At 49.1% G+C, this 121,896-nt stretch overlaps 3 protein-coding genes across 4 annotated transcripts in view; all 3 read right to left on the reverse strand.

Annotated features, from left to right (window-relative positions):
- USP43 (ubiquitin specific peptidase 43) overlaps positions 1 to 18,932 on the reverse strand; it is a 185,047-nt gene extending 166,115 nt beyond the window's left edge. Inside the window, exon 1 of the mRNA XM_037914655.2 lies at positions 18,059 to 18,932. Within this exon, the coding sequence (XP_037770583.1) occupies positions 18,059 to 18,646 (588 nt within the window). The 5' untranslated portion in view covers positions 18,647 to 18,932. The remainder of the gene's footprint in view (positions 1 to 18,058) is intronic.
- Positions 18,933 to 41,977: 23,045 nt separating this feature from the next.
- CFAP52 (cilia and flagella associated protein 52) lies at positions 41,978 to 74,616 on the reverse strand. Its single transcript, XM_037914656.2, has 14 exons — positions 74,462 to 74,616; positions 72,208 to 72,407; positions 70,871 to 71,007; positions 68,292 to 68,420; positions 64,364 to 64,463; positions 63,906 to 64,022; positions 52,741 to 52,841; positions 51,345 to 51,515; positions 47,018 to 47,166; positions 46,178 to 46,323; positions 45,184 to 45,335; positions 44,621 to 44,723; positions 43,490 to 43,601; positions 41,978 to 42,517 (listed from the first exon to the last, which is right to left on the reverse strand). The coding sequence occupies exons 1-14, from the start codon at positions 74,532 to 74,534 to the stop codon at positions 42,342 to 42,344; spliced, it is 1,866 nt and encodes a 621-aa protein (XP_037770584.1). The 5' UTR covers positions 74,535 to 74,616; the 3' UTR covers positions 41,978 to 42,341.
- Positions 74,617 to 77,800: 3,184 nt separating this feature from the next.
- Positions 77,801 to 106,805, reverse strand: LOC102930977 (TBC1 domain family member 24-like). 2 transcript variants are annotated; one of them, XM_043528477.1, is made up of 7 exons: positions 106,724 to 106,805; positions 94,536 to 95,571; positions 92,467 to 92,625; positions 84,657 to 84,720; positions 83,499 to 83,594; positions 81,097 to 81,379; positions 77,801 to 80,371 (listed from the first exon to the last, which is right to left on the reverse strand). In XM_043528477.1, the coding sequence occupies exons 2-7, from the start codon at positions 95,459 to 95,461 to the stop codon at positions 80,226 to 80,228; spliced, it is 1,674 nt and encodes a 557-aa protein (XP_043384412.1). In that variant the 5' UTR covers positions 95,462 to 95,571; positions 106,724 to 106,805; the 3' UTR covers positions 77,801 to 80,225. The 2 variants fall into 2 exon arrangements, with proteins under 2 accessions (XP_043384412.1, XP_027690530.2); XM_027834729.3 differs by lacking the exon at positions 106,724 to 106,805 and adding an exon at positions 106,552 to 106,717.
- Positions 106,806 to 121,896: the final 15,091 nt, after the last annotated feature.

Genomic DNA, 121,896 nt, shown 5'->3' on the forward strand with positions numbered 1-121,896 from the left:
CCAGCCTTCCCTCCCAGCTGCCAATGTGGTCTGGCCCTGGGGAGCTGAGCTGTCCCTTCTCCCCACTCACTCACGCTAACTACGGGGTTCGATGGACACCAGCGCAGCCCCATGGTCTCCAGACTTGGCCCCCCTGCCTTCCAGGGGCTGACACAGACAGATGCGCTCGGGGCTGCACCACAGGGACAACTCCATTGCTGGTGCCCAAGCACAGACAGACTCCAGCCCCCTCCCATAGACAAGCCAGCTCTGCAGGGGCTAACAACAGTACAGCCGGAGCTGCTTTGGTCCTGACGGACAGCAGCTCTGAGCCCACATGCATGCAGGGGCAAGCATGCTGTGTAAGAAGGCACCATTGTTCCAGGCACCCTTCATAAGAAGGCCGTACTGGGTCAGACCAAAGGTCCATCTAGCCCAATATCCTGTTTTCCAACAGTGGCCAATGCCAGGTGCCCCAGTAATCAGCAGGTTGCCAGGTGCCCCAGTAATCCATCCCGTCACCCATTCCCAGCTTCTGGCAAACAGAGGCTAGGGACACCATCCTGGCTAATAGCCATTGATGGACCTATCCTCCATGAATTTATCTAGTTCTTTTTTGAACCCTGTTATAGTCTTGGCCTTCACAACATCTTCTGGCAAGGAGTTCCACAGGTTGACTGTGCATTATGTGAAAAAATACTTCCTTTTGTTTGTTTTAAATCTGCTTCCTATTAATTTTATCTGGTGACCCCTAGTTCTTGTGTTATGAGTAAGGAGTAAATAACACTTCCTTATCTACCTTCTCCATACCAGTCATGATTTTATAGACCTCTATCGTATTCCCCCGAGTCGTCTCTTTTCCAAGCTGAAAAGTCCCAGTCTGATTAATCTCTCCTCACAGAGTAGCCGTTCCATACCCCTAATAATTTTTGTTGCCCTTTTCTGAACCTTTTCCAATTCCAATATATCTTTTTTAGAAATGGGGCGACCACATCTGCACGCAGTATTCAAGATGTGGGAGTACAAAGGATTTACATAGAGGCACTATGATATTTTCTGTCTTATTATCTTATCTTATTTCTTAACGACTCCCAACATTCTGTTCGCTTTTTTGACTGCCGCTGCACACTGAGTGGATGATTTCAGAGAACCATCCACAATGACTCCACGATTTCTTTCTTGGGTGGTAACAGCTAATTTAGACCCCATCATTTTATATGTATAGTTAGGATTATGTTTTGCAATGTGCATTACTTTGCATTTATCAACACTGAATTTCATCTGCCATTTTGTTACCCAGTCACCCAATTCTGAGAGATCCTTTTGTAGCTCTTTGCAGGCTGCCTGGGACTTAACTATCTTGAATAGTTTTGTATTATCTGCAAATTTTGCCACCTCACTGTTTACCCCTTTTCCCAGATCATTTATGAATATGTTGAATAGGACTGGGCCCAGTACAGACTCCTCTGAATAGCCAGAAGGAAGCAAAGAAACCTTTAAAAATGCTGCTTTTTACAGGGGATTAAAAAATTTAAATTCAATCCATTCTATTTAACTGAGTCTCTGCTGGAAAAGGGGACTCCCTCCCCCCAAATATTAATCAATATCAGAATAGTCCAGTTGACCATGTCCCTGTCAGCCACTGGATTGGGGTCACACTGAGGCTACATGTATCCTACAAATTCTCCTGTGGGGTCTGCAGGATCTGTTCTGGTACCAAGGGAAAGGGGCTTTGTCAACCGATGAGGGGTCCCACATGCTGTGTTCCAGCGTGGCTCCCCACAGCACTGGGAACAAGCAGGTCGGATTGTGTCATGGCTCAGGCCGACCCCAAGGACCCAAGCGGGAGCAGCTGAGCCTTCAGCTGGATCTTTCAGAGCCTGGAAGGTGCTTGGAAAACAACCCCAGGAAGAGCAGGTAGAAGGGATCTCGAAAACTCTTGCAGCAAGTGAGATTTTGGGAGCGTACCAGCGACTAGTAAATCAGCGCCAGAACCGGGAACTGGCGTGAGCACATCATAAACTTCCCCCACCACCACAAGTGCCCACGGCTAGTCTCCTGGCTGTCATCACAAATGGTTCCGAAGTGCCACTGTGAATGACGATGGCGTAGGGGTGCTGCAGCACCCCCAGGTTTTATGCGGGGCCACTAGCCCCACGCCCCAGCTGCTGGCTCCGTGCATAAAACCTGGAGGGGTTTCGCACGCCTATGCCCTGCTCCCGGCCCTCCGCCCACACTCCACTCCCTAACCCCTCATCTCACCTGGGGCTCGGGTCCTGGCCACTGGCCCCACCGCCGCTCCCAGGCCTCCGCTCCCGGGCTCTGCTCCTGGGGCCCCAGCCGCCGGCCCCTCTCTCTGGCCATTGGCCCCATGACCAGGGCCCCGCGCCACAGCCAGGGCTCTGCTCTTGGCCCCCCACGTGGGGTCCTGGCTGCTGGCCCCATGCCTGCCCCCAGCTCTGGCCTCAGCCCCCTTTCCCCTGTCCAGGTCCCCCCCTCCCGGAGACACAGCCCTGCTCCCAGCCTGCGGGGGGGAGGGGAGGACAGACAGGGGTAAGGGGGCTGGCTTTCAGCACCCCCACTACTAAAAATGTTCCAGTGCCACAGGACAATGGAGAGTCACTGGGCCAGTGAAAGGGAGGGAGAACAGCTCTCTAGCCTAGTGGTTAGCTAGGGCACTCACCCTGCATGCAGGGGACCCAAGTTCCAGGCCCCGCTGCCTTGAGTATGAAATTATTTAACCACAGTGGAACAGCTCCAAGAGGAGACTGAGAAAGCCCAATTCCAGAATATCCCACAGTTCAGGGGTGCCAGCCCCAGCTTACAACGTGGGAAACCCCTGCCTCAAAGGGCAGAGGGAAGAACTGAACCAGGGTCCCACATCCTAACCACGGGGGTAAAGGTTAAGGGAGGCACCTCCTCGTCCTCCCCCACCCTTTGCTCGCTTTTGTCAAACTGCCTGAAAGTCGGAATGAGATGTTTCGTTTTGATGCTATTTGAATACTCTGATTGGAATTTTGTTTTTCAACATTTGATTTCCCCTCCCCCCGCAATTTTTCCAAAGTGCCAGCAAACCATTATTCGCCCAGCCTTAGTTCCCAGTGCCAGCTTCTCCAGGTTTTAGGCAGCGCAGGGGCAGGGAAGGAGTACCACTTCCCATATTCGCCAGCAGAACTGTCCATCTAACAGCTTTCACCAGCACTGAACTTACACACAAATCATCGACAAGAAGAACAAAACGCAGAGTGCGGGTTTATGCATGCAGTGCCACGGTGCCTCTGGGTTACCTTAAGAGTGGGCAACACAGGCCAGATTCAGAACTCGCTGCCCACAGGGTGTCAATCCAGAGGAACTGCCCCAACTCAAGAGGAGCTACTCCGGATTTGCACCTGGCCTCTCGGAGATCAGAACCTGGCCCCGGGTCAGCAGCTGAACGAAAAGGGGACTTGAAGAAATGGCCCAACTTGATGATCACTTTAGATAAGCTATTACCAGCAGGAGAGTGGGGTGGGAGGAGGTATTGTTTCATGGTGTCTGTGTATATAATGTCTTCTGCAATTTCCACAGTATGCATCCGATGAAGTGAGCTGTAGCTCACGAAAGCTCATGCTCAAATAAATTGGTTAGTCTCTAAGGTGCCACAAGTCCTCCTTTTCTTTTTTTGAAGAACAGAGGTGCTGTTCCAGTAGGAGTGTTATCAAGAGGTGACCTGCTAACGTACTTACCTCTGAAACAGAAAAGTAAGAAGAAAACAGAACGGTTTTTCCAAAGGCAAAGCCCTGGGGAAATCTTACATAACTGCCTTCTTAAGACTCACTCAAGCACGCTTTCCTGCAGGTCCCCCCTTAATGGAGCCGGTTTGGATACCGAATGAGTTTTTGTCACTAATGGACTTCTCAAAAGCGAGAGCGAGCCATTGCCACTGGCTTGGGCTGTACGCAGGATACTGCATTCCAGCAGCCGAGCTCTGCACGCCGCCATCGCCTCACACTATTCATTCCCTTTCCTGGACCATCCCTGCCTTTGGGAGGGGCGCTGGTGATCAAGCAGGAAAGTCCAGCATGGCGAGGTGCCCCGCCATTAGCCTGCTATATCGCATCAGAGTCTCTTCCCCCGGGGCTGTTTAGGGCCCTTAGCCCCAGCTGCCTCAGTGACAGATGGAGACAGGCTACCGGTGTAGATCTCCCTGTAATTCCACCTCCCCTTCAGATACAAGATCCTCCCCCAGCCCGTGGCTCACAAAGAGCGATGACAGGTTTCACAGCACTGAGGATTTGATATGGAAGCCTGGGCTCAGGTTGCTGGCCCTGGGGGCCATATCTGCAGAAGGGCTCTGCTCCCAAGGGCTGCATATGTTCAGAGCAGCTCAGCTCCCGGCAGCGCTTTGGAAAACCTGGCCCCTCATTTTGGCGCTCAGTCGGGAGCAGGTCCTTCTGAACACTCTGGCCAGCGTCCCGCGGCACGGCAAGGATCCAGAGGCGAGTCCAGGGTGCCCAAGGCCCTACAACAGGCAGGGAGCGGGGAGGGAACAGAGGTTCACTGTGCAGCGCTTATGAGTTGCTCTGTGGAGCGGAAACAGCCTGGCACCGCTGTCTGAACTGCTCGTAAAGGTCTATTTGCAGTGTGGTACAAGGGGGAGCCTTTCATCTGGAGCCCTGGGCTCATCCCCTGCCAGAACAACGCAAGGGCAGATGCAATGAGGAGGGCGGGCTGATCTGAGTCGCCGTTTGCCCACGGGGTGGACAATTGGTGTTTCCCTCTTCAGACAGAGCCAGGGCTGGCATAGCAGCAGGTGCTGCCTGTGTGGGACCCAGGCCTGGAGCAAGACCCAGCAGGTCAGGATGGGGGCCCGCTGGCAGAGGAGCACGGGAGCTTGGGACTGCACGGTTTGTGTACTGGGGGAGCAGAGAGCCCCACCCTAGGCTGGGCTCCAGCCAGTGCTGTCTGCCCTTCCCAATCACTGAATTCCCTCCCCCATTAATGACATCAGAATGGCTGATGCTCCCCAGCTCCTGGGTAGTGGGCAGATACAGACCAAGGCTCCCCCCCATGGCAAGGGCAGGATCGGTGCCAGCTCGTTGCAGCAACACCTGTTGAAGCTACCGAGATGGGCAGCTACATTTAACCCTTTCACAGCTGGCCTGCAGCCCCCCCCTGGAAATCAACGGCTGCTTGGAAATCACCCGGCACTCCACTCGGCATCACGCCAGTGCCTGGCACCCGAGCACCTGGCAGCATTCGAAGGGTTAAAAAGACATGCCCCTTGCAGAGCCTGACCACCTGTCCATATGAGCACCGACACCCTCTCTCTGCTTCCCTGTTCTGCGCTGGCCAGTGCCCCGCCTGGCGCATTTCACCCGTCAGCGCTGGCTGGCAGATCCAGGTGCATTCCTCTGGCCACCTGGCGTAGTTTCGGGAAGAAGGGCCATGCGAGTCACTCGCGCTGAGGCTGCGAAGAGCGCAGCTTGCCAGCGGGTACAGGTCTTCCCAGTGGAACGAAGCGACCCTGCACAACTAAGGGCATTGTCACCACTTCCTTGAGCTGCCCCAGATGGTGCTGCCGTGAGCCTCTAGCATCTGGATCAGCCTGTTCAAACTCCAGGCAAGGCCCAGACAGCCTGGGGGCCTGGCAGCCCTCCGGAAAGCAGCACCTCGCTGCAGCCAGAGAACAGAGTCTGCTGAGGGGCTGGGGAATCCCTCAAGAATCCCCACTGGTAGGAGGCAGAGTGACCCCCATGCAGGGTGCGAGCCGAGCCCCACGCAGGAGGCGGGCAGGGCAGGAGTCACCTTCCTCTGCAGCAGCTGCTGTTGGCTCCTGCCCGAGGCAGGCACCCAGATCTGAGAGCCCAGTGCCCTGCTGCAAGGTGGCAAAGCCAGTGTCCCATAGACTGCAGGGCACAGCAGAGCTAAGGCTGTGCCCCCTGGCCATGCAGCCCCTCAGTGGTGGGCTGTGCCCTGCCTCCGACTCGGTACAGCCCTGGCATGTCCCCCACATCAATCCCGCATGCCCACTGGAATGGGGAGAGGGTCTGTGAGCCACTCAGCAGGTACCCTGGGCCAGGTGTACCCCTATGCTAGTGCCGAGCCATGGGGAGGTGGAGAATGCCCCCCACTCAGGGGCTGCCAAGGGCCAGTTCGGCTCCCGGTAGGGCAGTCTGGCTCCTATGGCTGTGGGCAGAAAGAGGCCTGGCCAGGGGGTGCCCCATCACCCTGTTTATTCCCTATCTGCCCCTTGTCCCACCCCCTACCCGGCAACTTCTGTGTGGGGTGGAGCCAGGAGAGGCAGCTCTGCCCTGGGCCATCAGAGGCCCCCTACATCAGGGGTGTTCTCCAGCCCCTGTGGGCCACCCTAGCCTGCACAAAGGAGCCAGAGGGCACCCAGGACTGGGCCCTTCACCCCTCCTCTGCTGGTCAATAGCATGATCAGAAGACGCAATTCCCACCCCCTCGGTTAAGGGTAAATCCCAGTGCCCACACCAAGCCGGGGTGCACAGGGGTGCAGAATTGGGGGCAAGGGGAAGGCATCCCCCAACACTGCTCCATGGGGACCTTGCACCCGGACACTTCTCGGGGGAGGATCTGGTAGTGGAGCTGCCTAGTTGTGGATCCCCCAGCCCCTGCCTCCCTGCCCTGCTGAGGCCCTGAGAGCCACGCTGCCTGGCACACAGGGCACAGACTAACTAGCTCCTGGCCCCCACCCCACCAGTTTCATGCCCAGCGCAGGGCGCTGCAGGGGCCATCTCAAGGGAAGGTGAGGGGGAAAGAGGGTGTCTCCTGATCTGAGCTCCTCCTCTCCCTGCAGCAATGCAGGCAGCTCTAACAGGACCCGTGCCCAGCTCTGACGTTCTTCCCTGGGGCTGGGTGGGGTTGGCATAAGCAGCCTCTCCAGCCTTTCCTGCAACCTGGCGAGACAACCCCCCTGCCTGGGCAGTTAGACCCCCCAGCCCACGCCAGGAGGTTTGATCACCGGGGCACTCCCTGTTCTGAGCCATGGGCCGTGACCTCCAGGGACCCTGCTGTGGGGCAAGGACGGCATTTCCTCTGTCAGGAGGGGAGTGGTTTCTTTGTGCGGGGCATGCCCCCACACCGGTTCTTTAATCACCTCAACATAATTCATCCTCCTGCAGATGGACAGACAGCCAGGAGGTGCAAAGAAAACACCCAATAATCTCCTCCATCCATCTCTGCGGGGCTTCCTGGCCCCATGGACCCCGACGTAGCCCCAAGTGCTATGCAGATAATTCAGACCGGGGTCACCTTCCCCCCCACCCATACACACACTCAAATGCAGCCAGCTCTGGGGCGTTGCATGTCATGTCAGGTGTTTAACAGCCACATGGCGACACTGCTGAGTGGATTAAAGGCAGGAAGTGAATAATACCACATCCAACTGGAACCACGCAGGGGGGATATGGAGGCACCCCGCAAACCAGGGTGGATTTGATTTAAATCACTAGTCAGGAAGACTTGATTTAATCATGGTTTTCTACATAAAAGTGCATCTTGTTGGTTATTATAACCTTACTACATATTCTTCACAATTCCGAGACAGAGATGTAGGTTTCATTTTTAGAAGGTAAACACCATGCATTTTTAAACAGTGATTTATTTTGAAAACGTTTCAGATTAGTTTTACAGCTAGATCAGAAAATGAATGATTATTTGGTGATTTAATTTACCAAAGGTAATTGAAGCAGATATTTATGATGTCATTGGGAGGCGAACTATCATTAATATTTGGACGATTTTCTTGCCATGCTATATAAGGAGAAAACCACCAGACAGACATTTAAATTGTTTTATTTAACTAAAACAACAAGGTTAAGTATTCTGGATTTTTTTCTTCAACTGCAAACATAATATTTTAACAAAACAAGCCTACGTCCCTTGCTTCTCACATTTATCTCCAGACTTCTTCTCCTTGTCCAGATCTATTCCGCCCCCAACAATCTTCTATTCATTGACCTTTTTAAAACTTTGCACTTTTAGAGAGAGGTAAGAAGGGATTGACTCTGTGCACACAAATTTGCAGAGGGACAATAGAGTTTGAGGTCTGTTATTTCTCACCTCTATATATTATTTATTTATTTTAAAACATTTTTGCTGTTAACAAGCATGTTACCTCTGGAGACACAAATCCACAGTTTGAGAACTGCAAAACTAAGCATCTCCTGATAGTATCTTCTAGACTGAGCACTGAGACCCATTGGGTAGATAGAAAGATTAACCTAAATAATCTATACAGAAGCCCCTGGAACCCCATAAGATTGTGTCCCTAATCCACGAACTATTGGAATTAATTTACAAAACTTTTCTTAAACATTATATGAACATATTGTCTCACACTATAGAATTAGAATTTATAATCCCTATTCCATGATGAGATATCTTTTAGCTATAATGGATCTTAATTAAAACTATCTTTACGTAGTTTTTTCTCAAAAAGCATTTAATAAAAAAAATCCGATTTTTTTTTTTTTAAAAAAATCATTGATTTTTATCCACCCTGCCCCAAACTGAGGTACGTGTCAGTTTGGACACAGATGTCAACATCCATGCCACGAGTTGTCACCGTTTTATGATCAGAAAAGAGCCCCCACTTACTCCGCTGATCCACCCAGCACAGCCGCCAAACCCAGTGGCTAGAGACAGCGTCGGCACCTGGGAGCCCTGCAGAGTCAGCACTGCTGTGAGGGGCCAGCTGGGGTCTAGTCCCGCTTGGGAAGCATCTGCAGGATTGCTAGCCACGTTCAGGCTGAGGTCAGGCCTCCGTATGCCTCTGACACCCCCCAGAAGGTAACCCCGGAGCCCCTGGAGAGGGGAATGGGACGTACAACCAAGCTTTGCTACCAGCAGGACAAGAACAGCCAGAAAGCTGCTGATGACCGCACTGCTGGCCACACAGGTGTGTAAGATCACACGCATGGGGCACTACCCCACGGCTGCCATCCCCAGCTCTGCCTGCGGGCCACAGACACATACAACGAACCACGCACTAGGGGCCCAATCCTGCTGGCTGCACGGCCTCCAAGGCCACGGGACCCGACAGACAGAGATGTTCTGCCTGGTGCCCCAGCGATGACCCACGGCAGTTCCTTCGCTTGTGGGAAGCCATGGGATTTACAACTATGTGGCCCAGCAGATCCTGCAGCCGAGCAACACCCCAAGCGTCTGCAGCCGGGGGTGGATGGGATCCCAGCCACCCTGGCACGGGGCAGGTACTGTGCAGCTATGGCACGTTGCACACAGAAGGAAGCACACATGCAGGGGACAAAACCTGCCCTGGGGAAACAGCAGCACAGTAAACCACCCCCAGGTAAACACAAACCCTCCATTCATGGACTGTTGGCCTTAGCCTTCAGGCACTAGCACAGCCCTGCCCTCCATTGTGTTCTTCCTCTAGGACCCTCAAAGAGCTTGGTCCAGCTGGTAAGGAATGCTAGCCCTAGTTCACAGGTGGGGAAACTGAGGCATCGAGCGAGGACGCGACTTGCCCAAGGTCAGGTTGTGAGTCAGTGGCAGCGCGGAGAATAGAACCCGGGTCTCCCGCCTCCCGCTCCTGTGCCCTGTTCTCCAGTGTGCGACACCGCAACCACCTGGGCAACTGCTGCTTTGGGTAACACTCTCTTTCTGCCCCAGGAGTCAGTCAATAGCTCTGTTATACAGAAGAGATGCCTCAGAGGAAAAGGATCACAGCTGTCGCTCAAGAGAGGACGAGCAGGAGCATAGGAATGGCCAGATCACGGGTCCATCCAGTCCAGTATCCCCCTTCCCCCGGGACAGTGGCCAGATTCGCCAGAGGAAGGGGTAACAATCCCCACAATGGACAATTGTGTACTAACCTGCCCCTTCCTGGCCCCAGCCTGCCAGGGACTGGCTTCTGCCCGGAGCTAGCAGGGTTTATATGCCTGTAATATTTTTACCCTTTGTAATTTCACTGCAGATGTTCTTACTCTCCATAGAAATAGCTACTCCTTTTTTAATTCCGTCCAAGTCGTCGTCCTCAGCGAGATCTTGTGGCAGCAAGTTCCACAGGACAATTGTGCACTGTGGAAAAGTGTTTATTGTTTTATTTGAACATTCCTTTGTTCTTATCACACAAGAAAGGATAAACAGGAACAAGTGATCTCCCTTCTCCATGCCACTCGCTATTCTGTATCGCTGTACTACCTCCCCTCTGAGTCATCTACAGGCCAAACTTTCCCAATTCCTTTTATACTGAAAACGGTTAAAGGTTTGGAGAGACTTCGTTACCTGACTCTGATCTCTGTCTGTTTCTCCTGTCTGCTCTTTGAGATGACCAGAACAGAACACCATACCCCAGGAGAAGGTGAACTACAGCTATAACAGATAAGAAGATCTTCTGTATTATTCTCGGTCCCATTCCTTATACACCCTAACAATCTGTTTTATTTACCGCTGCTGCCCACTGAGCAGACGTCTTTATTGAACAGCCCACAGAGACTCCCACTTCTTTTCCCTCAGCGGTTGTAGCTAGTTTAGAAACGCTCAGGGTGTCTGGGTAATTCAAATCATTCCTTCCTGGCTGCTTTACCTCGCATTGGCTCCAACCGTGAATGTTACCTGCCACCAAACTGATCAGTCCCCTGGTTTTGTCCGGTCCCTCTGAACTTCCTCACAGTCTTCTCTAGCCTTGACAGCTCCAGCACCCAGAATTTGACACACCTCCCCACCCCCACGAAGGACAGCAGGTATAAATGAGATTAACCAAAGCAAAGGATGCTGGCTGCTCCTCGAGGGCACCCAGACCACCAGACAGCACGCCGGGTCTGACAGGAGTAACCCAGGCTCACTCAGTCACCGACATGGACAATGCCAGAGAGCAGAACCTGGGCTCCAAGGGGTGCATCCCAGCAGCTGAATGGGCCGCTCCCGAAGGAGCTGATTTGGGAACTGGAAGTGGCCACACAATCAGCCAGCCAGCGAGAGATCTCCAGCACCTGTCTCCATTCCGAGATGTACGTTTGTGGGTTTGAATAACTGGCTGCATCCCTTTGAGGGCGATGCTCTGGTTTAGCTGCATTTGATTTTTTTGAAGAAGAAAAGTGTAGCTGCACCCACTTGGCTCACCAGGCATCACCTGCTGGCTGGGTCACTCTTCTTGCAGCTAGTGATTTGTGGCTCACCTATAGTTATGCCTTGAAACAACTCCTGGGTGCTACATAAGGGCAAATTTTTCGAAATTGCCTAAGTGCTTTAGGTGCCAGAGTCCCATTGGCTCTCAATGTGATGTAGGCTCCTACGTCACTTAGGCCCTTTTGAAAATATCACCCCAAGTCGAGCAGAGCATCCCCCCTCATGTGCTCTAATGAGCTGGTCCAAGAGCCAATCACGTAAAGGGGAGAGAAACGACCTCTCCGGCTGCTGTCCTGTTAGGACATGTGACAGGTTATACGCAGGTGGTTCACACGCTGCTTCAGTGGCCTCTTCGAGCTCCCTCAACATTGAGCAATGAAGGATGTTGTCATGACATGGAAGCCAGCAGCACTATGCCCTCAGGTGTCTGCACCCGGTGACTCAGGGCACTGGCCGGACAGGTTTGAGCAGGGGACCTCCCCACTTGGAAATGTTCCCTTGTTGGATCATCAGGAATATCACTGCCCCCCACCTCCGGCACCTCATCTGTCCTCCCTGTAGAGTTCACAGGCCGGTACTCACTATCCCACAGGGTCAGCTATTGCCCCATGGCAGTGAGGTGCCCTCCCATTCCCAGGCTTTCCAGCCCACCTGTTTGTGCTTCTGGGCACATCGTGTTATTCTTAGTAATATTAGAGTAATGCCCGGAGACCCCAATTGAGACCAGAGCCCCCTGTGCAACATGCTGGCCATACACCCCTTGCCCTGAATTGCCTACAGCTGCTCTTTAGCCTCTGGGAGTTGAGTACTCAACTTCCAATGGGATTTGGGCACCAGGCTCCTTTGCAAATCCCAGCCCTGCAGCTTTTATTATGTAACTCCATAGTCTGACACTGTGCTAGGTTCCACCCCTGGGATCTCTCCCGGCCTCTGCTCCAGCTCTGCTGTATTTTCGGCCCCTTCCTTTCCTGGACGCAGAGGTTACAGGCTTACGGCCTGAGAAGGCCCTAAGAGTACAACATCCTACCTGCTTAAAGCCACCTTCCCTCCAGTAACACTGCGGGGGTTAGGGTGAGCGTTAACGTTCCCCTGCCCACGGAGTCAGAGGCCTGAAGCGTGAGTGTGCGTGTGAGGGGTCCCCTTGGCTGGCTGCTGAGAAAGGATGTCAGAACGCATTAAAAGAAAGGCCAGTGACGGCAGCACGAGGCTGGAAACGCTACAGTGCCCACAGAAGGGGCGCAGAAAAGCATCGGAGAAACAAATCACGAGAGGAGCGGTCTCGGAATGGGCCCGTTCAGCCCGGCCGGCCTTTTCAACAAGCTGCCAGGATGAGCCCATTAAGGGAGAAAAGCATTCAGTGCTGTACGTTCAGCCAGCCGGCAGCAAGCAGCGACCGGGGCTCCCACGTGTTGCAGGAATCCCCAGGGCTTCTGCGAGAAAACGTTTTGCTGCCCATTTGTGCAAGCGGCACAGGAGCGCTGAGCGGGAAAGTACAGCCGCGAGTCTGCGGGGATACCTCCGTCCGCATGATTTCTCTCCCTGGGAAAGCGCCGTTCCCCACACAGCCTCGGACTCCCAGAGAGCCGGTTACCCAGCGTCCTCGCTGGAGGCATGACTTAGACCAGCGACTTGATCACAGAGAGCGAGGATCAGAGCACAGCTTTGTTCCAACTGCTACACAGCAGCGTCCCTGGCTGGTGCTGCCCAATTCCTTGCCAGCCTGTGCGGGGGTATTCCAGCCGGGGATGAACCCAAGGTAGGAGGGGGTTGAGCAACTATTTAAGTGGCTTCCAAGGGAAATTTTAAAAAAATAAATAAAAAGGCTGAGCAGCCTAATGCGGGCTGGGGAAGTTACACAAGTGCTGGAAATTGCTAGCTCTGCTAATTGCTGGGAGAAGCTGTTCCGAAACTTTCAGTCTGATCATTTCTATCCGAGCAAGCGTCTCCGGGGGCTGAGCTGCAGCGCTCAGCAAAGAGATCCCAGGTGTGGGAGGGAGCTCAAACCGAGGATGGGGCTGTGCAAGAACAGCAGAAGGCTTGCGATGGAGAAGAGGGAGGGGACTGGGGAGGGGCCAGAGCTCAGGAGAGCCACATGGGCAAGGCAGTGGGGTTGGCAAGGTTGGAAGTGGTGGTTCTTTTGTTACTCATAATTCATCCTGCCCTCTAAAATCCTGCCGCATGGACAGCCAGGAGCAAAGCTATGTCTACACTGCAATAAAAACCTGCAGCACTGGGTCTCAGAGCATGGTCAGCTGACTTGGACTCGCAGGGCTTGGGGCTGCAGGGCTAAGAACGGCAGCGTAGACACCTCCTGCCTTGCGGGGCCTCAGAGCCCAGGCTCCAGCCTGAGCCCAGACATCTCCACTGCCATTTTAGCCCCACGGCCTGAGCCCGCAGCCCAGGATCTGAGACTCAGCTGACCTGGGCCAGCTGCGGCGGTGCTGTGGGTTTTTTATTGCAGTGAAGACATTCCTGCAGAGCCAGTCTCTGGGCGACCTAACAAGCACAGCTGGGCTGTGTAGCCAGTCAGGCAGCCTGCTACAACCTGCTTGATTGGAAGAGGCAGGAGACCAGCTCTTAAGTCCAGCAACTCCTCATTCGCTCCTTGCTGCAACAACTTCTGTGCCTGCTTTTTCCCAGCTTTGCTCCCACTTTGTTCCGATCCTGCTGCTGCCTTGTTCCAATTCTACTCCTGCCCTGGAGCCTGCCTTGCCTCACGCCAGGTCATCTGGTCCTAACCCTCAGCCCCAATCCCTGGCTCCTGACATCAGCTCTAACCGATGGATTCCCATTCCTGGCTCCTGCTCCAACCACTAGGCACAACCGCTCACGTCCCAGTCACTGACACATCGCAGGACTCACTCGGGCTGTTGCAGGAACTCCCTTGTGGAGCCTATTCAAGGTGGAGCAGTCGCTCGGCCTCACCCCTGCCATGGGCTCTGGGCTACGCATGGCCAGCTCAGTTAGAATGTAGCTGGCTCTCTTCTGCGCGTTCCCAGGCGTGGCTCCCCAAGGTAGGGTTACCACGGGGCCTGCTGGGCATTCCTCTCAGAACAGCTCACACAACAAGTTATCTGTGTGCCACACAACGGGGCTCATTGCTCCCTCCCAAGCTTCTAGCAGCCGCGTGGGAACCGGAGAAGGGGAGATTTTGCTGGCCAGGAATGTGAAATTGACTGGGACACCGGGAGATGCTCTCAATAGGGCTCTTCATTCTCTCGCTCTCACGCAGCTACTCACTGTGCTGTTTCCTAGAAACACAGCCTGAAGTTCACTGCCAGTTCACACTGCTACTGCACGTTATCACACCCAAATCCACCCTGCTGGCCAGGTCTCGTACGCGGCTGGGGGGGCGAAACGCCCTGGCTTTCACATCGGGGGCTTGAGGCGACTTTCCTTGGGCGGGAACGTGCTGACAGGCTGGTCATCGGCCAAGGTGCGTGGACATGGCAGAGTCCTGCCTGAGCAAAACCCCGGTTCCCAATCCCACCCATTGCTGAGCAGGTTTGGAACCAGACCTCTGGGGCTCACGTTCGGATCTAGTGGGTCTATAATCAAGTTAAAAGCTGAGAACTGCAGGGAGCGCATCCCAGGACCTTTCAACAGGCTGTGCCCGAGTAGAAATCGGAAAAGTTGCTTAAGACACCAGAGAGCTGTCAGCATGGAGAGCGAGCTGGGCTCTGCCCTGCCATGCACAATAGCTACAATATTCCTTAGCCTTCCCGACCCCGTTCCCAGCACAGGCCATGCAGGAAAGGAAACAGGGGACTTGCTCAAGGTGACAGACTGAGGCAGAGGAAGGATTAGGAACGGAAGCTAGAACTCCTGCCTCCCAGCCTGCTGCTCTGACCATCAGCCACCTCCAGAACACACAGCCAAATAAGGGGAGTGAAGGACTGTCTTTTTTCCAAAGAACGCTGGGCTCCTCTGCACACCAACGCTCTCCTGCTCTGCACAGGATTTATCCGTGCCACTCCCCACCCTGTGAGCCATGGCCCAGGAGCCACCATCATGCTGTACCACTGCCTGGACCTGGGACACGGCTCAGGGGCAAGGAGCTGGCATTCTGGGGTCATTCAGCAGCACCACCGTGGCGTCCTGATGCACCGACATAGCACCCAGCCTCATGGGCCAAGTCTGTGCCGCAGACAAAACCAGGCCTGTGCTGGCACACATTGCAGTCCAGCACTGCTCCATGTTACAACTCACGGGCACAGCTGTCCCCAACAGACCCAAACGCGAGTCAGCCACCTGTAGGGCTGCTAGCTCAGAGCACCTTTGGCTGGGACAGGACAAAATTTCCTTATCACCCCTTCTTTGTAAAAATGCTGAATACTGATTAGAATTAGGGGCTGGTCTGCAAACATTCAGCTTGGAAAGGGCTGCTCTGGACAGAAGAATTCACTCCTTGCAAAATATAAGTGGGTGGAGATCAATGTGTCCATAAAGGCTCCACCTACAAAAATGCTCCAGCATTCCTGAGCCTGATCTTCAAGTTACAATGCTCTGCTTCGGGTTTCTCCTTTGTCAGCTGAGTGGATTGGGGCCTTTTCCAATTGGGGAAGCAACTGAAGACAAAACAATTTCACATCTTTAGAAGTGGCTGCTGTGCCGGCACGGAAAGGAACGCTCGTCTCAGTAACATACAGCCTTTGCCCAAGTGATGGATCAGACAACTGACTCTTCAAATTTGTTCTGGCTGCTGCTGACAGTGGCCAGTACCTGATGAGTCAGAGGATGAAAATGTCCCATGTGATGTGCCTTGAAGGGAAGTCCTTTGTGACTCCAACAATCATCAGATTATGGCCTGAAGTGCTTTAATTTAGGGCTCCCCCAACCTTCTCAATACACCTTTACAACCCCAACTGATGCAAGGGTTACATGCAACTCCATGGGGCAAAGGCAGCAGAATTACCATAGAGCGCAACCTCCAGCAGAGAGATCTTCAAATAAAAGGAGCTGTGGACTTGGATGAATAGATTGTGGGGCTCTGCAGCCTCTCATAAAACCTCCAAGCTCTTGCATATTCCCACGGGAGATCTTATTTTCCAGGGAGATTAAAAATTGGGAGGAAATTGATGTCACACACAGATAACCACCCGGGGGAGGAAATTAAGAGTTAAGGAGCGAACTTTTTTCCTCCCTCCCTGCCTGCCTAGGAATGCAGCTATCTGGGGAGGGAGGCTCTCATCATTACACTGATTTACACAGGCAGATTGTGCCCATTATTACAATAGCAGGATGCATGCTATAAAAGCTACAACAAACATTTGCCACCCATTACCCCAGGCCCCCAGCCTAGCCTCTGCCTCCTCCACTCCCTGAGATGCCCTCTGGTGAAAGGCCCAGATCATAGGTGTGCAGGGAAGGGGGGAGATGGGATCCCACCAGACAATTCACAGTCCTGCCCCCGGGCAGCTCCCAGTCTGATTCCATATTCTTCTCTCACAGATCACGGGAGTGTCTGGAGTCTGCTCATCCCATTGCAGGGCTGAACTAAAAATCCGCACCCAGCAGCCACTCCCGATGGCAGCCAGCACAGGAGGCAGGGAAAAGGGAGCTTACTCCACTACTTAAGTGAGGGAGGCATGCAGGCTCCTCGGTGCTCTCAGTAAAGGGGTGAGTGGGTGGAAATGGGGTTGTTACAATTCTTCTGCGCCTCTCCAGGGATGGCTGCTCATTCTACCTACACTGGCACTAGCTCAGCATGAGCAGCTGCTGTCACAGCTGCCATGTGGGGAAGGATCTGGGAAGCCTGGCAGGTGAGAACCCACTCCTGATGCCTCTGATTCTAGCCCCACATATACAGGCAGGCTCAGCTGGACAGCCTTCTCACCAGCGTGGGGGTGGGGGCCAGGGAGTGGGTGGGCTCCTTGGCAATTACTTAATAATAAATATTCCATTTTCATCTTCAAAGTGCTTTACAAACACTAATCCTGCTGATTAGCACTGGGGCTTCCAGGTGACACCCTGGCCACGGAGAGCGCTCCCAGGAAGCCTCATCTGACGCCGGCGCCACAGGAGAGACGGGTGGTACTAACTGCAGGAGCTGGGGTACTTGGGCACATGGGCATCAGGCCACAGGGCTAGGCACATTGCCCTTAGCTCTCTCTAGTCTATGCACTGTTGTTCCCCAGAGGATCTCAACACACGACACTGGTGGTTCAGTGTCACTCCCTATTTTACAGATGGAAAAACTAAGGCTCAGGAAGACTGCAAGAAATTTACTCCCCTATCGTACAGACGATACTCACCACTCACACGAGTAAGGGCTCACAGGACTGGCCCACAGGACCGGCTGTTCCACTCATGCCTAAACTCTGCAACTTTTTCCACCAGGGCACACACCTGGGCCAGCACATAACCCACTGAAGGCTCTGGAGCTCCGCCACACCAGGTCGGTCCACACTGAACAGGGTACAGGACTGGGGCCTCAGTACCATCAGTATATCTTCACACAGCGTAGCCCACAGCAGGATCTGGCCCACAGACTCAACTCATTCTCCTGCTAAGATAGCCTCTTGTCCATAGCATGCAGCCATCCCCCAGCCTGCTGCACCTACTTACCAGACTGAGCCCACCTCCTACCCCACAACCAAGCACAGCTGGCACACCTCTAGCTCAGAAGGTCTTGGCACTGCAAAACCCGAGGCTTGGGGTGACAGGGTACGGAGTGCATGGAGATGCACCCCTAGTGTGACTCCTTGTTAAGGTAAATAAAGATAGAGAGAGGACTAGAAGTACCAGCATCAGTCTGGCGCACACGCTGGTCGGCTGGATGCCACTGCGCTGTGTGATTTTGATTAGCACTAGATTGGAAATGGCGTTAAGGTTGGCTTGGGGGCAGCGTTAAGGTTAGGGTTAAAGCGCCCTGCACCCACAGCCCCTGAGCACTGGGCCATGGTTAGGCACCCACCCCAGTGAGCCTGGCAGGCGCCCCTTGCCCCGGCCCGTGGCTGGGGGTCCGGGTGCCCCATCCTACCTTGAACTCCACGGAGAGCTGCGGGGTGTAGTCCAGCGTCCAGAGCGCCCGGACCAGGGCTGCCAGCTGCTGGGTGACCTCTCCGGGCGCGCCGCGGGCACGGTAGCGCTCCAGGCCCAGGAACTCGGCCAGCAGGTCGGTGTTGCTCAGGCACTGCACCACAGCGTTCATGAAGCAGGTGTTGCCGTGGTTCTTCAGCCCCTGCACCCCGGGGGGACGCCCCTCCGCCGCGCCCCCCGGGGGGCTCCAGGAGCGCCGCGCCTCCGGCCAGCCGCTGCCTCCCCCGACTTGCTCCTCCGGCGGGGCTGCCCCGGGGGGCCCGGCCGGCGGGGGGCCCGGCGGGCACCGGAACCCCCCCTCATCGTCCTCCGGCTCCGCGCCCCCCCGGCGGCTCCCCCCTCCCAAGTGCGACAAGGCGCTCAAAGTTTTCAGCAGGCGGCTGACCAGGCTGCCCAGGGCGCGCAGGGGTCTGCGCCGAGATCCCCGCCGCCGCCGCCGCCCGGGGGGCTCCGTGCCTCTGCCGGGCCGCTCCTTGGGGGGCTGCGGGCTGGCCCCTCTCCTGCCCCCCGCCTGCGGCTGGTCGCCCATCTCCTGGCCCCGCCGCTCGCCCGCCAGGCACCTGATTCACCTGCCTCCCCCTGCGCGCTGCGCTCCACGGCGCCGGCTGGGTGCCCGCGGGCCGGCCGAGCTGCCCCCGACAGGTGCCCCGCGGGCCGAGGGGATGCTGGGCATGCTGCCGGCCCCCCTCCCTGCGCGGCGCTGGGTCCCGGAGCCGCTGGCTCGGGGTGTGCGAAGGGGCAGCTCCTCCCCCTGCTGGAATCTGATTAGCCTGGTTTAGTTGGGAAGAAGGGAGCGGGGGGGGAGGGCAGCGGCTCTTCGCAGGCGAGACGCTGCTGCTGCTGGTGGTGAGAAGCAGCACTGGCTGGAGCCTGCCCTGGAAACGGGCTTTGCCAGGGCTGGGCGTGGGGAGGCTGCCCGAGTCAGGTGTTTCCAAGAGGAAGTAGCACTGCCCGGCAGCCACCCCGAGCCCAAGGTAAACAGCTCGGAGGCTGCTGGAAGCGAGCCAGGCGGGCACCGGCAGGGACCAGAGGCAGCTGGTCTGTGGCTGCGGAACTCCCCTCCACAAGAGATGAGGGCAAGCAGACAGCTCTAAAGACAGGTTTCAGAGGGGCAGCCCTGTTAGTCTGTATCCGCAAAAAGAAAAGGAGGACTTGTGGCACCTTAGAGACTAACCAATTTATTTGAGCATAAGCTTTCCTGAGCTACAGCTCACTTCATCGGATGCCTGCAGTGGAAAATACAGTGGTGCTCTAGGTCAGCCTGTTCTCTGGCGGGTCTTACACCCTGTCCTCGCCTAGTATCTGAGCAGCTTCCAGCAAGGTGACTAGCAGCTGTCACGTTTGTTTTCTCATCCTCTCCCTTGTTTTCACCAGCTCCCTCTGTTTACTCCCAGCCCCCACCCTATCGTCCGAATCTCAGGCCTGCCTACTCCACACTAGAAAAGTTGTGCCAGTCTAGGTTATAGCTACACTTTGTGCTTCTTTCCGCAGCGTGTACGGGGGCAGCCCCCCAGCACGGGTTTCAGCAGCAATGCAGATGGTGGGGCATGGCTTACGAGTAGAAGGGTATGGGTATGTACCCAAGTGCATACGCTATACAGCTCTCTCCTCCTTGAGCCAGGCCTCCCCCTGCAGGGAAAGACTTTGGCAGTGGGGAAAGGCTGAGCCCCCCCATGCCAGAACCGGCCACTGGCTGGCACAAGTAGCTACACATTGCAGTCTGGATGCAGCCACCTGTTGACTGTGACATGTAGCTACACACAGCCTACACCCCCCCCCAAAAGTGTAGACAGAGCACTAGTTACACTGCTGCAGACCAGTTTAGCCCTCGCTTACATCAGCTTGCGTCAGTAAATGATCATCTGATTTAAGCGGGGGGGTTACACTGATTTAAGTGTCTCTACATTAGGAGTTTAAGTCCATCTAGTTAAACCAGTGCAATTTTCCTAGTAGAGATAGGGCCTGAAATCCAACAAATAATAATCTTCTGTAGTTATGGAATGGAATCGAAGGACCAAGGCAAAGACTGTAGATGGGGGTGGGCAAACTTTTTGGCCCAAGGGCCACATCGAGATGCAATACTGTATGGAGGGCCAGGTAGGGAAGGCTGTGCCCCCCATACAGCCTGGTCCCCACCCTCTATCTACCCCCTCCTACTTCCCACCCCCTGACTGCCCCCCTCAGACCCATCCAACCCCTTCCTGCTCCTTGTCCCCTGATCACCCCCTCCCAGGACCCCCCGCCCCAAACCACACCCCCCGGGATTCCACCCCCATCCAACCCCCCCTGCTCCTTGTCCCCTGACTGCCCCCCGTCCCCTGACAGGCCCCCTGGGACTCCCATCTAACCCCCCCCCCATTCCCAACCAACCACCCCAGAACCTCCTCCCCATCCAACCGCTCCCTGTCCCCTGACTGCCCCCCATGGCCCCCTACCGCCGAGCACACCACTGCCACCCCCTTACTATGCTGCTCAAGGGCTGGGCAGGATGGTCCCATGGGCCATAGTTTGCCCACCTCTGGTGTAGATAGATTCCATCCCTTGGTCCTTATGCTGCAAGACTAACAATCTTTGATGGATTCTGTGAAAATGTGAGGTCTTGCTCCCCTCTTCTGCCAACACAAGCTGATCAGAGACCTTTTGTTAACCACCACCCTGTAGTTTATTTACAGTGCTCTTCCCCCCACCTTCGCTGTCCCATACACCACATGGTTTGCAGCATCCACAGCTCTTCCACCAAGGAGTGGAGAGATCTCTCCACCCACTTCTTAGTTCTCGCTCTGCCACCCTTCCTCTCTCCCCAGCACGTCCTACCTATGCCACCTTCTCCCCTCTGCATCCAGGGGCTAGTTAGTGCTTTAATGGTCCCCAGCCCATGCTAATCTGCTGATGAGGCACAATCAGGTCCAGGTGAGGGGAACTAATTGGTGTTTAAATGAGCAGAGCACAGAGTCAGCTGTTGGTTTCCAGCACTCACAAATTTAGCCTTACAACAGCTCTGTGCAGCAGGGCAGGGCGTTCAGCAAGGGAACTGAGGCCCAGAGAGACTTAGGCCCAACTCCTCAAAGGGACGGAGGTGCTGAACTCCTCCTGCTTTCAATGAGGAGCTGGGCCCAAGCGACTTGCCCAAAGTCACACAAGCTGAGCAGAGCCAGGAACTGAATCCCAGTGTTCTGAGTCCCAGACTAGCCCCTAACCATAAATGAGGAGGGAACTGATTGAATTTCAAACAACAAAAAATAATGGTGGTTTGAGTCATATTTTTAAAATCATGACAATGTTTCTATACATGTGAGAGCCTGGGACCCACTTTCCTTTACAGAAACCCCTAAAGCCTCGGCACTAGGTTACTATGACTGCTACACCATGGCACAGCAGCGATTGACAACCGCTCCCAGCCAGCCATGCCATTTCGGCCTCTAAGGCCAGCACTCACCTACGTAACAAGTGGGGCAGGGGGGAATGGAGTGAAATGCACTAGTCCAGTGCTTCTCAAGCTATCTGATGTGGGGGACTGGTAATTTTTTTTTCCAATGTGCGCACAGACCGGCAGCCGATGGCTCGGAGACCGGCACCAATCCGCGGACCACCACTTTGAGTAGCACTGCACTAGTCCATTTCCTGCAGGTGCAGTAAGCAAGACACCAAAAAGAAAGTAAAACACTGGGGGATAAGTCCACCTCTTTCCCCAGTGGGTGCATTGGGACCATTATTGTGCTACTGGGAGCAGTATTGCAGTGGCCCCAGCTGAGATCAGGCCCCCATTGTTGGCACTGTATAGACACACTGTAAGAGACAGTTCCTGCTCCAGAGAGAGAAAATTACCCAAGCTGTGGACCCACCCAGCACTACAAACCCTGCTCCCTTGGAGTCCATAGGACTCCCACGAACAGTGGGCTTGCAGGTTGTGGTGTGTGCAGCTATGTAACCGATAGGAGATCTCGCTATGCTGCACTGTTAGACACAGAGGCATCCCCTCCACTTTGTGTTTCATTTCAGATGCAGAGTTTTCCAGAGGAGTCACACACGCTGTGCTCTCTCTGTGTGTATTTGTTCTTCCTTTGCTTGTTGTTTTCCTTAACCTGAAATAAAAGTGACCCAGAGTGAAAGGAGATTTCTAACCGTCAGATGAGGGAGGTTCTGGAACAGCCTCCCAAAAGGAGGACTGGTGGCAAACAATCCAACTGGTTCAAAGACGCAGCTCGATAAGTTTCTGAACAGGATTTTATGATGGTGTTGGCTGCAATAGCAGGCAACTGGACTTAATAACCTAGGAAGTCCCTTCCAGTCCTATGACTCTGTGAAAGGACATGTTCTGCTCTTTGTGGGAGTGGGGGAGCCGTAACACAGGATCAGGCCCTTTAGAGCCATACTGTCCCATTGTTGTGCACTCAGCTTTCTTTCAGTCTTCCCTGGTGCGCCAAGACTTATTGAAAATCAACATTAACAGTCCAGCCTTGCTAAAGACTCATCAACTGGCTAAAAACTCATCAGCTACTATCTGTGGGGGATTTGAGGTGGGTAGGCCTCTGAAATGAGATGCTAAAGCCGGGGGAGTGTGTAACACCCTCTCCTGCCAGGTGGCACGCTGGGACACAGATAGTAGTTGATGAGTCTTGGCTAACAGAGTGGCCCTTTTAGCTCAGGCAATAGTGGCTCATGTTTAAGCTCCAGAGGTCGCAGGTTCAATCCCCATTGCCCACACCTTATGCAAGGGGTTGCATCACACATGCATTAATGTGGAGCGCTCTGACACACAGGCCTGATTCCACAGCACATGGCGGGGCGCATAGCCCCTTTCCAGACTGCCCCACCCCCCGCAAGCCTCCATAGCAGAACCATAGGGATTCCTCTGCATCTAAGGGGCTTCATATCTGGAGACAACAGACCATGATTTCACACCTAGTGCCAATGGACCCTGGTGCCAGCCTCTCAGGGAGAGCTGCCCTACTCTCTGACAAGACCCTGGGCTCCGCCTCTGCGCTAACTCCTTGCCCGGTTGCTCATCCATTTTTATTAGCAGTGCAAAGCAAAATCAAGACACACATGGAAAAGTTTGCTTAACCAACAACCACAAAAAGGCTGAGCCAAAGGGGTAAAAAGTTCACAGGTGCTGCGGAGTCATGCTTCCTCTGTATTGTGTGAGGCATGGGTGACTGAGGAACTCACAAAGGGTGCAAGGTCAGGAACCCCAGGGGGATTCATTACCGAGCTGTCAGCTACCAGCTGCCACTCAGAGGCCTGTCTGTTGGCTCTGCGTGCAGGCACGAACCAGCTGACAGCTGATTGCAGAGAGGCGCGTGTGAGCGTGGACTCTGGCTGCGGGTGAAATTCTGGCACGTCTTTGGCGGTGACATTATTCCCCCACTGGTCTATGTGACAGTCCAGTAACGCAGTGATGCACAGAAGCCAGCAGCCCATGGTTAAGGGGCTCATGAGGGCTGGAGGCATGGAAACATTCTTCCTCTCCCAAGCAGACAGGACTAATAAATGTCACACTTAACAATGACCTATTGTGTGAGGAGCAAACGCTGGCTCCAGACATGAAGCCATTGATGTGTTGCTGCAGAAGCCTCTTTTGTAGTTGCCCTCAGATTTTCCCACAGATTTTCTGTGTAGCCAGAGTCATCCGCATGGCACAGGGGCGGCTGGGAATGGGCTAGATGGCAAAAACACATGGACCACATCCCTGGGTGCCAAAGCCGCTCCCCCTGCAGAGGCGAGAGGTGTCTAACGGCATGGCACAGGGAAGGTCACTCAGTCTGCGGTCCATCCCATAATGAAAGAACAAGAGGGCACACAATGAAATTCAATGGCAACAACATCCAGCAGCGTGCAGGGCAATCTTTTTGATTTCATACCAGAAATAATTAACTAGTGGAACCCACTGCCACAGGATATCACTGAGGCAACTGCTTAGCAGGATTCCAAAGAGGAGCAACATTTATGTGGATCAGAGCAGCAGCCATTGCACTAGTCCCCAGAGGCCTTAACCAGCCAGGGGCAGAAAGAAAACCACACCCCCACACTCTCTTTCCTCTCCATTGTATACCCCATCTGGGCATGTGATAGGCACGGAGCTCTTAACCCTTCCCCAGCTGCTGCTTTCACCTTGTCACCCCCCACCCCACAACCACAACCCCACTTTTTTTCTTTTTTTTCCCACATCATCCGAACAAGCCTGAATGAGAGGCCGTGTCCGAGGCACTGAGCAGGGTAGGAAGCCAGTGACCCTGCCCAGCATGTCCAGCAGATCGTGAAACCAGCCAGGCCTGTGTTGCAGAGGTGCGCGTTTCGTTTCTACGAAGATCCTGCATCGACTGATGCTGGGGTACAGCTGGGGAATGGGTCTGTGTGAGGAGAGAGCTTTACACCTGGCGGGGTCCCCTTCTCTCTCCCGGCCCTGATCAGGTATTATGATTCCCTTCCACCACCCCACCATGGTTCCCATCCTACCACTGCCCGATAGAATCACTTTTCCTGTATATTTCAGACCCCAAGGAGCGCTCTCTCCCCTCCCCCGCAAAGTTACGTAACTTTCTCCTACATCTTCAGTCCCACCATGCCTGGGCCCTGAAATGCACAGTAAGCTTTCACCGACTCCGAGCTGGGGCAGGCTGTGTGGGCCCATGCAGCCCTGTTCTCTGCCAGTGCAGGAGCGCACTGCCCAGTGAATTCCCAGCGCCACTGGGCAGTTTAACATTAAACACCACAAGCTCTGGGGCTCCAGTCGCTTCCCTGGGGAGACTGTTCTGCAGCTCTGCGCCAGGCAGCTGCCCCCTCAGTGTCAGCCTGTGCTCAGCTTTATCCCAGCCAGGCCACGAGAGGCCCAGGTCCCATGCCCTGAAAAATAACTCTCCCTGCTTCCCCATCAGGCATCCCTCCTTCCTTTGTGTCTGAGGAGAGCTGGGCCAGATGCTCCCAAGCAGGATTCAGAGTGGCAAAATTGTCCTAAAAATTCAAGTGACCCAGGGTGAGTTCTCAGCCCCAGTTCTGCTTCCCCCAGGCAGCAGGATCTGCCAGGGCTCCTTAGCCCTGGGGAGAAGGGGAAGGGCAGGGCCACGTCCCATCCTCCAGACACATGAGGATTAAACATGGCGGTGGCATTCATGGGCAGGAGTTGGGGCCAGCACAAGCTCCTGCAGGACTTTGTCTCCTTCGTCCTGGTCCAGCAATCAGCGGGGTGCTCAGCGTGGGAGAAACCCCTCCAATCCAGGCAGGCAGGGGAGGGGAACCTACTGAGATTGCCACCTCTTTGGGGCAGGGGCTGGCAATGTGTTCTGTGACTGCACAGCTCCTGGCACCAGGGGTCCCTGGGCCGCTCCTGGGGCTGCCCCATTGCAACAAATAACACCGATCACTGGGAAGATACAGCTGAGGGGGAAGGAGATGGCAAAGACGCTGCAGGGGAGCTGTTCACACCATAGTCTGTTGGGTTTGGTGATGTATCAATCTGTCTCCACCTTTCTATGCCTCTGAGCAACACAGCTCCACCAATCAACATTTGAAGTGTAGACCAAACCTGAGGTGTAGCTTTACTGAATGGCGGAGGAATGCGCTGGATGCTGTGTGCCAGTGTGAAGGGCTGTAAAAGGGGACAAAGTGATTGTTACATTTCACAAGTGTGGTATTCTGTCAGGGGAGCCGGCTCTGTTTGCGTGCAGGCACACAAACCGGGGGCAAGGAGCAGGGCTCAAACACCCCAGAGAGACAGGGTCCCCCATCCTCCAGCCTACATAGGGATAGGGAGAGGGGCACAGACATTCCCTGGGGGGCAGGGACCCCAGCTCCCATGGGGGTAGGGAGAGGGGCTCAGACATTCCTGGGGGGCAGGGACCCCAGCTCCCATGGGGGTAGGGAGAAGGGCTCAGTTCCCCCCCCCCAACTCCTGGCATACACAGATGGGGAAAATGTGAGGCTGACATCTAGCCCTGCCCTATTCTCTCCCCCCACAGCCAAGTTCCTCTGCCAGTCATCCTCATGTCCCCTTCCCAGTGTCCCTCCACCCCTCACCCTCATCAGAGACCCACACCCTTCTCATCACCTCTACCATTTATCCCTCTCCCCTTGATGCAGCCCCAAGCCCCTCTCACTCCTATTCCCTCCCTCCTCCACCCCCTAAAATGCCCCCTCCTGTCAGCAAGAATGTGCACGTCTATTTTTTCTTTACGAATGTTTTACATTCCCCCACAATCACGCCCCATCCCCCACTGATTGTAACAATATTCCTCTCAGCTGTTCCCATGTTTCTGCCTCAGGTAGGACTTGAACTGACACCAGCTGGGTGACTTGGGTTCAAAAAGACCTTGGGCTATCCAGCTGTTACAAAAGTTTGGAGGCTACCCATCCTGTTAACTCCTCTGTCTGAGCATGCAGGGGAGATGCATGACAAGCCTCACTGGAGAAGCAAACTCTTTTCCAAATAATGTTTTAATCTGATTTCCCGCAAAGGGGCCATGCACTCTGTTGGGGTAGCCCTCAAGCACTGGAGATGCTGGTGTGACAATCTGAGCTCTGGTTTGATCTCAAGTCGTGAGCAAAAAAAGGTTGCTAGAATCTCGCAACTTTAGGAAAAGCTGTTTTATTCAGGGGGCTATATCTCAGGAACCCCTTGATCAAACGGCCCCCAAATTGGAACACGAACAAAACTCCACTACCTCATGAAGCACACCAAATTTCAAGGTAATCTGGGGAACTGTGTAGATTTTAGAGCACTTAGAAGAGTCAATCTTTAAACAGAAAGCTGTTCTTAGCCCTAGATAGAGAAGAGCTGTCCCTCTGCAATAATATCTTCCAGTTTAAAGACAGGGCTGTGGCTGGAGCAGAGCAGCCTGGGCTAGTCAGGTGTCTTGTAGCTGCACTGACCCACCGTGGTGGGTAGCAGAGTGGTTCCACAAGGCCCAATGGGGGTTGCTGAGAGCTGCGAAGGAAGGGGCAGGAGACTGAGGGAGAGGTGAGCCGGGTGGTTAAAACCCAGGAATCGTACCTGAGACGTCTGGGTTCTGTTCCTAGCTCTGCCACTGTCTCACTTGTGTGGCGCCTGGGGCAAGTGCCTCAGTTTCCCCATCTGTGAAATGGAGATAAGCCTTCAGGAGTGGGGTGGGGAGGCTTCACTCATTGATCTTTGCAAAGTGCTTTGAGCTCCTTGTGGGTGGAAGGCGCTAATCCAGGGCCACGACGGGCCTGAACCTGGAAGTGCTCTGGGCACAGATTTTCCACGGAGGTCAGCAGGACAAAATTAAACAAAGCCCTGCCCCCAAGCTGAGTTTCTCCAGCCTGAAAGGACAGAAGAACCAGAGACTCCAGGAGATCTGCTAAAGACTTTGCCAATTGATTTTACGTGGAAGGCATGATGGTGATGGGCCAAAGGACAAACCCCACAGAGAGGAGGCCTGCACTCCAGAACAGGGCCCAACTGGATATTCTGGCCTGATCTTGGATAGTGGGCCAGGATCCCAGACTGCCAAGCAGTCAAACAGCAGCACGGCCTACACCTGTTTTAAAACTGCATGTGGATCTCTCATCCTCATAGATGCTTTCTGGGTCTTTTGTGGCCATGAGGGGGAAGCCCAGTGCCCTGGCATATAGGGTGGCACTACAGCATGTGAAGGGCACCAGTCCCACATAAGGACCCGGAGCAGTGAAAGAGAATCCTGCTTGGCAGCCGCCAAAGTCATCTGATGTGGCCGCACTGCAAAAAACTAGCTTTTGGGTTAATCCAGTGCCCTCCACTTGTCTCCAGCCAAGCCGCTGGGTCAGGTCACTCTCTGGGCCTTAGCTGTGCCGGGTGGGTTTGCAAAGAGGGCAGAGCACTTTATAAAAACCCAAACGTTCTCTCAGGCAAGATCAGCCCCAACCTGGTAATGCAAAATGTGCAGAGAGAGTGAGAACCAAACGGTGCGGATGGAAGGAGGTCTCGGATCCTGCAGAGATGACTCCCCAGCCCCTGAAATTCTCTCTCCCAGCAAACCCAGACAAGGAGACTGCCGTCAGGTCCAAGTCACAAGGCCACTCCCCAAATGGGGTCTGTCCAAAAAGCCACTCCGTGCAGGAGCATGAAGGAAATATGCCATCTGGCGTGTCTGAAATAGCACTAACGCAGTCCATTGTGTTCCCTAGGTGCCCGGCTGGGATGCTGTGACAGGAGAGGGGAGTGGGGGAGGGATGTCATTAGAGGACCCTGTTATTTAAGTGGAGGGCATGCTTTCTGCTCAGGTCACCCTCTCTGCTGTTCTCCTGCCCCCTTCTCTTTGGTCCCCATAAAATCCTCACCCAGCAGCCTGGTTCCCGAGGAGCTGTCCAAGTCTCCACAGCAGCCACCTTGTGCCAGGCTGGGCCTTTTGATACTGAATTTTCCCCAGAGAGACTGACATGAAGGGGCATTCCCCCCACCCCCCAAAAAGATATCTCTTGTGCTTTGAGATCTATGAATGAAAAGTGCTAGATATGAGCTGGAGGAGAACTACTGATGGGTCCAGTCCCGTGTGCCTGTTAACTCCTGGAGTCAGCAGAGCTGAGGGTGTTCTGTACCACCCAGGCTCCAGCCCATCAGTCGGGAGGGAGGTTCATCTCCATGATTCATCTCAATCAGTGCTGCTGTCAGAGGGGAGCAGCCACGGAGCCGTGCAGCCTCTGCTGTGCCCTGGCTAATGAAGATTCAGCTCTTCCTAAGAGTGGTGCATGTTGGGGCAGGGTCCAGGGACTGGGATGGGCCTGGTTAGGAAGGCTGGCAATCCTGAACTGCAAGGTCTGACCCCTGGAGAGCCCATAGAGATCACTCTGCACTGCATGTACCATCAGTAGAAAATAGATCATGGAGGGAGGGGACTGGGAGCTGGGAGACCTGGGTTGAAGTTCCAGCTCTGCCATAGACTTCTTATCTGATCTTGGGCAAGTCACTTAGTCTGTCTGGGCCTCCATTCCCCACCTATGAAATGGGGATAGTAACGCCTACCTCCCAGGAGTGTTGTGAGGATAAGAATAGTAAAGAGCAGGGCAGTGGCGTTACACAGACAGCACCTATAAGGGAGAGGCTGGTGGTCACTACACAGCAGATGTCAGGTGGGCCTGGAGCTGAGCCTTGGACTCTGGGGGAAGCTGGATTCAGATCCCACCTCTGAGGCTGCTGCAGTGTGGCCTGCTCTCGGGATTTGATCATAAAGCCTCACCACATCTGACGCTTTGCTTAAAGTCACAGCTCCTAACCATGATGGTTACATGAGAATCTCAGCTTTCAGTAAGAAAAGAAAAAAAATGTGTTTTTTAGCCCACAGGGTTGCTGCGAAAAGCTTGGAAGGTGACCTGACTGCACCTGAAAGGTTCAGAAATCAGAAAGAACCCCACATTTCAAAAATCTCATGATTTTCAGGGCTGGAGTCATGGGCTGGCAATCCTGACTCTTATTGCAAAGCTGGTCATGTCCCTGGGGCTGGAGAGCCCATCTATCAGTACCCACGCAGCCTAGAGGCTGAAGGGTCTTTTCCTTTATAAATGAAACCCTTCGGTAAAATTAACTACATAAAATACCCATTTTATAAATTGAATTTCCAAAAGCCACTCCAGGATTTCACACCAAAGATACCCATGTCAAGCTAAGCCCCAAGAACCACACAGGACTTTCCACAGCATCACATACTCTGTCCTGAAGGGTATGCAATCTGACCAGGTCTTACTTCATCATAGGAATGATGGGACCTCAAAATCATGTAGAAAACCCTGAGACAAAAGTCTGACTAGGCCAAGTCCCCATGAACAGGGTGAGTAACATTCACTGAATAGTTTATACAAGGAATGTTGTGATATTTTTCAATTAAATTATTTAACAAAGGTAGGTTTTGCCTTAAACTTACTCTCCTCCATTCTTTTTACTTCACTAACCTAACATGGCTAGAAATGTCTTCAAGGACTTTTAGCTTATTTAAGTTAAAACAATTTGATTTTTTCGGTTGACAAAGCAGCCTCCCACAAGGAGTATCAGATAGCAAAAGTGACAGAAACTAGAAAGTGAAAATGACTAGAAACAGAAACCAAACTTGATGAGCCTCAAATAGTGAAATTGACTAGAACTAAAAAGCAACTAGAATCAGAAAGGGAAACAGGGTAGAACCAGATAGTGAAAGGGATTAGATCCAGAAAGCAGAATTGATTAAATCAGAAAGCAAAACTGAGTAGAACCAGATAATGAAAGACTAGAACTAGAAAGCAAAACTGACTAGACCCAGAGAGTGAAACTTCTTAGAACCAGAAACCAAAATTGATTAGAATAAGAAAGCAACACAGACCAGACCCTGATAGTGAAACTGACTAGAAGCAGCGTCTCTGCCTCCATGGAACAAAGTACAGAAAATAAACCAACAGCATCAAAAGTACATTTGATCAATAATGTCAGATTTAACAATCTCCAGAATTATCAGCAACACAGGTCAGGCAATGGTTTGACATTCTGATAAGTTTTTTACCTTTATCTTTAAGGTCAGATCCATTTTGAGTGCCAGTACGGTGTGGGCTTCACTCCACAGCTGCACACCTTATGAGTTAAGGGTGATGTGCACAGTCCAGACAAATGGGATTGATCCTCTATCCAGTAGGAATCGCCATGGTATAAATATTAGATTCATGCTCATATTTAATTCTTCCTTGTCTTATTTAAAATGTAACTTTAAATTTGCAGTACCCACAAGATATTAAGTTAATTTATATATTTTTTTAAAATCAAAAAGGTAAATTACTCCTTCTTCTGGGTTCCCTGGTATGTCTAACCTTTGCTGTGACTGTCTTTTAAGTCCCAGTCCTGAAAACACTTACTAGTGGGCATAGGCCCAGATCCTCCAAGGAATTTAGGCACCTAACTCCCATTGGTTTCCATGTAAGTTAAGCACCTCAGTGCCTTGGAGGATCTGGGACACAGTGCTTAGAACCATGAGCAGCCCTATTAAAGACAAGGGGACAGCTCCTAAAGAGTAAGCACTATGCCCTGTAGAAAGAGTTTGAAAGATCCAGTCCTAGGTGATAAGAGCTGTGTGGCAGAAACCATCTTTATTTTTGACCCTTGTATAAGATCAAATAAACTGTTGCACTTAACAAATAAAATGTTACATAATAATGAATGACTATGCTATTGCATTTCGTCTGGTGAGGACAACTCATCCTGTATTCACTGAGGGTCCAGGCCTTGGCTGGGAGCTGGCAATTTAGAGCAGGGGTGGGCAAACTTTTTGGTCCGAGGGCCACATCAGGGTGCGAAACTGTAGGGAGGGCTGGGTAGGGAAGGCTATGCCTCCCCAAACAGCCTGGCCCCTGCCCCCATCCGACCCCTCCCACTTCCTGCCTCCTACCTGCCCCCCTCAGTACCCCCCTCCACTCCTTGTCCCCTGACCACCCCCTCCCAGGACAACTGCCCCTAACCGCCCCCGGGACCCCACCCCCTATCTAAGCCCCCCTGTTCCCTGTCCCCTGCCCCCCGAACCTCTGCCCTATCCAACTGCCCCATGTTCTGCATCCCCTGACCACCCAGATCCTCTGCCCCATCCAACCGCCCTACTCCCTGTCCCACGACTGCCCGCCGGGAACCCTGCCCCTTATCCAACCCCCTGGCCCTGGCCCCCTTACCATGCCACTCAGAGCAGCATGTCTAGCAGCCGGGCCGCCCGGCTGGAGCCAGACACGCTGCCGCGCTGCCCGGCAGGAGCGCGCAGCCCCGCAGCCCAGAGCACTGCCCACTTGGCAGCATGGCTGCGGGGGAAGGGGGACAGCAGGGGAGGCGCCGGGGACTAGCTTCCTGGGCCAGGAACTCAGGGGCCAGGCATGACGGTCCTGTGGGCCGTAGTTTGCCCACCTCTGATTTAGAGTCTGATCCTTTGGGAAGCTGAGTGCCCTCAGTGCTCTCTGAATCCAGGATCAAGCCTGTACAGCAGAGGTGGGCAAGCTACAGCCCACGGGACCGTCCTGCCCGACCCCTGAGCTCCTGGCCCGGAAGGCTAGTCCCCGCCCCTCCCCTGCCGTCCCCCCTGCCCCGCAGGCTCAGCTCACTGCGCCACCGGCACAACGCTCTGGGCGTGGGGCTGGGAGCTCCTGGGGCAGAGACCCGGTCTCTGTGCCGCATAGTGGTGGTGGTGGCGTAGCCCAGCTCCAGCCGGGCGGCGCGGTTGTAGCGCCACCAGCCACTGGTGCTCCAGGCAGCGCGGTTAGGGGGCAGGGAGCGGGGTTGGGGGGCTGTTGGATAGAGGGCAGGGGAGTTCGGGGTGGTGGTCAGAGGGCGGGGGTGTGGATAGGGGTCAGGGCAGGATCAGGGGTTTGAACGGGGGCAGGGGTCCCGGGGGGGCTGTCAGGAATGAGAGGAGGGTTTGGATGGGGCGGAGGGGGGCAGTTAGGGGCAGGGGTCCGGGGGCAGTCAGGGGACAGGGAGAAGGGGGGTGTGGATGGGGTAGGGGTTCCAGGGGAGCCGTCAGGGAAATGGGGGGGTTGGATGGGGCAGGAGTCCCGGGGGTGGGGCAAATAGGAGGCGGGGGCTGGGCCACAACCCCCTCCCCTAACCGGCCCTCCATACAATTTCCGAAACCCAATGCGGCCCTGAAGCCAAAAAGTTTGCCCACCCCTGCTTTAAAGCCTTAGGCAACCGAATGAATGTGAGCAGACCCTTTTGGAACCCCCTTAGCATCCACAGGATTCTACACGGGCACAACGGTTCACTTGCGTGAATCCAATAACAGGATCACGGCCTTACACCTTTATCATAGGTAATGTCTATTACTTATGACCTGAAACAATCATTTCTCATGGCAGGGTGACTGTCAGAAATTCTTACTATGATGATCTTCCTTTCAATAGGAACTTTATTTGTGATCTTTGCCCTTCCTAAAATAGCTGTGTACTCCGTGCCTTGTTATTTGGATTAAATTGAAGATTTATTACAGCTGCAGCACCAAGCCAGTATTACAGTTCAGGTTGTGCAAACATTTCCCATCTCAAAGGCATTTCTCAGACTTTTCAGGCCCTACCTTTTCTCCTTTTAGGTCTTAGAGTGGAAGCAAATTTGGGGGAGAAAGTCTGAGGAAAACGGTCCAGACAATTTCAAGTACAAAGAGGGTGGGAAAATATATTTTTGTATTCTAAAAAAATTATTTGCTCCCATTGTATGAACAGCTGTTGTGCTTCTGATACCAATGTTGGGTCTGGTGTAAAAACATAGATAGATAGAGGTATGGGGAGAGAGGGGTGTGTGTATGGGGATAGATAGATATTTGCCTTTTAGCAGGGAAATATACTCTAGGCCATAGATCTGTTATTGGGTGGCCTAGTGAAATCATAAAGGTTTAAAAAATACACTTCACACACGCACACACGATTTTACTGTATGACAAGGAGCTTTTACTAAGCATTTCCTTAGTATATGTGTGTAGCGGAGTGGAAATTCTCTACCAATATGCAATCTCCCAACCACTGTTCCCTCTAAGCTGTGTGCGTGTGCGCACGCACACAGATCCTAAACCCCGCACACACGGCGAAACACCGCGCGCACAAAAATTTGCACAGAAGCACAATAGTTTGCACAGAAGAAATTTTTTGCACACACGGCCTGTCAAAAATTAGAGGGAACATTGCTCCCAACTGTCTATTGGCACTGTTCATGTGTGGGTAAGAATGATGAGAAGGATTTCTCATTCAACATGCAAGAGAATGTGGAATATGATCAGCAAAGGTGTGTTTGGAATGAGGCTCAGCTCAGAAGGATTTAACCTCTGTGTATCTCTACTTACTTACCTAGCTCCAGGAGTGCTGTGCAGATTAGCTAGCTAATCTTTGCACAATGCTTTGAAGGTGGAAGGCACTAAATAAGTGGTAAGCATTATTGGTGTGTATGCAAGTGCAATTTAAGCCTCTAACCAACACACTTAAGTCAAAATCTCCCTTTTAAATAAGACAAGGAAGAATTAAATATTAGCATGAATCTAATATCTGTATGGTGGCAAGGAAATTTCTAGTACTGACCTGCTGAGAAATGAGGGCTGAGAATATGATCGTATCATTATGGTGTGGGGGAGGGAGAGAAAGGGGTGGGGGAACTGACAAAAGAATATTTTTTAAAAGCCCAATTTTTTATTATTCAAGAGAGAAAGAGGGAGCTCTACCCTGCACCAGCTTCCTTTCTATTAAACCTCTTCATCCTAATGAAATGATAGCTCACGAGCTCAGTTATTTAGCGCCTGTATTAAAAATGTGTGCGTCCTGCCTTTCTCGGAATAAGTGTCTGTATGAATAGCATGGAGGCAGGTAAAGGCTGCTTGACTAGCGATCTCACATCATGCTGATGAACAGCAATGGATACGCTCTATTGGCTTTGAACATGAAAGGTCAGCAGATAACTTACTGTTGCCCCTGAGCTGCAGTAACTTAGGCAGGTTGTTTGCAGCAATTTTGCTTTGTTTTTAATGAATATGTATGGCTCTTGGCTGCACTGCTTCAGAGAGTATGCATCTCCCAGCTTATTTTTGCCCATAAACCCCTCCAAATTCAGAAGCTGTGATCCATGATAGAGATGTTGAGGCAGCAAGGGGCAAAGCGCAGGACCGGGGAAGTTCTGGTCCATTTACACCAGGAGTGAGAGGGGATGGAGGAATCTTTTAACACCCCCACTTTTAAAGACATGATCAACAGTCTTACAAACATGGTATGCATACGGCCAGGCCTGGTCCACATGGGCTTCTATCCATTGGAAAGACTGAAGTGGCAACCAGTCTTATGGGTCAGGCATGTAGCTCATCTGGATTTTCCACAGTAAATAAAATGGGTTTTTGCAAAGCAAGTTACATTAAATTCTATGTCTGTTTATATAATCTAGGACCTAAACTTTTGCTGGTGGGCTAGGAAAGCACTCGACTGCCCTCTAGTGGACACACTAAATAGGAACACAAGTCAATCATTCACCTGCTGCCATCCAGTATCAGCGGTAATTTGGTATGATGGAACAAACACATTCTATTACATTTCTGTCATTGGCTTGTGATACATAGGCTAGATCATGCACTAAAAGCTTCGCTGGGCTGTGTAAGCCTAATTACTCCTTCTGAGACGCACAGAGTGCTTTTAAAATCAAGTTCACTGGAGCTGCCACAGAGAGTTGCTGGATTTGAGGAGAGGTTAGGTGCTGCTCGTGGTAGTGAGACTGGGATGTGTTGCCAGGCTGTTCATTTTCCCCCTTTAATAGCACGAACTTTTCCTATGAAAAAGCATCTACACGGCAGCCATGAGCAACAAATGATTCAAAATAAAAAAGGGGCTTGGGGCTGTAAGTTTGATTCTGAGCCAGGCAGGCCTAGAGCGTGATCAGGGTGCAGATTGCTCTGTGCCCCTCGCTAGTAACTCCTTTTGGCAGACTCAAGAACTAGTATTTCTGGGAACTCTGTCCAGCCCTCCACTGCTGGAGATAGGATGCTGGGAGAGAAGGCTGACGAGGAAATGGGAAGGATGCTCAAGGCCATGAGAGAAAATTCCTTCAATCTCTCTTTTCTGGGGCTGTCCTTAAACCATGTCTCTCTGGAGCAGTTCTATAGCCACCATTACGGCATCACTCAGGACCTCACAAGTGTTAACATTATCGACCCAGGCAATAGGGCAGTGCTTTTATCCCTATTTTACAGATGGGAAACTGAGGCACAGAGAGGCTAAGTAACTTGCCCAAAGTCTCAGAAAGAGTTTGTGATGGAGCAAGGAATTGAATTCAGGGCTCCCAAATCCTAAACTAGTGCCCTAATCACTGGACAATCCTTCCTTTCTGGGGCCAGACTGAATGGGACTTTAGGCTGAGTTTGCTAGTAGTTTTCATTGGCTAATGCCCAGCACTAGGAAGCAGTCAGATGCTAGATAGAGGTAGGGTTGCCAGCCCTCTGGGATTGTCCTGGAGTTTCCAGGAATTAAAGATTAATCTTCAATTAAAGATTATGTCACGTGATGAAACCTCCAGGAATACTTCCAACAAAACTGGCAACCCTAAATCTAGCATTTGAAGCCGATCCACTGCAGCGTCCCTAAAGAAATTCTGCTTTCACATTGTTAACTCTCAGTATGCTGTACTGAACACCAAGGAGAGCCAATCGTTACACTCCTCCAACTACACATTCAGAGCTGTTTGGCAGCTGTTCAAAATCAAACAGCTCTGCAGGCCCAATCTTTGTTCACACACACACTGCAGCATGGGAATCTGGCTTGTGTATTAGAAACATCTCTATTTTAATTCATTCGTTCACAGCAGTTTCTCTAATGCACCAGGTCTGGGAGTTTTTCATCAGTAAAATGACATTTCGAGCAATGCGTTGAGTGGAACATGGATATCTGGACTGTGCATGAAAAACACTCTTGCCAGAGGGGACAGGCTCATAGTCTCGATATCAGGTTTGAAATACGCAGACTCCCTGGAGCCCAGCAGGGTTAACTCAACCCTTCATACTGCTGAAGGAGGCAAAGGAGTTCCATGAAACTTGCTGTACTGGAATCAGGGCTGGATTAACCTTTTCTGGGCCCCCAAGGGGCCATGGTGCGGGGGGGGGGGAAAGGGGAGGGTTCCCGAAGCAAGGGGCTGGCTGGGGGCACTGTTTAGAAACCAGAAGCTGCCAGACACACACGAGCCTGGCCTGCCCTGCCCTGCCACTGGGCCTCTTCCCCTTGGGGGAGGGCCTAGGCACTCCACCCACGAGACCCCCCCATTGCCCAGCACCCCACCACAGCCCCACCACCACAACTGCACAGCGCCCCACACAGACTCCCACTGCTCAGTGCCCCAACACACAGACCTCCCACACCTCTCTATGTCCAGCACCCCAAAACACACTAATCTTCCTCACCCTCAATTGTCCCCCGCTCTCTTACTCGCCCACACCTCCCTCAGAGACCCACTCCCCCGCACCCTGCCCCCCAGCTGCACTCACTGGCCCTGCGCTGGGAGGTGACCATTTCTGCCGGGCTGAGCCGGCAGCGTGGCCGGGGCCAGTTGCAGGGTGGGGATCACTCTGGCCTCTCAGCAGCAGTGAGATCAGCCAGGTCAGAGTAGGAGCAGGACCTGCCCGGACCAGGCTCCCTCAGGACCTACTTGCCTGCTGGGGCCCAGCTGAGCCCCCGGTGCTGCCATCCTCGCCCCACACTGGCTGAGACCAGCCCAGCTTCTGCACCGGTCCCAGGCGGCTTGACCCCAGGAAGGCAGGCGGGCCCCAGAGGTGGCGGACAGCTGAGACTGCTTGGAGCTGGAGCCGGGCTGGGGAGGAGGGTAGACCCCTGGGATGCGACCCTCATCAGCCCCATGGCCAGCAGCCCTGTTCAACCCCTATGGTGGAGCCCAGCTGCTCGGTGGTGCGCCCCCTAGAGGTGAGCGGGACCTGCTGGCTGGGAGCTACTCACACAGCAAGGCCTGGGTGCTAGACTGCCTTGGGTTGTAATGGGTGGGCCTGGCCCCACGGCGCCATTGTAAACCCGGTACTGACTGGAGTCTTTTGAACGAGAAGACTGCAAACAGTCAAGGTCCTGTCTACTCTATGGAGACATTAAGTTATATCCAGCTTCTCCAGAGGTGGTTCTAGATGTAGTGGCCAGGGACCCACTCAGCAATGTACAAACTGGACCCACATTTGCAGGCTCTTCCCTCTGCAATCTGCTCCTGCGGGAAATGCCTATAAGGTGAGCCTGCCCCAGTTACAATGCATGGTAAGATGCATCTCATTACCTAGGCTTTTCATTAACAGCAGGCTCTTGAATCCCTGTCCTTTAACCCTGGGGCTTCCAGTGTATTTGCTCTGACTCTGCATCTTCTAACAATTGATAGGTAAAGCCTGTCACCACCTTTCCAGCAAGAGCCGTTGAAGCTGGATTCACCAAAGACCTGCCCCCCAGTCACTGTAGGGCAGGCCTGGGAATATCATGGCTTGGAGCATCAGAATAGGGTCCTCCCTTCCTCCCTCTGCAGTGCACAGCTGGCTGCCTCCAGGCCAAGCATGGCTGCACTGCAGCGGAGGGTGAAGTGTATATGCTGCAAAAGCCCTTTGGGATCAATGGGGTGGTTGTTATTCAGCACAGACAGGTGCCCCGGGTTGCTGAGGATACACCAAGAGGAGGAAGCAGCTGGAAAGTATGTTAAAAATCCATATTCAGAAGCATTCATATTAGGGATAGGACAATTCAGTAACAATCACTTGCCTTCTAAAAGCTCTGCTCTAAGAATTTTTTCAGGGCCGGTCGCAGGCCTGCATTACACAGGAGGTCAGACTAGAGGATCACAGTGGTCCCTTCTGGTCCTGGAATCTATGAATTCTCTGTAAAGCATGTCTCTGATCCAAGCTCCTTGAATGAACTATACGAGACTTTAAAAACAAGCTTCCCTTCAAAGCTCTCCCAGGCCTGTGCCTCCGCAAGTGAATTGTCATAGATATAAAGGGAAGGGTAAACACCTTTAAGTCCCTCCTGGCCAGAGGAAAAACCCTTTCACCTGTAAAAGGTTAAGAAGCCAAGACAACCTCGCTGGCACCTGACCAAAATGACCAATGAGGAGACAAGATACTTTCAAAGCTGGAGCGGGGGGGAAACAAAGGGTTCTCTCTGTCTGAGTGATGCTTTTGCCGGGACCAGAGCAGGAATGTAGGTCAGAACTCCTTGTAAAGAGTTCGTAAGCAATCTAGTTAGATAAATGTTAGATTCTGTTTTGTTTAAATGGCTGATAAAATAAGTTGTGCTGAATGGGATGTATATTCCTGTTTTTGTGTCTTTTTGTAACTTAAGGTTTTGCCTAGAGGGATTCTCTATGTTTTGAATCTGATTACCCTGTAGGGTATTTACCATCCTGATTTTACAGAGGTGATTCTTTTACTTTTTCTTTAATTAAAATTCTCTTTTAAGAACCTGATTGTTTTTTCATTGTTCTTAAGATCCAAGGGTTTGGGTCTGTGTTCACCTATGCAAATTGGTGAGGATTTTTATCAAGTCTTCCCCAGGAAAGAGGGTGTAGTGCTGGGGGGGACATGTTTCCAAGTGGGCACTTCCCCTGTTCTTTGTGTAACACTTTGGTGGTGGCAGCTTTTAACATAAGCTGGTAAGAATACACTTAGGGGGTCTTTCATGCAGGTCCCCACATCTGTACCCTAGAGTTCAGAGTGGGGAAGGAACCTTGACATGAGTATTTAGCCTCATTGACAGATGGGGAAACAGAGGCAGAGATTCAGGAGCAGGTTCAGCTGGTGTAAATCAGTGACTTTCCCAGTGTCACATTGTGTATCACTGGCAGCTGGACCCAGTTCTCTTGCCTTCTAGGCCAGCCCCATAACCCCCAGGTCAGCTATTTAACCACAGAGAGTCAGACATGACAAGTGACTGTCGGAATGCCACTCTTGGCTTTTCTAGCCATCATTAAAACAATTCACAATCGCCACCTTGGGCCTGAGGCCCCTTTACACAGTGCATAGGGGCTGAAACTCACACTCACTGTAAGGCCCCTTCTCACTGCCAGAGCAGCGTAAGAGGGGCCTTAGTGTAACCGAGAATCAGACCTACAGCACCATGCTATTTCTGCACCGCCCAAGACCTTGTTTTCCGCTGATGATAGCAAAAGCAATTACCCAGAAAGCATGTGTTAACCTGGCAAATAGGAAGTGGTTGTAAGGGACGAATGGAATATGCATGCAGCGGCCATTCTGTTCACTGACACCTTTTTGCTTCTGTTGATGTGGCTGGGGAAACATTAGCTTCCTTTACCTCAGTGAGTAGAGGGGCACAGAACTGCTACAGCACTTTATGGTAATAGCACATTTATAATGGCTGAATTACAATGGGATTCTTATGTAAGAGTGTTATAGATCTCCATTATTAACAGCAGTGTTCCTCATGACTAACGGTAGTGTAATGAATACATTCAGATCGTGAAGTACAATCTGCCTGCTGCCAGGCAAATGCATAATGGGGGGATTTGTGACTGCAGATCAGGTTTCCCAAACACAACGTGACTCCTGGTACAGGAATTGCAAAGGGTTTGCTCTGCGTGTTGACTGCGCTGAGTTATTCATGTAGGTCAGATCGATTTGTAAAACTCAAGTGGCTCTCCTGGGACAGCTAGACATGATGGTGGGGGTCACGCTGCACTTAGAGCATCAGGAGATGTGCTAGGAGGAGCAGGGCTGTGCTGGAGGAAGCAGGGCTGCTGAGTTGTACTGGAGCACAGCTTGAAAAAACTAGGTGAGCCTGCTAAGGCCTAGCTCAGCCATTGGGGCCCCAAGAACTCAGAGTTCACATGGCTGGGTACAATACCAGAGTGTAAATAGCTGGAATGGAGCTAGCACCCAGGAACTACAGCATGGAGGGCAGAACCCTTAAGGTTCATCTACGCTCAGAGTCACAAAGGTGTGATGTTGCACCGATGTATTTAAACCAGTGCAGCTTTGTGTATGGCCCCTCTACATTGGTTTAAAGACAGCTTTTTTAACGGGGCAAGCTAAGCCAATATAAGAGTGTCCACACAAAACGCTGCTGCACCAGTTTAGTTAAACAGGTGCAGCATCACAATGCAGGTTAGCTGTAGACGGTGCACTGTGCTCACAGCTTTCAGTTCAGGTCATCACTGGTTAAAGAAACTGGCACTGAGCAGCCTTGCTTTACTTGCATTCTGTAAAGAGAAGGAAACAGAGAGTCTAGCAGTTAGAGCACTCCCAGACCCAGAAACCTACTTCCCTGGGGTCTAATCTGCACTTCTCCACTGACTCAGCGCATGACCCTAGCCAAGTCACTGCCCCATGGTATGCCTCTGTCTCCCCGCTCTGTAAATGGGGCTACCTCATGGGGTTCTGAGAGTCAGCTAGTGCTTGGGCAGTGCGCGTGCCCTGAGATCCGTAGGTGCAAGGTAACGTAGGAGTGCAATGTTACAGCTCCGTACCCGAGGGCAAATGGACAGCTACAGGGAGAAGAGCCTTTCGCTCCTGGTTTGCTAGCTGAATTCCACACCACCTGGCATTAGAGGGCTGGGAGCTTCTGATGGATAGTGAGTGTCTCTGTGAAATGAGGCAAATGCCTCATTGTCCACAATGCCTATTGGACAGGTGTCCATATCACAAAACCCTCACCCCAAATGGCCCTAAGCATTCTCCTTACTTACTGATAGACGAGGCCAAACATTTCATAGGCTGAACTGCCATCACCTCTCCAGAATGGATACCCATTGATACCCAGGACAGCACGGGAAGCCCTCACTGCTACTGCCCAAGCTGTTACTGCCCTGGAGGGAACAGGACCTTCAGGCTCCAGGCCTGCCAGCTCAGCAGTACATTCACTGGGTTTTGTTTCCATTTGCATGGCAGCAGCCCACATGTTTAGATTCCTTCCTTTCCAGCTTTTGACATTCGGGAGGTTTGATCCTGTCCTATAAGCCATGATGAACACTGCTGCACAGCTGGTAAAACCTGCTAATGTGGCTATCGCTGCAGAGCATCAAGCCTTGAGTCTGCAGAAATAGAAGAGGCAGGACTCAGCAACTTAATCACATCCCACAGGATTCCAGCAAGACATTTAAGCAGGTGAGTTTCTGTACCAAAAGGAGCTTGTGTTAGAGATTTAAAACGCCAGCATGTGCATGCCCACCCACACTGCCCAAGGACCCTGATCTAACTGTAGCACAAGTGACAACCATTCTAGAAGATATCTGAAAATCAGGCCCCTTTGAGGTGTGTCAAGTAGGGCCCCCGAAATATAAGGCACCCCAAAGCCTCATGCACCTTTGAAAATCTTGCTTTAAAAATCTGAAATCAAGTTGCTCTGTAAGTTACATTTCGGAGTTGAAGCAGAAAAGGCTATTTGCTTATTCAGAACCAAAAGGAATTAAAAATGAACACAGAAGACCATATTTACACGACAAGCGATTCATTGTGAAGGAGACAGACAGATCTAGAAAGGTATTTGGACAGAAGACAGCAACAGAACACAAGCACTCATAGAACTGCCTGGGCCTGACCTTGAGCAGGAAGGAGCCCCCGCACTTCAGTGGAGTCAATGGGAGCTGCAAGTGCTCAGCACCTGTGAAAGTCAGGCCCATCTGTCTTATCAGACACCAGAAAGGATCTCTGAAGGGCCTGGTTATTTCATACTAGCGAATACAAAAACAATGTCTCCTCTATTAGTAGGAATGTTTGCATCGTTTTAAGCGGTGTCAACTGTAAGATCAAAGCTTTCAGAAGTGGCATATGGCCTCGCAGCTTCTGTGCCAGGTATCAGGAGGAGTGTGGGTATTTCCATCGCAGGATAGCACCATCTGCGCTCACGCTTACAATGTATTTGTTCCCAGGGCAGATCCTGAGTCGGGTGATGCTGCCACTGTGACCCATGCCGACGTGAGTCACCTCACCCTCATTATAGTCCCATACCTTCACTAGGTGATCGTCACCACCTGCGTTGGACACAAGGGAGGACAGATGGTTACATGGAGCCTGTGGGGCTTCTGAAAGAGCCACTCGCTTTTTGTTCATGGTGAAAAGGCAGAGGAATGTCCTGGCTTTGAGATGGGAAAAGGGTGCAATACAAGGTCCTGAGCATTGTGGTTGCAAAGGACTTTTTTCCCCACTAGAACCAGTGACTCTCTGTGTCTGGGACCAGCACAGTGCTTGGCATGGGCTCCTACCCTGACAGAACCCGATAAGCTATATTCAGAGATACAGCCACCCAGCAAAACTACAAATCTTCAGCAAGATTTTCCTCTCAATGCTGATTTAACAGGTTAACCTAAGGGAGCTGGTCCCAGTACATAAACTGCAACTTTCACCACATGCCTGTCCAATCACATGGCTCCCCCATGCCACTCCAGTGTTAGGCTCAGAGGATGAGTGAGAATGGCTAGGGATGAATGCACCAGTGCTTAATTCAGGCAGCTGTAGAACCAGCGGGGGTCATCCTCCACTTTTAACCCTCCAGAGGGACTCCCACATTACCAGAGAGATTTCCAGGCTTCTGGAGAACGGATGCTCCCACAAGCCATGAAAGACCAAGGATCAAACTCATCCCTAGTGCAACTCCACTGAATTCAATGGCGTTTCACCAGGGCTGAAAATAACTCCATACTTTCTCTATGACAGACTGGTTTTTAAGGACCTGATCCTGGGCAGTGCTGAGTGCCCTCATCTCCAAATGATTTAAATGGGAGCTGAAGGTGCTCAATGTGTTGCAGGATCAAGCCCATAGTATCTTCCCAAGTATTTCCCTTCAGTGATTCCTTTTCTTTTCCTCTTGACATATTTGCAGGATCTCATTTTGTTCTTTCTTGCCCACTTTCCTAATCCCTCTGAGGTCCTTTACATTTTTTCCTCTGCTTCCTGGGGGTTCTTTTACATTGTTTCCCACCCCCCACCCCCGCCATCCTACTTGCCTGTAACAAAGTAAGTCCCGTCTGATGTGATATCCATCCCATTGATGGAGCCAGTCAGGGAGCCTTCCAAATTTCTGATTGCAGAACCATCAAATATTTCCCAGTATCCAATCTAGAAACAAGATCAGAAATGAGAGATCACTTGTACAGCACCGGTGTGAAGATTTCCACTGCTTCTAGAGGATAGTGTTAACCTGGACTGTGGTGAACCTAAATCGTAAGTTACTGAAGTGCCCAATTCTCTCCCATACAACAACCGCCTTTTGTCACGGAGTCCCCGGGCGATGCTCTGGAACTGCTCCCTACGAAGCCAGTCGGGACTCTGGGGAAGTCTCCTTTCTGTGAGCAGGCTGTCTTCAGGACACACAGCTTCCACCTTCCTGGGTCTGACCTCAGAGCATTCAGCATCCTCTGCCCCTCCGTGCGCTTCCCACAGCGAGTCCGCCCAGGCGGGGTCCTGGGGAAGCCAGAGGGTCCTGCACCCCAACTCTGCAGTCAGATGTGACTCTCAGCCAGCCAGTAAAACAGAGGTTTATTAGACAACAGGAACATGGTCTAAAACAGAGCTTGTAGGTACAGAGAACAGGACCCCTCAGCCGGGTCCATTTTGGGGGGCAGTGAGCCAGACAACCACGTCTACACTTCACTCCATGTCCGCAGCCAGCCTCATACTGAAACTCTCTCCAGCCCCCCCTCCTCTGGGCTTTGTCCCTTTCCCGGGCCAGGAGGTCACCTGATTCCTTTGTTCTCCAAACCTTTAGCTATCACCTTGCAGGGGGGAAGGGCCAGGCCATCAGTTGCCAGGAAACAGGGTGTTGGCCATTCTCTGTGTCCAGACCCCTACACACACCTGCCCCCTAGGGCTCTGCAACGATCATACACCCTTATCCCACCCCCTAGATACTTAAGAACTGCCTAGGGGAAACTGAGGCACCCCCACAATATTCAGAGGAAACATTAAGAACAGTCCCGCTTTGTCACATCTTTCTATCATGGGAAAGCCCACACTGGCTTGATAAGGGCCTGGCATGATCTGATTGGAAGCTGAAATCCCTGACAGTGACAAGACTTGCTGTTCTGTCCCTTGAGGTTCTGAGTTACTTCAAGATGACTTCCTGAAGTTGTGCCTACCTTTCTGTCTGTTCCACTGGTGATTATCTGGAACTCCTCCGGATGGTAACACACACACTGGAACAAGGTGTTGGCCAGGATCATCTGATTCCTCATAAAACGTCTGAAAAATACCCCCAAAGCAGCCTGAGTAAGAGCTTATCAAAACTCATCTCTCTCTTCCTAAGACAGCTTTACCTACTGTGGGTGTGAGGCATCTCCCGCAGGTAACACTCCATCACATACTGGTCTGCGGATAGGGTTTCATGAGGTACAGATAATGTGGAACTCATTTGATCAGGGGAACACCCTCCCACAGGCTATCCATGCTGTCTGTTCTCCCAACTGCGCCTCCTTGATTACCTCACAAAAGGCCTTTTAAAGCAGGGACTGGTATCATAGTGGCAAAATCTTTCATTTCTGGACCCCATGCTCAGGGGAACCTTGGCTGCCCAGGGCACCCTGTGTGTGGGTTGGCTCTGCCGAGAGATTTACAAGCACACCCGATACCCAAAACCTAGCAAGGTCAGAGCCTTGGCGTAGCTGAGAAGTGCTGTACTGCTGAGGAGGAATGATCTCCTTACACAATATCCCAAATGATGCACGTTCCATCGATGCTGGCTGTGACACACTCCCGGTTGTTCTTCTTAATCTTGATGCAAGATACAGCGGATATGTGCTCCTTCAGAACTTCCTCCAGTTTGCGAGTATTCTGACCAATTTCCCACACCCTCACCTGCAAAGCAGCCACAAACACCTTCGTAATGCATACTCCTTACTGAGCTAAAGTTGAACCAAAAGGGATTCCTGAGCTCGGGGTTTCTCCTGAAGCATTTGATGGCATCTCCAGCGCATGGAGCTAAGTGAGATGCTGCATTTCATGCATTGCTTCCATTTCTCTGGGGATGAGTGAGGGCAGAAATACAGATCCCTGAACTCAGGACCAAATCCCGCTCCCATTGAGGTCTATGGCTAAACTCTGGTCTACCTCATTTTTACAAGGATTTGGCCTTAACAGAAGTAAAATGTCGATTGAAAGTCAAGTTCACCACTCATGGAGCCACAACAGAGATTAATTTAGCCTCAAATGTACAGCTAAAAGGATGCAGGATCAGGTCCTGTCTTGAATACCGATTTTCCTTCTAACACAGCTTTGGTCACTCTTGCTGCCAGTCTAGGTTGCAGAGCCAATAATAGATTATATTTATAACCTTGACTTCTGCTGCTTTCAGAATACCAGACAATATTCCTATTGTGAAAATATACCTCTACAAATAATCTCTTCTATTACAAATCAGACTATACCTATTCTTCTGACTGACAAATGGGATTAAGAGGCATGTTCAGCATTGGAAGGATTTACTACGCCTGGCATGCCAGGAGTAATCAGAAGGTACGGCTCCATGTCACACTATGAGCAAGTGGGAAGATTTACTTACAGCAGACACTAACATTTTGTAACTGAGCCTTGTGCTTAAGTGAGCCAAGCAAAAATGATGCTCAGGTTCTGCCTAGGTGGATACTAGTTAGAACGGCAACAGCACAAGTCAGCCCTGAGAGATTTTAGGCACATATTACCTGCCCTTCACCTCCTCCACTGATGATCCTTTTACAGTCACTTGTTGCAGCGATGGCTGTCACGCCCATGCTATGGGCATGGTCAATCACATACATGAGTCGGCCAGTCTCTGGTGTGAAGGCACGGATTTTCCCATCATTCCACGCTGATGCAATATGGAAACAGATCACCCAGAAGGTCACTTTCTTTATATTATTGTTCTCTTCCCTATGCCCCTCCCCAAGCCCTCCTTCTTTAAAAAACAAACAAACAAAAAAAACACACAAAAACCACAACCTCCTTCACACTGATGCCCCTATTAGCTACCAGCATGTATGTAAAACCCACTGCCAAGTATATGAACACAGAGCCACAGTCCCAGTCCGCAGGGGAAGATTTCACTCCCTCTACCTAGGGAAAAATGTTTTGGTGATGATGGAGGGGAGCACGATCACTCTCAACAGGGGGACTGCCGTAGCTCCACTGTTACCATGCAGCAGAAGGCAATGGCTAGGGAATATACGTAAAGGTGCACCACACCCTTACCCCACCTCAGCCTCAACCCGTGACAGTGTGATGGGAACTCCATGAACCTGGACTCTAACACGTGCCGGAGTTCACACCCTCTATGTATGCTCCCCAAATCCTGCCCTCCTCGCACACCATTTCCATGTTGCCTGGGGTTTGGCAGCTGTGGAGCAGGGTTTACTTGGCTGACCATGCAGTGACCAAAAGGTTTCTCTTTAATTAGTTGAAACAATTCCAGGCTTTGGTCCTCCCCCATTCTATTAGAGCCTACTTCCTTAAAAGCGGGCAGCAATTTGAGGCTGAATCTAAACACAGAGCTTGCCAATCTTTACCTGAAATAATGCTCTTGCCATCGCTCATGAAGTCTATGGCATGGCAGGTCATATTGGGGATCGTAATTCGTAAGAGCTCCTTGTTTTCTGGGGTGTACCACACTCGGATGTCATTCTTGGAGCAGGTGGCAAACAAGTCAGAGGTTCCCCTGGGGAAGGTAGAGAAGCAGGCTACTGAAGGCCAGTGTTGGGGAACAGTTTCCTCATTAAATCTTAACTCCCCCTGCATTGCTTCACTATCTGATGTTACTAATGTTCAACTACAGCCTTTCCAGTAGGGGACACCATAGTTAAGGCGGAAGGACCATTGTCATTTTTCACTCCTAACTTTCTGACAAGTTCAGCTTTTGGGATGAAACTTTCCAAGCCTGCTCTCACCTCAAAGATGATTTTATGGGAAGTAAGCCCCACAGTTGTATTTCAAAGCTTTTTGCTTTAAAATAGAATTATCACTTTTTTTGGCCCACATATACTAAAAAAGGATGAAACTTCAGATGTTGTGCACAGCCAGTCCTAACAGAAAAAACAGTGGGGTTTGCTCTGGCAGAGTTTTTTTTGTTAAGTATTCCTTGCACAATACAATCAGGTAGTGTCATAGCTACGTATGTTGAATATCTACAGAATGGTCAAATTTTAGACCCACAGCGTGCATAAAACACACTTCTGCAGCTCTAAAATGCTGCAGCTGGAGGTTTTCCTTTTTCTCTCCCAAAAACCTAAACAAACAAAGAGGAAATGGAAAATCAAATACATAGACCATTGGCAGATGTAAATGGTCACTGAAGTCAACGAAGCTATGGACCAATAACACTAGAGGAAGATCTGCCTTGTATTACTGCAACACAACTTTTAGATTGTGCATTTGGGCACCAAATGTCTGGAAATGAAAAAGTTACATTTCTCTGTCAACAGCAACTTACATTTTGCATATAATACAGTTTCATTAGTTAGGGTATTAAATGTATACCTCAATAGGTACAGTGCAGAAAAGATTGATACAAGAACTGACAGGTTAATTTCCTGGGTAGCGTGTGTGTAAATTTGCAGCCCTAAGCTTTACGATAAATTTGGCTACATAGATACTATAAGAAACATTAGAATATGAGTGCTTCCAAATTAAGAGGGCTGGATAAAAGAAAGGTTTGTTGATTCCCCAGGACTAACATCAGGTGCCAGTGACAGGCTCCTTGTTGTCAGGATGCATTTCTTAGCCCCCTTAACAGACCAGGAACACTGTTGGGGGAATTAGACAAGGCTGCAAAAGTCTGCTGAAGTGTATCTCACAATGAGGCACGAGCCTTCACATTTTTAGCTTCACAGAATAAAACCCGATCAATTTATATGGAAAGCAAAAATAACGTACAAAGATTTTAGCTGTGTTTAAGAATTTACACATTTTTCCTTCTACCTGATGTGCGGTCAGAAGCCTCATGATATTCCAAAAGAGGGAGAAGTTACATTTGAGAGTCCGCTGGATCCTAATGTTTATAGACGCTGTTGGGGTAGGGAAGGGAACTGGTCTCCACCTCAGTGAGGGCAAGTCACAAGAGTTCTCATGCCCATGCTGGTGGCAGTCACCCTCGTCTGGGCAGAGAGGGATATCCAGATCACCAAAACAAAGGGGTAAGATGCTTTAAAACAAGCAAGTGGCTTTTCAAAAGAAAGCAACACTTATTTTAAAGCACCCCAATTTTTGCTGATGAGATTAACTGCATACGCAATAAGGTGGGATGTTAGTTATGTACAAAAATAAGCAAACGGTGCATCGCACAGAGATGATGTAGAGTGAGATCTAGAAAGCAATCTGTCAGGAGTCACTGTCTCCCTAGCACCCTCTCTTGGCTGCTGACCCACTCCTTCCCAGTCAAAGCTACAGCCCAGCCCTTTCTCTTCTCAACTTTGCCTTTTTATTTCATTCTATTTCTCTGTCATAGTTACTGGATATAGAACATTCTCTGCCCCACCTGAGCTTCAGACAGGTTTATACCATAGTCTGAAAACAAACAGAAAGTCTTTTACCCAGTGGGGCTCACTACAGTGTACTCAAGGACTCTCAATCAGCCTTTCACCTATGTTCTCACCTCTCTTCTAGGGAACCCTCGTGGGAGCCTTCCCTTCTCCTCAGCCCACCTAAGGCTCCTGCAGGAGCCTTTCCAGGCCTCTAACAGCTTTCCCTCACTTCCTTACCACTGAGCTTCCCTGCTGACCTTTAGAGGGGCCAGCTCCTTCATTAGGCCTGACCTGTGGGAGCTCATTACCCACAGATGGGCTGGACCATACTCCCCTTAAAGAGGCCAGGCCAGCCGGAGACACAATCACATGCCTTTTGTTCAACATCCCCATCAACACCCAGCAAGAAGAACCAGAAGGACAGAGAAAACAAACAGTGACACATCAAAGTAGAGCTCCTTTCAAGCCAGGCATCCTTGGATGCTTTATAAAACAGGATAACATTAGCAGTTGAAGTATTTTGGAATAAGCCAGGCCAGAGAATCAAGTTTAAGTCTGGGTTTCAAAGCCTGGGAGATGCACTGTTCAAAAGGAGATAACAGAGAAGTAATTTTCAAAGTATAGGTAGTAATAGCGTCCTACCATGATCTCTAAACCCCACTCATCTGAATGTATTCTTCACACAAAGTGTTAGTCAAGGGAGTGCATCAGATTACTGCAAAGTGCTAAACGATTTACCCATTAAGCTAGAGATGTGCACAGGGCCATCCCTACCCATATGCAAAGTATGCAGCTGTGTAGGGCACCAGGAGCCCCAAATTTCCTGGTGTCCTACACAGCTGCGTGCTGCTCCAGCCCCTTCTCCGCCTCTTCCCCATGGCCCTCGCCCCTGCTCCGCCCCAGCCCAGCCCTTCCCCTGAGGACAGTAAATGGAGCGACCCAGCTCCAAGCCTGCCCCCACTCCCCTGAGGGTTGCAGCAGGGGTTGGGCCTGCACTCACCGGCGGTGGTAAAGGGACCCGGCCCCAGCCCTCTCCGCTCCCCTGGCTCCCTTCCACGACGCCGGTGAGTGCTGGGCGGCGGTTCCGTCCTGCCCTCAAATCCCAAGGCTGGGAGCTAGGGGAGCAGAGCGGAGTGGGTTGCGGCTGGGTCACTCCACTTCCCACCGCCCTGTGAGTGTGGGGTCAGGCCCACTCTGCAATCACCAAGCGGCAGGAAGTGGAATGACCCAGCCCCAAGCTGCTCCGCTCTGCCAGTGAGTGCTGGGGGGTGGTTTCTCCCCTGCCCCCCAAGCCTGCTCCTGTCCCCCTCCCCGCAGAGGCCTGGGGGGCTGTGTAGGGCACCAAAATGGCTAGGAATGGCCCTGGATGTGCAGGTCTGTACACTGGTGTAAAGTGAGGGGTTGGAGGGCTTTTTGCATTTCTGTTTTATATGCTATACGTTTTGCTGTAACTCAATAGGACTTGGCACTTCATGTCACAACAGCAGCATGCCAAAACTCAAAACCTCCCTCTGGATCAAATGCCACCCTCCATTTGCAGAGCGAGTGACTGAGCTATCACTTTTATGAAATGTCATGATCCTAATATTCACAGCAAAGAGGAATTTTCCTGTCTGTTCATGAGATGAATGTGAACAGAAGGCACATCTGTGAAGTTAGCACCGTGAGTCCTGAATTTAATATAACATGCCATATTGTTAAACACACAATTACACGTGATGTTGATAGACCCAAAGAGTCTGTTCTGACAGCAGTGCTAGTCAATATTAGATGATGTTCTAGGCATGAAGTAGGTTATAGACCACATAAGCTTATGCCCAGATATATTTGTTAGTCTTGAAGGTGACACAAGGACTCATTGTTTTTACTGATACAGACTAACACGGCTACCCCTCTGAAACCTGTTCTAGGCACTGGATCAGAGAGCAGGAATGCAGCCATGTCTGCAAGTATAGACCCCATTCAACTCAGTAAATGCAAGAAACATTGGAAGACACATGAAATTTCAAGTTTCACATTAATCGGGGCCTGAATGGCCCAGGGATTTCCTAGCACTTTTCCCAAGAGCAGGGGTGTTAACACCAGTGTTTATGCAAATTGGAATTTGCATAATTACAGTCTGCCTACTTAAAATTCTCCATGTAGATTCAGTTGGAGAACTTATTTTTCACTTCCCCAAGCTGAACTGCTGCTGACTACCACACCAGATGGGGCTGCATTTCAGTGGTGGAGGAAGAGTTTCTTATATGTAAATCAGTGTGACTTTGGGAACTTTCTGCATAGAAGGTGCTGTACAGATATCTTCGTCAAATCGGCAGCTTGCTCCCCCACCCCATCTTTTTCAAGAACAAAAATGCTCCCTTCCAGTCATACTAACGATGGAAAAATGATGTCGTGGATGGCTTCATTATGACAGGTGGCAATGAGCTCCTCTTTAAACTCATTGTAGTTAAGGCGATAAATCTGGGACTCTTCTGTTCCTACAAAGAACTGGTGACCTTGACCTCTGAGGGTGAGGGAAGTGACGCCACCTTGGACTTGAATTTTCCTGTTAAGACAAAGCAGAAATTTGCACTAATGTGACCTTGATTTTTCTTGCCTCTCTCTCCTCCCCACCTTGTTTTTTGTTTGGCTTCTGCTGGTATACCTTCCTCCCACCCATGTGCCACATTGGTCATGATATCAACAGGCAGAAACATTGTCAAGTCCAACATGCCATTCTCTGCCATGTTTGTTTGCACTTCATGCGATCCTTGGTATTTTAGGGATTGTCTACATGGGAAAACAACTGTAATAGCTATGGCAGAATATTCTGCATTAGCCGTCTGTGTGGATCCCCTTATTCTGCACTTAACATACCTTTGGAAGTGGATTTAAGCTAACGCACACAAAAGCACTCAGTGTAGAATAAGAACATCCACATGGGGAATTAGTGCGGAATACCTATTCCACTTTACATTCACAGACTAGTTTATTTCACAATAGCTTCCACATGTAAACAATCCCAAATGTGGCAGGAATTGAGAAAACATACACACACACACACACTCACTCTGTTCGACCAGGGGTCTTGTGTAAACACGCTTTTGTTTACTTTCTTATTAGAGGTGCACTTAATTAGCATAACCCCAGGAGTATTCCAGGCAATTTTGAATTCAATGTTTGGGGCATAGTTTAAATCACATATGACTACGTTATCAAAAGGGCACACCTAGGTTGCTTGTGGGAAACTGCCCGTAGCTCTGTGTTCCATGCACACTGGAATGCTTTGAAAGTACTTAGGCACACAGTTTTGATACACTTGTCTACACAGCTAGTGGCATCCAACATCTGCCTTCAACCACTTTTCTTCTTTTTTTTTTTTTTTAAAAAAGATTTCAAGGGTGCAGACCTCCAGCTGGTGAAATCGATGTAATTTCATTGACTTAATGGAGCTATGTCAATTTTGGATCAGTTTAGGAACTGACCCAAAGCCTTTAGAACTAAATGTGGTCATTTAAAATTAATAACAATCATTGGCACAAAGTTTTCTAAATAAATCAATAAAAACATGCATCATGTTTCAATCGGTCACTATTTCATTCTGCAAGATAAATGCTGTCCATTTTGACAGTGTCTACTTGAGTCTGGAAAACTGATACATTGAGATTTCTCTCTTATTCATTAACTAAAAAACCCTCAGCACTGGAAGTTAGTGTATGCCGTGGAAAGTGAATACTACTGCCCCATTATGTTGCCACTCACCCTCCTGCTGCTTTGATCTACAAACTCACTTGATCAGTTTGTAGTTTGATCCTTTACAGAGAGCTACAATCCCTCCTCCGGTGCTGACTACTAAATCTCCTGTCTTCAGCAAAAGCAAAGCTGTGACTCCCTATGAGAAAACAGGATTAAACACACTATTGTATGGAAGCAGAGCTGCTTTACTGGTGCTGCCATGCAGAAGAGATCAGACAGAGTCTTTGTCATGCTCCCTGTGGTGGTGCTTATGTTGTTCATGAGCTGCTTTATTAGAATTGCTCCACTCCGCTGCTAAAAAGCGGTCCTTCCAAAATGAAAAGGGAGACAACGTTTATCAGCTACAGGTATATGAACAGCTAGGGTACAAACTTTAAAAAAGAGCAAGAAAGTAATGACAGCATTAATCCTATACAAAGGGACTAGGATTGAGCGCGCACACCCATGGATAACCATTCCAGCACAGAATACATGCATCCTTCCATGGATGATTCTTTTATTGGCGTTGAAGCAACACAGTGTAACTCAGCCTAAGCTTTCTCCCCCAAAGCTCTGCTTCGGGTTTTCTGCACGGCCTCTCTGTCCCAGACCCTATGGCTCCAGAGAACCACTCCCACCTCCCTGTATTGATGGTAGGGTTAACAAGCTCTTCCTATCACTGAGAGCCCTCTGGAAACAGTCAGCATTTCAGTAGAGGGGTCCGACACCTGCTAACATGGGGTAGGACAACAGAAGAACCTACTGCTCTGTCAGAGAAAGGAAGCATTGTCTACTGGCAAAAGCACCAGACTGGGAGTCAAGAAATCAGTTCTGTATCCAGCTCTGGCACAGATTTTACTGTATGTCCATAGAGAAGGCAGACCAGCTCTCTGTGCCTCAGTTTTCCTGCTTGTCAAATGCGAGTAATCTGGGCTGCTGTGACGCTGAGTTTATTAATGTCTAAAGGTCTCCAAGATCCTCTGAAATAAGGTGCTGTAGAGAGGAAAAATACTAGTATTGGTCCAAATCCTGATGTCCATCCTCAGCAAATCCCCACTAATTTTAGTGAGAGTTTTTACCTCAGTAAAGAGGGAGTAAAAACTGAGTGAAGATGTCAGGATCTGGCTCATTATTCAATGAGGTCATTTTCTTGCTGTCAAAAATCTGGACTGTGAACTAAGTTCTATTGCTAAGCAAAAAGTGTGCTCCCAGCATGTCATCTCCATTCCACTAAGAGAGCGGACAACTCCATTGTGGGCTGGTATCTGCCAGCTCCAACAGGACAGTGCCCGTACTGCAGTATCTTCAGCTGTTACAATTCCTGTCATTCTCACTTATAGGATTCAGTTTAGTTCCCAAAGCCCTCTTTACCCTCTCACTCGCTGCTTTTCCTTATGCATGTCTCTGACTGTTGCATACAGGGATGTAGTGCATGCGTCACTTAGGATCACTTCATCTCAGAGCTCCTATAAGTGGTATTACTGTGGCTGTGTTTTGTGCAACCATGTTTCTGGAAGCTTACCGCAGAAACCAGTTAATGCCAATATCCTCCCGTCTCCCTCTGCCTTCTCTCCTCTACAGTGTTTCATTGAATCACTTAGCACAGAGCATGTACCTACCAACCCTTATGATATTACCAATATTTACAATATTTGGTGTTTTTCCTCAAAGCCCCAGCTCCTTGGGATTACGTGAGAACCTCAACTTTCATTTTAAAAACCTGTACATTTCTAACACTCGCCGTTGTGGGAAAACCGCATGAAAATGTAAACTCTCAAAGGTCAAAACCCAGAAGGCAAATAAAAAGAACCCAACATTTTTTAAAACGGTCTAATCTTTAAGCCAATCTCATGGTTTTTGAACACGTGAGTTTGGCAGGATTGTATAATGTATTGTATCTGAGCCTACAGTACTGGTATTCCCAGACCAGCTCCTCTATACATATTAATCAGGCCCAACCCCGGTTAGCTTCCAAGATCAGACACATTCAGGGCAGTATGGCCACAGACAGCAAGTTTGCAGGTCCTTTGAGTGGAAATGATTAAGGTTCTGTGGGAGTTATGAGGGGAGGCCAAGCCAGAGAGGAAAATAGAAAGCATATTTGAACTGTTCAGGTCCAGGAGGGGAACTTTAACAGCATCCAGAAAGTATGGACTGAATGATAGTACAATTCATAAAGTAGGTTGAGTTTGGGAAGACTGCTTTGGTTGTTGTCTAATTGAGTGGAATCAACTGTATTAATTTTAAAGTCTTGCTTATGTTTCATGGAATATTTTTTAAAAATATTCTCTATAGAGGTTACTGCATGTCAGATTAGCTGTATTACTTATCCGTTCAGAAAACAAAACTATTAAGCATATCTGCATGAAAAAGGGTCTTCTCTGCTATTTACATTTTTCTATTTTTATCCTCTTTGCATTTTTTCTCTTTTTATTTCCATCTGCTCCACTAATTTATCCCTCTCTTGACATCATGATTCTCTGACATCATGAGTAATTGTGGGAAATTATGTCATACAGAGGGGATGTTTTTATCATCTAGTACAGAAAAACAGTAGGAAGGAAGCCTGTTTTCATTTAACTAGTGTTAGGAAAATGATGAGAACAAAGAAAACAAACCCAGAAAATATGATCTAGAAATAGAACTGTTCTAAACAGAATGTTTTTTCAAGTTTTCTATGAGGTGTCAGCAGCTCTTTATGAGTCCTGCTATCAGATACCCATCAACTTTGCTTTTGATCTATTACTTTGCAGTGTTTTTCTGTAACAGTCCTCCCATTTCAAACACCCAATGGGTTTAGGATTATGGAAAGTGGTAGAATTACAAATCAAACAAATGATAGATAATTTACATAATTACAGCTCTCAACTACCTGCTAATAAATTTGTGTTTTTATGGCACTCCCAATACTGCTTTAATTTTTCTAGGTATCCTGTTTAATTTTCCTAATTTGGGATTGAAACAGGTATCACAAACTGAAAATCACGGGTCTTCAACTGGTCAGAACACACAGGGTTAGATGTGTCATCATCAGTCTGATTTCAACCTTGCTTTTGTAAACGGACTTCTTTCCTGTCAAGACTGTTCTTTGAACTACCACAAGTAAACCGACAGTTTTATAATCTACACTTGTAATTCACAACACCAAGCAATTCATATTAATGGTGCAATTAATACTGTTTTATATCCTGCCATTTGCAGATGAAACAGTCTCCTAAGAAACTGTTGTCTTGAAGTACAGTAATTACAGAGACAAATCTCAAACCAACTCAAGCATGCCTATTTCCCCATAAGGATACTTTCTCCCTTGTCCCATTCTCATCTCTTCCAGGCCTCTTTGCTGCACTGTGAATGCCTGCTCTTCACCTTCAAGTTGTTTATAGATTTTCAACAATGTAAACACTCCAGGAATTTCGAGAAAGGTACTTGCAAGTCACCCATCCCACTTTACACCTGAGCAACCAGCTTGCAATTCCTCAAACAAATATGAATAAAAATTTTTGTAGTGTTTACAGGTCCAGAATTTACTGTCTTTATAGAAAACCCTTTAAAAAAAAAAAAAGCCATACAGAAAAGCTTGGTTTCAAAAAAGTTGCCAAGTGAAAGCAATGCACTTTACTATCATGGCTTATAAAACCCAAGCACTTAAATACCAAGAGATGAACAATGAAGAACCTGATTATCCTTACACTACCTACCTAATAAGTAGTGTAGTTGTAGTCGTGTTGATCCCAGGATATGTGAGAGACAAGGTGAGTAAGGCAATGTCTTTTATTGGACCAACTTCTGTTGGTGAGAGGGACAAGCCTTCAAGCCACACAGAGCTCTTCTTCAGGTCTGGGGAAGCTACTCCTAGCGTCACAGCAAAGTGCCAGGTGGAACAGATTGTTTGGCATAAGTAGTTAGCAGGCATTGTAAGGGACCATTCAAGGTAGAGTAACTCATTAATCGTCTTTACCAAACAAGGACACTCCACCAGAGAAGTAGATCACATCATAGAATCATAGAATCATAGAATATCAGGATTGGAAGGGACCTCAGGAGGTCATCTAGTCCAACCCCCTGCTCAAAGCAGGACCAATCCCCAATTAAATCATCCCAGCCAGGGCTTTGTCAAGCCTGACCTTAAAAACTTCTAAGGAAGTAGATTCCACCACCTCCCTAGATAACGCATTCCAGTGTTTCACCACCCTCCTAGTGAAAAAGTTTTTCCTAATATCCAACCTAAACCTCCCCCACTGCAAGTTGAGACCATTACTCCTCGTTCTGTCATCTGCTACCACTGAGAACAGTCTAGAGCCATCCTCTTTGGAAACCCCTTTCAGGTAGTTGAAAGCAGCTATCAAATCCCCCCTCATTCTTCTCTTCCATAGACTAAACATCCCAAGTTCCCTCAGCCTCTCCTCATAACTCATGTGTTCCAGTCCCCTAATCATTTTTGTTGCCCTCCGTTGAACTCTTTCCAATTTTTCCACATCCTTCTTGTAGTGTGGGGCCCAAAACCGGACACAGTACTCCAGATCAGGCCTCACCAGTGTCGAATAGAGGGGAACGATCACATCCCTCGATCTGCTGGCAATGCCCCTACTTATACATCCCAAAATGCCATTGGCCTTATTGGCAACAAGGGCACACTGTTGACTCATATCCAGCTTCTCATCCAATGTAACCCCTAGGTCCTTTTCTGCAGAACTGCTGCCGAGCCATTTGGTCCCTAGTCTGTAGCGGTGCATTGGATTCTTCCATCCTAAGTGCAGGACTCTGCACTTGTACTTGTTGAACCTCATCAGATTTCTTTTGGCCCAATCCTCCAATCTGTCTAGGTCCCTCTGTATCCTATCCCTACACATCATGGAATGGGCCACTCAAATACCCCAAGAGAACCTGCTTCAATACAGAAATAACACCCCCTCCCTTACTGCAAATACCTAATTGTCACCTACCACCCCACACTGGAACCCATACGGGGTATCATCAAATAACGACAACCTATGCTAAAGGACCCCACCCTGAAATCTTTCCTGAACTCCACTTCTGGCCTTCAAACAATCCTCCAGCCTCTCCAAGCTCATCATCAGAAACAAACTCCCCACAGACGAGAACACACCAACTCAAATCAAAGCAGCACCAGACTCTGTCAGAACAACAGAAGCAAAATCTGCAGACATATCTCCACTGCTACAATGATCAATACCCCCTACAACACACTTTTCAAGATTCATGGATCCTACAAATGCCTATCACAATACATGGTGTCCCTCATCCAGTGCACTAGATTCACCACCAACTACGTGAGTGAAACCAGACAATCACTATGCTCTTCAATGAACTCACATAGGAAAATGATAAAAAAGTCAAAAACACCCATCACAGACTATAGTCTACATTCTCTCCCCATTGGAGCTCTTTTGTCTGACAGTTTCAAAGCCAGAGAAGTAAGTCTAAAAGTAAAATAATAATTTCTGAAACATTTTACTGTTCCTGACCTTGAAATTTTACATGAGCCAGTGTAAAATCTACCTATGGGCCATATTGGGCAGATAGAGGAATATAAAGATAGCTATAAAGATATAAAGATAGAGGGATATAAAGCAATATTAGTAACTTAGCTCATATTTAGAAAATAAGGCATTTATGTATCATAATTGCAAAGAGTACTTAATTTATTCAAGAGATAACCTAGCTGTCAGTGAGACTTAACCCTACAAAAGCCAAGGCGTGAGGACTTTTCTCACATTATTTTTTGAGGAGGGGCTGTTATAAGGTGGTGTCAAGATCAGCTTTACCGGAGAACTCTAACTGCAACCTTTACTATGGAGAAGCAGTTGCCTTTCCATAGCATGCTTTTAGAACCAGGTCCCAGAACTCTGCTTCTACAGCTCCAAAAATACAGGCCATTGCTACTTGAGCTAAATGGACTAAGTGTATTGTTCCAGAGAATTCAGGATCACAGGATCAGAACTTGAATCACCACAAGGCAATGCATTGCCTAGCCACCTGTCCATAACTACTTTTATCATCCTACTAGACACAATACTAAACAACTTTGTCTTTCAGATACCAAAATGGAGACCTAATAAACCTAAACTGCACATAAAGAATGCAACTGTTACCTCTTGGCAAACAAATTGCGGTCACAAAATATGCAGGTTCTGTGCATGTAACTTCCAATTCTGCACAAGCAAATGCAGAGTTTGTGCATGTAGCAGCTGTACACACCTATTCTGCAGAAGCAGCTCAGGCAGAGTTTGGAAAATGTACCCCTAATGGCTTCCTCTACCAGTTTGCTGTTGGATTTTTGTTACAATCCTTGCTGCTCACGCATTTTCTCTTTAACTATAAGGTTTGCTTCCTTCAGGGACAGCACTGCCTCTGCACCCAGAGCAGTAGTGCAGATAATACTGTCATCTGCATATCTTCTCTTGCTGAATTTCAGGGATTCTGACACAGAGAAATACATTCAGATTTCTGCAAGAGAGATTTAAGGAATAGCTTGAATTCCTTCGATATTACACTCTCCTCTGGGCATACATTGAGAAGCAATAAGAAGTCTTTTATAGCTATGAATAAAGAGAATTCAAGAACAACTGTACTAGCCAGAGTGTTCATGTTTAGCATAAATCCCCCGCCCAGCTATGTTTTGCACAGGATTGACCTGTTCTGGGGATTAATAAGGGTGTGTAAGTAAACCAGGCTGTTGTCTGTAGGACCCCTGCCTCATTTGTTGCAGAACTTGGAAGTCATGTAACGAATGAGGCAGGAGGCTGCAGGAAGATAAAGGATGGTTTCATGTTTAAGGCACTTGAATGCTGCCCAGCAGAAATGAATTCTGTTCCTGTGCCTGCCATGGAGTCCCGATGTCATGCTGGTTAAATCTCTTAAACCAAACTTTACAGAGGTGGTCACTGATTGTGTGTTCACCATTTTCTGGGTCCTTACTTGAAATCCAGGGGTCTGATTTGCAGAAGTTCTGAGCATTTACGGCTGCTGAAGTGAGTGATTGCTTTAGCAGTAATTAATAGCAGTAGTAGGTTCTCATCCTCTATGTGGACCAGCACTACAGTGGGATGAGACATGCACTTTGCCAGTTGGTTTCATGGATATTTGTTGACAGCAGAGGAGTAGTGATACTCAGGAATCTTGGGTTCCATTCCAAGCTTTGAAAAAGAGTGTTCTCTAGTGGTCACACACTCTTCTGCCCATTTCCCCCAAGCCTGGCACCTTCTGCCTCATCCCCTCTAACCAATCCCTCTCCCCATTTTGCCTTTTCCCCACCCGTCTCCTCATCCCAGGCTTCTTGCCCAGCCAGCTCTAGTCTTTCCCTTGGTGTTCAATGTTAAAGCCCCAATCTACTCTCCCATGCCCAACTCCCTCCTCACACCCCAACTCCTTGTCCCCCTTCTCCTTGCCCAGAAAGTCCCAGTTCCCTCTCCAAGTTCCTCATCCAATCTCAGTCTCCGCCCCCCCACCCCCAGACGCTTGTCCCAGTCTTTTTGTTCAACTAGACCCAATTCTTGCCTTGCACTGCAGCTACTTTTCAGATCTGTCTCTCCTGCCCCGACCCCCCTGTCCCGCACCCACTGGCTCCCGGTCCAAGTCTCTCTGGTCCACCAGTCCCCAGCTCCTCATCCAGTCTCAGTGTTTCTCCATCCCGGCCAACTGCCTCCCTCTCCTGCCCCACCTCATTTCTATCACTGGCTCCAAGTCCCAGTCTCTGCCCAGCTCCTAGTCCCAGCCTCCTTGCCCAGCCAGTCACAGTTTCTCCCCCTTCGACTCCTAGTCAGTTTCTCTCCCCAGTCCTCCAGACCCTGTGTCACCAGACTCTGTCTCACCAGACTCCTTCTCCTAGTCTATTCCTTTCTCTCCCTCTGGCTTTTGTCCCCTCTGAATTCAAATCAGTAAGCTTCCTCCACAGTGCCTGGGTGCCAGCAGCGGGGTCATCTATTATTAATTATTATTATTATCTGTATTATCAGAGTTCCTAGGAGCCCTAGTCATGGACCATGGTGCTAGGTGCCTTCCAAACACAGAACAAAAAGGATGTTCCTGCCTATGGTGGGATTTACAAACCCCACACCGGAGAGCAAGGGCTTACAGTGCAACTCTGGGCCCAGGCAGCCGCACGTACAGGGCCTGCACAAGCTGCAGGCAGGGCTTTAGAAAGGGAGAAGAGCAGCTCCGAAGGAGGCAGGCAGTGGAAGGGAGCAGACGGTGTCCCTGAGCTCTGAGAGTCGAAGTATTGCCCCAGAGGCACCTTGCCTGCGGCTGCACTACACAAGCCAGAGGAGAACCTACAAAAGAGCACAGTGACTAGGTGTGCAGGTCAGAGACTCAAGAGAAGGGCTTTACCCTGGGACAATCAGTGGGGGCTGGGGTAGGAAGAGGTCCGATACCCCAAGAGATCGATTATAGTCACCCATCGTTGGGCCTTGGACTGGAGCTCGGTGGAGTGGGTGGACCTGGGCTCCCCTACCCCCACCCAGCAGATAGCACAACACCAGGGGCCTTTACCTAAGATGAGAGGCCTATGGGAGCAGACCTTGGTTATTCAAAGGCCCAGCCCCTACTACCCCAGTGCGGGAGGGGGGAGCCAGAAACCCCTGCCTGACCACTAGGCAGCACTGTGCGTGGTGGCGCATCGTTTACAGTGCCCCAAGTACACTGACAGCACAGAAGAGCCAGGCTCCTGCTCTCAGGTCCAATGTCCAGCCCAACCCAGCCTGCAGAAACAGGGGGCAGCCATTACATGGAAAGTCCCCAGGAGTCCCTGTAGTCCTGGGCTGGAGCATGTTCAGTTGCTCTGTGGGAATGGTGCATGTGTACTCCAGTCAGCACTGGGAGCTGTGAGAAGCTCAAACATGCTCAGTGAGGGTGGAATCTTGCTAGATTTTTAACAGCTAAAATCTTGGAAGTCTCTCCTAAGCATGTGTGAAGTGTGATTTTTCAAAGGCTTATAACTGACAAATTTGGGCAGATTTTCATGGGAACAGCAAAAGGCAAATCCCTGATACAAAGGCCACAGCCCTACCAAATTTCAAATACCTGCTCCATAGCATAGGGGTGCTAGAGCATTTCAAAAAAGATCACTAGAATTTTTTAACCTGGGCAAAACAACATATTTTCCCACAGCTTTGTTCTCGGAAACAGCGGAACCAGTTTGGCTGAAATTTTCCAAAAAAAAAAAATTTCAACCTGAGGCAGATGAAATGCAGTATGGAAAATTTCAGCCCAAATGGTTTTAAAGCTTGGCAAATTATAAGTAACTGAAAACCGGGTCTTATGCTGGGAAATGTTGGGCAACCTCAATAGTAGGCAGCACTACTAGTCCTGTTACATCATGCCCGCCCCCAACAGGGTCCTGCCCCATCCTGGCAAGGGGAGTGGAGAAGATTTAAACCAGCCTCTGTTCCCATTTCATCATTTACTGATAGACATTTTCTACAGCACTCTTCTCTAGAATAGTTCCGCCCCATTCTCCCTGGAATCTCCTCCCACCACACACTAATCCGGAGCGGATTTCTGAGGGCAGAGAAAGGTGGTCTTTTACCTCCACTTCCGGGATGTTGCTAGAAACTGGGTGGATAAAAGAATGTGCTTGTTCTATCTGATGAGGCCAAGGGATATAGTCTCTCCTTTTCCCTGTTAGGCCAGGGAAGAGGTGTGAGGATGGGGACACCGTGCTTGTGGGAGAGTTATTTTCCTCTCTTTTCCCCAATTTTGCCAGTTAGCAGGACACGAAGAGTGCTGCTGGTAACATCATATCAGGGGAAGTGTGCTGAAGACCCACTCCCACTGCAATTATTTGGCTGAATTCAGATGTCAAACATTGCCCAACATCCAACCTATTCAGCAATTGTTATATGTAATCTGGTTATCCCTACTTCTTAGGTCCTATCCAATATTACTGTAGTCCTTGGTTAAAGGAAGTACTTGTGAGCTAAGCACAGAGGAGGAAATATCTGCCAAAACTGACTTCTCCTTTCTTTGTGAAATGAATCTCCTTTGGTGCTTTTAATCTGCAATGGCAAAAATCAAGAGCATTATAATACCTTCATCTTATATTGAAATTGATAAGGGAATATGCATGATGGCACAAGAGCTATGGATAAAACCCAGTTTTTGGAATACATAGGGAGACAGCAGATGCTGAGCCAGATGAAGCTGAACAGAGCTGAGCCAGTGAACTCAGGCTCTGGGTCAATTACACCATTCAAAAGGAACTAATGGCACAGAACTGGGATTAGTTTCTGAATCGGCTTCAGGGAGGTTGTCAGGGTTCCCTCCCAACTCTGAGGTACAGATGTAGGAACCTGCATGAAAAACCCCCTAAGCTTATTTCTACTAGCTTAGGTTAAAAACTTCCCCAAGGCACAAATCCTTTCCTTGTCCTTGGACAGTATTGCTGCCACCAAGTGATTTAGACAAAGATTCAGGAGAAGAACCACTTGAAGTTCCTATTTCCCCAAAATATCCCCCCCAAGCCTCTTCACCCCCTTTCCTGGGGAGGCTTGAGAATAATATACCAACCAATTGCCTTTAAATAAACGTACAGACCAGACCCTTTATTTTTAGGACACTGAAAATCAATCGGGTTCTTGAAAGAAGAACTGTGTATTATAAAGAAAAAAGTAAAACAAGCACCTCTGTAAAATCAAGATGGAAGGTAATTTTACAGGGTGAGAAAAAGATTTAAAACAGAGTCCCCCGCTCTAGGCGCAACTTCAAAGTTACAAAAAACAGGAATAAACCTCCCTCTTATTAAAGGGAATATTCACAAGCTAAACCAAAAGATAATCTAACTAATTTCCTTGCCTTTATTTACAATTTTTATAATCTTAGATGCTTATTTCAGGTAGGGTTTTAGGAGATGTTTTTTTCCTGCCTGGTCCCTCTCTCTGTCCTGAGAGAGAACAACAAAGAGAGCACAAACAAAACCTCTCCCCCTCTCCCCATTTGAAAGTATCTTCTTTCCTTATTGGTCCTTTTGGTCAGGTGCCAACCAGGTTATTTGAGCTTCTTAACCCCTTACTGGTAAAGGAGGGATTTTATTCTACCCTTAGCTGTATGTTTATGACAGAGGTTCTCTTAGAAGGAGGGGAAAATGTCCCCATGTCAGTTACTAACCAAGAGAGGAGGAGAATGGGAGGCTGGAGAAAAGCTACATGAGAAGTTGGGGGTAGCAAAAGTTACTTAGAAAAAGCCCCAGAGGGATGCCACTCACCAGGCTGAACTTCTCCTTCACAGGTCCATAGTCACTCATTAGTTTGCTTTTCATATACAGTTTCAGGATATCACCACTGGAAGTGCCAACATAGAAGTAACTATCATCTTCTGCCATCTGAGGGAAGGTTTAAATAAGGAGATCAGGATCAGGTCATCTGTCTAGACATTTATTCAATGCCCATGATTGTGGTGTCTGAGTGGCTTCATTTCAGCATATTGCCCAGATTTTATTTGGGATGATGTGGGTAAAGTTTATGTTCAAACACACACAGAATGTTCCGGAGCTCTGTTGAAAGTTAAGACATTTTCCTAACTAGATCTTGTTAACATTCATAAGCAGAAAAGTGATTCCCAAGAGAAAAAATGCAACAGGACAGAGCTTGCTACATTATTACAAATGGTCTAGATCACCCATAAGTCTGCTTAGCTATATAGTTTCCACAGAAGAATACTTACCATAATACATGTGATTACTCTTTTCAGCTGCCCTGTTTGGCATTCTGTTGGCCGGATTTTTCGATTTGGTAGATCTAGTTCCCATACTCGAATAGTCCCACTGTAGCAAAAGAACACGCACCATAATCAATTTTATATATGCTGGAGTCTCGGAGACCTTCTAATACAGCAGTGTTCAAAGAGGACATTTAGTATGTTCTGTCTGGGATCCCTAATCTTCTTAATATAGAAAGGAAAAAAGTACAATTTTAGAGAGGCAAAAAAGGAACCTGTCCTTTTTATAAGGTTAGTTCTTGATAACTTCTATTGCACCACTTACACCCATGTTGACTTATCTGGTAGAAGTATAAACTATGCTCTTAGGGAACATGTAATGACCTAGACACCTGCCATTACTCAGAGACACATGCACTGTGTGGCCCTGATGGCTCAGGTTATTTCGGAGAAGAATAGGAAAGGGACTGTCCACGGCATCCAAGACTATTTTCTAGTACTGTAACTTCACTAGCAACACAGGAGCCATATTATTTATTACCCATAAAAAACTACATTAAAAGAACATTCAAATTGAAAACTCAAGCACTCAAAAGTTAGGAAATGCCAGAATGAAAGACACCCATGAACCTTAATTCAGTCCTTTTGTGCTGATGCATTATGGTCTTTAATTACATGTGAACATACTATTTTTGCACAGGACTCCAGCATCATTCCTTCTACGGGGAACCATCATCAAGCAAGTCTGTTTCCACTGGGATCCCACAGGAATTGGTTTCTGGCCCTACACTATTTAACATTTTTATCAATGACCTGGAAGAAAACTTAAATCACCACTGATAAAATTTGCAGATGACACAAAAATTGTGGGAGTGGTAAATAAAAAAGAGGATAGGTCACTTACACAGAGCAATCTAGATTGCTTGGTAAGCTGGGCGCAAACAACCAATGTGTGTTTGAATACGGTGTGACAAAGTTCCTCCTCTACCTTGGTGGGTCCTGCGCTTATTGGTGGATTTGCTCTCCTCAGAGGTTCACGGCAGCCCTCAGTTTGGCCACTTTCGTGGCTCAAATCTGCCATTCACACAGTTAGCCTCATCACTGGCCAGCATGGGGAAAAGGAAGAAGAACAAACCTCGCAGTCTCTGCTGATCCGCCGAGTGGATTGGGGAACAAGCCAGAGACCTTCCCCTCTGGTGGAACCCACAGTCCAGGTCAACTCCTCCAGTATCAAGTAGGGAGTTGGGGGAATGGAGGGATGAGGGGAACCCAGGCCCGCCCTCTACTCCGGGTTCCAGCCCAGGGCCTTGTGGATTGCAGCGTCTACAGTGGCTCCTGTAACAGCTCTGTGACACCTACAACTCCCTGGGCAACTTCCCAATGGCCTCCTCCCAACACCTTCTTTATTCTCACCACAGGACCTTCCTCCTGATGTCTGATAACGCTTGTACTTCTCCATCTTCCAGTAGTACGCCTTCTCATGCTCAGCTTCTTGCACCTCTTGCTCCCAGCTCCTCACACGCATACCACAAACTAAAGTGAGCTCCTTTTTAAACCCAGGTGCTCTGATGAGCTTGCCTGTCTTAATTGATTCTGGCAGCTTCTTGATCGGCTGCAGGTGTTCTAATCAGCCTGTCTGCCTTAATTGTTTCCAGAAAGTTCCTGATTGTTCTAGAACCTTCCCTGTTACCTTACCCAGGGAAAAGGGACCTACTTAACCTGGGGCTAATAGATCTACCTTCTATCACTCTCCTGTAGCCATCTGGCCTGACCCTGTCACAACGGTTACATGTAAATGTATATGTAACGGTGACAGACCCCGGTTGTCAGTGAGCAGGATCAAACCTGGGACCTCAGTGCATAAGCCTCTACAGCATGAGCTAAAAGCCAACTGGCTGTTAGCTAAGGCTGTACAGCAGACTCATTTTATCTTGCTAAGTGGCCTCAGTATCACTAGATGGGACAGAACACCACACCCAGAAGGTGTGTGGGTTACATATACACCTAGGAACAAAGAATGGAGGCCATACTTATAGGGAAGCAAGGACTCCGAAAAAGATTTGGGCAGGGTAGTGGATAATCAGATGAACAAGAGCTTGCAGTGCTATGCTGTGGCCAAAAGAACTATTGTGATCCTGGGATGCATAAACAGGGAACTCTCAAGTAGAAGCGGAGAAGTTATTTTATCTCTGTGTTTGGCACTAGTGCAACTGCTGCTGGAGTACTGTCTCCTATTCTAGTGTCCACAAATCGAAAAGGTGGTGGATAAATTGGAGCGGGTTCAGAGAAGAGCCATGAGAATGATTAAAGGTCTAGAAAATCTGCTTTACAGTGATAGATTCCAGGAACTCAATCGATTTAGCCTAACAAAGAGAAGGTTAAGGGATGATGGGATTACAGTCTATAAGAATCTACATGGGGAACCAATATTTGACAATGGGCTTTCAAGCCAGTAGAGCACAATGCAATGGCTGGAAGTAGAAGCTAGACAAATACAGACTGGAAATAAAGTGTACATTTTTAATAGGGAAGGTAATTAACGATTGGAACAATTTACCAAGGGTTGTAGTGGATTCGTCATCACTAGCAATTTTTAAATCAAGACTGGATGTTTTTTTAAAAGATATTGCTCTAGGAATTTGGGGGGCAGGGGCTGGGGGGGGGGAATTCTATGGCCTGCGTTATACAGTAGGTCAGACCAGATGATCACAGTGGACCCTTCTGGCCTAGGAGTCTATGAATCTACTACTATCTTATGATCAGATCATAGGACCACTACATAAGTGAAGAAAGAATGAGGATGTCAATCAGAATTGTTCTACCACCAAGGCACTGTAACAAGCAGAGAGCACAAGGGCCTAGGGATATGTCACAGTGAGCAGTTTGCTTCTCTGTTTCGACCTCCTAGTGGATAGTACAACCAGAGAGCTGGATGGGGCTGTAGAACCAGAGCTGGAAGTATTTACAATGATAAAACAGCGCAGTGCCACTGAAAAGGAATTGCAGCTTTTTCGCACCTCTTCCCTTCCCTACCCCTCATCCGACCACTATTCTCAAGTCCCTTCATGTCACTCCACTCCTGTACTATCTCCCCCTCATCACGCATGCTTTGTTCCCTGAGCATTTAGTGCTCACTACATTTTAAAAACCCAACTCTAATTTCTAATTGAAAAACCCATCAGAACCAACAAGATGTGTGGATAGACTGACAAGCAAATCCGTAACTTCCTCAATCTGCCTTCGTTGGTTATCACTTGCAGCGCTGTGTCTAAATCTAGGCTGAGAGAGCTTCAAGCAGGGACCCTCTCTTTCCTATGTTCTGTCAGCACACTTGGAGTGCCATTGCCATCATTTTCAGAAGCACCCACAATTCCCATTGATTTCAATGGCAGATGCAGATCTCCAGCATCTTTGAAAAGCAAGCCATATACAAGTAATACTATATTTAAATGTGGAAACGTGACTGTTTTGCATCAAAGGGCTCTCTTATACCGTACGGGGTGATACCCTCACTGGCTGTGATATGCAGTAAAGAAAAAAATCCAGCAATCTCTGAGCTGTCACTGCTCCTGCATTAACATGCCATTGTTCAGAGCCATTTATCAACTGCTCTTCTTGGGTAAACATTAGGAAGCAAATATTTTAACTGCTGCATGGAGAGTGCTGAATACAAACCCCTGCCATCAGTAATGGAACTGCATGCATCAGTTCCCTGTGCACTGCTTTGAAAACACTTTGTGTGGAACAAGCAGAAATGCCTGTAAGGGACAAGCTGATGGATATTCATAGGCCCCTTGACAGTAATAGGAAAAAACGTTAACACACCACATTGCTTAACTTTCCTTCCATCTAGGTAAACAATCTTTGCAGAAGGAAATAGCTTTGTGGGTTTTCCCCCTCAACAGTTCTCTACTGTTGGCTAGACAAGACTTACTTTCCAGCACTAACGAACACCTCGTCTCTGCAGTTGGAGAATGCCAGGACAGTAGCATTTCCAGCACTACGGGCTGAAGCAGGGCTGCCGCAGATGGGATCTCTCTTAGCTATGCTCCATACAACCACACTGCAGGGAAAGAAGGGTTTAAAAAATAGTTTCAACTTGTTTAAATCATAAGAAAATGTCACTAATCAATAGAGGGAGGCTATCTTCCCAAACACGTTGCTAGATGAATCCAGGCTTGTGGCCACTTTCAGAGATTATAACTATGGAAAACTTTCACCCACACTTTTTGTACATAGATATATAGAATTGGAATTCACGTCCCTTGTTCATGAAGCAGCTTAACGGGTTTGTGCACTAGCCTTTTAACCTCTGCTGGCCAAGATTTTAATCATGTCTTAGGTCGTCAGTAGAAACTGATCTAATGGATCTCATCCTGTCCCCATTGTGACAGATAGGACAACTTCCTGCAATATCTTTTGGAGACCACATTGTATTAAGTGTATGAATGAGTTATGTATCACTGTGGACCAGGCACTGTATGAATGCCACAGAGGGAGGGTTACCACTGCTCCTCAGCCAGAATGTCATATTTCTGTCAAGGAACGCTACCGTAGTCACTGTTTTGTAGCTTCTCTTAAGGCTTTTATGCCTTCCGTTATATGTACTGTCATTCTTCTCCTGGATGGAAGATACCTGGCTCGTCTGTATAAAACATCTGAAGAAAAAATCACAACAGCCTAGTGGCTTTTATATAGTATCACAGGTAAGGTTCTCCCATTACAGATCTCTCCAGGAAGTGAAAACAGCAGGGAAAGATGAAGGCAAATCACTCAGAGTATAATACCTCCAGACAGGTACCACCTCCTGGGGATGCTCACATATTCTGATTCAAACTGGATTCTCCAGAGACCAACATACAAAGAAAGGAGTTTAGGATAAACAGCCCAAGCTTAAACTGACTCAAGACCAGCATTCTGGTTCTAAGACAAATTAACTTGTAATCATGGGGAAAACCCAGTTGTGGGTTTTGAAGGGCTAAAACCTTCCAAAACCTTTAGCTTGGAGTTGGGGTGACCTCTGATAAACTTTTTAGCATGTGTGTAATTTCTTTTATTGTTTTAATACACTTCCTCTGTAATGCTTTCACCTTAAGAATAAAGGTAATTGCTAAGAAGGAGCTGTATTGTAACTTGTAACTGCTGGTCATATACTAGTCAGAGCCCTCGGAGAGCAGGCAAAATGCAGGCGCTGGTCTTTTAGGCAGTCTCGCTTGTTGTGGATATGACAGTATAAATCACAGAGATGTGCAGCCTTAAAAACCCTGGTCAGAAGGGAGTGCTACATGGGTCTCTGCCTAGGAGAGGTGATGGCTGGAAGCTGGAAACCTTTAAGAGGGTACCCTCAAGGAACCATGGAGGGGGAAATACAGGTGCAGTTACCCTGAAACTGTGACGCCCACCATAAAGACACCGTATCATTTCACAGCTTTGGCTTTCGACTGGCCACGAGTGGAGTAGCAGAGATGATGCAAGTCAGGAATCAGGTACAGTGTCAGAGCCGCACACAACTTGCCTTGAAATAGGGCCCAACCATGCAAACACTCAGTAAGCACCAAGGACAGTAGTCCTGATTGAAGTCAATGGGGCTGCTCCTGGTAGTAAGCATTACACCCAGTAATAAGTGTTTGTAGGACTGGGCCCTATGTCTATTTCTCATCTGTGCTACAATAGTATTCCTCCACTTTCACCTCTTCTCAATTAACTCACAGTTTAAAAAAAAGTATATATTGCCCTGCGTGTATTCAAGTCTCCCTCTGTTATTTGTGTGCTCAGTTTACCATACAGTATAAACAGCATATTTCAAATAAAAACTAGATGGGATGTAACATGGCCCAGGGCAGAACTCAATGACGGGGATATCTGCGGAGAGATGCACAGTTTTAGACATACGACTCCCATGAGAAGACCCATGCTTTCAATCCATTGCATAGCTCCGCAGAGAACCTCATCGTTAAAGGCATGAATGTTTTTCCCTGCACTTATGACTGGGTGTATAAGCCCCATCCAATGACTGACGAGGACAGAAGCCATGTGCAGAGAAACCTGGAGCTGCCAGCTCCCCTCATTGCATGGGAATGTGACTGACAAATAATTCTGTCATGAGGGATGAGAAGGTGAGTGTGTTCCTGACAGTCTCTCTGGACCAAATTCAAAGGTGAACCTACGCTGATGTAATTTATACCTTCTTCATGCCCATACGTTAAGCCAAACAGATTCCCTAAAACTCAGGCAATAAGGTTCAGAGGTGATGTGTCAGGGGCCTACATGTAAATTAGCGTGAATTACACTGTATATGAGAGAAGGTGCACAGTATACCAGCTTCGACTCCCCTCTGCATTTTGGGCTGTGCTGGGAATCAAACTCACAATAGCAGGAGCGGAAGCTGCCAGCAGCATTTTTGCCTTCATTTATTTGGTCCTCAGGCACAGGAAGTTTCCTTTTAACCTGGCCCTCTGCTTATGTGACCTCTTTCATGGGGAAGGAGGGAGATTCAAAATTTAATCTTGTTACCTGCCGTCGTCCTGGCCTCCCAGTGACACCAAGTAAAGGTCATTTGGAGAGAACGCCAGTTTTTCAATTTTCCCCTTGTGAAGTGACAGCCGAGCAAGCAGCTCCCTCTTCTTGTAGTCCCACAAAATTATATCTGCCTGGGGCCCAAAGAACATTAGTTAGAATATCCTCAGGTTCTTAGATGCAAAAGGTGCTTCTAAGTTAGTCTTCTTTCCAGCCCAGGACTCCATTTGTATGAATACTCTTCAGATTAGCCACACTAAGGCCATGTCTACGCTAGGAATGCTTTACCAGTATAGGAACAGAGGCATATAATACCAGCAAAGCTGCTCTTTGTACCACTATAGTAAAGCCACCCCCCCCATGAGCAAAATAAACTATGCTGGCAAAAGGGCAGCTTTATACTAGGTGCTTCTGTCAGCCCAGCTATATTGGGCGGCTCTTACCTTTTCACACCCTTGACTGACATCATGATGCTGGCGGAAATCACTGTGTAGACCTGGTCTGAGAGACTTCCCAAAAGAAAAGAAGGACTTCCCAGTTTAAGACTGTGTTTCATTTTAGAGTCAGTGTAACATCAGGGACAACAGGACAAAGAGGGACAATGGTACAAGATTGAGAGGTCCAAAACTGGACATTTTAAAATACTGCAAGGTGCTACTGCCTCTTTCGTACAAGGATCTTAAGGTGCCCTACAAAGAGTAATTAATTAATTAAATTCATTCATTTATTCCCGTGAAAAAGGCTAAGAAGGGCCAGATTTTCAAAGATCTTAGGTGTCTAAACATGCAGTTAGGCACCTAGTAGGATTCTCAAAAGCACCTAAGTGACTCTGGAGCCCAAGTCCCATTTTCAAACGTGATTTATACATTTAGCAGCCTAATGGGACGTGGGCGCCTAAGTAACTTTTGAAAATGGGACTTAGGTATTTTGGAAAATTTTACCCTAAGTGACTTGCTTAAAATCACACAGCAATTCGGAGGGAGATCTAAGAGTACCATAGCCATGCCTCCCAGTCCCCTGAAATGCTTTTCTTCTTCTAGCACTTTTCCCCTCAAAACAAAAGCTTCAGTTATCGTTTAAAAAACAAGAACACCCACTGCCAAAAGCTCAGCTCCGATACAGTTAGCTTATCCCGATGTAGTTAAAAATAACAGGGCCTGCTGCTACAGCCTTTACTCACAGGCTTTGTGCTACTAAGTCAACAGAACTACACGCAAGACTGTGGGCTGCAAGATCAGTCCTCTGAGGAGGAAGATTTCAGTTTGATACTTACCCCGAAGTCATTATTAGAATTCCCCAAAAGTTAAAGTAATCATTTAAAAAATGTTACTCACTTTGAAGCCCATGAAAGTGACCTGTCCAGAAGCAACATAACATCCACTCCGAGACACAGCAACACAGGAGACATTGTTAGTGTGGCCGTGCAGGAAAGCTTGTGTGTTGTTGTTCAGGCCTTGAATAATTATGGTACATCCCAGAGGATAGATAAAGTGCTCCCGATCAGGATGGCAGATCAGACCGGAAGGTATATGCCCTACAACAGAAAGGGAGTAAGAGAGAGAATTCAGAGATTTTAAGGCCAGAAGGGATCATTAGATAATCATGTCACAGGCTCTTAAATTACATCCAATTACCCCTGTATTGAGCCCAATAACTTATGTCTGACTAAGAACAACTTGCGTTTGGCCAAAGCATAATTTTCAGAAGAGAGTTATTCTTTACTTCTAAATCAGGAAAGCATGATCAATGTTCCTACTACATTTTTCCGTATGTGTGGAATGGCTGCCAGAGCTCAGGTTTATAACCTCTGACCACAGTCTCATCCTCATTACAGAGGGAGGAAGGCTCACCCAGTGGTTAGGACACTAGCCTTGGACTTGGGAGACTTGGGTCCAATTCCCTGCTCTGTCACATTTCCTTGTGACCTTGGGCAACTCACTTAGGCGGTCTGTGCCTCAGTTTCCCATCTGCAAAATGGGGATAATAGCACTGCCCTGCCTCACAGGGATGTTAGTAGGGTAAATGCATTAAAGATTGTGAGGTGCTCAGATGCTATGATGAGGGGAGCCAGATAAGTACAATCAACTCCATCGACCCCTTTGTTCCCTCCCTTCTTCATTTATTCCCTCTCCCACATTCAATTATCACCTCCCTTTTCCTACACTCACTCCCTTTCAATATTTCCCCATGTTTCTCTCTCTGTCACACAAACCCTCTCCTTTGCTCTCCCTTGAAATCCATGGAACCAAAAGTTCAAATCCAGTTCTTGGCCTTACCCGTGTTCTTCGTGCGTCTAAGCTAGATACATGCATTTGGGGGCTGGCAAAGGGATCCCTGAATGTCTATCGTTTGTAAAGGTCCATGAAAGGAGTTCTGGAAACGTAATATCCCTTCATCAGTATCAAAGTGCATCCACCTCTGGGGCACAGAGCTGCGCAGCCTAGAAGATAATGGGCACACTGTGCAACAATGTGGGGAGAGGAGGTTTTGGACAAGAAGCTAGGGCAAACCCCTACTCTTATGATAAGTGCTTTGGGATTTTAACATCCACGCAGAGCACACACATGGAAGCTTAGTTTTAAAATTCTCACCAGGAGATGCTCAGTAAACTGCACGAATTCTGTTGCATCCACCAAAGACCCATGCAGAACACAGCAAGGACAAGAACTAGATTTAAACTTTTGGATCTCAGGATTCCGAAACTACGGCCATTCCTCTGGAAACTAACATAATCTTCACTAGGATCACACGCTAGTCCAGATGTTATTGTTGATGTAGCATAGCAGGCAGGTGTGCCACTTTACTGACAGGTGCAAGAGATGCACCCCTGCCTTGAGGTTACAAAATCGAGACCCAAGACGAAGAGCGATGATGAAGAAAACAGGCTGATGTGGGTGACAGAATGAGAGGCTGGGGTGTGGGGGGGCTAGGTGAGGCCGGATGGGGGTGGGGTGACTTCATTGCTCTGCAGGCAATTCTGCCCGGCAGAGATGTCTTTAGTCAGTTAAAAGGAGTGGCAGGGTCCAGAGAGAGGACCTGGCAGGAGGAGAGCAACAGGGTGTGCATGGGACCCCAAGATAGCCCTCAAACACGCTGGACACGCAGAGGAAGGTCACCGCTCCCCAGGGATGGGGGAGGGGCCTTTTATCAGAGATTGAAATAGATGAGTTGAGCTCAGGTCCCCCCACCAAACCCAGCCCTCCCCACTAAATCTCCCCCAGCCCCCCATCAGGGCCCACGACCTAGCCCCCCAATACAGCCCTCCCCACTAGATCTCCCCAACCCCCCCCCACCCAGCCCCCCCCACTAGATTTCCCCAAACCCCCCACCCAGCCCCCTCATACAGCCCTCCCCAATAGATCTCCCCACCCCCCCACCCAGCCCCCCAATACAGCCCTCCCCACTAGATCTCCCCAAACCCCCCACCCAGCCCCCCACTAGATCTCCCCAACCCCCCAATAGATCTCCCCAAACCCCCCACCCAGCCCCCTCATACAGCCCTCCCCACTAGATCTCCCCAAACCCCCCATGGAGACGCCCTGGCAGCAGGGTCACCCCACAGCGGCCCGGCACAGCCCGGCGCGGTACCGTTGAAGCCGATGACCGCCTGCAGCTCCAGCTCGCACAGCGCGTCACCCTGGGGTCCCGGCTCCCCCGCCATGGCGCGGCCCCTCGCTCCCCTCCGCCGGTGGCTGTGTATACCCGGCGCTATGGAAACCGCGCCTGCGCACCAGACACCCCTCCCCCCCCGAAGGCTGCACATGCGCAGAACCACAGTCTGGGCCCCGAGGAGAGGAGCAGGGAGGGGATGCAGCAGGAGGGCACAGGTCGTGACCCCAAAGCACCCTGTCGAACTCAGGGCAGAGGTCATGACCCTACTGTGAACCCAATCCCCCATGAACACAGCCTGGGTATCCAGGGTGCAGCCCCCAGAGACCAGCAGGCTCCCTGGGATGCAACCCTGCCCGGAGGGACCAGGCTTCCGCTCCCCCATCCTGGGGTGACCCAGCATGCCCCTGAGGGTGTGCCCCCCTGGAGGGACCCGGCATCCCCCAACCCCGCTCCAGGGTGCACCCCGCCTGGAGGGACCAGGCTTCCACTCCCCCATCCCCACCCAAGGGTGTGCCTGCCTGGAGGGACGCGGCATCCCCCAACCCCGCTCCAGGGTGCACCCCATCAGGAGGGACCGGGCATCCCCTCCTGCACCCCCAGAGTGACCCGCATCCTCAATTGAGGGTGTGCCCCCCTGGAGGGACATCATGTCCCGCAACCTCGGACCAGGGTGCACCCCATTTGGAGGGACTGGGCATCCCCACGCCAGGGTGTACCCTGCCTGTAGGGGTCCCAGCATCCCTCCCACCCCCTCACACACACCCTGGGATGCACCCTGCCTGGAGGTGACTCACACCAGAGTGCATCCTGCATGCAGAATATGCTGGAAGATGCCAGTGGTTGATCTCAATGGAACCAGGTCAGGATCAGTCTAAATAGCTAGTTGGCCTAAACCCTAAAGCATTGGAGAGCTAGACAATCAAATACCTGATTAGGCCTCATAGCAGAGGGCAGTAGGGGACACACGCCAGTCAGGACATTGCAAGTTGGCACTAGTGCCAGAACCATTGAGAAAAAGCGCTCCTGGTTCCCTATTGCCTGCTGCTAGTGTTGCTGTGACAGGAGCCAACTTGAGGCTCTGCTGCTCTCTCTCTCTCTGGTTTTTGGAGATACACGGCAATGAAGCTCTAAATGGAGAAATGTGTACATGCTGCTAATTTTTCTGTATTTTTAGATTTCTTCTGAAAGAGTAATGCTAGGATCAAATATTTATATAGCTGTTGCTAACCAATTCACCCACAGTGTCACTCAGGAGTTCTGAAAGTTGCCAGCCACTTTGCTGATCTGTGTGGTTTAGAGTCAAGAGTATACATTCCTTGGCACTTTTTTTCCTCATTATCAAGCAAAATGAATGTGTGTAAATGAAAATGTCCAGAATTATCCAGTTATTCCCTCATTTTATTTCCCATTTGACCTGGCTCCTATCCCTCTGATACAGTAAGCAGAGACCCTATCTTTAGTAGGATTGGCCTACTTTTCAGCAAAGCCACCACTTTTTGCCTCTTCTAAGACAGGGAAGCCAAACGTTCTACTTTTTAAGAGTGCTGGTTTACTTGCCCTACTTTCATATGGCAGCTCTACCTGGTACAATGAAAGGAAAGCTTTCTTATGAGGAATCTGTGCAACCCACCTAGGGAATTAGTTTTGTCTTCTAAATCCTTTTGATGTGTGTTTGCTTGTTATAAGGATAGTATCATTTATTTGTATTGTGGAACACACTGAGGCCTCCACCAGAGATAGGATCCTATTGCACTAGGCACTGTACAGACATAACAAAAAGACTGCCCCAGACCCAAAGAGCTTACAATCTAAGTAAAAGACAAGAGGCTACAGCTGGCTCAAGCAGATGACAGAAGCACAAAATAACTGAGATTATTATGATCAGTGTGATAAACAGGGGTCACAGATATGTGCCTGCCTCAGATGTGGATGATAAGCATGTCCTGCTGTACGTGTAGAAGGGTACCATTTAAAAAGCAAGTCAGTGTAGTGTAAGTACCTTTGCATTAATGAATCTCATCCATACAGCATTATTGTTGAACTTTTACAGGCACAAAAGTCAGGAAATGCAAAGTTGTTGTTCCCACAGAGACTGTTACTTTCTCACCTGTACATACAGCATTTTGCATTACGCTGGGTGCTGTCAGATTCATGACCTGACTTGAATGTATAAAGTGACTGAGTTGCAGTTGCTATGGGAATTCTCAGTTTGTGTTTAAATTCCCAACCTGAATGTCAATTAATGTCAAAATTTGCCTGAATTTTCTTGTTTATTTTAGATTATTGAAATAAATTTAAAGTATAAAAAGAAAATGGAAAAGAGCCTTCTTGATCAAACTATCTTTGCAATAAACAGCTGCAGAACTCCTGATTCATCACATGCATATATCTGTGGTGCCGCTCATGCATATGTTTAAATGTTGGGGCATTGAAAGGAACAAGGGAATATGTGCATACTTCCAGAGCTCCCCATCGGTATATGTAACAATGGGACATTAACATAAATTAATTAGGCTAAATTCATCCCTGATGTAAATCCATGGGATTCTTTGGAGTTACACTGTAGTGAATTTGGCCTATTATACATATTTGAAATCCTGTTAGATAAAAATAGGTACCCTAAGATGTGTCCACCCTAATGTGGAAGGAACAACTCAGTTGTGTTCAGTCTCCAATGACCCTTTTAATTCTAGGCTTGTCTGTTAAGGCTGCAGGAAGGGAATTACAGAATGACAGTTGTGCTTGTAGTAGTTTTGTGATGTGATTATCCGTCCCCTGGAGAATGAAGTGAGATCCACCACCTCATTTCACATAGGTCACCAAGAAGCAGCGAAGTTCCGGCTCTGCTGACCTGAGCTGTAGTCAAGTAACAGCACAACAGAGATGAAGGATGATCCAGTGGTTAGGGCACTAGCCTAGAACTTGGGAGCGTTGATTTCAGTTCCCTGCTGTGACACATACTTCCAGTGTGACCTTGGGCAAGTTACTTAGCCTCTCTGTTCTCCATCTGTACAATGGGGATAATAGCGCTGCCCTATCTCACAGAGTTGCAGTGTGGATAAATACATTAAAAGATTGTGAAGTGCTCAGATACTATGGTAATGGGGAAGGGGGCAGATAAGTACCTTAGGTAGATGAAAGATCTCTTTATATCCCATTACCAAGCCCTTGAGCCACCCAGCCCGCACTGCTTTATGGTTTTTTTCCTTTCATTGTTTTGAATTTTACACAGCAAGAGAATAAAAGTGCAAAGAAGAAAGTAAAATAATAAATACATTTTAAAAGTGACAAAGACCACTCTGCAGATCATGGGAATTGAATGTAATAATCACCCTGATAATTTATTGTGATTTACAGCTGAAATCTGCAGATAGCTTGGGTATGTAGCACATACAGCATCACAAAGGTTGGCAGGCTTTGCTGTTGCATCAAAGACAGATAATGAGGCCTCAAGTCTCAAGTGTTTTAGGTACTTTGGATGAGACCCAGTTCCCCTTTACAATCAAATACCCTGAATCTTGATCCAGGCAATACACAAAGACATAGCAAAGATGGACAGCTAAGTAAGAAGAGTTTTGAGCTTAGAGGGGAGGGTCAGGATTTCTATAGAGGCAGCAAACTCAGCCCCTGGGAAAGGATGGAGTCTGATGGGAAACCTGATGGGAGACAGGCTGGTCCGGCATGGGGCCTTGGAAAAAGGGAAACACTGGGAAAATCTTAGCAGAACTCAAATGTAAAAAAGCGTGTCTCAGCCAGAGGCAAGGCATGAAGTGATACCACTGATCTTTATGCCTCACTTTTATAACTGTCAGATCTCATGAGATGACAAAATAGGAAGCTTGTAGGAAAAAGGTGAGCCCCATTGAAATATGCGATGGCATCCGCAAAAGGACCTGCTCAGAACATCTACACACATTGCTTTGTCTGAAACACTGAGGCTCTGAGTCTATTCTGTTCCTCACGTTTAAAATCTGTCACATTCAGTGGAGTTATACTAGCATAAAATTGATGAGAGGGAGTGGAGATTCAAGCCCCATCATATCTTTTATCTTACAAGATGCATTCCGAAGAATAGAGGTAATTGCTAATTATTCACATGGCTGCATAGCTGACTAGTGTGTGAGTTTGCTATTATTCCCTCTTCTTGTCTCATAGCATTTCTGGGACTGCTTCCCTTGGAGGTATTGATTACTTCTGCTCTGAATAGCTAGAGAAAATGAACACAAGAAAAATCAGACTGTAAATGGAAAAATGTATTTGGGCTTTGAATATGTTTTCCTTCTGCAAGCTAAATCGTTTACACATAGGTTCCAAAACCCATTGAGTGTATTTATCCTGCCTGTCAGCATGTATATGTTAATATTTCATCTTTCCTATTATCCTGATGTTGATAACTATGGGATGTTAGATTAGACTGTTAGATGTGTTAACTATTTAGATCCTTGCAACTACCATCCTAAGCCTTTTCTCTGAATACACATTTTCATGTGAGTATAAACATCCCAATGAGGGGGGTTTACAATAAGATATTATGCTGGCAATAAATGACATAACTGTGGATTTGCATATTTTTAGACTAATTTAGTGCTGTGATTTACAGTCCTGGGGATTGAAGCCCTCTCTTTATCCACAAAACAGGTGCAGTGGCAGGGCGCCTTCTTGGGCTGATCCATTGACATGTTGCAACTCTGATCCTGAAAGCCATACCTCGTGGAGTGAGAAAGTAATTCTGACCCTATGACAAACCTTTTACTGAAGTGTCGTGATATTATGGAAAATGTTGAGGGGTCTGAAGCCTGTAGAGATGGTTGGCCAAAAATATTCCCTCTAGGGAATCTCCTGATCCCCAGAGTTCACCAACCCTTTTCATACCAAAGGCCCACTGTGATCTGCTGTTGTCCTGCATTATCTGTCCACTCAAGAAGCAGATCACCTGCCTGCATTCATGTGTAGTGCAAATGCACAACTACAATGTTATACTTATTCAGGCTGGAGTAGAGCCTAGTGGGTATTTGAGGACACCTTCAGTTTATCCTGATGGGTTTCATTTTAAGAGATGGTACAGAAAATTAATGGGCACAGGTCTGATGGTAACTATCTGGCAACTTCCATTGCTAACAATGGAAGCTGTACATGAGGGCTACTTGTATTGTGTTATATGAGGACTAACAGGTGTCACTTCTAATAGTGACTGTCGATCCTCAAAGATGATATAGGTTCCATTCATGGTTATAAAAACCATTTTGGGCTTGGAACCAGGATGGAGGTCTTGTAAGTCCCAGCAAGATTCATAGCCCAGTGCTAGATACCATGAGGTCTGTGGTATTTCCACTTCAAAGTGAAGCCAAGAAAACAGAGAGACAGGAAAACTGTCGAATCCAGCCTGCTCCCTCCTCAAAAATTAACTCAGTTTTTTCAAACCTCAGAAAGTTTGGGGTTTGGTTTGATTTGTGTGTGAAGGTTCTGGACCTTTGTTATTAATGATTATTAAACATTTATAGTATGGCAGTTCCCATAATATAACTCTGCCCTGTGACAGAGAGGGAGGATATGGAGAATGGCTAACAGCAGTGAGGTTCACAGCCTCAAGAGAAATCCATGTGTGGACTCCCTCCATTAGAGTCAGGCATCTGTGTGTCATCTGATCTCAACTGGCTCATCACCAGCCATGGTATCCTGTGTAGTGGAGAGGAATCTCTCATTCCTTAATATGGTACAGGGAGCAGCGATTTCACGGTGATTAGGCATTTTGAAAGCCCCAGACTTCCAGGAGCTGCACCTGGAAGTTCTCTTGACAGAGAGGAGGGTTGTCAAATGTCTCACAGTGCTCTGTTCTCCCATAGTAGAGATCGGCATCAATGTACAGAGCTTGGCCTCCGCCACCACCTGCAAAAGAAGGTCAGAAACTTTTGGGGACCTGCTGTCACCAGGTTAATGGGTGAATGGAGAGACTGGCCTGTCTGATAAGAACCCTAACCATGCCACTTAGCAGAGATGATGCGTAACTTTTGATGGGGGGGGGCACGTGAACACCCCATGCGTCACTTCTGGGCTGAGGAGCAGCAGCAGAACCAGGAGCACCAGGGCAGCGGCGAGCAAGGGCTTTGGGGAGGATCACATGGCAGCTGGGCTCTGCGGGCAGGGGCCTGCTCCATGGGGCCAGCTGATGCTGGGCTTCTTCGGGGGAAAGGCAAAAGCACATCAGGGGTACAACTTGGAGCTGTGCCAAGGGCGCCTGGCTGTGCAGAGGTGGCCTGGCTCAGGGACCAGGGCAGAGAGAACTGCCGGGCAGCCAGCCAGGGCCCCCCGGCTCCCACAGCGTGGAGAGCCAGAGGCCCAAGTGGTCTGAGCAGCTCCCACCAGCTTCTGATCCGCCGGCTCCTGGCAGGAGGCAGGCAATGGTTTTCAAACTGTGGGGCACTCTTTGCCGCCCCTAAGGGATGGGTTAGCATGTACCTTCCCGCTGTGCTCTCTGGAGCAAAGTGGTACAGCTCCATCCTATCCCTCTGAGGGCTGTGTGTAAATTACACAGTCTGTCTCACAATGCTTTGGGGCAGGGGCATTGGACTCTCTTGCGAGTGTATGAGGGTGTGTAATGGTAGCATAGTTACCAATAATGATTCCTTCCCGAGTCCCGGACATGAACATGGAGGCTGTTTTTGAAGGCAGGAGGAAGTGTCTGATTGCCAGGTATGGGGAGAGGCGACCTTTAGCCCTCTGCAACACGGGCACAGTCAGATGGTTTGAACTGGCTAAGTGGCCATCGGGAGGAGGTGTGCTGAGGACAGGGGAGGTGGGGGAAGGAAGGCGCTGGCATGGGGAGCGCGGCACTGCTTTGGTCAGCTCTGGTTTCTTGATAAACACCCACTCGTATCTCTCCATTTCAGGGCGTACCTTTAAAACAAAAGCAACACATGGGTGGCATAGCCTTCCAAATCCTGCTACGGTTGATGTTCTGTGGGGTGGTTTGGTTGGCTGTTCATGTGGATATTAGAGGTAGGTCCATCCGTGGTGGCTGGTCATTGGGGCTTACTAGTGCTAAACTCCACCAATGTCACTACAGTGTAGGATGGTTGTGGTACCACTGGGGGGATCTCCTGATTGGGCTGGAAGGACTCCAGCTCCGTGTGGGAAGTGGGGCAGCTAACAATTCATGAATACTATATGGTTTTGTCTGATTGTTATATGGGGGCTCACTGTCTGAATATGAGGTTAATTCAAGACAAGGCTGACTGCATATAGGCAGGAAAATGTACTATGACTTCAGATAGCCACCCATTTGCCAACACTGAAGGGATAATGCAAAAGCCATTCCCATTGATAGTCTTCCTCCAGTCCCCTGCTGAGCTCACCAGACCAGTTTGTCAAGGGGACAGGAGTCCGAGTCTTGGAAATTAAGATAAAGGGCTTCTGGCTGGATTAAAAGACTCTCTCTAGGGAGGGGAGGCAGTTGCTGCTGAAAAGATGTTCTCACACACATAGACCCCCAGTGGAGGGTTTGAAGAAGCAATGATGGTGTTTGTTCTCTGGGGTCCCCTGCAAAGCTTCCTTCTGGGACTGGGAGGAAAATGGGGGCAGTGAGGGTGCTGGGAGAGGCCCAGGGAAGCAGTGGGTGACTCCCTCCAGAGCTGGTCCTGTCCCCCACCTTCCCCTGCCTGTGCTCAGCTCCTGCTCCCAGCTGGGGGCTCTGCTGTCTGGGCAGTCCTGTTACTCAGCTCTGGCTCTGCCTTAGGCTCCCAGCAGCTGGCTCCCCTGCCTGTTCCCAGGCTGCAGTGTCCCTGCACAGACCCACATCTGAGTCTCCTCCCCAATCCCCTCTGCCCGGCCAGGGGAGGGAAAAGGGCCAGAGCCGCCAGCAAGGGCCTTCTGCTTGGCTCACTGGGCATCAGCTGTTCCTTCCCATTCCCTACTGGGGACGCCACTGTAAAGAGAGTCCTGCTACCTGGCTCCGGCTGGCTCTGGGCTCCTGGCAGCTCCAGCCCTTGCACTCCCTGGCTGTCAGATAGCCCCTTTCACTCCCAGCTACAAGGCGTCCTCCAGGGTGGGAGCTCAGAGGCAGATCAGCGTGGGACCATGGTGGAAGCGCAGGTGCTGGAGCCACCCTGAGCCTTGGGTGGAGCTACAGCTGGGTAGTGGGGCCATCCTTACAGCAGAGCCCCCAGCGGGAGCAGGAGGGAGTAGCGGACACCTGGCAGGCCAAATGAAAAGCCCTCACAGGCTGGTCTGAGCTTTAGGGTCCCCCACTGCTTCGGAGTCCTCTGTGGTTGCATGGTTTGCAGTGGCCTAGCACTGCCACTGTGAAGAAGCTAGACTGTCCTCAGCTCCCATCACAGGGAGCTGGGCTCCATGAAGATAGACATGCCTGCAGATCTTTTGTTCTTTGACAGTCCCTTTTTGCTCTTTATGTTTTATTCCTACTGTTAAGATTAAACCGACCTGTGCTTAAGAAGGCTGCTCTGGTGTAAGCAGGCTGTCTGGTAACTATATACCCCACTAAGCACAGCTCCCAAAGGGAAGAACTGCAGGCACTGAACCCAGGTAGACTGCTGGGGAAGCCTGATAGTCCAGGGCTAGTCTGAGACTGTGAGAATTCTGCCCCAGGAGAGGTAAAGGCATGAGGGCTGACACCTGTGGGGATGCAAAGAGGGGTCAGAGGTGCTGCTAACCCTGTAACCATGACACAGTACTACTGAGGGTCTCCTGGTTTGGCGAGAGCCTGCTGCAGCTCCAACAGGCTACACTGCACCTTACACTGCAGGGTTTATTGCACCGAGAAGCATGGACTAGAGGGATGGAATGGAGAAGATACTGAGCAAGATGGCTCTGACCTGACAGAGGGATTTCTATGTTCCCCTGCATTCTCTTCTATCAGGACTGAGGAGCACTGGTGAATTGTCTCTAGTATCTGCCTGCTGTGCTATCTGAATTCTACAAGGGGTAACAAAAACCTCAACTAACCCTTAAAATATACAAACCATAAACAAGATACAGCAGGAAACAGAATCAGACTTACGCTGAAAACAAAGCATTCCCCTGTTCCAAAGAAGCTGGACCTTCCCCCACTCTTTTGCCTTTCATTCCAGTCAGAAGAGAGGAACGCACCGCACACCTTGAAGGGGAGAGTAAGAAGAACAGTTTGGAGTTCATGACTCAGTCCAGCAGGAAAAGCATTACGAAGAGTGAATCCTGAAAACGACAGGCTGGCGAGCAGGGGTGAGGGCGGGGGTGGCAAAAGTAGATTTACACACACATTCCTTTGAGTACCTTGTTGTGGGCCCCATGTGGGAATTTCAAGAGCAGCAGACCAGAGCTGAGGTCCCCTGTGTGGCTCTGAGGGCAGCATTTTCCCCAAAAGTGCAGTTCTACACAGAAAGGAAACTAAGGCTGTGTCTACACTGCACGCCTTACAACGGCACGGCTATACCACTGCAGCCTGTCTCCCAGCAAGAAAATAAAATCACCCCTAACAAGGGGCAGTAACTTCGTTGATGGGAGTGCGGCTCCTGCCGACAAAGTGCTGTCCACACCGGCGCTTTTCGTTACTAAAACTTTTGTCGTTCGGGGGGAGGGAGGGGCGTTCACACCCATGAGCGACAAAAGTTTTAGCAACAAAAGTGCCAGTGTAGACAGAGCCTAAGTAAAAATGGTCCCTTCTCACTCACCTGATCTGCCCCATATGTGGATCCAGGGCCACTACTTTAGTTTTAGTGACTGATCTAAATTTTAAATCTTATTAGCCCTGCAGGGCCAGCCCAGCTATAGGAGAGGAGGATGGAATCTCTTCCTCCTTGTACATCTTCAGTGGGGTGGGTTACAAAGTTCCAATCAGTACTGTTGGTGCAAACCCACAGAAGGCAATGGGACAGCCCAGTTATTCCAGTATAACTATCCTGATTCCCGAATAAGTATGAACACAAGAACAGCCATACTGGGTCAGACCAAGACCCAGCTAGCCCAGCATCCTGTCTTCTGACAGTGGCCAATCACAGGTGTCCCAGAGGGAATAAACTGAACAGGTAACCATAAAGTGATCCATTCCCTGTAGCCCATTCCAAGCCTCTGTTTACCAAAGCTGGTGCAGCATATGGCTGCCCACCTATGCATTTCTCCCCAGACCAGTCAGAAATTGGGACACACTCACAGCACTCTTCAATGTTTGGGAAATACTTACTTCCCCCTGCATCGTTTTTATGAGCAGCACTGTTGGTTCATAACCTTCACAGCATGCGTAAAACCTGCAGGTGACAACAAAGAAAGTGGATTGGTTTGAGTTTGAAACTGATGAGAGAGAGACCTGGTTTGGCAGCTTACCCTAGAGTTATTGGGTAGAGAGCCCAGCGGGTTGGCACATTCCTCGTTACTGGCCTTTGCAAAGTGGGATATAAATATATTAATGCACCCAGCACATGGCTGTGGTCTAACTTTTCTTCCTAAGTCCTTCTTTGCCTGACTCCTTCAGGTATTGGAACGTGATTGTGACAGGGTCACTCCTGGCCTCGCAAAAAACACTGCTGAGTCCCAGATCAGGTGCAAAAGACAAAAGGATTTTACCTGGCCGTCGCTCCCTTCAGGCAGGGCCCCACCTGCAGCTGTCTTACCCAGCAACAACAGACTAGTCACTGGTAGCAAACCCAAGACAACAGCATTACAACAGGCCTACCTGCCCGTCGGGGAGGCAGCAGTCTCTAGTTAATTCCTGGCTCCCAGCTCAGCTTCTCTCACAGGGTACACCTGCATTTGAGCTGGGAAGTGACGCCCTGGGTAGGTACATGGGCGGCTAGCCCAAGCTGCCACCCATACTGCTGTGGACATGCTGCTATTCTTAGGTGTGGGCACATCTGTGGGACCTGGGAATCACACTCACAGAGGGAGAGCTGGAGGTCTGTTCTCCCACCCAGAGAGCCCCCCAATGGGCTCTCCTCTTTTAGCCCCTCCCTTGCCACTGTAGTGGGACAGCGCTTCTTGACTACGCAGCAGCTTGTTAACCCTTTCCAGGCCAGCGTGGGGTTTGTACACCGCATCGCAACGTGCTTTCCCATTGGTGGGCAATTCGCGGAATCACTGCTGTTGGCAGTACATGCAATTGCTCAGACAGGTTGATATTCATTAACTGGTTAATGAAACGGACAAGCAAGGCAGAGGCTGAGGCAACATCCCGTGCAGAGATTCAGGGACAGGCTGAACGACACCATTGCTGGTCCTGCACATTGCAGGCCTCAGACAAGCCAATCCAATCCCCACGGCCTGTGTTGTCCCCTCCCTATTACTGCTTATTTTTATCTCCGTTTTACCACATTTCCTTCCAAACTGTCTCTTGACTTTTCTTTTCTCATGCTGCTCTCATCTTTTTCCTTGTTTTGGCTAGTTTATCCATGATCCATGTGTGCCTTTTTTAATCATTGCAAAGCATCTTGGCTCCTGAATATAATTAAATAAAGACCCACGTGGGGGGCGGAGGGGGGCTGTCTTCTGGCCTTCAGATTTGAGACTGTGAAATTCCCTGTGGTTCCAAGTTTAAAGGGAAGAACAGACCCAGTTGTGATGGGAGCTGGTTGAGACCCACCTCGTGTCTTTGAGAAAGAGCAGTCAAAATGCAGCTATTTCCCAGACAGCAGCTGCTCAGAAGGGGTGTGACACTAGAGATGGCATCACTAGGGTCAGACAGTCCCACCTGTATCACTGAGGCTCAGGTTGGGAGAGAGGAGACACAAATGGCCAGATCCACAAAGATATTTAGGCACCTAATTCCCCTTGATTTCAGTGGGAGTTAGGTGCCTAAATACTTTCAAGGATCTGGGCCAGAGAGCTCACAAGTACAGGTTAACACGGTTACCGTAGCCATGAAACGGATGTCCCCAGGTCCACCACAGTGGAGTGGAGGGTGAGCAAGTGAGAGAGCTACAGCAGAATGGAGATGGTTAGCAAAGGGTGTGGCATCTCCTGGGTCACTTCATTCTGCCGTGCTGCCACATCATCGAGAGAAGATGCCTCATTCCTGAGCCAGTAATGCCATCTGTATCTCTGCATGGTGATATAACTCAGGTGATTACATCTCCTGCTGTAGGACATCAGCTGGGCCCGAGAAGGGTTCAGGGGGAATTTCCCCCTCCTGCACTATCGACTAGGTGTGTCATAGGGTTTTTCACCTTCTTCTCAAGTATCAGCTGTTGGCCATTGCTGGAGGCAGGGTCTTGGATGAGATAGACCTGAGGTGATACAGGAAGTTATCTGTCCCCAGATGTCTAACTGCAGAGATTCCTGATCAATGGCAAAGGATTAAACTGATCCCTGGGATTTTCCCTTAAGGGCAGATTGGCAGGACCATGGGGTTGGGGGAGTTCACCTTCTTCTAGAGCACTGAGCCAGAGTCCCTTGTTAACTCCTTGCCACAGGGGTGTTAGGTATCAGTGGCCCTCTGCCATTCTGCATTTGTTGCTCCATCACGCATTTGGGCAGGTTCTACAGCAGACAGGGCTCCCTAGAGAGCCGCCATCTCCGTCACATTCACAGGGGCTCACAGAGATGGGGCTACAGACCCTGCAGGGGAGTGAAACAGTCCCTCGTCATTCCACTGTCTGGCCCCTTGATGTGGCAGCAAATTGAATGTGATGTGTCCAGCCCCTCCCCAAAGTGCTCTGGGTCCCAGCAGTTTGCTCGCTTTCCCAGCAGCGTCAGTTATGGTGGCTGTCAGCCCGCAGTTTCCTTGCCATTTGGTTTCCCTTCCCCAGTAACCGGATTTCCCTTCTGAGCCATGTCTGATGCCCTCTCCTCCCCCTCCCAGCCCCCCCGCCCCCCGGCTGCCTGTCCTGCTTACACTGTAGGAAAATAGGAGAACAGTTTCCTGCCTCCCTCTGCAGTGGGGTGGTCAGCAAGAGGGAGCTCGGTCTGTATGTAGAATTGCACCTTCCACCTCAAAGCATTTTACACCCATTCATTGTCACCCCCATTTCTCAGCTGGGGAAACAGCCACAGACTGGTTAAGGTCACAAATGGAATCGCATCAGTGCCAGAAACAGTCCTGGCTTTAGAAGCCCTCACCACAGCATGTACCTGGAGGAGCAAGGGTTCCGGTTCAGGAGAGGAGAATAAGAGAGTCTCTTTGCCAGCTGGACTGGGAGGAGAGAGAGAGAGAAGTAGAGCAGCCAGAGGAGGAGGGGAGAGAGCAGCAAGGAAGGAGGGGGCTCCAGAATACTTATGTGAGCCTCTAGATCAGGAGCCATTTTTGTGCACTGCAAGATAAGGTAACAAGGACCCCTGATCCTGGAGTTGTTAGGCCCAGCGCACATGATGGCAGTTAGTAGGGTGACCAGATGTCCCAATTTTATAGGGACAGTCCTGATTTTGGGGACTTTTTCTTATATAGGCATCTATTACCCCTCACCCCCATCCCGATTTTTCACACTTGCTGGTCTGGTCACCCTACACATTAGATCTGTGAGAGCTACTGGTGACCAGGGCTGCATTGATGGATACAGACATTGAATTGATATGTTCTCACTCCTTCTGTACAGCGTGATTTCAGATGAGTTGCCCCTCCCCCTTTCTCCAAGGCCATGTCCCCATTATAAGATGGTCCTTCCTTGCATTTTTCCCATCACTTCCTCTCTGTGGATTGCAGCTTGTGTAATTCCCTGTCTGGGTTTTACAGGGGTTTCCATTGCTATCCTGGAGGTGGTGGTGGTATATTGTGGGGGATCAGGTGCCCTAGTTTTACACTACTAGCATTCACAACCCAAGGGCTTTACTCATCCTCGACAGAACCCATGTGATTTATCTTGTAGGGAAGCACTTGGCCCAGGATCTCTTTGGTTAGGGGTTCAGGGAACCTGTTTCAAATACAGCAAGCCACAGCAACCTGTAAAAGATTGAGGAGAACAATAGCTGCTCTATTGTTACGTTAAACAGCCTGCCTGTGCAAACTCATAAAAGGGGAGTGGCAGAAGCAGTTCATCATTTAGCTCCAGCAACTTGTGTGTTGGTGTAGTAACTGAGGAAGTCGCCATATTATGGATATGCTAAAGCCATAAGTTTTGCTCAGCGAAGCGAGTAATTGTTCAGCTCAATTCAGACATAAAATCTCGCCACGCAACCTAACCTTGATTCCCAGGCTTAGAATGAAAAGACCGAACTGGGTGGTGTGGTTGCAGGGCAAGCTTTGTTTTAACCTGGATGTTTTTCTTAAATGTTATGAGCCTGAGATTCTGCAGTCCTTGTGCCCCTGGAGCCAGATTCTGCCCTGTGGTTTCTGAGCGGCTCCGGTCTGGAGGCTTTAGGCCCCCTTGGGACTTCCAGGATTCCAGCCCAGCCCCCCGTGTAAGTCAGAGCGGCTGCACTGCAGCACAGATTCTCCATAACAGGAGAGGACCCGCAGGCCTGCTGGTTCCTGCCATGTCCATGCTGCTGCTCAACAGCTCTGGCAAAGCGGGGAATGGCAGCATGTGAGCCCTACAGGTTCAAGCAGCACTGGGTGTTCTGCCCACACAGGTCCTGACTGATGGAGCCAAATGCGTTCCCTGATTGGCCCAGGTGCACTATTTAAGGCCTAGGGAAAACACCTGGAGGCCGTCTGTCTGTGGTGGATCTGTGGCTTGCTGCTGAAAACAGATTCTGTTATGTGCTCCTGATACCTTGCCTGGTTCCTGCCCCTGCCCCTGTCGCTGTCCCTGATACCTGGCCTCACTCCTACTTCCCTGCTGCACTCCTGACGCCTCGCCCTGCCTCGATTCCACTAATGCTACTTCATCTGACTCGCTCAACTCTGACCTGATCCCAGAGCATGATGGATTGCTGCTTCTGGCCTTGACCCTCTAGACTGACCTTGGACCATGTTATCAAGTCCTCTCCAACCCAAGCCCTGGCCTTGACCTGCGCTCCCATAGCTGGGGTCCTGACACTGCATATACTTCCCTTCCATGCCCCCAGCATGCCCTCTGTGCTGAGATTAGCAAGGGTGGGTGGCAGAGGACCAATTATGTTAGCCCTGCACTGCTCCTGCATCCACTGAAGTCTTCCCCAGCCCCTTGCATGTTATTTGCAGCCTGGGGACAGGCACCGGAGTGGGAGCCAGAACCAACCCATTGCCATCAATCAGGGGCTCATTTAGGAGCACAGTATCAGCTCCGTGTCTGTATGCTGATGCAGAGAGCCTCCCCTCCCTTTGGAGTTGGCTGCCTGATCTAAACACGGGAGGAGCGGCGAGCGCGATGTAGAACATGTTAATTCCATTTAAGCAGGGTTTTGGTGTAGAGCATAAAAATAGCACCTGCTGGAAAGGGAGGGGTATAAAATCAAGGCCTGACTCTGATTTTACAGCCATTCTTCTGGGGTGTAACCCCATTTGACTCAGTTAATCCTGGTTTACCCCACTGTAATCGAGATCAGAATAAAAGGCCGGACCCTGCTGAGATCAGTGGCCAAACTCTCCAATGCCAGAAGGCCACAGTCTGCTTTTTGTCTAAACTGTGAAATCTGCATAAATAAATAATTTCACAAGTACCCCTCGCTACATGCAGTTAAGAAGAAGCATGACCTTTTTGTAGCAAACACTTAGGGGAAAGGAAAGAGAAGTACAAAGGAGCAATACGTGCCTTAAGATACTGGAGGAACCTTGTCAAGGTTGCTAAGTATACAATATATTCTACTTTAGCTGTCCTGTGTTGAGAAGTAAGTGTGGCCTGACTGTCTAAGATGAGACGAGGGTTGCTAATGAAAGTGGCATCTCAGTTTTAGCTGAAGCAAATGCTCCAACGTGAGTGTTTGCACATCTCATGTCATTATTCTTTGGTTTCTTTTATCCAAAGAAGTCTTTAAATGCCCTTTTATCTCACCACGTTCCCACCCCCCAAAAAAACAACAAAAAACAAAACCCAAGTCCAGAAGCCCAGCACTTGTGAGCCCTGGCTAGAATCGCAAATGTGGTGCGCGTAGCCCAGGCACTCAGGACTTGGGTTCGATGGGGTCCTCAATCAGGGAGCCCCACCATCTGCTGCAAAACTGGCTCTGAATGCTGTGATCTGGGAAGCAGCGGGAGGTATCCTGAGATGCGTACCCATACTGCAGTGTGCTGCAATTGACGCTGTGTAGATGCATGGGGTGGGTGTTTCAAAAGCATTCTGCACTGTCTTAACTCCAAGTCAAGGGAAGTACTGACCTCAGCAGAGTTAGGTCAGCACTGAATGCTTTGGAAAATCTCACCCATGGCTTCAAATGCAATATGGGGTGCACCGGTGCAGGCCCTAATGCAAGGTGACCTCACACACGCAGTAGTTACATTGGTTTAGCTAAGTCAGTGTCAGCACTCCTGGGGCAACTCTTGTGTCTACACAAGCCTCAGAGTGGAGTAGAGGGGGAATCATACGTAGGGTTAGACGGGACCATAAGGGTCAGCTAGTCTAAGATTATTCTAGGGAAGATGATTATTTTCGGAAGGGGTCAGTAACTGAAGATCTTTGGAGGAAGAGGGATTGGAAGATGGGGTGGGTGGAAAATCATGAGAAAGAAAGGAAGAAAGACTGGGTTAAATTAAGTCAACTTTGTTTGCAAGCACTCAGCAATGGCAGGGTCAATTTAAGTCCTGGTGCCTGTCTAGCACGTGTAGTGCAGCTGCTGCTAACTAGCTGGTCCCTTTGGCTATCTCAGTTTGGGCTTCGCTGCCCCAGTGTTTTTTGCTTTCTCCTCTGCCCCAGAGAAGGCGCCTCTGGGAACCAGGAACACATAGGAGCTGCCTTTGATTGTGAAGCACTGTGGGGGCAGGAGCTGTGCCCTGTCTGTGAGCTGACATTCCAGCGCTGCTCCCTGCCATGCACTGAAGGCTGCCGCCTTCGCATCCTGTGCTGCAGGCTCCCTCTCTGATTCTTAGGACACGCTGCATCTGCCCAGGCCAAGGGGCGGGAAAGCAAGTTCTGAGCCTGGCAGACAAATGTGAGCAGGAGCAAGAGGGGATGACCAATGCCTGGGCACCGGCTGTCGCTGGAGTGAGAGGAGGGGCTGGAAATCCTCATTCACAAGCCCATTACAGTTGGCTCCACTGCACGTTGGATCGGGGCTGGGGAGCCCATTTAACGCTCAACTATTTGCTAATTTTCAAACTGGAGAGGTGACGGTGAAGTTCACCAATTGCCATTTGCTCTGTGCTGCTTCCATAAGTTGGATCAGAGCACAGGAGCAACGTCTGACTGCCTGTCTGTCTGTCCAGGCATTTACACCCTGCTCGTCACTGTGGTCACTGCGTGTCTGGTCCTCTAACACTGCCAGCTAAGGAGGGCTCGGCAGAAGCCACAGCCACATGAAGCAAACAGCAGTTTCGTGTATGAGACTGTACTTCCTCTGCAGGAAGGATGGAGGGGGCAGAGCACAGACCGGGGATTGATGTGCCCAGTACATGCTTGCTCAGGGGAGGAGGAGCAAGATAGGCTTTTTCCCAACGTTCATACTTAACAAGCTCCATGGGCAAAGGGAGCTTTTATTCCTTATACATGGACTCACAGCTCTAGACACATCCCCTGTTAACATGCCTCAACCTTGACCTAGAGGGACCATCTCTAGAGAGAGAGAACTGAGTTCAGTCTTCATGGCCCATTCAGTCCTTGGCCTCTCCCCAGCAAGGATGAGAGTGATGGTGGTTTTGTGCTGTGGACATCTGTCCACAATGGATTGGACTGAGATCCAGCAAACTCATTGCACCTCAGGTAAAACAGCCATCAAATGGAATATGTGAGTTTAAGATTTAGAAAGGACTCTACAGACTCTACAGAAACCTTTGTCAAGCTATCTATGCCATGGGCCTCAGGGAAGTTCATCCAACAGACCATCTGTCTTAGGAACCTGCTCAGATATTATTTCTTTTCCTTGGCTAAACATGTTGGGCCAGATCCTCCACTGATGTAAATCAGGGTAGTGCCATTGACGGTGACTGGGCTATGCCTATTTACATCACCTGAGGATCTGGTCCATTATCTCTAATTTTGCAGTTATCCCTGTACCTTTGCAGGCTGTATCCGTTTTCTGAGGTGGAGAATAACAGGACAGGTGGGAATAAGGAGAATCGCTCGGGAATCCAGGACCACACGATGCGCATCTCCTGAGCAGTTACGATGGCGGAGCTGAAATTCAGCATGTCTACTGCCAGGTGGAACAGCTGCCTGTGGGAGGGAGGAAAGATTTCAGCTGCGCACAGCTACCTTCACTTTCAGTAGTTCAAGACTGGGGTGTGTCTAAAAAATGGCGAACACACGCACTTATTAAGTAATAACCTAGTCTCCAGTGCTTCAGCTTTTCTTGTGTCTTTTAGATTGGAAGCTCCCTGTTATTAATAAATTAATATTGCAATAGCTGCTGGGACCCCAATCTTGAGCCTCGTTGTGCTAGGTGCTACACAGGGGCAGGGGCCATCTCGTCATCTTTGTCCACCACCTAGCACAACGGGGTCCTGATCCTGACTGGAGCCCTTGCGTGCTGTTGCAATCTTAATGATTAACAGTAATCAGCCAAAATACTCATTAATGTAGTAGCACATGATTATGCATGGGGACTGAGGGCAGCATTGGCAGACCTCTGTGGGGTCCCAAGCCAGGCAGAGGGGATGGCTAGGATGATCAGATGTCCCAATTTTATAGGGACAGTCCCGATATTTTGGGCTTTGTCTTATATCGGCGCCTATTACCTCCTGCCCCATCCTGATTTTTCTCACTTGCTATCTGGTCACCCTCAGGATGGCACTGGCAGGTTGGGTATAAGATGCATCAGCTGGTCTATGTGGGTCAGCAGCTGGAATAGCAGAGTGCTGCAGGTCAGGCTGAGAAGCCCTGGCAGAGCTGTGTGTGTTTGTCATAGCACAGTACTAGGCACCAATGTCCTTAGCCCTTCACTGATATTAGTACAGTGCACTCTGGTTAAATAGGAGACCCTTTCACAGGAAATGTACTTAATTGGGGACATCTCCCAGGCATGGGCATAGTTTGGGGAGGTGGGGAACAGAGGGGACATTGCCCCCCCAAAACTGCAAGCCTTGGGCAGGTGTGGAATTCCCCGCCCCTCAGCTACTTGTGGCCCTGTTGGCCTGACTGAAGCTGCTCCCCCAAAAATAGAAGTCAAACTACACCTATGCTCCCAGGAAACTTATTTAAGTGCTATGATACTTAATAATCATGACTGCTGCTTGATTGCAATGGTGGTTCTGTTTAACAGGGACACCATCCATTGATTTTGTGGTGCTTAGTTACTTTGTGAATTTCGGATTCATTGTGGTGCACTGTGTTTGTTTCCCCAAGAATCATTCTCTGTCTCTCCATAGCTGGGAAACATCACAGGGTGTGTGACTAGCTTCACAACTGCCTGTTCCTGTCTGCTCCTTCCATGCCAACCACACCCACTGAGCTGCCCCTTGCAGCTGTGCCAGTCATAGAGTCATAGAATATCAGGGTTGGAAGGAACCTCAGGAGGTCATCTAGTCCAACCCCCTGCTCAAAGCAGGACCAATCCCCAATTTTTGGCCCAATTTTTGGCCCTAAATGGCCCCTTCAAGGATTGAACTCACAACCCTGGGTTTAGCAGGCCAATGCTCAAGCTTAGTTCCTTTCCCCGTGCAGATGCAACTTCTTTCTGACTCCATGCTCCAACCCTCCATCATGGAGGGCTCTGCAAGTCCCCAAACACCAGCATTACTGTTAAAAATGTGGTTTCTGCTCATCAGATATTCTAGTTAACAAGGCCAGCAAATGTGTGTGTGTGTGTGTGTGTAGGCGGGGCCCAATTCAGTGATTTCTCCTTTATTTAATTTCTTTCCCTTATCAAAAAAGAAGGGAACCAGTGAGTAGTGCCGTTTTCTAAATGCCACTCATCCCTCATGCAGTTAGTTACTCCAGTGACAATTTGTCTCTGAGGCAGCTGCAGAGATTGCATTGGAGAGAGGAATTAATTTGGCCCAACTTGGATAATTTCTGTTCATTCCCATTCTCTGTCAAGCATCTGTAAGGCCAGCTCTCCCCAGGTGGAGTTTGTAGTAGCAGTGGGGAACACCACGTGGCTACGCTGGTGAATTAATCAGTCCTACCTGCGCTGCACCACAGTTATGCCTTTCTCAGCCAGCGCTTTCCTGTTGGCCATCTGAAGAAGCCAGATTTCCTTGCGGGAGAACAGCCGAATACCAAAGGCTCTCTCCAGGAGCTTGTCAGCCGTCATGTGCTCCCTAATGTTCTGCACGAAAGCCTTCAGATCTCCCTTGACATTGGTCACTTCCAGTTCTCCGGAGGTCACCGAGAGCCTGTGTTGCCTCAGCAAGGCCAAAGCGATCCGGTAGAGGACTTTCTGTCCCTCCAGCAGGTACACATCAAGTATGCGGATAGCGTAATCAAATGGAAGGTCACCAAATATCCACTCCAACCATTCAGAATAGACCTCAAAGACATTCTCAGAGGTGCTGGCTATTAATCTGTGGGCTGCTGGGCAGTGCTTGTTGGCCAGATCCCCAAAAGTCATACAGGAGGCCTGGTGAGCCAGGAAGGACTGGTCTATGTAGCTGGTATGGGAGTCATTACAAGCGAGAAGGCGAGAGACATTCCCAAAGCACTGAGCTTCATCTTCGCTGTAGTGCAGCAGCAGAGCCACCACAGCAGGGAGGATTGGGCTGTAGGTGATGTCGGGGAAGAGGTTGCCAAGGCAGATGAGTATTTTCTTTACGGTGGTTACACCTTCCATAGTCAGGCAGTAAGTGGGCATCCTGCACTCTCCAAGGAATTCAGGCAAGGGGTGGGAACTCACACTCTGCTTTCCAAACAGCCTGCTTGTGACATCCCTGTAAACCAGCGCGTCGGGGGTCACAAGCCGGCACGGGATGTGCTGGATGATCTGCTGGTAAGCCTGAGCTCTAAGCACATGGTTGGTAGCCCAATGGCCTTCTCTTGCCAGCTTTTTAAGCTCTTTGCTGGTTTGGGTGAGACTCTGACTGTGAGCGCTTGGCTGCTGATCCAACTCGGGCATCTTATCCCAATCCACAAACTGTCCACAGCCCACGCAAGAGGATGCATCGATGTCCCAAGTCTCAGCCTCAGAGATGATCAGCACTGGGACTTGAGGAGAATCAGCTGGGCCTATAGAGCAAAGACAAGGCAGGTGAGGTAAAATCTGTTATTAGACCAACTTCTGTTGGTGAAAGAGACAAGCTTTCACGCTTACACAGAGCTCTTCCATAGAATAGACACTTTATTCAACACGATTCACCACCATCTGCCAGAGTGCTTAATTCTGTCTGACAGCTGCAGCTAAGGCCTGAGTTAACCTATTTGTGTTTAAATAGCAAGAACATGACTCTGCCCAAAACAGGAAGTTCTTGTATTGGCTTTGGAGAACTAGAGCAGTTCTCATCATCTTCACCTTTTCACAGGTGCTCGTTTACTGAACCTTCTGAACCAATATAATTGATTCAGATCCCACTGAAATAACAGCCCCCCCTGAATAAACCTGATATAAAGAGAACCTGTACCTGGTGCTGGGGGTATCTGGTGCCTTTTTAGCAGCATGCCAGGTGTCTTCTACCTAGATGTACCTGGCACCTTTAGCAGCATGGCAGGTACATTAAAAACTTAATTTAAAAAAAGTTAATATTTTAAGTCTCAAACTCTGACTTTGAGGCAATTAATAATTTGTGCCACTCAGGGGTAAATCAAACTTGGTGCGTATACGGGATGGACTGGCTGGGCCATCGAACAGGACAATATGCTACAAGTTCAGATCACAGTGTGAAGGGCCCATGTTTGGTCCATCCACCTGCAAACAGTCAGGGCACACCCTGACCGTTGTGAGGAGCAACACATTGCTCCGTCCAAGGACGAGGACCAGATATGAACCCTGGGAACTTGATTAAAGGTGGGAACTTGATTAAAGGACAGTAATCGTGGGAAGCTTCCTTGGCTTGGCCTTAAGGCCTGAGAATTAAGAATGTAGTAGATAGAAGCTGAAAAACAAGAATATTAATCAATGTCATGCATTCCTTTGCGGTGAAAGTAGGTAATGTGCAGGGGGGAGAAATATAATAAAGGAGAAGGTGGAAAGCTGACAGGCAGCAGCCCATTTCAGCTGACCAGCTTGCTTGCTTGAATAAATCTGTGTTCTGTCTCATCATTGAACCGCCACAACTGGCGCCCCAACGTGGGGCCCTCAGCACTCACCTCGCCCGGCAAGGGTTTCAGACGCGTCACTCATCCACTTCGTGGATCCCGGTGAGTATTTTTCGTTGTGGTAAGTATGGGAAGTTCCCTCTCTGCTTTGCAAGTGCAACATCGCACTGAGCTACAGTATTTGCTGCGTAAGGCTCAGCATGTCTGCCCCACTCGAGAACTCACTCTCCTGTTACAGGAGGTGAGTGCCCAGTGCCCGTGGTACCCTGAGGCCGGAACCCTTAAGCTAGCGGACTGGGAGCGATTGGGCCAGACATTGCATGAAGAACCTCGGGCGCCCGTGCAGGCTTTACATGCCTGGCACCTCTGCCGCGATGCGATACAGCGTGTCGCCTCGGACAGGCCCTCCGTCGCGAGGCTGGTGATCTCGCCACGCCCGTCGGCTCCTGCAGTCACCCCCCCTCCTACCGATGCAACACAGTGTGTCGCCTCGGAAGAACCTTCTCTCGCGCCAATAGAGGGACTGCCAATTCCGCCACCGCCGTCGGCTCCTGCAGCCATCCCTCTCCCTGTTTTGCCCCCGGTGCCTTTTTTACCACCGCCTCCCTTACCTTCCCCGCCGGAGCCGGTGTGTGATTACCCTCCCCCCCTAGGACCCCATGCTTCGGGGCCCCCCACGGGGTCGTCTGCATCTGCTCAGAGGCTTTCGCTGGTGCAACAAATGGTTCACGCAGCGAAGACTCGCTCAGATCTTACAGCAGAGGAGCTGGCTGAGCTGGTCTCAGTTTGTCCGGTGACCTGGCAGAATGACGACCAGGGCAACCCGGTTGGAACCTGGGTTACATTGCCTTACTCGGTGGTTAGAGAGGTAAAGAAGGCGATTCGCGAGTTCGGTCTGACTAGCACGTTTGTGCGTGGTCTCATTGAAGGGCTAGGTAGTGGGTACTCCTTGATCCCTGAAGATTGGAAGGCGCTGTTGCGCATGATGTTGTCACCCAGTCAGTATGTTATTTGGGTCAGTGAGTATCGGCAGGAGGCGGACCGTCAGGCCCAGATTCATAGAGCAGCAGGTGTTAATGTTATTTATGAGCAATTGGCAGGGGAGGGACAGTTTGCTACCGTTGAGCAGCAGACCCAACTCCCTCAGGTCTTCTTCCCTATCATTTCCACCTGCGCCCAGCATGCTTTCCGGAGGGTCCCGGATTCAGGCAAGCCTACAAAAAGCTTTGTCAGTATCCGTCAGGGTGCATCAGAGTCCTTTCTGGATTTTACCAACAGATTGCAGGAGGCTATCCTCCGACAGGTGGATAATGCTGTGGCCGCTCAGGAGATCCTGTTAAAATTGGCGGTTGAGAATGCGAATGAGGATTGCCGCCGTGCTCTCCACACGGCGCAAGTCTCTGGCATTTTAGAGCTCTCAGACATGCTACGGGCGTGCCAGAACATCGGCACACAAGCCCATAAGGCTGGAGTTCTGGCTGCCGCCCTGAGAAAAACCGGGAGGGCAGGGAAGCGTTGTTACCGCTGTGGTAAGGAGGGTCACTTTCAGCGGGAGTGCCGCTCATCAAAGGCACCCGCTCGACCCTCAAAGAAGTGCCCCAAGTGTGGGAAGGGCTATCACTGGGCTAATCAGTGTCGTAGCGGGTCGGGAAACCGCGCGACGGGTTCCCCCCGAACCCAGGGCCAAACGGGGGTGTTTCCCACTCAGACAACCGTTCCTCTGCCTTAAAATCCATAGACTCTATGAGGGCGGCGACTGCTGGAAGTGCAGGGCTTGATTTGATCATGCAGGAGGACACTGATTTTCGGCTGCCAGGGGAGGTCTGCGCCATACCTACTCAGGTGACGGGACCTCTCCCTGCCGGCTTTGTGGGTCTCGTTCTCCCTCGCTCTCATGCTGGGAAACAGGGCTTTTTTGTCATCCCCGGAGTCATTGATGCCGACTACACCGGCATTATTAAGGTTCAGGTGTGGACTCATCTTCCACAGTCGCTCCCGCGTGGACGGTCAATTGCACAATTGATTTTAGTCCCCTATCAGGTGCCAGCTGCCGAGGATCGAACTCGGGGCGGAGGCGGCTTTGGATCAACGTTGTCTCACTCGCCGTCTCACAGCACGTCCTCTCCACTTGTTGCTCTGACAATGTCAGTCCGCCCCTCGAAACCTCAGTTAACACTTCTCTTAAATGATGTTCCCTTCACAGGGCTGGTGGACACTGGAGCTGACGTTACGGTGATTCGTGATCCGGAGTGGCCGGTTAGTTGGCCTACGGTTCCTTCTAAAGAGTTGTGGGGGATCGGGGGTAGTAAACCCGGGCGACAGAGTTTGTCTTGGGTCACGGTCTCTAAACCGGGAGGCCGTGCCCTTGCTACTATCCGCCCTTTTGTGCTCCCTGTCCACCTCAATATTTGGGGCCGTGATTTACTTACAAAGCTGGACACCACCCTCGATATTAATATCTGATGTCTCAAAACTCTCCCTTACCCACATTGCCCTCCGCATTACCCTTGGTATGGCAATCCTTAGAGCCCGTCTGGATTGACCAGTGGCCCCTCCCTCTAGAAAAGCTGAAAGCGCTTCATTCGCTTGTGCAGCAGCATTTGCAGGCACAGCGCTTGGAGTGCTCTACTAGTCCCTGGAACACCCCGGTGTTCGTTATTAAGAAAAAATCTGGTGCTTGGCGGCTGTTACATGATTTAAGGGAAATAAATAAACGCATCCAACCTATGGGCCCCTTGCAGTTTGGCTTGCCAAATCCAAATTTAATTCCTCAAACCGATCAGCTCTGTGTGTTAGATTTAAAAGATTGTTTTTTCACCATCCCCCTTTGCCCGCAAGATCGCGAAAAATTCGCGTTTACGGTGCCACAATATAATAATCAGCAACCCTCTCAAAGATATCAGTGGAAGGTCTTACCCCAGGGAATGCAAAATAGTCCAACCTTGTGTCAGCTTTTTGTGGATCGGGCCCTCACCCCTTTTCGTGCCCGGTACCCTACGCTAAAGGTCTACCATTATATGGATGACATTTTGCTTAGTGGTCCCCAGGTCACGGAACAACAGATTGAATCTTTGTCTCAAATTCTCGGCCAAAATGGCCTGTTGGTGGCACCAGAAAAAATCCAACGCTCTTATCCCTACCACTACCTCGGCCATAAGGTTTTACAAACCTATGCTGCTCCGGTTCGTCCGGCACTAACTCTACCTCAACCCCTAACCCTTGTTAAATTACAACAGATTTTGGGTCATTTAAATTGGATTCGGCCCTATTTTCGTCTCCCCACCTCAATGCTGCAGCCGTTGTTCGAGCTCCTACGTGGAGCCCGAGCACCGGGTGCAGTTATTGCCATCACTGAAGAGCACATTGCCTGCATTCGACAAATTAATGCAGCATTGAGTCAGCAGTTTGTGGACAGACCCCCTGAGGTCCGTCCCCTACGGTTGATTCTTCTTGCCACCCCTCATACGCCCACTGCGGCTTTGTTTGTACCCTGTACGAATACAGCCGTCTCTATCATAGAGTGGCTGTACCTCTCCTCCACTCCTCCTCGGAATATTTACCCCTATCTAGATGCCCTGTCTGATCTTGTTCGTAAAGCCCGCCACCGTGCAGTGCAACTCACTGGCACTGATTTAGTTGATATTGTGTTCCCCTTGTCCCGTAGTGAATTTGATTCCTTGTGCCACACCTCTTTGGCTTGGCAGGTTGCTCTTTGTGATTATGTGGGAGAGATTTCTTATAATCCCCCAAAAGATCCTCGGTTGGTAATTACCCAAAAGGTGCCTCTAATTGTTCATCGTCTTAGCCACTCTCAACCCATTGTTTCTGCTGTTACTCTTTTTACTGATGGCTCTTCACATCGAGGTGTTGTCACCTATCAATCCGGTGACCCCCCTCGCTGGCATTCTCGTTTTACACTGCCTCAGCGTTCCGCGCAGCGCTCGGAACTGGCTGCTGTTATTTTGGCCTTTCAACTTTTTGCTGATTGTCCCTTTAATTTAATTGTGGACACCCATTATGTTTATCAAGTGATTGATCATTTACCCCTTGCCCTCATTACCCCTCAGGTCGATGCGGACCTCCTTCGCCTATTTTTGTCTTTGCAATATCTTATCTCCACTCGTAATTTTCCTTATTTTGTTGCTCACATTCGCAGTCATACCCCTTTGCCTGGGTCACTCACTGAGGGCAATGCGCGCGCCGATCGCGCGCTACGTGGTCAGGTAAATTCTCTTTTTTCTGACCCCATTGAAAGCCATGCCTTTTTTCATCAGTCTGCCTCAGTTTTGGCCTGGCAGTTTCACATTCCTACTGATCATGCACGTTCCATTGTTCGTTCCTGCCCCCACTGTGCCGCTGCTGCCCCTACCTTTTCTTATGCCGTTAACCCCAGAGGTACCGCAGCGAATCAGTTGTGGCAAATGGATGTCACTCACGTGCCACAATTCCGCCCCTATTCCTTTTTACATGTTTCTGTTGACACTTATTCAGGATTTCTCTGGGCAACCCCACAGCGTGGGGAAGCCACTGCCAAAGTGATTCACCATTTGCTAGCCTGTTTTTCTGTTATGGGTCGCCCAAGCCAGATTAAAACAGATAATGCCCCAGCCTACTGCTCCACAGCCCTCTCCACCTTTTGTGCCCGATGGGACGTCCGTCTTAAACACGGGATCCCTTATAATTCCACGGGCCAAGCCATTGTTGAACGTGCCAATCGCACGCTCAAAACCTTGCTTGATAAACAATTAAAACAAGGGGAGCTGCGTCTCCGAACCTTAGGAGACATTCAACAACAAATGCATATCCTTTTGTTTACTTTAAATAACTTAACGCTGAACGCAGATCAGCAGACCCCCACGGATCGGCATTTTCACAAATCTGAGGTACTGGAAAGACCGCGTGTCTTTTACCGTCAGCTGCCTGATCCGCAGTGGCTGGGCCCAGTACCTCTAATCACTTGGGGTCGGGGATATGCTGCGGTGTCTCTCCCTGCAGGACCGTTGTGGGTTCCAGCCCGGTGTGTGCGACCGGCACTGAAACAGCATGGCATGGCGCCAGGGGCTGCCGAACCCCATACCGGAGTTTCAGCTGACCTTGGAGGAGAACGCGGTGCCTCCCGGGTCAACAACGGCGGGACGGAAACGGAAGAGGCGTAGCGCCCCAAGCCAGCCCGTGACATGGGGAGCAGTAAAAGCATTGGTCGCGGCGGCTCAACGAAGACTGGCAGCAAACCAACAGCCAGAGACTCCTGAGACTTTGTTTGTGGCGATTCTCGCCCAAATCACTGCTAACTCTGTACTGATTGTATGCCTTTTGTGCCTGCTATTTCCTGTAGGGGTTGGCTCGGAAGCGCATCCCCCGTTACGGGCCCGAATGACGTATAACATATGGGAAAGATTGGCTTCAATAGCAAATGTTACCCACTTTTGCTTGTCTAATTCTGTAGAAGCCGGAGAATTGTTAGGTACATGCCTTATTCCAGTTTGTCATCACCCTGAGGAGATAGGGAATGAGACGATGCTCGCTGCTTACGCGAATCTCTCTTCCCAGTACTCTGGCATGGCTAATTGGGGCCCGGCCTACTATACCTTGCCTCACACGGCTATATCCCTCCACACACCGTACCCGGCCGGGGCCAACGATGTCACCTGTGCGCGTGTGGTTAACTGCACTAGTACAAGCCATCTCTAGGCTGGCTGCGACAACTTTTTGGTTATGCTGTGTTTATAATCATTGGGCTTATTTTTTGCTGCTGCTGTGTACAATGTATTCCCTCTTTGCTAAGGCTTTGTAGAGATTCGCCCTGGCAAGCTCCCCGAGTTATGTCCTTGCCTATTTGGGAGTAAATTGCTCGCAAAAGCAAATTGACGGCTCCCATGAGAGGGCCGAGTATAATTAAACAAAAAGGGGGAGATGAAGGGCCCATGTTTGGTCCATCCACCTGCAAACAGTCAGGGCACACCCTGACCGTTGTGAGGAGCAACACATTGCTCCGTCCAAGGACGAGGACCAGATATGAACCCTGGGAACTTGATTAAAGGTGGGAACTTGATTAAAGGACAGTAATCGTGGGAAGCTTCCTTGGCTTGGCCTTAAGGCCTGAGAATTAAGAATGTAGTAGATAGAAGCTGAAAAACAAGAATATTAATCAATGTCATGCATTCCTTTGCGGTGAAAGTAGGTAATGTGCAGGGGGGAGAAATATAATAAAGGAGAAGGTGGAAAGCTGACAGGCAGCAGCCCATTTCAGCTGACCAGCTTGCTTGCTTGAATAAATCTGTGTTCTGTCTCATCATTGAACCGCCACAACAGTGGATATACCTCATGCCTGTTGCAGATTCTGTATCACTCAGAGACACTAACAGCTTCCTCTCCAGTCCCCTCTCCCAACTCGCCTCTTCACGTGTCTGGTGAATGGCTGTATTTTTATCTGGTGGGGAATACTAAAGAATTGTGCCCTGTCGGGCAAAAATGCAGTACCAGACAGTTCAGGATGCTGTGAGCTTCTCAAGCAGACTGGACCAGTCCATCCCCTGCTTATGTTACCAGAGATGGATTGAATTAAGGCTATGCAGCTTCTGGATCCAAATCGCAATGCTGCTGACGTAAAGCCAGGCAAAAGCAGAGGAGTGCAAACAATAGGCTGTACAGCTTGCTCAAACCAGGCAGGTGACCCCTTCAGAGTTAGAGGCCTGGCTGCTGGTCCCCAAAGAGAGTCTGTTGTTGGATAATGCTTGAGTAAGTGTGGAGGAAATGTTAGTCCTCCTCCTTCTCCCCCGACACTCTCCTTCCTGCCTTCTTAGCCAGGGAAGATCTTGAACACAGCAGGACCCGCTCAGTTCCACAGAGTAGTGGAGAAGGACATTCTGGGAGTGAGCATATAGCTTTGCTAGGGAGATGGGGTGGCAGAGAGGACCCTACCTATCCACCATCTATTCCCCCCAGAACAGTGGGAGCAGGGCATTGGCAACCGGAGCCACTGCAATCCTGAGACCATCGTGTCAGCTGCTGAAATCACTGTGGTGTTGCTCATGGTTTGGGAGAGGATTCTTGGCTTCCCTTCCCAGCTCAGGGGTCTGTGTAATCAGGCTCTGAGCTGGGGTCGGGATTCGCCACCAAAGGTGCATGCTTTGGTCCGTGTACCCCATCGGATCTCTGGAAAGAGCCTGCTCTGGAGCAGCAGCAGCATTGCACTGCTATCAAATACAATACCCAGTGGGTGCCTCCTCCCAAGGACCTTTTAAGCAGCCAAGAGGCAGGTTACTGGACCACATTGATTCCACGACAATGGCAGCTCAACCACATGCTCTACAGTTTTCATTCAGCTTGTTATTCTTTATTGTTGACTGAGTGTTGTCACTGAGCCTGGCACCATGCAGGGTCATGTACGCCCCCCCACCAGCATCAATGGAGCAGAGTGAAACCCACCAAAAACCTGCTAGGGGGCCAAACTCTATGGCCTGCTTCCTCTCCCCCTAAATCCCACAGAAGCCCATGAAAAGTGTCCTGCCTTGTAGGCACCCTGACACCCGACTACGAATCCCTGAATTATTGGCACCTAGAAGTCACTGTGTCCTACTCTGAGGCTGGAAACTCCTGCCAATCTGCCCTCTGCTTCCCGGCACTTCAGGAGAGAACATGCGGGGACAGGGGGTGCTGGAAAAGGAGTCCTTCTCTGCCCCTATTCAGGTGTGTCGTTATTTGGTTCATTGTTTACTGCTTATACACAGCATTTTGTAAACATGGTGTCTGTTCATGAGTCTTTTTTCTTTTACACCGGAGCCAGCCTGAACTTCAATTTGAACAGATCACCAAGATCTTGGGGAAAACTCCTCATGTTAGAAAGGAAGCCCCTCGTTTCCTCCCTCCCTGCTACAGGTCTCAAATCCACATGAGTCTGGCTTTGCACTGGATCTGTGCATTAGCCAAAAGAGGGGAAAAGCCACCTGTAGGCAAGGAACTCTCTCTGGATCACTCATCTGAGGAGATCCCCATGTGTTCTTAATTTCAGCAAATTTGTACAGTGTCTATCTGTTTATCCTAACCCTGAGACTGGCCAAAACTGAGCACGTCAGAGAAGAACCTTGTGAAACATTTCCCCTAGAGCTGTAAAGAGAGCTCAACTATGATGGGATGCTAATGCACTCCAGGTGGATGAGTTTCGCTAGAAATTTATTAATTGCAAGGATAGTTGATTAGCAGAACACATTAATTCTCTACTTACAATGGCTGGGCCCAGCCTTGGCAGGGAAGAGTCTTTGGCATGGAATATACTGCATTCACTAAGTGTGTTCTGGATGTGCTGCTTTCAGACTGTGTATGTGTACAGCAAGTGTACAAGATTACAGACTCCCACTCCAGTCCAAATTGTACCTGCTGTAGGTATTACTGCTGTACTGATCAATCTCCCATATAAACAGCCACTCGGACTGAATAGGGTGTGTGTGGATGAAAGAAAGACAGTGGGTTCATAGGTTCAGTGTGGGAGAAACACCTATTCTGAAGCAGAGACTTTAAAAATGGAAAAGTCTGATTTTAAAAACTCGCTCCAGAGGAAATTCTGCCCTGGCCAATCCACCCAAAGAATTAGCTGGCTTTCTGCCCTTGTGAGTAGTCAGCAGTTTCCTTATTAATCTTACACATGTAGCTTGTGAATAATGTACCAGGCCAACAGCAGCATTTGCATTTCATAATGCACAAAAATGGTGACACTTGGTACAAATACATGCATGCAGGGGGAACAGCTGTCCCCAAATATCAAGTCTCCCAGTGCATTCTGGGCTGGGGGTGGGTTTTTCCGTAGGGATTATATGCATGACTGCTTTGCTCTCATATTGCAGTATATAGCAAATTTAGGTATAATCCTACTCAAAAGCAGGCACTGGTTGTTTGTGTGGATGCTAGATTTTCTAATGTTTACCTTTCAAGACATCTAGAGTAGCACTAGCCAATATGTAACCAGCATATGTAGAGTAATGGCTCCCAGTGAAAATGGGACCCAATCTATGATATAATCTGAGTTAGCTGTCCTTCCAACAGAGACAGTATAACTGAAGGCTGGCGGTAATTTTAGGAGCAGGATATATTCAGCTCACAAGGTTTATTTTGATCCAATATATCTATATTCAAGGACAAACTAATGCTGGGAAGCTCCAGAGGGAGTTTCATGAGACCAGACCCTTCTGGATCACCAGTACTTCCCAGTGCTCAGCTAGTCACAGGAAAATAGATGAATATTTCAGCCCTAGTCACTGGCCAGAAACCCTGATGTGCAGTGACAAGAGGAAATGGAAATGTTGGGACCACTAACCAGGCTTCAGTGGGTATAGCATGGGCAGCTGTAGTGCAAGCTTCCCTGTCCTATTGCACCCAGTCGTTCCCGGCAGTATGCCCCATCCCAGACCTGGGGCAAAGGAGAGTTCAGTCTCCGTGGTCTGCTCCGTGGGGACAGTGAGAGCAGATTGTGATAGGCTGTTGTGTTGATTTTGATTAGACAGAGGCCCACCAACTCATTTCACACACGTCACTGAGCAACTGTCAGATGATAGCCAGATTTCTGTCTGTCAGTATAGATCCAAGCCAGAGACCTAGAGGTGCAGAGCCCCGTCTCCCATTTACAGTCCCTTGAGCCATCCACTCCCTTGGTTCTCATTTGGGTCAGACTAGTTCACCCATACCTGTTATAAAATATCTCTGCTTGATTTTAGCCTGTTAGCAATGAAGCACGTCCTTCAAAGCACCAGCGTGTCTCTACAAAGCCAGCATCGCATTGAAACATAGCAGAAACATGGCAGAGCGCTAGAGGGGGGTTAGCCGGGCCCAACAGACCTCGCACATAATGCAGCACTCGCATGGTTAAAAGAGATCAAATGCATCCTTTTTGTACCAGTTCTCTACCAGCTGCTGTACTTGTCTGTCTAGAAGGACGTGGCTCCCTCTCGGGAGTGGCCTTACCTTGTGTGGCTTCCATATCACCTCCCCCTGAGCTCACCAGGGCCAAGTAGGACCTGTTCCTCTTTCCCAGCTGATCCAAAAGGAAATCTTCTGCAGCACCCCTTGGCGAGCCAGACAGGCCCAGCCCAACCTGTAACATCTCTCTGGGATTATGTGTGAAATTATAACTCACCTAGCAAGCAGCTTCTGCTGGGCTTGGCTCCCACGCTGAATTTATTGCAACTGAGTCCTCGTTGGGTTAGCGACCCCCACCCGCCCCGAACACTTATTTGATGTAAACAATACAAGGGGTGGAGCTGTTAAAAAGTTCCACCAGCCCCTTCCTAGCCCAGACCTCGTGTCTAGTGACAGGATGGGATGTAAATAAGCAACAGGGAAAGATAATGATCGAAATAGCAGCAGGATCATTAAACCCAATCATTTTCCCCCAAGGGTAAACTTTATTTTCTTGTTCTTCAATTTATTCCTTACTTCAGTGTCACCAGAAAATTAGAGCCGTGTGCAAAACAGAGAGGCGGGGGTGGGGATTGCTCAATGTGTGTCCTCTAGTGACTATCTGTCCTTGACCTGATGAAACATAAACACAAAAAAATAATTTCCAGCCACTTCCTGCTGGACTGTTTGGTTCTTGTTGAAGACCGAAATAGAATCATGTGTACAACAAATGTCACGTGGCTCACCGGCGGGCTGCAGGATGCAAAGAGGAAAAACAAAATTATAGTCACTTACAGATGTGCCGCTTTGTTGAGCTGAGGGAGGAGCTTTTGATCAATAGGACCCATGCTGAAATGCAATTCTGGCTTGAATAACATGAAAGCAACGCTTTGTCAGTAAGTGCACCGGGGCCATTGAGGCCTTGCCTAGACAAGGACATTAGGTGTTATTTAAAATCATGTCAGCTAACCTCATTTGAAACACCACATGGGACATAGTGTAAATGCAGCTGAACACCTTTAAGCCATATTAGCTGGGTAGGGTTTACCTTGGATTCAGTTTTGCCCTAGCTGGGGCAAGGCCTCGGAGAAGAACTGCCACAGCATTTCCCTCAGGGCCAAATGCTCTGTTGCCCTGCACCTTATAAAGTCATTTACACCTGTGTAAGATGCTACCATTCTCATTGCACCCTTGTGGAGCACCCACTTTGTACTGGTGTGAACGAGCACACATGGTGCAGGGCAGTGGAGAATTGATCCTTTATCTTCATGTCAAGAGAATACTCTCACCACTCCAGGGAACACCAGTATCACTAAAAGGGGTTCACCCACTTCTGCTGTCGGGCTCTGTTCCTGCACGTTGGCTTGGCCTTGGGCTAAGGATTCTGGTACCGGGTAATATCTGATATCTCCTCTGCTCTCCTGAGTGTACACAGCCCCTGAAGAGGGCGGATCTGATGACCTTGTAGGTCTTTTCCATCTCAGTTCTATACAGTGTAATCCTTATGCTCAATTCTATCCCCTGGAGCAAGGAGGGAATTATTCCTTCCCTGGGGTTGTCCTGGAGCAGCACAACAATGCCTGCCCTTTACTGTGTCCTGTGTCTTAAGGCACAATTGTGCTACCCTGACTCATGCCAAGTAGTCACTTACCACATGCACAGATCCCATTATTTCAATGGGCTGAAGGTATTTGCAGAGTAAGGGCTTGGCTACACTTACATTTTACAGCGCTCAAACTTGCTGGCTCAGGGGTATGAAAAATCACCCCTCCCCCCGAGCGCAGCAAGTCTGAGCGCTTTAAAGCGCTAGTGTAAACAGGCTCCAAGCGCTCAGAGCTAATCCCCTCGTGGAGGTGGATTACCAGGAGCGCTGGGAGAGCTGTCTCCCAGCGCTCGCGAGCGACCACACTTGCACTTCAAAGCGCTGCTGTGGGAGCGTTCCCACGACAGCGCTTTGAAGTTTCCAGTGTAGCCATGTTACTGCCCAGCTTGAGAAAGGGTGCCAGAGTCTGGCCTTTCATGTTGGAAGGTGCTAACAGCTGTTATATTACAAGCACAAAAGCATAGTAATTCCAGGCACATTTCCAATGCATTATCATTTTCCGGTTTGTTCCAGCTCAAGTTATTACTGATTGATTTATAGAGCCACAAAATGCTTTACAGAATTCCAAACTCTACATATATTCAAAAAAACATTGTTAAGGTTAACAGTATAGCTCAACAGTTTAAAGGGGGAAAATACTTGACAAGAACATGGAAATGATCAAAAAACAAACATTAGAAACCTAGGAAATTCAGAGTTAAGGTTAAACTTAAAAGCAAGTCACATTTTTGAAAATACAGAAATCCTTCACTCAAGTACCTTAATTCACTAATGACAGCAACAGCTGATCTTTCCTTCTTTGTTCCTTTCGCATTTAATCCTGAATTTGCAGCGTCTATCTATCTGTCTAATGTATTTAGGTCATGCTCTGATCAGATGTTTCTGTAAGTGTCTTATTTTTATCTCAAGGACTTCCTCTAAGAGCTTAAAGAAATGCTGTTCAGAATGGCAAATGAAGTCCACCCCTCCTCATACATTGCTGGTAGCAGTCTTATATTGGACCTCTATTCTTCATGGCAGCACTTGGTTTCATTGTCATCATTCAGGCACTCTGCCAAAGATTTTGGGGTCTTCTCTCCTGAGCCTTAAATCCTTACCTCCAGCCTTTCATAGCAGCAGGCTCCTGAGGCTCTGTTTATTTCCTGTACACTTTTCCCTAACTAGTCTTCTTCTTCAACGCTTAGCCGAATGGTCAGATGTAGCGATCATTCGCCATTCGGTCTGTTCCTGTGCGGCGGAAGGGCTTGACAGCCCAAGAGTCCAAGCTTGGAGCAGGCTTTATGAACCCATGTAATAGGAGGTCTGCTGGGCCACCTCCACCCCTCGGTTGGTGGAATTTTATCCCGGATGTTGCAAGCCAGCCGGAGACCAGCATTCGCTGGAATGTCGTGTGGCATTCTCACAACATGTCTGAAAAGCGCAAGGCACGATCTGCAGACAATAGCCCCAATAGTCTGTAGACCGGAGCAACCATAGACATCTGCATTACAGATGAAGTCATTCCACTTTATGCCCAATATACAACATTGGCATTTTGTGTGTAAAGCCTCCAGCTTTGCTTAGTCTGAGCGGTGTAGTGTCCATGTTTCACAGCCATACAACAGTACAGGGAGGATACAGCTTGACTAGATCCTGAACTAGTCTCATTCTCCTATATTTCTTTTTATAGACCTGCAGACACCACATGCTCACCCCTGGTCAGAGTCTAAGTACATCTGAAGTGTCCTATGCTGCTTTCTTTCTAGGTATTTATTGCCCTCTGCTGCCTTGCTCTTGTTTGGCACTATCAGGACATTTCATCAACCTTCTTCCGCACCACTGACAACCAGCCCAAAGGAGATGGGGGAAAGATTCCCTTCCTTCTTCTAGATGAAACAAAACAGTCCACCCGGAGGTAGGAAATGGAAGCTGATTAGGGACTTGTGAGAAAGGGATCATTGTTTCATGAGTTTTTAATGGAAAAAAATTAAATATGTAGAGACCCCATTCCCTCCAGATGAGATGTGCAGCTGAACGCAATAAATGTTTCATGGTTACTGCATGTCAGATGTGCACAGAAAAGAGTCAAACCTGTCTTCATCCCATTTGCCAAGGAATTCAGACATGTAAAGAAAGCAAAGAAACTTTGGAGGGACAGGCTAATGGAGTCCAGTGGCTGCCTCGGGACAGGCTATTTTGCTGTCAATGGCACTGAGCATACCAGTGTTTCTCAGCCCAGGGGGAGCGACCCCCAAGTCTGGCATGAGGAGGGTGCCCAGTGGGTTGCAACCCCGGGGTTGAGAAAAAAATATTGGCAGGATGCTGCAGTCACTGGAACTCAGCCAGAGCTAGGGAGGAGAAGGAAGCAGCCATTTCCTTCCTGCTTCTGCTGCTGCCCTGACCCCGCTCCCTGATTTTGTCCCTAAGCTGTCAACCCCAAGACCCCCCTCAGTTCCGGGGCAGAGGAAGCAGCACTTTTAGAGGCTGTGGAGCAGGATTTACTGTCTCCAGGAGCAGCATCATGAGAGGGGGAAAGCAACCATAACCAGCACCCAGTCCAGAAGCAGCCCTACCCCCAGAACTCCTTCTAGGATTGCCAGGCATCTGGTTGTCAACAGAACACCTGGTCGAAAAGGGGGTGCTGACTGGGCCGTTAAAAGTCTGGTCAGCAGGGCTAAGGCAGGCTCCCTCATCCCAAGACCCACCCCAGAGCCCGCACCCCAGCTGCAGCCCTCACCCCCTCCCTCGCCCCAACCTCCTGCCCCAACCATAGAAAGTGAGTGAGAGTGAGAGAGAGTGAGAGATGGAGGGAGGGGAGCTGGAGCGAGTGGGGGCAGGGCAGGAGGCGGGGCAAGGGTGTTTGGTTTTGTGCAATTAGAAAGTTGGCAACCCTAACTGCTTAGCATACTGCACCCAAACTCCTTCCATTGTGTCTTTGGTGACCTAAATCCCATGAGCCTTTGCAGCTGCAAGACCCGTGGGTTGTGGTAGTTGCGGGTTGATTTTTTTTTTTTTTTTTTTTTGCCATGCTAGGCCTTGTGGACATGGAAAGGTTGAGAACCAAAGTGCACAGGTTGAGGGTCAGTTTGATTAGCTTTATAATCCAAGGAGGTTTATAACAAACTAGGGCTGGAAGTGTGTGTGGGGAGGGAGTGTAAGCCAACTTGGGGTAATAGCCCTGTCCATTGCTTTTCTCATTTAGTATGGCATGAGGCTTGAGAGGTGGGCAGGCACTCGCTGCTTTCTCTTTCCTGACGTAGACCTATGAGAGGACCAATGAACTGCCAGAATTACTCAGCCCTGCATTTGATATCCTGCCTCTGGTAGTGGTCACTGTCACAGTTCAGACTACTGCATCTGTATTCCCCTGCTATAGTCCAGTAAGGGCACCCATGCTCAGGCTTCTGGCTCCCCTGGCTGTCATGTGTCTCATGCCCTTCTAACCAGGATATCTCCAGCTGGCACAGTGCCCCAATTCTACTGCGACTTCCCCAGCAATGTCAGAGCAGGCCTGCTTTGCCTATCTCCTCGGGGGGGTTAACTGTGCAATTGCCACGGTCGTAAGTTACCATGCACCACTTCTTCTGCAAGCACATTTATTCTATAGGTAAATGCACTACAGAGAAAACATACTAAAGACACTAAGAGAACCTACCCACATGCTAATGAGTCTAGCAGAGACCCCTCCTACTGTCTCCAACATGGGTTCTGGCAGGTGAATACTTCAGCCCCTCACCCCCCCAGGGGTCTCTTGTGGTTACAGGTTCATGACAGCCACAACTGAGAATGAGCACTCTCATGAACATTTCAGTCCTTCCTTTATACAGTTGGGGGGAGGGCGGCTTTGATCAGGAGTTTCCAGAAGCAGCTAACTGGTAGACGATGGATCTCTCTCCCCAGATGTAGCTTCAAAAGGCTGGCTTCAGAGGGGAGAATTTGTATTTTCCATTTCACACGTATTGTACCAAACAGTTCTTTGAAGTTCCCAACATTTCCCCCAAGGTTTACATTAGTCACTCTCCTAGAAAAAAGAACAAGAGTACTTGTGGCACCTTAGAGACTAACAAATATATTTGAGCATAAGCTTTCGTGAGCTACAGCTCACTATACTCAAATAAATTGGTTAGTCTCTAAGGTGCCACAAGTACTCCTTTTCTTTTTGCGGATACAGACTAACACGGCTGCTACTCTGAAACCTCTCCTAGAAAAGTTACCTACAATCCTAGGAGAACACAAACAGCTACATTTTTAATACAATGGATCCAAAGATATTAAACTTTATTCAATAAGGTTTAGCTTAATTCAGTAAAGTTTATTGAGGATACTGCAGGAAATTGCCAGCATGCACCACATGCTTAAGGGAAGGTGCAAGAAGCCCCATAATGGATCATTATCTAATAACGTGCCCATAGGAGAAGCTTCACTTTAAGCATAGTCATTCGGTAGCTTACATCTATGATTGTGCTTTTCTTATCCCAAATGTTATGTGACTGGATAAATAACACTTCCTTATTCACTTTCTCCACACCAGTCATAATTTTACAGACCTCTGTCATATCCCCCCTTCGTTGTCTCGTTTTCTAAATTGAACAGTCCCCCTTTTTAATCTCTCCTCATACGGAAGCTGTTCCATAACCCTAAGCTTTTTTTGTTGTCCTTCTCTGTACCTCCTCTTCAATTTCTAATATATCTCTTTTGAGATGGGGTGACCAGAACTGCCTGCAGTATTCAAGATGTTGACATACCATGGATTTATATAGTGGCACTATGGCATTTACTGTTTTATGAGCTAGCCCTTTCCTAATGGTTCCTAACATTCTGCTAGCTTTTTTGTTTGTGCTGCACCTTGATTGGATGTTTTCAGAGAACTCTCCACAGTGACTGCCAGATCTCTCTCTGGAGTGGTAACGGCTAATTTAGACCCCATTATTTTGTATGTATAGTTGGGATTATGTTTTCGTATGTGCATTTATCAACATTGAATTTAATCTGCCATTTTATTGCCCAGTCACCCAGTTTTGTGAGATCCTTTTGTAATTCTTAGCAGTCTGCTTTGAGTTCTACAGGCTAATTATGCTTTGTGTAAGAAATTCCTTTAATCAGTTTTATATTTTCTGTCTTCCAATTCCATTCTTGTATTATGAGAGAAATGGTAAACAGAAGTTCCTGCTCTCCTTTCTCCATGCCACTCACTATTTTGTATACCTCTGTCATGTCCCCTTTTATTCACCATCTTTGCAATCCCTCATCCCATTAGAGTTTTTTCAGGCCTTTAATCATTGTTGTCACTCACCCCTGAAACCCCCTGTCACGGAGTCCCTGGGCGATGCTCTGGAACTGCTCCCTATGAAGCCAGTCAGGACTCTGGGGAAGTCTCCTTTCTGTGAGCAGCCTGTCTTCAGGACACACAGCTCACACAGCTTCCACCTTCCTGGGTCTGACCTCACAGCATTCAGCATCCTCTGCCCCTCCGTGCACTTCCCCCAGCGAGTCCGCCCAGGCGGGGACTTGGGGAAGCCAAAGGGTCCTGCACCCCAACTCCGCAGTCAGACGTGACTCTCAGCCAGCCAGTAAAACAGAGGTTTATTAGACGACAGGGACATGGTCTAAAACAGAGTTTGCAGGTGCAGAGAACAGGACCCCTCAGGTGGGTCCATTTTGGGGGGCAGTGAGCCAGACAACCACGTCTGCACTTCATAGAATCATAGAATATCAGGGTTGGAAGGGACCTCAGGAGGTCATCTAGTCCAACCCCCTGCTCAAAGCAGGACCAATCCCCAATCAAATCATCCCAGCCAGGGCTTTGTCAAGCCTGACCTTAAAAACTTCCAAGGAAGGAGATTCTACCACCTCCCTAGGTAACGCATTCCAGTGTTTCACCACCCTCCTAGTGAAAAAGTTTTTCCTAATATCCAACCTAAACCTCCCCCACTGCAACTTGAGACCATTACTCCTTGTCCTGTCCTCTTCTACCACTGAGAATAGTCTAGAACCATCCTCTCTGGAACCACCTCTCAGGTAGTTGAAAGCAGCTATCAAATCCCCCCTCATTCTTCTCTTTTGCAGACTAAACAATCCCAGTTCCCTCAGCCTCTCCTCATAAGTCATGTGTTCCAGACCCCTAATCATTTTTGTTGCCCTTCGCTGGACTCTCTCCAATTTATCCACGTCCTTCTTGTAGTGTGGGGCTTCACTCCATGTCCCAGCCAGCCCCAAACTGAAACTCCCTCCAGCCCCTCCTCCTCCTCTGGGCTTTGTCCCTTTCCCGGGCCAGGAGGTCACCTGATTCCTTTGTTCTCCAAACCTTTAGCTCTCACCTTGCAGGGGGGAAGGGCCCAGGCCATCAGTTGCCAGGAAACAGGGTGTTGGCCATTCTCTGTGTCCAGACCCCTGCACACACTTGCCCTCTAGGGCTCTGCAATGATCACACACCCTTATCCCACCACCTAGATACTTCAGAACTGCATAGGGGAAACTGAGGCACCCCCACACTATTCAGAGGAACCATTAAGAACAGTCCCACTTCATCACACCCCCCATCCCATTTCTTCTCTGTTGTATAAGAGATGGGGTGACCAGAACTGAGTACAGTATCCCAGGTGAGGGCATCACATCAGTTTCTCTATCAGCAATCCAATATTTTCTGTCCCCTTTTTCACACCACTCTGTAAGTGGTTTGCTTTTCTTCCCATCGCTGCACAGTGAGTTCCACCTAAGCCCTTTGGATGCATTTCCCCACCAGTGAATATCAAAGTCTGTAGTTAGGGACTTAGAGAATTCAGTTTGTCTTTGGTTTACTTTCCTTGCTGGGAGGTAAGGGTGAAGGTGAAATTCACCCTTGTACAGGGGTCTGGAGCAAGGCCTGGGCATTCCTTAAAGAGATGGGGGTGAAATTCTGGCCCACTGAAATCAATGGGAGTATTCGTCACTATTTCATGGAGCCAGGATTTCACTGTACATCTTTAGCGGGTGTGAATCCACGGAGGTCCAGGATATGACCCCATAACCCAAAATAGGGTTGTGCCTCAAACACCTTGAGGAGCATCTCTGAGGATCAATACCGTTCTCTTACTGCAGCTTGTTCTGAAGTCACTACAGTTGGTGCAGATCTGCCATTCTCCTCTCCCTGCAGCCTGCCACATTCGGTATGGGGCCAGAGGTCACCCTAGGTAAGTTTTCTCCTCTCCTGTAGGACTGCAGAGTTTACCTCAGAGTGCACAAGGACATCATTCTTCTGCTCTCACCTCATGAGTTCCACTTGTCACACTGTCTGGAGTGGCTCACAACTGTGAGTGCCTATTTCAGGGCAAAAAGAAAAGGAGTACTTGTGGTACCTTAGAGACTAACCAATTTATTTGAGCATAAGCTTTCGTGAGCATAAGCTTTCATCGGGTGCATCCGATGAAGTGAGCTGTAGCTCACGAAAGCTTATGCTCAAATAAATTGGTTAGTCTCTAAGATGCCACAAGTACTCCTTTTCTTTTTATGAATACAGACTAACACGGCTGCTACTCTGAAACCTGTCATTATTTCAGGGCAGACTGTCAGAAAAGGGCAGACATCCCAAACTGGTGGTATGTTCTATAATTAGATTTCACCAAGCCAATAATAAAATGTGAACTCCAGGTCTTACCATGGAGTCACAGACAATCAATCCCCTTAGACTCGCCAGTCTATCTTGCCACCCAGACAAACAGAATGTTGTGATAAAAGGTCACTTAAACCCAAAATCACACCACATCAAGTTTCTCCTTGTCCCAAGAGACCAGTCACTCACCCCAAATCAATAGGTACTCCAGATCTTACACCAAAGACAATGCTGGCAGCTAATTCTTTAGTAAACTAATGATAGGTTTATTAGGCTAAGAAAAGAAAACGAGAGTTATTGAGAGGGTAAAACAAGTAAAATATATTAATAGGTGAGTCACAGTTTGTAAGTCCAAGTAGTAAAAGCAGTGATGTAATAAACTGCCAGTTTTCCAAAAGTCTCTCAGGACTACCCAGAATAACTCTGGGGATCTCCATCTTCTAGTTCAGTTATTCTGCCCTGTTAGAATCCAAACAGTCCAGAGATGATGGACTATTTCTTGAATCCATATTTATAGCTCCTTTACACAGAGAGCCAGCCAAGAGTGTCTTTACCCATACGGGTTTTTCCTTTGATGGTGTTGAGTGAGGAATGCACTTTGAGTTCTGATCTCACGTCATCACCACAATGACCCATTTGCTTTGGAATTAGCGCCTCTTCTGAGAAAGTCCTTCATCAGCATTCCCCAAGGCTTCCTCCAGGTCTGGTGAGTTGTTTTGTTACAGGGGTATTTACAATGTAAATGTTTGCGATTACATTATACAAGAACACAAATGAAAACAATGCAAAGGACATCCCATTGGTTTTCCTGAAGTTTAAATACCCAATAGACTTTTATACATCTAACCACTACTTGAACTACACAAGTGAATTGACCTGAATACACTCTAGCATGACCTGGTCAGCCAGCGTCAAACCGGCGATGGAGCATTCCTCTGTTTATGGAGGAGAATCACTGTCACAGGGTGCTCCACTCACCACTAGTCCGGCGCTTCCTCCTGGCCGCTCTGGGGATTGTTGCTCCTTCCCACGGCTGTACACCATCACTCCATCTCTGCCGCTGGTCTGTAGTCCCTCTCTCACTCCAACAACTGCAGCATCCTCTTCATGACTCAATCCTCCGGCCAGGCCATTCAGCGTTCCCTCCTTCCAGCGTATATCAAAGTCTTTCCTTCAGCAGCCCCAGGCAGTTTTCCCATTCACTGCTGCAGGTGCCACTCCCTCAGTGGCTGGTAGGGGAACCCAGACCCGCTCTCTACTCTGGGTGCCAGTCCTGCAGTTCTGGGCTTTCCTCTCCCAACCCTCACTGCTCCTTCTCTAGATTGCTTCCTATCACTCCTGGCTCTCCCCCGCCCTTCTCTGGGAATAGCAGCTCCAAACCCTCCTCCCAGGGAGTGACGGCTGCCCCTATCTGTTGCCAGCTTCCTGGCTTTATGGGCCTTGCCTCCTCTTGCCCAGCTAAGCCTGCTTGCAATCAATTCCTCATTCCCTGGCTCATCTTCCAGGTGCAGCCTGTGGAGTTAACAGGCCGACCTGGCCACCTTAATCCCTTCCAGTCCTGTGTGGGGTGGACACCCCCATCACAATCACTTTCATTCAGTGGAGTGAGGTGGGGTCAGGTGCAGAGCACACAACAGGACCTGACCGCAAAGACATGAGCACCAAGCAGCAACATTTACTCAGAGAGCAACAGGAGTTGCCGGGAGTTTGTAAATATGATGACAGGAAACATCTCTTTGTCATAACTTGCAGAAATACTGCAATAATAAGCTTGTATTATGAGGACAATAAAGCATTGCTATCAATGTCCCCCAGCAGCTTCTGGAGCATCAATCCATATATAAATATCTGGATATGTTTGCAGCAATCATACAGGGGGAAAAATGTGCCTAGCAGATCTTGCATGATAAATTCCCCACTTTATTCTTATTTGACTCCAGCGGATTGGAAAGGAATTGGCTCTAAGAGGGCCTGGCAAAACTGCCTTGTTTTACTGTGTGGGCTCACTTGGCTTAGCCTATGTATGTCCCCCTAGTAGGCACCCACATCCAAAATATTCACCATGTCAACATTCAGCTATGTCCTGACTTCCTCATAGTCCAGCCCTGCCAGTGCCCTCCATATCCTGTCAAAACACCTATGCATTTCAAATCTAGAGGAGCACACCTTGGGGAGCATGGTTATTGGGGAATATGTGGCCTTGTGGGAGGGGAAATACTGTCACGGGGTATGCTGTGGGGGCAGAGAGAGCAGTGTCAGCCTGGCCCGCAATCCACAAATGGAGCACCAGCTAAGGACCTGCAGAAGAGAAGCTGGGGGGATTTGGGAAGGGAATGGGGGGGACTGGAGGGGTAGTGTGTGTGTGTGTGTATGTGTGTGTGTGTGTGTGTGAGAGAGAGAGAGAGAAAGAGAGAGAGAGTAGTGTGTTTGTGTGTGTGTGTGTGTGAGAGAGAGAGAGAGAGACAGACAGACAGACAGAGAATGACTGGAGGGGCATGGTTGGGTGAGGGGACTGTCAACTGGCAAAGTCAGAAGGTTTGCCAGCTCACGGAGCTGTCGCTGAATAGGTGTTGCCCTTCTGCAAATACTGTTTGTGGTACATTGTTTAGAGGCCCTACAGGCCTGGATGCCAAAATATTATATTAATGGAGATTATTATCATAAGATCAGGAGGTCAAACAAGTAAACATTAACTTGTTGCCTGTGTGATAGGATCAAGGTGAAACAGGCTGGCTGAAGCCAAGAAGACAGCCATCAGTGTTCTCAGCCCACTACAACACCCTGAGGAAGACACAATTCCTGCCTCCAAGGAGCTTCAGGAGATAGGGGTCTTCTGTAAACCGACAGACATACAATGTGGATTCATCATGGTAGGAGTGACTGTGAGCTGGGGCTGAGCACAACAAGGATTTTCCCCCACTAGCTCTAACGGTGCTCCTTTACAAGGCATGTGCATTTTAAAGAGAAACAAGACCATCTAAAGCTGCGATCCATCATGACCAAGCTGGTAACCTCTGCTCGTCCTTGTGCTCACATGGCCTGCTGGGGCGTGCAGAGGTATATGGAGAAAACTGGTCAACTGTAAATGATCTGAGCCAGCATTATTTAGTTAATAGTAACAATAATAATAAATAACCTTTCCTATCACACCTCTCATCTCAAAGTATGCCACGCCATTTTATAAACATAACCTGTATCTAGAGATGAGGTAGTAATACGGTCATGAAGTAGTGATAAGTTTAGTGTCACTGAATGCTGCCACCTCTGGGGTGGACATGGCAGCTGTTTGACAGTAAAGAGTAATGTCACACAAACAGTTAAGGACCACGGTCTGCATATGGATGCTTACTCTCATGCAGAGTCATCTTAACTGGTAAAATCTATTTCACTGACTCTGACCAAGCCACTGTAATGAATAGGGGATTTCAGTAGTTATTTCGTTGGATGTAACTGTTTATATGGGGAATACAGCTTGATTCTTTCAAGTATAAAAGCCTATTTCACAGCTCTGTAAATGCTGGATTCAGAACTTCCTCAAAGAGCTTGGAACATTCATACTCTCCCACTCAGAGCAGTAAGCCGGTCAGACATTAGAGGTTATCAGCTCACTGAAGGACACAGCCTGAAAAATTACATAAATATAGAACAATTGCTCATTTATTTGCCTCTAGCTGTTTCTTTGCTTCTTCCTATATTTGCCCCTTTATAACGGAACAAAAGAAGGTTTCTCTATATTATCATAATAGCATTCAGAAGCCCTAAACAGCATCAGGGCTCCCCATGCTATATTGCTGTACAGATAGCTAAGAAGAGACAGTCTCTTCTCCCAAGCGCTTACAATCTAATGTAAAGTAGTTTTTGAAGATTACATAGGAGCCATATAAATTTAAAAGCAACAATTAAATGGATACATTTGTTCCACAAACCCTAGGGCCAAGAGCCAGGTGAAAGGTGGCCTTTTACACAAAAAGATCAGTAAGTGTTGTTAGGAGAGTTTCCATTAAATTAAAAAATAATGAAGTGGAAACAGCTTTATTAAAGAAATAAACATGCCCTAGCAATGTTTGCAACACAAACACTGCCGCTTCGTGCACGTACACTGTGCAAAGCCACCCACTCCCATCTGTGGCTGGCCAGACGGTTGTGCCATTTCAGATTTTGGTGCGGGGGGGCAACTTTAACCATGATTCCTGGGGCTACTTAGGCACTTGAAAATTCTAGTTTTTTGGCAGATAACTTAGCAATTAGTTGACAGGAGCCCTGTATCTAATTCCTTTATAAAAGAAAGAAAATTAAATAAATATTAGACCCACTCAGCTCTAAGAACACATTCTGACATCTTGTGGCAAGTCACTTAAGGGACACTGGTTAGGTTTAAAATCTTAATTTATATTCTTACTTTATTACTAAGTCTGCGGAGAGAGAGACCCCGTTGGGACTCCTGGGTTCTATCCCAGCTCTGGGAAGAGAGTGGGGTCTTGTGGGAAACAGCAGAGAGCAGATACATCTGGGTTCTATTTAAGAACATCAGAATGGCCATACTGGATAAGACCAATGGTCCACCTAGCCCAGTATCCTGTCTTCCAACAGTGGCCAATGTCAGGTGCCCCAGGGGGAATGAACAGAACAGGTCATCATCCAGTTGCCCTGTTGCCCACTCCCAGCTTCTGGCAAACAAAGGCAAGGGAGATGCAGAACATGGTGTTGGATCCCTGCCCATCCTGGCTAATAGCCATTGCTGGACCTATCCTCCATGAACTTATCTAGTTTTTATTGGAACCCTGTTACAGTTTTGGCCTTCACAACATCCCCTGGCAAAGAGTTCCACATGTTGACTGTGAAGAAATACTTTTTTTGGTTTGTTTTAAATCTGCAGCCTATTAATTTCCTCTGGTGACCCCTAGTTTTTGTGTTATGTGAAGGAGTAAATAACGTTTCCTTATTCCATTTTTCTACACTATTCATGATTTTATAGACCTCTCTCATATCCCCCCTTAGTCATCTCCTTTCCAAGCTGTAAAGTCCCTGTCTTTTTAATCTCGCCTCATACAGAAAGTATTCTGTACCCCTAATAATTTCTGTTGCCCTTCTCTGTTCCTTTTCCAAATCCAGTGTATCTTTTTTGAGATGGGGTAACCAAATCTGCATGCACTAGTCAATATGTTGGTGTACCGTGGATTTATATAGAGGCAATACAATATTTTTCTTTTATTATCTATCCCTTTCCTAATGAGTCCCAACATTCTGTTCGCTTTTTAAATTGCCACTGCACATTGAGCAGGTGTTTTCAGAGAACTCTCCACCATGACTCCAGGATCTCTTTTTTATGGGTTCAACTAATTTAGACCCCATCATTCTGTGTGTATAGTTGGGATTATATTTTGCCAAGTGCATTACTTTGCATTTATCAACATTGAATTGGTTCTACCCTCGTGTTGCCAAGTCACCCAGTTTTGTGAGATCCCTTTGTAACTCTTCGCAGTCTGTTTTGGACTTAACAGTCTTGAGTAATTTTGCATCATCTGCAAATTTTACCACCTCACTGCATACCCCTTTTTCCAGATCATTTATGAATATGTTGAATAGGACTGGGCCCAGTACAGACCCGGGGGGGGGGGACGACACCACTATTTACCTCTCTCCAGTCTCACCTTTTATTCCTACCCTTTGTTTCCTATCTTTTAACTGAAGTGCCTGGCAGTGCTTTCAGGATCATCAATTTACTTTAATGATAAGCCTTTTGTTATCTTAGTCACCCTGCCTCTGTTTATAAACAGGTTTCAGAGTAACAGCCCTGTTAGTCTGTATTCTTCGCAAAAAGAAAAGGAGTACCTGTGGCACCTTAGAGACTAAACTGGTTAGTCTCTAAGGTGCCACAAGTACTCCTTTTCTTTTTGTTTATAAACAAACTCCCCGCCACAAAGGCTGTGCTGCTCCCAGCTTCCAAACTCATCACATATCACAGTCAAGCTGTTGCAGTTAAGAGTTCAGTCTGGCGCTAGGGTGAATAGACCACCCCATGAAACTCAGGGGAGGGGTGACCCTAGAGCCATTCCCTGCCCCCCCTAAATGGTGCCCCTAGCCCCAGCCTGTTTGACTCAGGCATCTGTACTTCGATTATGTCTAGGCTTGACTGTTGCAGATCTCTGTATTTAGGAATGGAGCCCTATGCCCTGGCAAAACTCCAGCCCGTTCAGAATGCAAGTGGCCCACCTGCTTGCCATTGCATGTTAATGGCATG

This window comes from Chelonia mydas, chromosome 14 (assembly GCF_015237465.2).
Source record: "Chelonia mydas isolate rCheMyd1 chromosome 14, rCheMyd1.pri.v2, whole genome shotgun sequence".
In the NCBI taxonomy this organism is placed as follows: Eukaryota; Metazoa; Chordata; order Testudines; family Cheloniidae; genus Chelonia; species Chelonia mydas.

Coding starts and splice junctions, on each gene's coding strand:
- CFAP52 (XM_037914656.2), bottom strand. CDS start 74,534: ATGGCGGGGGAGCCGGGACCCCAGGGTGACGCGCTGTGCGAGCTGGAG. Junction 51,516..52,740: donor TCAAACTACAAACTGATCAA/GTGAGTTTGTAG, acceptor TTGTCTTAACAG/GAAAATTCAAGTCCAAGGTG. Junction 45,336..46,177: donor GTGGAGGAGGTGAAGGGCAG/GTAATATGTGCC, acceptor GCTGCTTTGCAG/GTGAGGGTGTGGGAAATTGG.
- LOC102930977 (XM_027834729.3), bottom strand. CDS start 106,690: ATGTTACAGGTTGGGCTGGGCCTGTCTGGCTCGCCAAGGGGTGCTGCA. Junction 92,626..94,535: donor ATAACTGTGGTGCAGCGCAG/GTAGGACTGATT, acceptor TCCCTCCCACAG/GCAGCTGTTCCACCTGGCAG. Junction 84,721..92,466: donor AACGGATACAGCCTGCAAAG/GTACAGGGATAA, acceptor TGTCACCTGCAG/GTTTTACGCATGCTGTGAAG.